The 111,740-nt window shown below is 52.5% G+C and overlaps 2 protein-coding genes, 2 long non-coding RNA genes and 4 other non-coding genes across 13 annotated transcripts; 6 read left to right on the top strand and 2 right to left on the bottom strand.

Moving 5' to 3' along the window:
* The first annotated feature begins 28,300 nt into the window (after positions 1-28,300).
* Rpl3 (ribosomal protein L3) lies at positions 28,301-34,569 on the top strand. The gene is made up of 10 exons (XM_020173985.2): positions 28,301-28,372; positions 29,331-29,523; positions 30,017-30,185; positions 30,772-30,907; positions 32,081-32,267; positions 32,687-32,847; positions 33,406-33,507; positions 33,854-33,949; positions 34,226-34,345; positions 34,469-34,569. The coding sequence occupies exons 1-10, from the start codon at positions 28,370-28,372 to the stop codon at positions 34,511-34,513; spliced, it is 1,212 nt and encodes a 403-aa protein (XP_020029574.1). The 5' UTR covers positions 28,301-28,369; the 3' UTR covers positions 34,514-34,569.
* LOC141410570 (small nucleolar RNA SNORD43) lies at positions 28,797-28,859 on the top strand. Its single transcript, XR_012435416.1, has one exon. It is a non-coding gene; the product is annotated as a small nucleolar RNA SNORD43 (small nucleolar RNA).
* LOC141410660 (small nucleolar RNA U82P) lies at positions 30,717-30,771 on the top strand. Its single transcript, XR_012435485.1, has one exon. It is a non-coding gene; the product is annotated as a small nucleolar RNA U82P (small nucleolar RNA).
* Positions 32,312-32,403, top strand: LOC141410657 (small nucleolar RNA U83B). Its single transcript, XR_012435482.1, has one exon. It is a non-coding gene; the product is annotated as a small nucleolar RNA U83B (small nucleolar RNA).
* LOC141410656 (small nucleolar RNA U83B) lies at positions 33,662-33,753 on the top strand. The gene has a single exon (XR_012435481.1). It is a non-coding gene; the product is annotated as a small nucleolar RNA U83B (small nucleolar RNA).
* Positions 34,570-42,625: 8,056 nt separating the features above from the next.
* LOC141425582 (uncharacterized) lies at positions 42,626-50,063 on the bottom strand. Of its 2 annotated transcripts, none has more exons than XR_012450560.1 (3): positions 49,987-50,063; positions 44,687-44,858; positions 42,626-42,820 (listed from the first exon to the last, which is right to left on the bottom strand). It is a non-coding gene; the product is annotated as an uncharacterized lncRNA (long non-coding RNA). The 2 variants fall into 2 exon arrangements; XR_012450559.1 differs by lacking the exon at positions 49,987-50,063 and adding an exon at positions 45,430-45,539.
* A 9,279-nt stretch (positions 50,064-59,342) lies between these two features.
* Positions 59,343-86,651, bottom strand: LOC141425848 (uncharacterized). Its single transcript, XR_012451007.1, has 4 exons — positions 86,554-86,651; positions 65,714-65,964; positions 61,723-61,857; positions 59,343-61,598 (listed from the first exon to the last, which is right to left on the bottom strand). It is a non-coding gene; the product is annotated as an uncharacterized lncRNA (long non-coding RNA).
* On the top strand, positions 84,410-106,725 carry Pdgfb (platelet derived growth factor subunit B). Of its 5 annotated transcripts, none has more exons than XM_074084516.1 (7): positions 84,410-85,067; positions 92,360-92,456; positions 94,606-94,686; positions 95,504-95,709; positions 96,955-97,102; positions 100,302-100,452; positions 106,504-106,725. In XM_074084516.1, exons 1-6 carry the CDS (start codon positions 85,005-85,007, stop codon positions 100,427-100,429), a joined length of 723 nt encoding a protein of 240 aa, XP_073940617.1. In that variant the 5' UTR covers positions 84,410-85,004; the 3' UTR covers positions 100,430-100,452; positions 106,504-106,725. The 5 variants fall into 5 exon arrangements, with proteins under 5 accessions (XP_073940617.1, XP_073940616.1, XP_020029553.1 ...); XM_074084515.1 differs by lacking the exon at positions 106,504-106,725 and adding an exon at positions 100,855-102,508; XM_020173964.2 differs by lacking the exon at positions 106,504-106,725 and adding an exon at positions 100,756-102,505.
* Positions 106,726-111,740: the final 5,015 nt, after the last annotated feature.

Raw genomic sequence — 111,740 nt, 5'->3', positions numbered from 1 at the left:
ACCCAGGACGCATGTCTGTGCTGGGAAGGTGGCCTGAGGGCTTACTTTGTGTCTTCTGGTGGTGTGCCCCTTGCTGTGTAAATCTCCTTTCTCTGCTCTTCACCTACTCAGGCTCTGATCTGCTGGGGGTGAGTGAGTGAATCTGACACAGGAATCCCTGGGGTCCCTGAGGTTACACCTCTGCTGACCTGCAGTTGTCCTGGCCTCTCTGTGCCTCTCCTCACCTTCACTCCTTCCTGGAGCAGTTCGCACAAGGATATCTGTGAGGACATCTGCTCTGTGCAGAGGAAATGTGTGGTGGGCCCCTGGGGACCTCTTAGGAACACTATGTAGGCAAATGTCCATCTCAGACTCAATTTATTGAGTGCTTACTCTCGTCCAGGCCCTGTATTAAAGGCTGGTTACATCATTCCTGCATTTTAACCCAGCAAATTTATGAAGTAGCTACAATGATTTTTGTAAAACTTCTAGAAGAAAACAAGAGAAAATCTGTTACTTACATTTTTATTTCTTTTTTCTTTCTTTTGTTCTTTTTTCTTTCTTTTGTTTTTTTTTTCAGTGGCACTGGGGTAGAACTCAGGGCCTCACACTTGCCAGGCAGGTGCTTTATCACTTGAGTCGTGCCACCAGCCCTTTTTTGTGACAGGTGTTTTCAAGATTACTATCTCCTGAACTACTTAACCAAGCTATTTGGCCAGGCTGGCTTTGAACACGAGTCTCCTCTCTGCCTCCTGAGTAGCTAGGATTACAGGTGCTACTGGATTACAAGTGCTACAGGATTACTGGTGCCCAGCTAGGAAAGAATTCTTACATACAACTTTTTTTCTGCATGGCACTAGGGCTTGAATTCAGGGCCTGGTACTTGCTAGGCAGGCACTCTACCACTTGAGCCACTCCACCAGCCCAAGAATTCTTAATTATATCAGGAGCACCATCCATTAAAGGAATTATCGATACATTGATCTTTATCAAAATTCAGAACTTTAGTTCTTTGAATCAGGCATAGTGGTACACCTCTGTAATCCCAGCACTCAGAAGGCTAAGGCAGGAAGATCGTTGAGTTACAGGCCAGCATGGCTACATAGTTGATACCCTATTTAAAAAAAACAAATTCTACTCTTTTAAAGACGCTATTAAAAGAACCACAGTTTTAGAGAAAAGATTTGCAAAACATATATCTGATAAAGGATTTGCGTCTCAAATATACAAAGAACTGTCAAAGTCAGCTGGCAGAGCGGCTAAAGCCCTAAGAGCACCTGCCTAGCAAGTGTGAGGCTCTGAGTTCAAAGCCAAGTACCATCCCCCCTGCCAAAAAAAAAGAACTGTCAAAATCAGGTGCCAATGCCACACACCTGTTATCTTAGTTACTTGGGAGGCTGAGATCAGGAGGACTGTGGTTCAAGGCCAACCCGAGCAAACAGTCCTTGAGACCTCCATCTCCAAAATAACCAGAGCAAAATGAACTGGAGGTGTGGCTCAAATGGTAGGGCACCTGCTCTATAAGCACAAAGCCCCGAGTTCAAACCTCAGTGCCACCAAAAAAAAAAAAAAAAGCCAAAAATCTATCAAACCTCAATAAGAAAACAAAATGGGTTGAGGATTTAGTTCAGTGGTACAGCATTTGCCTGGTATGTGGGAGGTGCTGGGTTCAACCACCAGTGCTGCAAAAAAAGAAGAGAAAAAAGGAACATGCTTTTTAAAAAATGGGCCAAAGACGAACAGAAACACGTCACCAAAGATGATATAAATAGCAACTAAACATGAAAAGCTGCCAGGATCGTTAGCCACTAGGAAGATGCAAATGAAAAGCAGACTAAGTACGACCAAGCATCTCTTAAGATGGCTAAAAAAAGTTGAAATCGACAACACCAGGTGCTAACAAGATACAGAGTAACTGGAACTTCTCATTGCTGGCAAAAATCCAAGATGGGCTAGCAACTTAGGAAAAACTGTTCAGCAGATTTTTATAACCTAAATATACATATACCATCTGACCTCAAGTTCCTACTCCTCGCTATACCCTAGAGAAAAGTTACGTTCACACAAAAACCCCCACAGAAATATTTATAGCAGTTTTATTGGTTATAGCTGAACCCTGGAAACAACCCCAGTGTCTGTCTTCTGGAGAGCTAGCTATCAACAAACTGTGGCACCGTCAGGGGGTGCTACTCAGGAGCAGCAGGCAGAAAAGGCAGCGGGCACCTCACACACCCCACAGCAGGAATGAACGCCAAATGCACAGGGGGACAGCCTACACTCAGCAGGATTCCCTTTCATTATTTGTTTATTATTATTATTATTATTATTATTAGCAACAGGATTTCACTGTGTAGCCCAGGCCAGCCTCAAACTCCTGGGCTCAAGCAATCCTTCTGCTTCAACCTCCCAGGTGTACCTCCACACCCACCTTCCCTTTAGGTGACATTCTTTTTTTTTTTATGGAATTACTGGGTTTGAACTCAGGGCCTCACACTAGCTATGCAGGTGCTCTACCCCTTGAGCCATTCCACCAGCCTTTAGGTGACATTCTTGTGAAGACAGAACGATGAGGACAGAAAAAAAATCAATGGGTGCCAGGAGCTAGGGATGCGTGGTTCAAATCCCAGTGCCACAAAATAAATAAATAAATAAGTAAATAAATAAATAAATAAAACATTTGTTTAAATGTGCAGGATTTTCATTAAAAGAGGTAATTTTTACTGTGTGTAAATCATACTTAATGTTTTTTAAAAATGGAGAAAAATGTGCGAGTGTGAAGGGCTGCAGATCACAGTAATACCATTCATTTATTATTCAATAAATATTTATTTGGTGCCCTCTCTTAGGCTTTGGGGCGAGTCACAGTGACACAAAGAATTTAAACTAGACTTAACATTGAAGCCTAAGATCTGATCATACTAATTAGTTTATTCTCAGTAAGGGTGGCATTTAGGATCCTGAGCTTCAGGATCAAATATTTGAAGGGGGGAGTGAATGTAAGTCCTGACACCCCACCTCACACACTCACTGTGTGACCTTGAGCAAATGGCCTCACCTCTCTGAGGCCATTTGTTCTTTGTCTGAACAATGGAAATAAGCATAGCACCTACCTCTGAATATTATCATCAGGATTCAATGAGAGAACACACAAGGCATTTTCTTTTTCTTTTTTTGGTGGGACTGGGGTTTGAACTCAGGGCTTGCACACTTGCAAGGCAGGTGGTCTCCTACTCGAGCCATTTCACTAGTCCATTTTGTTCTGGTTATTTTGAAGATGGGGCCTTGCAAACTATGTGCAGGGCTAGCCTCAAACTGTGTTCCTCCCAATCTCAGTCTCCCAAGTAGCTAGGGTTATTACAAGCACGAGCCACAGCACCTAGCTAAGGCATTTTCTTAGAAACACAAAGCTGCTGCAGTAGAGGTGGGTTACCTCTACTGTATAGCTGTCATTGCAAGATGTAGGAACATTCTCTGTACAGCCTGTATTTATGTCTTCCGTGTACGTGAGGAGGCCAAACGAGGAAGTCAGGCTGGACTTTGCAGGTCAGGCTTTCGCAAACCCAGGGCTGCCTGGATCAAGTCACTTCTGCCCTGGAGTTTGCTCTCAGCACCCAGGGTAAGTCCTTGGTCCTTGCTTGCTCTCTCCTGCCCCCTGTAGGCCATTCTGGCGCCAACAGGGTTAGCTCTGTTTTCTGTGCAGTGTGGGAGTTGAAATTTCCTGGGCAGAGGGGAGACCTGTTCACTGGGTCTCAGTGGATGAACTACGGCATAATTACAGTCTTGAAAATGCATATTAGGGCTGGGTGCTGATGGCTTACGCCTGCAATCCTACCTACTCAGGAGGCAGACATCAGGGGGATGGTTCAAATCCAGCCTGGTCAAATAGAGACCCTATCTTGAAAAAAAAAAAGTCACAAAAAAGTGGCTGAAGGTATAGGCCCTGAGTTCAAGCCCCAGTCAGTATTACAAAAAAAAAAAAAAGAGACAGAAAATGTGTCTTAGGGACCTTTCTGGATTGCTGTTTGGCAATGTGTTTCAATTGACTTAAGAAAAATTCTTGAGACCAGGGACCTCTGAAGTAAAAGGGCAGTTAAGGATGCCAGCTAGTGGCTGGCAGATTAGCTCAAGCAGCAAGAGCACCTTCCTAGTAAGTGTGAAACCTTGAGTTCAAACCCCAGTGCCACCAAACAAAAACAAAAACAAACAAAACAAAACAAAAAACCTAGGGGGTCAAGGATGGCAGCTAGAAAAGGACCAGGTCCTGGAACAAGTTCATGCAAGGATAGTAAGTGCGGAGAAAATGTCCCCCGTACCTACAACTATTTTTCATCATGAAGATTTGGAAAAAGAAAGCAGAAGTCGTTCATCTTGAACCTACATGGGCTTTGACAGGAGGGGAAGGATATGGGGAATGGCTTTGGGATGGGAGGCCAGTCGAGGCAGAGAGGTACGTGATGTCCTGGACTGCTTGAGGCTGGATGTGGTGCATCTCGGGGGTAACATGTATTCACGTGCAACAGTCTATGGTGTGTGGTTAACTGACCTCCCATCCCTCCCGCCTCCATCCTCTGGCCCTTATCATAGAATTTAGAACATCTTAGGACTGAGGGTGTAACTCAGGGGTAAAGCATGTGCCTAGCATGCTTAAGGCCTGGGTTCAATCCCCAGCACCCCCACCTGCCCGCATTAGAACATCTCAGAATTGTTCTCTTATCAGACCCAGCAAAGTCCATGTTTTTCTCAAAGAAGGAATGAAGGAACACTGGTGAAGTTAGCTCCAAGCCATAATGGGCCAACTCACTGAAGACCCCTGGGATCAAACAGTGACAGTACACGGGCTTTGCCCTGAAGGATCCAATAGTACAGGGGAAAAAGATAGCAATAAATATGGCCACCAATTCTTGAAACTCTCCTGAAGAGAGGGCAGGTCTGTGTCTCCTCCCCTGGAACAGGAGCAGACTTGTGATTCGTTGATCAGTAGAAGGCTAGGAAATCTCAGCTTTCACTTTCCATCTCTTGGAACACTAGCAGGCCTGAGCTGTCCAGAAAGGAGTCTTAGGACCATGGAGGTCTCGTATAACACTCCTGCCTAGAGTTCCTGGGGAGGATTGAGAGTACAGCAAGTGACAGAACACTTGCCTAGCATGCACGAGGCCCTGGGTTCAATCCCTAGTACTGCGAACAAAATGAAACAAAAGTCCCTGGGGAGCCCAGCTTTCCAACTGTGCCACCACTGTCTTGAACCCTCCAGACTAACCAGTATGACCAGCTGCATACTGCCAAACGAACTCAGATGATGCTTCTGGGAAAACATCAGTCCTGGCTGAGGCCTGCCCGACTGCCTGAAGCCAGAGGTCATGACACGTAATGGCAGCTGTTTGCAGCCACTTAGTGCTGGAGTCATTTGTTATGCAGTAAAACATAACAACCATAATAACAAGTCAACAGAAACCTCTATACCATACCAGACCAATGGTAGAGAAAACCTAAGAAGAGAAAGCAAAGCAGACTGAGCCAGGCTCAGAAAGAAACAACTCTATGGGGTAGAAACCAGGGAACTGGCTGGAGCCAAGGGCACCAGTGCTCAGGTGCAAACAGCCCAAGTTTGGCTTTTGCAGGGTAATAGAGACTTTTATGCTCCACAAGAGGAACCTGGGCCAGGTGCATTGGCTCTGCCTGTACTCAGGAGGCTAAGATTGATTGGGAGAACCTGCTGTCTTGGGCCTCATCTAGGACACAGCTGGACTGGGGGTAGGTCCCTGAAGCTATTCAGGCTGCCCTCCTGCTGACTCAGAGCCCAAACTCACTCTCTTTTTGCCTTATCTGGAAAATTCCAAACTGAAATTTTAGTTTCAACTGGTGTTGAGTTGGTGGGTACCCTCAGGCAATAGGAAGATACAAATCTCTCTGGGTATGTGCTCTCAAGCCAAACCTTAGAGAATTCCTGCAGACAACATTTCAACAGATAATTCAAAATCAAAAATCACAGAACATTGGACTGGAGGTGTAGCTCGGTGGTGGAGTGCTTGCCTAGCATTCATTAGGCCCTGGGTTTGATCCCCAGCACTGCAAAAAACAACGTAGTAGTAGGTTTTGGATGGTTGGATTAGAAAAATGATTCATCTAGAATCCTAAAGGGCAGATAAGTGGAGGTCACCTTAGACCATCCATTAAACAGATTCTAATCCACCCTTCCTATTTCAGAAGGGACTCAAGCTGAGAGATGGGAAGGGACCTGGTTCAGGGATCCCCATGAGAGCGCTCCAATGACCCGGAAGTGGCACACACTTCCTTGGATTCCAAGCTTCAGTGATTTGCTCTGACTCTAACTGAGTGGAGACTGGCCCCGGCCCATCAGTGTCCCTGGAATCTTTAGGCCAGCCTGTGTTTCTTCTGCCCCCAGCCTCTGACTCAGCAGGTGCTGGGAAGGTATCTCTATTTTTGAAAAGGCTCAGATGATTCTCTTGTTTCGTATTTTTTCCCAGAGGTTCACGTGTATTTTTAATTTTGAAAATTGCACAAGTAGTTAACAATGACTTTGCTTTCATTGTGAAGAGCATGGCAGGGAATGCTGCCTTCACACCAACCCCAGGCCCACTGTGCTCCTTAAAGCTGTGCACAGGGTGACGAGTGCCCTTTCTGCCCATGGGGTTACTTACTATGTGACAAGGACATTGTGAGGTAATAAGATATATGACACACATGTATATGTCTTCGTCTGTTTCCTTGCACACAACTTCTAAAACTCTTGTAATAAATGAAGATAAGTCTTTTTGTATGCTAATGTCTCTATCAGAACCACAAGCTTGCACAGAGTGAGCCAACCTTACACAAAAAGTACTTCTACAAAGACTACCAGGGAACTCTGGTCAACCTCAGAAAAACAGCACCTTTGTTATTAATCGTTGTGGCCACAGATTATCATTTCAAAATATCTTGTGTAGTTTTCCTATTTTTGCCTTTAAAAACTCCCCCTTGTGCCAGGTCTGGTGGTATGGTACAGGTCTGTAATCCCAGCACTGTGCAGTGGGGAAGCAGAGGCAGGAGGATTGCAAGGTCGAGGCCATTCTGGACTACACAGAAAGACCCTGGGTCAAAAAAAAACAATAACAAACGAAGCTGGGCACCAGTGGCTCATGCCTGTAATCCCAGCTTCTCAGGAGGCAGAGATCAGGAGGATCATGGTTGGAAGCCAGCCTGGGCAAATAGCTCAAGAGACTCTACCTCAGAAATACGTCACAAAAAAGGGCTGGAAGAGTGGCTGAAGGTGAAGGCCCGGAGTCCAAGCCCCAGTACAGCAAAAATAAATAAATACAAGTTACAAAGTAAACAACTGGAAAGGATATAGATAGGTAATAAATGTATTTTTTTGAAAAGTTAAAGGAAAAATAAATGTTTTTGGATAAGAAAGGATTTTGTAAAAAAGGGTTTATCCTAAAGATTGTTTCAAATAGGAGGGATAAAAACAAACCATCAAAGGGTTTAGTATGTTGTATGAAGGTCTGAATAAGTTTGAAAAGTGTATAATAAAAGCTTCGGTGTGTGGTAAAGTTAAAGTTGAATATAATTTAAGGGTTGCCTGAAAGATTTTTAGGGTCATATCAAACTAAAATCAAATCCTCTATGTCTATGAAATAACAAAGTTGTCTTAATATTGTTCTGCTCTGAGTAACATCTACAAAAAACCGTTACAGAGAAAGATTTTATCAAAGAAATTATTTGTTTTCTGCTGATCTTGTCAAGCTTTAAGTACTACTAAATCAGAGTTCATTTACATATTTGCTTATGTGTCTTAAATGACCACCTTGTAACAGTGTTATGTTATACTTTATCTAAATATGCTACAAACATTTAAAAGTTTAGAAGTGTCAACTTATATAAAATAATGAGCTAAAGCTCTCTTTTATCCAAGAGGGTTACATTTAAATCCTGACAGTCCCTGCCTCCCACAGGTCACCTACCTAGGTGTGGCCTTAAAGGGACAGACTCACTCCCTGAGTCATAAATGCATCAACCCAATCTTCCATTTCCCAACCCCCATACCATAAGACAGCTTACAGCTTGCCTGGCAGTTATAGGATTTTGCAGGATTTAGATCCCTAGGTATGTAGTCCCTGAACAGACACCTTTTTATGCTCCTCCTAATATTCCTATTTGGGTCTTAGATAATGTATGGCCACCCATTTCTCTCTCTGTAGTTGGAGGACTCTTGAAATTGTCTAGGGAACAACATTTCACAGTGGTTCTCCTGGCCAATGCCCATCCTGATGCCTGTGTTCTTGCTCTCTTATTCTTAATCTTCCTCCCTTGTATCATACTGCATGTCTGCTCTTGCTAATCAGAAATTTAACCAGTTGTACCTCCAGGGACACCAACCTCTCAAACGCGAGGATAGTTGGCTGACACCCACCATGCGGAGGCGGAGGATTGGCTCGAGACTCTTTATGACCTGTGACTGCAAGGGACCTTCATCAACTTCAGGGAAGAGGAAATCTTCATTTTCGGAGCCTGGGTGTACGCCATCATGAGGGTCACCACCCCAACACTGTTTGCCAACTGACCCTCCCTTCCCCTACACCACCCCTTGCCAGCTCGAAGAAGCCAGAGCGAACACAACGCCCCCCTTCCTTAACAAACAAAAAAGGGAGGAATGTTGGCAATAATGGCACTGATGGGTTTCGGTTCTTACTGCACCCTTAAGCTTCCGTTTCCCAGGGTCACGGTCCTGCCTCAAGTCTAGCTTGAATCCTCCTTCTGCCCCAACCTCCAATCAGCATGAACCATAAGATCCTAACCAATCAGATCATGCTGAGTCTCACTGAGGGGTAGTTAAGCCTCTCTCTCCCTCTCTCCCCCTCCCCATCCCCCTCCCTCCCCCCCTCCCACCCAGCAATAAAGACTCTCTTGGCCAGATCACTCCTCTCTACGTGGTCACTTTTGGGGCCTATATTTCCTTACATAAATAAAATAACAAATGAGCAAAACAAACTAATAAAAACTTCCCTTCGCCTCAGTCTCTCTGCTTTAGTTTTCACAATGAAATCAAGGTTTGGGAGTATTAGTGGTCAGGTCAGAGGGTTAGGCCCTCCCTTCTTCCCACAACTCCATTGGCCATAACTCAGTCACATGGCCACACCTAGCTGCAATGCAGGCTGGGAAATGGAGTCTTCAGAATGTTTCTTATTAATTTGTAATTCCTTTTAGTCTTCCTGTATTGCCTTTGAGCAAATAAGTCTTCCCAGGCATGGCCGTATTCTTATTCTGGGTTCACCAAATCCAGCCTGTTGCTAATTTTTTGTACATCCTGTAAGCTAAGAATGTCTTTTGTATTTTAAATATACTTAAGGGGGGGAACCCCAAGAGAATAACACTTTATAACACGTTAAAAAAAAAAAGAGAGAGAAAGATGTAATTTTAATTTCATTGTCCATAATAGAGGACACAGCATGCTCATTCATTTGCATGTTGTCCCACCACAAGGGCACGGTTTGAGTAGTTGACAGACTGTGCTGATGAAACAGACAGCAGGAAGCCACCTCTTCCTGGGCCACTGGGACAGAAGTTGAGCATTGTTAAGATACTGTAACTGAGAAGCCATTGTAAATACCCTTTTTGAAAGCTATTTTCCCTTGTTCTGTGATAAGAACTGCCTCTTCTGCAGCCTAAGCCACAGCTGGTTTCACTCTTTGCAAAACAAAGCCCACTGTTCCTTATCTCCCACCCCCTTGCTTTGCCCACCCCTAGACCTTGCTCCTGCAGCTGGTCTCATCCCTTGCAGATCAAAGCCCACTGTCCCTTATCTCCTGCCACCTTTCTTTGTCCATCCCTTGCCCTTGCTTTCTCTCAAATGCTACTTAAGGCCAGACCAGCCGAGAGAAGCTGCTGTGCCTTTTTCTCTCGGCCAGCCAGCCTGCTTAGTAAACTTTGGACATGAGCTAACCCTCGTGAGCCTCCTTTGTGTGTGGTGTGCGGCGTTTTCCTAACATTTGATGCGTTGGCCAGGATCAGGTGAGCTTCCAGCATCGACCTTGCTCTCCCAGTCAGTAAATTCAGGCCCTCGTAGGTGGGAGCTGCCTTCCTTAAGCCTGGATAAACTTACTGGGATCTGAGCTGCTTTACCAGGACCCCTGACCCCAGACTAGTGCTGCCATCGCCACTCTCACTCACAGGGAACCTCCTGAAGGCCAGTGCACTTCCTGTAACTCGCCCACTACCGCCTGATTTACTCCGTCCTCCCTTGGTGAGTTCCCTCGGGTTGTGGGTTGTGGCTCTCTATCTCTCAGTTGGGAAAATCCTAGTACTAGGTCCCGACACACTTAGCTCAGGAGCCAGGTTCCTGAGGCGTGGGCGATCCTCTTGGTGAAGATGTTCCCTTGAGGTCCCTCCACTTCTCTGTTTCGTCCAGGAAAGGAATATCTTGGGGATGCTGCCATATTCTTCCTTGGACAGGGTCTCATCATGGGGACTGGACCTTCCAAAATTCCCTCAGACACTCCTCTGGGCTGTCTATTGGCCAACCTCAAGCCTCTATGGCTCTCGCCTGATCTAAAGGCAAAAAAATTAATTTTTCTTTCCAATCAGGCTTGGCCACAATACCAATTGGACAATGACTCTAAATGGCCACTAGATGGCACACTCGACCCTAACATTCTCAGGGATCTCTAACTTCTGTAAATGCACTGGAAAGTGGAAGGAGATCCCCTATGTCCAGGCCTTCTCTTATCTCTGCTCTAAGCCTTCTCTCTGCATCTCTTGCTCCCCTGCCCAGGTCCTTCTGGCTACAAAAACCCTAACTACCCTCCCTGACTCTGATGCCTTCCCTTCTTTTGATCCTGCTAATGAGCCTCCACCTTATCAGACAGGAGCCTCCATTGTTCAGCAGCTGGTCCCCAGTGCTTCTCCCACCCCTCCTTCTGCCTCTCCTCCTGCCGCTCCTTTCACTGCTTCCCCCACCTCTCCTTCCACCCCTTCCTCCACTCCTCCTTCCGTTCCCCCTTCCACTTGCCCTCCCACCAATCTGAAACCACAGGATCCCCTGAGTCCCCCCCACACCCGCTCTCACAGCCCCCCCAGCCAGCCAGTTTTCCCCTACCCTCTCCAGGAGGTGGCCAGTGTGGAGTGTATCGTGCAAGTTCCTTCACCACTAACCCTGACTCTTATATTAAAGAATTTCAATATTTAGCTCAATCCTATAGCCTCACCTGGCATGACATTTATACCATCCTCTCCTCAACCCTCCTCCCGGAGGAGAGACGAAGGGTCTGGGACATGGCTAAGACACATGCAGATGAGATTCACCACACCACCCCTGCCCACCCTGTGGGAATGCTGGCAGTTCCAGAGGCAAAATCCCACTGGGTCTATCAAACTAATGACCTAACTTCCAGGGACCAGATGGTCACCTCCCTAGGTGGTAGGGTTAAAGAGGGCTGCCCAAAAGGTTGTTAATTTTGATAAACTCAGAGAAGTTCAACAAGAGGAAAAAGAAAATCTAGCCAGTTTCTTGTCCCAACTTACAGAGGCGCTACGACGCCACACAAAAGTTGACCCTGAAACTAAGGACGGGACAATTATCCTTATGACCCACTTTATCTTCCAGTCAGCCCAGATATAAGAAAGAAACTTAAAAGGCTGGAAAATGAACCTCAGACTCCACAGGCTGAAATTCTAAATGTGGCTTTTAAGGTTTATAATTACCGTGAGGAACAGCAACGGGCTGATAAGGAGAGGAGAGAGAAGACCAAATTCCAGATGTTGGCCCAAGCTCTCCAGCAACCCCCCCCCCCCCCGCTACTCACAAGGCCAGGGAAAATCCCAAACACCTCAAGGCCCATGTTTTCCGTGTGGCCTTGAGGGACACTGGGCCCAGGCCTGTCCTAAGATACACTGCCCACCAGGACCATGTCCTATGTGCAAACAGGAGGGCCACTGGGTGAAGGACTGCCCCTCTACCTCTCAAGGCAGGGGGGTCCAGACCCCCTCAACATTCCTCCTCCCTAACTGATTTTCTAGGACTGACAACTGTGGCAGAAGACTGACAGAGCCCTTCTCCTCTCTCTCTCTCTTTCTCTCTTTATTAAACAAAAAATGGGGAATGATAAGAACTGCCTCTTCTGCAGCCTGAGCCGCAGTTTGGACATGAGATACCTCGTGAGCCTCCTTTGTGTGCGTTGTGTGGCATTTTCCTAACATTCTGCTTTTTTTTTCAGTACTGGGATTTGAATTTAGGGCCTACACCTTGAGCCACTCTACCAGCCCTTTTTTGTGAAGGGTTTTTCAAGATAAGGTCTCTTGAACTATTTGCCTGGGCTGGCTTGAACCTCAATCATCCTGATCTCTGTCTCTTGAGCAGCTAGGATTACAAGTGTAAGCCACCAGCGCTTTTTTTTTTTTGGTGGCACTGGGGCTTGAGATCAGGGCCTCACACTTGCTAGAGAGGTGTTCTGTGCTCTACCACTTAAAGCCACTCCACCAGCCCTACTTTTTTCCCCTTTAAATCTGCTGAGATGTTGGGGCCTGGGGAGACTTAACTCCCTAATTGACAGCTCTTAGACCCTTCTTTGGACTGGTTGTCTTGAGCAAAGGAGTGCTAACCAGACAGCTGGACTGTCCTCATGCCAGCACCCAAAACAGGACTCCAGCTCCAAAAGGCACTGCCCCAGCAAGAAGCTTGTACCAAACCTTGGCTGAACAGAAAATCAACTGCCACAAATGCTACTTCCACCCAGGCCAGAAGGAAACACTGAGGTCCAACAGAAGACCTATGATTGGTGCACATACAATCCTTCATTTGCATAATGGACTATACTATGGTGCAAACATGAGGGGACTGTTGTGATTGGTGCAGACACCCCTGTACCCTCCCCTCTCAGGCTATATAAGCAGACTGTTGGGTTTATCTTGTGTGCAGTTGGGAGACATCGTTTTTTTGCTACCTGCATGGTCTTAGAATATCAGATCCCAATAGACTTTCTCTGGAGTGGTCTTTCCCACCTTTGCTGAGCTGGTAATAAAAAGAAGAGAAGCAGCAATGATTGCAAAGAAGTTGCCCTGGCATCAGGACAGCAGTAAGGACATAGGCTGGGCAAGGCTGACCAGATTGTCAGGGGCAAGCAATGGCCAGGAACAAAGAAAGTAAAACTGACCAGGGGTTGGTGGGGACCAGCTGGTGGAGAGACCTGCAGGAGCTGTAACACTTAGGGCTCTGAACCTCGTGCCACTGTCTTAGCTGTCAAAGGCCCAGGGCTGACTGCTGCTCAATGTCATCCACTCATCCACTCCACTGCCTCTACCAGCAAAGGCCCAGAATCCACCATTTCTGTCTGGCTAGAGCAGAAGGCCCCCAGCCAGCTGATTTGAAACACTGAGAGGAAAAGCTTTTTTTCTACCAGTCTAGGTGCAGTGTTTGGAGGTGTGTGAATTTAACTGACAAGAGACAGACTGTGCAATGCCAGAGCACAGTTTCTAGCTGGTGGACTGGCTCAAGTGGTAGAGCATCTGCCTAGCAAATGTGAGGCCCTGAGTTCAAACTCCAGTACCACCAAAAACAACAACAACAACAACAAAAAAAAAACAAAACAAAAAAAACCAAAACAGAGCACAGTTTCTAAGGACTTCATGAGGTCTTCATTGGAAGAACAAAGGAAGGAGAAGACAGTTTCGCATAAAGCTTTTCTTGAGAAACTCCCCATTTAGGTAAAAAAGGCTAACTGCAGACTGGGGATGTAGCTCAGTGGTAGAGAGTGCTTGCCTAGCATGGGCAAGGCCCTGGGTTCGCAAAGAAACACACACACACACACACACACACACACACAGTTTGGTCTTTTTTTTCTGGCTGTCAAATATCTCAAACAGGATTTATGGCGGCAGCGTTTTTCAGGAGGTCCTGTTTAAATCAATTGAGAAGCTTAGATAATTTTTTTTTCCTGTGGCGCTCGTCATTGCAATGCATTTAGCATAAAACAATCCTTGCCAGTAAAGTGCATTTTGAATCCCCGCCATTAGCGCTTAGGCCTTTTGCAGAAAGCAGAAAGCATTTGTCGCCCCCTGGCTTAGAGCCTGGCCTTTGCCAGGCTGCATGGGCCTGACTAGGCTCTCACTACCGTCTGTGGCTGGGTTTAGCTGTCTGAGAGGCTGAACACAGGACCTGCTTGTAGAGTTGTGCAGTTGAACAGGTCAACAGAAAGCACATGGAAGAGTGTCTGTCACCAAGTGCTAATTTTAACATAACCAAATAATTTACCTCTTATGATTTCTGCTTCAGAGGCCTTATTTAAGAAGTTTTTCAGCACCCATTGGTCACAAAAATTTTTCTCCCATACTACTTCTTTTTCATCTTCTCTTTTTTAGTGCTGTGGATGGAACCCAGGGTATCACACAGGTTAGGCAAGTGCTCTACCGCTGAACTGCATCCCAGCTCCCCATACAATGTCTTTGGTGGCAATGGGGTTTGAACTCCGGGCTTTGCGCTTACTAGGCAGGCTTTCTACCATTTGAACAAGCTCTTTTTACTCTGTTTATTTTTGAGATAGGGTCTCGCTTTTTGCCCAGGCTGGGATGACAGACATGCCTCACCATGCCCAGTTATTGATTGAAATGAGGTCTTGCAAACTTTGGGGGTTTTTTTGTTTTGTTTTGTTTTTTTGTTTTTTTGCCCAGGCTGTCTTCAAACTTGATCCTCCCAATCTCAGCCTTCCAAGTAGCTTGAGCCTTTAGTCATGGTGCCTAGCTTCATACTTCTGTCTTTTTTTTTTTTTTGGTGGTGGTGGTACTGGGGTTTTTTCTATCATCTCGATAGTGTTACATTTCTTTCTTTTTTTTTAAATTTTTTTTTTTATGTATTACATTTCTTTTATCTACCTATACTCTACTTTGTATGTAGTGCATGAAGAAGTGAAGTTGGGTTTCTTCTCCACATGAAGTGAGTTGGTTCTCCCATACCACACGTATCACTCCTTCAACCACCTTTGTCCTCTCATGGCCAGCATGAGCAGGTCCCTTGACCTGACTGGGAGCAACTGGGGATTGAGAAAAAAAGACACAAAGATGGACATAGAGAAAGCTGGGTTCGAATGGGTCTGGCACTCCTGATGAGAGATGCCGGTGACCCCCTCCACCTGCAAGTGCATTTATTTATACAGCATGCATGGGAAACCGGGGAGAAGGGCAGATCAGTTCTCATGGGTCCAGTTGTGTAGGTGGCAGGAACTGGGCAGCTGTGGTACGTTGTTATTTACTGCAGACTATCCTGACTTTGTCAGCATGTCCTGTTTTCCCTGCAAGGCAGCCTTGCTGAAACTAGCCTCCCCTTGGCTGGGTCTGTGCCTATCAGCCAAGGGGCCCTTGGCAGGGCCGTGCTCATGTCAAGGTCTAGTTCCTCTTCGTCAGTCTCCTCTCTTGCAAGGCAGACTTGCTGAACCTTGCTCACCTCCTTTGTGCCGGGGCCTTGCCTTCTCAGCACAAAGGTCTTTGACACAGCCTTGCTCATGTCAAAGTTTCTTCTCGGTATATTTAGTTACTGGTCTCCCACATCTCCCTTTTTATTTCTTAAATGTTCTCAGTGCAGACTGGTGTTTAGTTCAGAGAGCTGTTTCTCGATTGCTCGGCGTCTGACTGAAAAGGTACAAGAGCAGATTAGTAGTAAAACTCCTATTCCTATGAGGTACCAGAAGGAATGCTTAAGGATGAGGAATGGATTAAAACCTTGCAGCTCATCTAATATAGTTTTTGCCATGTCGGCAGGAGAAATGACCTGGTCACATGCTCTCTGCTTTGCCAATATGTGTTTTCTGAGGTGTTGCAAATTTAAGGTATCGTTGCTGTTTTCCCAGGCTCCATTCCGTGAGCTTTGATGCTCTGCCAAGGATACTCCAACTCATTGTACACAGCAGCAGTGATACAGATATGCTGGAAGCCTGCATGACATAGGAGGTCCTGTCTGAATTTTATAGTTTGTAGCTCATCCCCCCATAGCGAGGACAGCCACCACCAGGGTGTCTAGCGGACATCAATTTTTTCATCTATAGACACTTGTTGTTGAAGGGCGTAGGTGACGTTCTGGGTGAGTGTGTTAACATAGTGGGTATTGTATTGCTCAGTGGCATTGAAGCCCCAAAATTCCAATTTTTTATCTACATAATGGGTGCCATTCCACAAAAGAGCGCTCCTCCAGGTGGGCGCTGTAGGAAGGCACCATTGTAGTGAGCCTAAGGACAAGGGCACCGAAGCGGATCGCCCTGTGAAATTAAATGGACTGAAGGCGGGAGTCATGTGCCCATTAGAGTGGCCTCCCACCAACTCTGAATCATTGGTGTAAACTAGTCCATTTGGTCCTTTCCATGTTGCTGCTTGAAGCAGCGGTGGGTGAGGTAGAAAGGACCAGTGTTGTCGGGTTTGGGTCACTGAGCCACCTACCTGTAGGGTGACAATTGCCAACATGGCCAAAAAAAAGGCCATGGGACTGCCTGTCAGCCCTGCACCTCTGATATGTCACCTGCCATCCTTGTCAGGCACTTGATTTGTCCCCAAAAGTGTGGACCTGCTCTCTGTGCTGCTCAAGACAAACAGTTCCTGGTCCTCCCCTGGGGTGGCATTGGCATCACTGGCCTCCATTTCAGGAGAAGCTCCTTCTTCCTCCTTTCCTCTGGGGGCTCGAATTGTCGCCATCTGTTCTGTCTTGTTCTCCTCGTCAGCAGCAGTTCTTCATTTGCGGAGTGAGTGGTTCCATAGGCTTCACGAAGCAAGACGGCACCCACACTGGCTGACCAGCACCTTGGGGGAAAGCACAAACTGCCCTCAGCCCCACATTAGCACTGGCCTGGGGCCTGCCATGTGCCCCGTAATACATCTTTCCAAAGAACCTGAGGCAAGGTCGCCTTGCTGGACTCAGTCCAGTGTTCTTCTGCTAGGGTTATTCCCTGATTTGTACAATTTTAAAAATTCAGCGTGTAAAGAGCTTTATTTAGCATGGTGGCAGGAGGGAGAGCATCTCCCCCTTTTCGTTTTTCTAATTGTAATTTTAAGGTGAGATGGGCTCATTCTACAATGGCTTGTCCCTGCGGATTACATGGAATGCCAGTAAAATGGAGCATCTGATATGACTGGCAAAATGCATGAAAAGCAGCCGATATGTACCCGGGCCCATTGTCTGCTTTGATCTGGTGAAGTTTAACCACAATAGTAAAAGTAGTCAGGCAGTGGGCTATGACATGTTTGGTGGCTTCACCACTGTTGGCAGAGGCATAAAAGAAACCAGAATAGGTGTCAGTGGTGACGTGTACAAAGCGAAGGCACCCAAAGAGTGGTATGAGTTAGATCCACGCGCCAGACACTCCTTGGCTGGAAGCCACGGGGTTGACGCCCTCTAGTGGAAGGGGGAGGTATTGCTCACAGCTTTGGCAGGTTTTAACAATTTGTGGGGCCTGTTCTCTGGGAAGGTGGAACCGTTTGCGAAGGGCATTTGAGTTTTGATGACAGGGTGCCTGACTCTGAACAACCTGTGTGACAGCAGAACCAGAAGCACAGGGGTTAACATGTCCTGTAAGGCGAGAGGGAGAAGCCAATGCGTCTGCATTTTGGTTGCCCTCAGCAAGAGGACCCGGAAGACCGGAGTGGGAGGGCAAGTGTCCCAAAAGTAGAGATGGTGGCCAGCTTGTAAGATAGACCGCAACTGGCAAAACAGATGAGATAGTTCCCCATTATCGTTATGGCCGATATAGGCAGTTTCAATGGCACGCAGTAATCCTGCGACACAGGCACTGCCTGTATAAACATTAATGGCCTCAGTGGACAAATCACGGCAGGCCACGATGACAGCCTGCAGTTCAGCGCACTGAGCAGTGAAAAAAGACGTTTGCTGAACCTTAAGACCCTTTGCAGAAGAATAAGCTGCCATCCCTGTCCTGATGCATCTGTGAACAGAGTAAGGGCTTCAGGGTTAGGGTTTTCCATAGCCAACGTGGAAACACGAAGGAAGGGGTTGATGCAAAATGCAGAAGCTTGGAAGTGGGAAGTGTTCATTTAACTGTCCAGGGAAATTAGCCTATGTGTTCTGCCACGTTTTTGAAAACTGCCAAAGCTAATTTTGTTGTTCCTTAGAAAATGGCGGGGGAAGGGGGCAAGGGAGGGGGCGGGGGAAGGGGGGAGAAATGACCCAAACATTGTATGTATATATGAATAAAAGAAGAAAAAAAGAAAAAAGAAAATGGGATTGTAATAGAGCCTGTTCTTGTCCCACAAACTGTACACACCGCAAACGTCCCTCCCCAATTATCCTGGCCACCAAATCAGAATAGGGAGTAATCACTCTTGATGGGGAGTGCCCAAGATGCATCTATTCTATTATTTCCTGTTGTTGCCAAAGGGTCCCAGTAGGGACACCAGGAGAGGACAATACTAACAGTTGTAACAGTTGGTGTGAGTCCTATTGGTTTAGTTGTGCTTGTTGAATAGCCTTCTCCACCCTTTGTAGGATCTGTTGTCCCTCCAGGGTTAATTGTCTGGGAGAGCTGTCGCCTTTAAGTATGTTAATAAGAGGAGAAAGTTCTGTGGTGGTTAATTTGAGAGCAGGACATAGTCAATTAATGTCTCCCAAGTGCTTTTGAAAATCACTTAAGATCTTAAAAGCATCTTTATGAATTTCCATCCTTTGAGGGTGGACAGTGTGCCCTTCTATGAGGTGGCCAAAGTAAGAAAATGGAAACTGTCATTGTACCTTTTCCGAGGCAACAACTAGCCCCCAGGCAGGTGGAGTGTGTAACAATTTAGCCAATATCACATGTAAAATTGTTTCATTTTGGTGACTAATTAGCATATCATCCATATAATGAAAGATATAAGCTTTTGGAAATTTCTCTCGGAGGGGTTTGAGGGCCGCAGCAACAAATTCTTGGTACATAGTGGGACTTGGCTATACCTTGTGGCAAAACTTTTTCATGGTATCTTTATATGGGGCCTAGTGATTTATAGTGGGTAAAGAAAAGGCTAATTTATCCCTATCTTTTGGATGGAGTGGGATAGTAAAAAAGCGTCTTTGAGGTCTATAATATAGGAATAATTTTGTAAGGGAATGGGCTGTAGGAGACAGAAGCCCTGGCTGGAGGGCGTCCATGGACTGCATCACTTTGTTAGGTGCTTTGAGGTCTTGTAATAAATGCCATTTAGCAGACTTCTTTTTAATAACAAATATGGGGGTGTTTCAAGGGCTCTGAGTGACCTCCATATGTCCCATTTGTAACTATTCCTCAACCAATGTTTGAGCTGTAGCCAATTTTTCCCGTTAGGGCCACTGGTCTACCCAGACAGGCTCTTTGGTCAGCCATGTAATCCAAGTGGCTGTCCTTGTTGGGGGGGATTGTTGTTGTCTGATCAGGGCCTGAAATCAACCTGAAAAGGTTGATTAGGGGAGCAGCCTAATGCGATGCGCCCAAAGTGTCTGTCACTATCTATAGGGTATAACCTTTCCTGCTGGGTTTTTCCCAGTATCCTTCAGGGATCAAAGCCCTGCTGGATCATCATGTGGAGACCACACTGTTGGGACAACATTCTTGTAGGGTGCAGCCCTCAACATCAGTCTGGGAATGACACCCATTTGCCCAGTGTCTCCCTCTATGGCACCGCAGGCAAACTCCAGGGGGCCAGGCCCCCCCAAGCTGGAAAAGGATGCCACCATTCCAGTCCTAATGGAGGGGAGTCTTTTTCCTTGCTACATTTTTTGGCAAAATGGCCCAGCTACCCGCAGGTAAACCAGGCACCATTGCCCCCTTTTTTGGAGGGATGGATAACCTCTTTTAGGGCAGCAGCGAGAGCTGCCTCCTGAATAGGATGAACCCCTGTATCAGAACAAGTCCTGATCATTTCTTGGTTGTAAACCTTTCTTCTACGGGGGCATAAAGCCTCCCTACAATATTTATTTGCATTTTTAAAGGCCAATTGTCGGACAAGCATGGTTCCGGCTTTATGGTCTACCACTGTTCTCCCCACGGCCTGTGTAGGGTGAGCAACAAAATCCTGGAATGGCTCATCAGGCCCTTGAAGGATTTTAGTAATTTCTTGAGACTTATCTCCCCTAGCAGGCAACTCCCTCCAGGTGTGAGTGGCTGCAATTGTCATCTGCTGATCAGCCTGAGCAGGGAACTGGAGCTGATTAAGCACCCCTTCAGATGGGCCCTTACTGAGTGACGTATTCAAGGTTACTGGAACCCCACAAACAGCATTATGAGTCGCCTATTCCTACATAACTCTGTGTAGCCAGTTTTCCACAGTGAACATTCCCCTGGGCTGGACAAGCCTTGGCAATCCCCATCCAGTCCTCAGGTGGCAGGGCTGAGTCCCCCATGGCACTCTGTGACAATTGAGCAGCAAAAGGGGCAGTAGGACCATACACAGTGCATGCCTGTGTGAATTCTTTTAAGCTCTTGAATGAGATTTGTTCATGAACTCTGATAAATGCTGAGGATTATTGGGATCAGGTTTCTCAAGCACTGGATAGACATGGAAGCCTGGCATACCTTCCCTATGCATTTGTGCTTGTAATTAGGCCTTTTGTAAGGGACTGCCATGGCTCTCAGGTCTCGGGGGCCATGGACAGTCCCCCAAATGAAGGGTCTCTTTTAGTTGATGAGCCATGGCATCTTCATATTCTTCTCCCTCAGAACTGGGGTCAGAGCTTGTGTCTGAATCCTCAGTCTTATGCTTATGGTATTTAAAAGGCAGGCTCTGTGTCTCCTTGGGGTGGAGCAGTCAGACAGGTAATAGAGTCCACCCCACTTACTAGAATCTGCTATCCCCCTGAAGGGGCCTCATGTACCCTGGAAAAACTCCCTGCACCTCCAGGCTCCGACACAGATGAGGGAAATTTTAATTTATGTGTGGGAGTTGGATCTAAGCAGACTCCAATCTGGCTCCACAAACCTAAAGTAAAAATTGGCATGCTGTCTTGCCCTTCAGCCATGTACGGCCTTGGAGTCTTTCTCCCACCTTTTGCCAAGTATCAAGATTTACAGTGCCCTCCTCTGGAAACCAAGGACATGTGTCCTGGACATAATCTAAAAATTGTATAAGCTGAAGTGACCTAACTTTGCTTCCTCTAGTTTTAAGCATTGCTTTTAGCATTTGTACATAGAGCTCTCTTTCCTCTGAGCCATTTTGTCCTACTGTTTTATACATGACTATATCTTTTCTGCTCTCCCCCTTACCTTAATTTACCATGCGTACCACTCAGAGAGTGTCCCCTTGTCTGAGCTGTGAGTTTCCCCGTAGTCAGGTCCCTGTTCAGACACACCTCTCACAGCCAGCTTGAGTAGGTCCCTTGACCTGACTGGGAGCAACTGGGGATTGAGAAAAAAGACACAAAGATGGACATAGAGAAAGCTGGGTTCGGATGGATCTGGCACTCCTGATGAGAGATGCTGGCGACCTGCCTGCCTGCATGCATGGGAAAGCGGGGAGAAGGGCAGATCAGTTCTCATGGGTCCAGTTGTGTAGGCGACAGGAACAGCGCAGCTGTGGTACGTTGTTATTTACTGCAGACTATACTGACTTTGTCAGCATGTCCTGTTTTCCCTGTAAGGCAGCCTTGCTGAACCTTGCCTCCCCTTCACTGGGTCTGTGCCTATCAACCAAGGGGCCCTTGGCAGAGCCGTGCTCATGTCAAAGTTTTTTCTCAGTCTATTTAGTTACTGATCTCCCACATTGTTCCTTAGCCTGTGACTCTCCAGTCACAGGTCAGATCCCTGTGTGCACAGAAATCTGCTTCTGTGCTCTCTTTTCACGGCCTTTGTTCTACTTGTCTTTGTGCATCTGCCCCATTCCATGTTGTCCTTATCACTCAGGCTAGAATGGAAGCTGCCAGAGGGTAGAAAATATTCGTTAGTGTTTCCCAAATGTCTAGGTCTTGGCATACAACAACAGGTGGGCAATAAATAGAAAGTGAATGGTGCCCTGGTGTGATGGCACATGCCTTTGATCCCAGGCTACATAGGTAGGGGGACTGTGGGCTGGACCAGGCAAAATCACAAGACCCAATCCAAAAAATAACTAGAGTAGAAAGGAATCAGCGGAAGCCAAGACTCAGATGGGTGTTCCGTCTTCTGGTCAAACTAGCAAAATGGGCTGGGGGCACAGACACTGGTGTTTGGGGGAGGGCAAAAGGGGCAGTTCTGATTCTTCAGGGCCAGGGCACAAAACTGCACCATTGGCTATCACAGGGGGAAGTGTAAGAGGGGCTTAATAGCTGCCTTTGCTGAGGAGCACTGACTCCTTAACTTGGGCCCAGGAATTAGCTGCAGGCAGGAAGCAGGTGATTGCAACACCTCTTTTCCATAGAAATGGTGGACTGTGGGGAAAATGTAAACGGGACTACAAAGGGAAAGACATTTGGTTGTAGCCAGGCTGTACGCTAGCTAGTTTACTCCGGTTGTTAATTAAATTCTCATTTGCAGTGGCAGAGTGGCTTAAGTGCTAGAGCACCTGCCTACCAAGCACGAGGCCCTGAGCAAAAACCCCCGTATCACCACCATCAAAAAGAAAAAAAGAAAAATCCTGACACCTTTTCCTTCTTTGTCTACCTGCTACAGTCCAAGGTTAACTCCCTTTATTCCTTAACCAACTCAAACAGTCTTCTACCTCTTGTCTCTCTCTCTGACCACAGAGAAGTAAACCTGTTGGCCAAGACATACAGCTCTGGAAAATGTGGCATCAGACACCTGGAGAACCAAGCTAGGGTAACAGGCGTGAGTCTTTTACATCCTGTGAGAGACTCATGCATTTTGCTAGGGTAATTAAAGAACAAAGTGTATTCTGCCGGGCACTGGTGACTCACCCTTGTAACCCTGGCTATTCAGGATACAGAGCTCAGAGGGATTGCAGTTCGAAGCCAGTCCTGGGCAAATAGTTCTTGAGATCATATCTTGAAAAAACCCAATACAAATAAGGGGCTGGTGGAGTGACCCAAGGTGTAGGCCCTGAGTTCAAGCCGGGAAAAAAAAAAAAAAAAGAGTATTCTACAATTTACAAGTGGCATATTTGTATATATCCCCTGCTTAGAGTTCTTTTATCTGTAATTACAGAAAAGAAAACTGAGGCTGAGAAGGGTAACAGAAGCTCCTTGTTATGATTTGAATGTGAAATGTGTACCACAGGGTCCTTGTTAAAGGCTTAGTCCCCAGCTGGTAGAGCTGTTTTGGGAGGTTCTGGAAGCTTTTAAAGGAGTGGGTCACTGGGGGCTATAACTCCTTGTGGTAAAGATTCAGCCTCACCTCAGGCCCTGAGGGAGGAGAGAAGGCCTTGGCTGGTCAGAGACAAGTCACCTCAGGGTCTTGGCAGAGTGGGGCTATCAGTGTTCTCTCTTGCCGGTTTAGGGTTCTTGGGAGGACCAGGAGTGGGTGGGTGAGTGGGGATCCACCCAAGGTGGTGGACACTTTGCAGTGTCACAGAAGTGCTGGGACAGAGGGACCAGGCTTTGCCCTCCTGACCCACAGGCCACACTGCCAGCTCAAAAGACAGTGCCTGAGGGTGTCAGCGCTCTGCCCTTGGCAAGCTGCACAGAGGGTCCTGGGAACCCTGCCTGAGGACTCTCCTTTTGGTTCCAAACCTGGACTTGACCTTCCTTCTTATTTTTCTATTGCTGTCTTGTGGGCTGCCCCCTCTGTTGCTTACAAGGACTCCAGGAGTCCAGTTCTCAGGGTGGGATGGGAGCTACAGGCTGTACTGACAGGCAGAAGAGTAGGTGGGACATTGTGGGGGAGGGCTGAAGTGAAGCCTCAGCATCGTCTGTCTCTCCCTCCCCATCAACCCCTTCTGCTGGCACCCGCAGCCCCAGCTCACCACCATCCCAGGTGGAATTGAAACCAGTGTTTTGGACCCAAGGCCCAAACTCCTGAGATTCCATATGCCAGGTCCGGCCACCTTCCCCTAAATGCCAAATAAAGTGGCATGGTGAAGACAGAGAAAGGTTTATTACACGGCTCAGGACATGCTGTGGCAGGAGGCAGAGTAAGCACTTAGTCCATCTTCAGCCATCTTCGGGGTGCAGACATGAGCTGTAGGTTTAAGTAGACAAAAGAACTGGGGGCAGGGGACACACTTATGCTTAAAGTTAAACAGTTGTGTTCTGGTTGACCATTATCTCTGTCCAAGGGTTCCCAGAGGGTTCCAGGGTAGATGTTATCGCTGTCATCACTTAAGGGGAGCAATCTGGTTCCCATGAGATGATTACTCCACTCAAGGTGTAGCCTCATCATTATAGGTAATTGTCCTCATTTGGAGGGATGGTCTGTCCTGCAAGTCTCTACTGTTCCTTATGGAAAGTTTCAGTCCCTTGTCATAAAGATGTTATCAGTTCTGTCCTTATTGGAATCCAAAGTGATTGCAAGCCAGGCGCCAGTGGCTCACGCCTGTAATCCCAGCTACTCAGGAGGCAGAGATCAGGAGGATCACAGTTTGAAGCCAGCCAAGGCAAATAGTTCCTGAGACCCTATCTTGAAAAAACTCATCACAAAAAAGGGCTGGTGAAGTGGCTCAAAAAAAAAAGCAAGAGGATGGAAGTAGGGAACGAGCAGTGTCACTGGGGGAGGGGTAGAAACGGCTGTTGCAGTCATGGACTCTTGCTTTCATCATTCAGACTTCAGAAATGAGCTGCTCCCACTCGCCTCCCTGTCTGCCCAGGGACGGGGTGCAGTGAGAGTCTGCAGGTATGTGAGAAGGGTGGGACGCCCCTCCCTGCAGGTGTCCCCCCTGGCGCCAGTGTGCAGAGCTGCCTGTGGAAGGGAACCTGTTCATGTACGTGTGTATATTTGAGGGCACGGGTGCATGCTTGGTGTGTATTTGTACGTGTCTGTACTCATGTGTCCTGTGACAGGCAGTCTCTCAGGCACTTGAATCATGCCTCCTTGCCCCTGCCCCTGGCACCCTTGGCTGCTTCAGGAAAGCCCCCTCCCTAGGCTGACAGGGTCCTGTCCCATTTCACCAGTTCAGGGGCAAAAGGACACAGGGAGAAGCACAGACCTGCAGGCCAGCCCAACTTCCCTGTCAGACCAGCGGGAGGGCACATTCATGGCAAGGCAAGTGGTCCTGGCCATCAGTGGAGGGGACATTTGTGAGGGGCAGGACCTGGGGGAGGGGTTGTACAGTTTCACGTTACCACAGCATACACTGGGAATTTGGGGGACAAGGAGCCCAGGACCACTCCCCAGTATGAAGGGAAACCAAACTGAATGTGAACTTGGGCACCCTGGCCCAGAAACCGCTGGCCCCTTGACTTCTAGACCCAAGGAGGCTTGAGCCAGGCATCCAGCTGGCCTCATCCACCCAGGATTTTATCTGTCCTAGGGAAGGGTGTGATGGAGCTTCTTCCTGCTTCAGCCTCCTGAGGGCTATAACTACAGATGTATACCACTACACCTGGCCAACTTTGGGTTTTTTTTAAAAAAATTAAATCAGCTGGGTGTGGGTGGCTCATGCCTGTAATCAGCTACTCAGGAGGCAGAGATCAGGAGGATCACAGTTCGAAGCTAGCCATCGCAAATAGTTCAAGAGACCCTATCTTGAAAAAAATCTTTCACAAAAAAAAAAAAAAAAAAAAGGGCTGGTGGAGTGGCTCAAGCTGTAGGCCCTGAGTTCAAACTCCAGTACTGCAAAAAAAAAAAAGAAATCAACAGTCATTGATCATGTAACCCAGCCCACTTGCTTTGGCCTGTGAACAGCTCACAGATGGACTCATTGCCATGAGGTCTTCGTTTTTCACCAAGTGTCCAAGGCCCTGTGTGTGTTCCAAGCAGCATCAGCTGCCTCATACCCTGGTTCCTTTAGGAGGCCCCCTGTTCCCCATCCCAGGAGAAATGCCTTCAAGCCTTATATTTCAGGCACAATGGATCCTTTTGGCCATTGACTTGTTTTATCATGTAGAAGCTGTGGCTGTGTCACTAACCACATTCATCTTTTTTGTTTGGCTACACAGAGGCTCAGAACCAAATGGGAGGGCTCCACCCCTCTGAAACAAAGATCTATAATGTGCAGGCTGTATGCAATTCCACCTCTGGCTTCATCTCACTTCCCTTCCCTACTTCCTTAGTGTCGTCTTGATGCCTTGCACACATCTTGGTATGTAGCCTTAGACCTTCTTCTTGGAAGGACGAAGGATACAGTTAACCCCACGAATGGTAAATTAAACTATTCCCTGGAAAAGCACTGCCATCCACCCAACATCCCAAATGGATATCCTCCCTACCAGCCTCACTGCTTCCTCTCCTCACCCCTCCTCCACTCTGGCACACCCTACCCATCCTATAGTTCCTCAGTGGCCCTCTCTTTCTTTCTTCTTCTTCTTCTTTTTTTTTTTTTGGCAGTATGTGTTTGAACTCAGGGCCTCAAGCTTGAGTAGCTCCATCAATCCCTGAGTGGCCCTTTCTTTTGCATATTCACATCAGTGCCCCTTTCAGGTTCCCACTCTTGTGGCTCACATAGAGTATCAGAAAATGGCCCCCAGCCCCACACACAGCTTCCTTTCAGCACTTTTTCCCTGTCCAGCTGGTCCTTGTTCCTTTAAAATACACAGGTGTCCAAAAGCCCTCAGAGCCTTCCACTGCCCTGGGATGGTTTTCACCCCTTGGGGTGGGGATGTGGCTCAGTGGTACAGCACTTGCTTCTCACATGCTCAAGGTCCTGTGTTCGATCTCCAGTATTCCAAGAAAACAAACAAAAAGAAGTTTCAACCCCTTAAGTCTCCAATCTTGCATCAGAGCTCTACCCATCTTTCCAGACTGGCCTCTGATTCCTTTCTCTCTGGCTGCACCAAATCACAGCTACCCTTTGGCAAACCATTGTCTTCAAGCCTACCTTTCACACTTGACAAATAAGCATCCCTTAAGGTTCAGTTTCATTGACCTTGTTTCAGGGGAAATCCTCAGTTCTTTTTGCACAGGCTCCTATTTCATAGCTATGTGGTTGGCAGGCTCTTCCAGGGTAGGGGATTCAGCCTCACTTCCACATCACAGAGCCCTGGACACAGCTAAACAGAACAGACTCAGTACATGTTTGTTGAATGAATGAATACCTCATTTGATAGATGGGGAAACAGAGGCCAATGGCAATAGCCCAGTGAGCTATTGCACAACTGGCAAGACAGTGCAAGTCTATAGATATCCTCTTCTCTCTTGACTAGCAAGGGCTTTTTTTTGTGGGGGGGGGAGACTGGGTTTTTAACTCAGGGCTTCACAAAGCTGGTGCTCTACTGTTTGAGCCTCACCTCCAGTCCATTTTGCTCTGGTTATTTTGAATATGGAGGTCTTGAGAACGGTTTCTCTAGGCTGGCCTCAAACTATGAGCTCAGCCTCTCAAGTAGCTGGGATTATAGGCTTGGGCCACAGGTGCCCTGCTGGGAAGGGAATTCTTTTGAGGGGAAGAATTCTGCAGGATCTGAAGTGGCGTTTTTTTTTTTTTTAACCTTCATCACAATTTAATTAATTAATTAATTAGTGGTCTGGGGATGGAACCCAGGACTTTGTGCCTGCTAGGTAAGTGTTATACCAAAGCTACATCCCTAGCCCCTTCATCATGATTTTAAATAGTCAATTTGGTCTGTATGGCTATTTTGGTTTGGTTCTGTCAAAAGTCAAAATTACAATAAATTTAGTTAATTCACTTTATTAACAATTCATGACGCAGAAAGTCCTCAGAACCCGACTAGGTTCAAAGCACTCTGCACCTGCAACATGGCCAGCTATAGTCACATAGCCCGGGAACTCGTGATCTTCCTGCCCCCACCCCAACCTACCGAGCGCTGGGATTACAGCGGTGCCCACCAGGCCCATTTTGAAACCAAGAGGTATTAGACGCAAGTTGGCGTCGTGGCAAAAACACTGGTTGTCAGCAAACTAGGGTTTCAGTCTTTTTAATCTAGAGCTCACCAGAGCGGTGCAACTAATTCCACCTCACTGAGCCTGCTTTTTCAACGCTGCTAAAGAACAGCGCTAACTTGTGTGGGGCTGAAATGGGCTATCATATGCGAATGAGCTTTGGAAATGGAGCTACTGCAATCCACGTGAAAAGAAGCAAATACAACCATTTTCTCCATCTTCATCAAACGTGGCTACTGACGAAACGCCGTAGACTTGCTGCACTCTAACCTCTCAGCCAGCGTACGACACCTTTTCCTTAAAATTGAACCCAAGCGCTCGCCGTATGCCAATTCTGCTCTCCGAAGCGGACACCCACCTCCGATCACACGCCAGGCGCGGGAAAGCGTGCGCGAGAACGGCGCCTGTACGTGCCCTCTGACCCCCCCACGTCCGCCGCGGGCGCGCGCTCGCACGCCGGAAGGGGCGGAGCCAGACGGAGCTTTATATATTGTGCACCGCGGCGCATCCGACCTCTACCGGCGGGATCAGACAGCGCGATGGTATGTTTCATTATGGCGGGTCGCCTTCTCCCTGTAGCTGACGTGGATGAATCCGCGGGGCATCGTTGCCATCGTAGCCTGGCTGGCGCCGGGAGCGTGCTCCAGGAGCACGGGGGATTCAGCTAGGGCCTCAGCCGGGCTCATTTTCTGGGACTTTGCGGATCTTGTGGAGTAGGGAACGAGGAGGGCCGGCCTGGTCCTGCGGGGTTGCCGGGGAAGCGTTGGGGCGAGTGCAGGCCTGGATGCGGTTATTTTTGGGTCTCGACCTCACCAGTTTTGACATTAGTGGGGGTTTGGTTCATGAGCAGTTGGGGGCGTTAGGTATTGCATTTACTATGCGGGTGGGAGACTTCGGACGAGGTTATGTAGGCCCCATTTTGAAGTGTCTTGGTGCAATGTATAAGGCCTCTGGATCTTCAGAAACCACATATGATGAACTTATTGACGGGCGGACAGACACTCTGTGCTGATTGTCATGTTCTGATTGGCTCTGAATTCTAGTGGCCGATGTGCACCAGGCTGGCCCCTGTCCCGGGGGCGGGGGGATCTGTAGCACCATTATCGGTAGCCGTGTGTCCTGTAGTGGTGCTGACTCACCCAGGAAGTAATTTTTTGTCTTGGCTGGACTGGGGTTTGAACTCAGGCCGTCATGCTTGCAAAGCAGGCACTCCACCGCTTCAGCCCTGTCTCCAGTCCTATAAAGTAATTTTCAGTGGTTGTACTTGTCTTTGTTTAGTGTGAAGGGAAAAGTACGACGGCTAATTTGGTTGCTGGAGTTACAATCTCACTGAAAATTCTTTCTAATGTGGGCGATTGTAAAATGAGTGAACTTAACAGTCTTAACATGGGCGTCCTGAGCGGATGGCTAGCATTCAGCATTGCTGAGAACACTTAGGACAAGTGAGAAGTGAGAGCTACTTCTCAGTGTGGGTGCTAACGTTGTCCATTTTCTTCCCAGTCTCACAGGAAGTTCTCTGCTCCCAGACATGGGTCCTTGGGGTTCTTGCCTCGGAAGCGCAGCAGCAGGCATCGGGGGAAGGTGAAGAGCTTCCCCAAGGATGACCCTTCCAAGCCTGTCCATCTCACAGCCTTTCTGGGCTACAAGGCTGGCATGACTCATATCGTGCGGGAAGTGGATAGGCCAGGATCCAGTACGTACCCATTGTGCTGCCCAAGTTGGGGGTGGGAATTGCTGAGGCTGGTGTGGAAACATTTTGTGGGATCATGTAGTAGATCACATAGTGGTCATCTCAGTAACTGCACTGGTTATTGGTGTGGGGTAAGTATTTTAAGTTAAACGTTCACACAAGCGAGGGACAAAGTATGCATTAAGTAAGCACTGTTCTAGGCCGGGCACCAGTGGCTCATGCTTGTAATCCTAGCTACTTAGGAGGCAGAAAAAACCCATCACAAAAAAGGGCTGGTGGAGTGGCTCAAGGTGTAGACTCTGAGTTCAATTCCCAGTACTGAAAAAAAAAAAAGGTTGTGGGAGTGTATACTACTGCCATGGGTCTTGCTTCTCCCAACTCCTTGTCTTCTGATGCAGGTCGTTCTCCTGACCTAAATGGGCAGGTGTCAGTTTCTGACAATACAGCCCCTTGCAGGGATTGTCAGACTACTTCAGTCTGCTTGCTTGCTTTGTAGAGGTGAACAAGAAAGAAGTTGTGGAGGCTGTGACCATCGTGGAGACACCACCCATGGTGGTTGTAGGCATTGTGGGATATGTGGAAACTCCTCGAGGCCTCCGGACCTTCAAGACCATCTTTGCTGAGCACATCAGTGACGAGTGCAAAAGGCGCTTCTATAAGAACTGGTAAGTGTTGCCAGTAGGTTGTGCTAGAGAGCAGGGAACACCACCCTGGGCAGGGCATCAGTCTGGTGGGGGAAGAGCTACTCATACGTTTAGTTGCTTCTTGCAACCCGAAGCCCCTGGTTTCTAAGCTGGGAGCTGACAACTTCATTCTGTTTAGCCTAATGGGAGACGGTGGCCTGAGGACATAGCATTCCTTTGAATCCAGTCTGAAAACTAGTAGAGGCAGCAGGCTTACTCCCCTAGTAATGGTTCTAAGGTCTCTGTCCCAGGCTAGAATTACCAGTTTCTTTTGCTGGAAGTTGTTAGCTCTGCCCCCCTAAGATAGAGAAAGCTTTCTGGCATCCTGGAGCAAGGATGCTTGTGTTTTGAATGTTTGTGACTTACATTAACCTTGTGGACCTCTGCTCAGCTCCGCTCGGCTCTGCCCGATGAGCTCCAACCAGGCTCCGCTTGCCGGTGGAAAAGGCTCCTTAGAAGCCGGCAATGAGCCCCATCCCCACATGGTGCCAGTGCCTTCCGCTCACCCCTTGGAGGGTGATGAAGGCCTGCACCTGGCCCCTCTCCCAACTCTGCTCTGCTCCTGAAGGCACAAATCTAAGAAGAAGGCCTTCACCAAATACTGCAAGAAATGGCAGGATGACATGGGCAAGAAGCAACTGGAGAAGGACTTCAGCAGCATGAAGAAGTACTGCCAGGTTATCCGCATTATTGCCCACACCCAGGTGAGCAGCCCTGTGTGCCAGTTGGAGGCAATCTACTTGATCACTTAACTTTTCCCAGGGTTGGGGATGGAGCCCAAGAAAGGTGTCACCAGAGCAGTTGTTTTTCTGGCTCATGTCAGCTCAGAGCAATTTTGTGCCAAACCCCAGGGATCTTTGAAGATTAAGACTTCTGGTTTCTTAAACTTTCTTTGTAAAGAGATGTGCCAGCTACCAGGTGGTTGAAGTTTCTTCTGGGCCTGGGGTCATACTAAGGACATTGTACCCTCATGAGGCCTCTCTACAGGCTCACTTGCCAGTAGAGGGCACTGTGTCTTCACTTTCTGTTACTGAGGGACCCCATGCATAAATGTTGCAAAGTGCTTTTAGCTGAAAGTGGTCAGTGTTTGAAAGCTGGCTTGTTGCTGTCATCCAAGTTTGGGTTTTTTTGTTTGTTTGTTTGTTTTGCTTGAACAGAGGCAGTATGGGGGTTGCTAGGTTGCACTTTGCTACTTGAGCCATCCTTTTGGCTTGGTTAGAATGGGCATTTTCTACCACTTGAGCCATGACCCTATTCCCCCCTTTTGCCATACTATGGTTTGCACTTGGGGCTTTGTGCTTATAAGGCACTCTACTGCTTGCTACTCCTCCAGCTCCCCAGCCTTATTGTGTATGTGTGTGGTACTGTGTTTGAACTCAGGGACTGTACCTCAAGTCATTCCACAAGCCCTTTTTTGTGATGGGTTCTTTTTGGAGATAGGGTTTCAGGAGCTATTTTCCCAGGGTGACTTTGAACTGTGATCCTCCTGATCTCTGCTTTCTGAGTAGCTAGGATTACAAGTGTGAGCCACCTGCACCTGACTCCTCTTTCTCATTCTTAATAAAGTGCTTTCTTTTGACTGTGTTGTCAGCCTAGAAGTGGGCTTGTTTGTAGTTTCAGTACCCTGAAGGAACTGGCCAAAAGTAACCTGGTGTAAAGGAATGTGGGGCCCTGTTAGCTCATCCTTAGAGCAATTCAGGTACTGCAGTTCAAAAGAGAATGGTTCCCTTTGGCAGAAATGAGGGCCCTTCACTTTTTGTGAAGATTAAGTTCAGTTAGTTGTTGTGTCCTTGATGTCAGATTCCATCGCATGGCCCCAGTTCCTCCAGAGAGGAGGAGCCTTGGAGGCCAAGCTAAGCAGCAAATGTTACTTCTAGATGCGCTTGCTTCCTCTCCGTCAGAAGAAGGCCCACCTCATGGAGATTCAGGTGAATGGGGGCACTGTGGCCGAGAAGCTGGACTGGGCCCGTGAGAGGCTAGAACAGCAAGTCCCTGTGAATCAGGTGTTTGGGCAGGATGAGATGATCGATGTCATTGGAGTAACCAAGGGCAAAGGCTACAAAGGTGAGCAGTGGCTTGTTACAGGGAGTGGGCAGGTCTCGGGGCCAGCTGTTCTGTGATGAATGTGGAATGTGCGCTGGGCACAGCGCCTGAGTGAGACTGCAGAACCATTCCCTGTTGCCTTCCTTCTGAGAACAGCCCTGTTAGCTTGACTGGAGCTCTAGGGAGCACATGACATCACTGTGTACACCTGAACCTTAACTGTACACCAGTGCAAAAAGGGCAATCAGGAGCTGGGGTTTATTTAGACAGGACTTGATAGAACATGTAATGAGAATGTGGGGCTGCTTTTGTCCCATTGACCCTGCTACTGGCTCTGATCACAAGTGGCACAGTTAACAACAGTTGAGCATTGCCAGCAAGAAAGGGCTAGGGGGTGAGTGCCAGGCCCCTGATGGTTAATAACTACGTGTCTTCTCCAGGGGTTACCAGTCGCTGGCACACCAAGAAGCTGCCCCGCAAGACCCACCGAGGGTTACGCAAGGTCGCCTGCATTGGAGCCTGGCACCCTGCCCGTGTGGCTTTCTCTGTGGCCAGGGCAGGGCAGAAAGGATACCATCACCGCACTGAGATCAACAAGAAGGTAAGGCCCTGAGGGTGGAGCTGCAGTTCATGGGTGGGGGGCAGTGGGCAGTAAGGTGTCCTCAGATAGTTCTGGTGAGGCTGACCCCTTGATGCGACTGGGGATGGGTGTGTGTTTTTAGTGGTAATGGGGTTTAAACCAGGGCTTAGTGCTTAACTAGGCTGGCGCTCTGACATTTGAGCCCTGCTTGCAGCCCTGATTAAATAGCTGTGCTTCAGCCATACTGACCTTTAAGGAGAAGGATTTTTATGGCTGGTGGATTGGGCCCAGTACCTCCTGCTTATAAAGGCCAGCATTGACCTGTCCATTTTATAGTAGTGTTACTGGGTCAAACTCAAGATGCTGACAAATTGGGTCTTACCCTCACCCCTTGTTGAGTCTGGGGAGATCCCCGTTACGAAGACTTTCAGCAATTTGCCAGAGTCTTTCCAGGCCAGCTGCTGAATGTGGGGTCAGTTGTCCCTAGTGTTGTTGCCTTGACACTGCCTCCACCTGACTAATCCTGGCTCAAGCCTGCCAGCATTCCTGGGTGTTGATTCTCGTGTGCTTGATGTTCAGATCTACAAGATTGGTCAAGGCTACCTCATCAAGGACGGCAAGCTAATCAAGAACAATGCCTCTACTGACTACGACCTGTCCGACAAGAGCATCAACCCCCTGGTGAGTGCTGGGGCCAGCCCCTGGGCCTGCAGACACTTCTGTCCAGGCTTCTGTGGGCTGTGGGACGAGCTGATTTCCTGTGCAGCACCCAGCCGTGTCTTGTAAATAGCACTTTAGTCCGCTGGGGATGTGAATGAAGTGGGGCCTTAGACCAGCTGTTCTGTGATGAATGTGGAATGTGCGCTGGGCACAGCGCCCGAGTGAGACTGCGGAACCATTCCCTGTTGCCTTCCTTCTGAGAACAGTCCTGGTATGACTGGGTGGCTGGGGGTAGCCAGAACTTGAAGGGACAACTGCCTCCCATGTGTGATGTGAGTTGACTGGTGAGCTTGTATTTCTCCCCCAGGGTGGCTTTGTCCATTATGGTGAAGTGACCAATGACTTTGTCATGCTGAAAGGCTGTGTGGTGGGAACCAAGAAGCGTGTGCTCACCCTCCGCAAGGTAAGACCAGAGTCCAAGTCTCTTGTGGCTAGGAGGCCACCCTTCCTGTGTATGGGGGACCACAGGGTTGAGCCTGGTGGGAGAAGTCCCTAAAATGTCCTGGTGTGGCTGTTGGCCTCATTGTGCATCCTATCCTGATGGGGCAGGTTCAGGTCTTGTGCTTTGTTGGGAGCAGGACCTTTGCTCCAGGAGCTGGCCTGTGACTGAGAGTTTAGATATGCCAAGGAAGGTTGGCTACTGTTGCTCACAATTTACTGGTTGCACCTCTTTGTCCAGTCCTTGCTGGTACAGACCAAACGGCGGGCTCTGGAGAAGATTGACCTTAAGTTCATTGACACCACCTCTAAGTTTGGCCATGGCCGCTTCCAGACTATGGAGGAGAAGAAAGCATTCATGGTGAGCACCTCTGTTTGCCACCCTCATTTGGGCTGTGGGTCTTCCATAATTGCCTTGGCTAGAATGTGGGTCTTCAGACTGCCCCCTCCCTTCATCCTATTTACCTACTTTGTCTCTCCACAGGGCCCACTTAAGAAAGACAGGATTGCCAAGGAAGAAGGTGCTTAATGTTACAAGCACCCTGTGCAGCTGGTGGTGTGTTAATAAAAAATTTTTTCCAGTGACATGGGCCTGATTTTTCCTCTAGGCCTGGGAGACATCCTATTTGGGCCTGGGGCTGCCCCTGAAATGTGGACAGCCATCTGGGAAGAGGTCTGTGTGTCAGGATGGTGAGGCAGCTGGGTCTACCCTATGGAAGGCTTGTTGTTGGCACAGCCTGGGGGACAGGGCTGTGGCAGCAGGAGGGGGACTTGATGTTCCTGGTACTGTTGGTGGTTGTGGCAGACCCTGGCCAGGCCTGTTGAGTGCACAGAAGATAATTGAGCTTAATCCACCCAGTGTGCCTTCCAGTCAGGGCTTGCCAAAGGCCTTTTATGTTTTGCATCAGAGTGTCTTGGCACTGGGAGAGGGAGGGATGGCAGGCAGAAGTCCTTAGACAGCATCTGGAATTACAGGAGAACCTGGTGTCATCTGTTTACCTAGTTCTTTACACAGGTAGGTGAGCATGCAGACCTCAATTGATTAAGGCCTTCTGCTTCCCTTTTTTTTTTTTGCCCAATCTGGGGATTGAACCCATTTCTGAGTCCTACCTCAGTTCTGCCTCTACCCTGTACCAACATACCATGCTCCTTTTGCAGTTAGCACACCTTACTCCATACTTTGGTTCCAAATGGGGTTGCAGCTGGGGGCAGAGAGCCCACCTGCATATGTGTATCTGTAGTATTACAAAGATGGCCTTTGGGATGTAACTCCAGCCACCTGGTAGTATAAGCATGATGTCCCAGAAGTGACTTGAAATGGCAGGGAAAGCTGGTTGGTGCTGCTGGTAGATGTCACTGGGCAGCTCCATGGTTAGTTGGTCCCTGACTGGGTGGGAAAGCCATACCTACACATGGGCTCATTTGCATCCTGGTTGGTGCAGATCAGGTATGTGCCACAAGGGGGCAGAAGTAAGGAGTCCAGAAGTCAAGTTCTCTGCTGAGGGTCTAGTGTTTCACCAGAGTAGGATATTAGACTTGGTTTCTGCTGCTGGGAGCCTCTTGGTCTCAGCTGGGCAGGAATCCACTTCAACCCCCTTCCTGTCTTGTCTACTCTCAGCTTTAGTTTGTGGGCCACCCTTTCACCTTTAACCTGGTCCAGACAGCCACTTCCCACTCAACCCTCATAGGACAGGCTTTGCTGGCCTGAGGCCAATTTTGCCCTGCCCTGCCCTGTTGAGTCTGGGGTTAGTCTGAGTGACTAGGATGTAGGGTCCAGAGAACTGGTCCATGGACCCAGGACACATCCAGTACCACCCACCCAAAATTTATAATATACAGTTCCTCGCAGATCAATCTGCTCCAAGAGCCCTTACCTTAGATAATCCCTACACCTCACTTCCCATCTGCACAGCTTTCCCTGGAAAGCAAGTCCTTGCCCAGGATGGACACCACCCTGTGATGAGTGCTGCCTCAGTGGGAATCAGGCTGCATGTACCAGCAGGTGTGTGGAGGGGTATTCTACGCATCAGCTGTCATAATTGCTGGACAAGCAACTGTACGTGGCAGTGCCCGTTCTATGGCTTTTGAAGTAACTGCTGTGAAGAAATAAGGCCGTTGGGTACCAAATGAGGCCTCTGGGACCTGAAGGCATAAAGGATGCAGCCTGTGAAGCTATAGGAAGAACCACCCTCCCTGCTGCTGCCACCACCAGATGGAAAATAGGTAGGAAAGCCCTGGGGCAGAATGGAGGCTCTGGAGGAGCTCCATGAAGGAATCTATGTCTGCCTACTTAACTCAGGATCCCCTACCTCCGCAGCATGGAGCCTGACATGTTCTGTGGTTGGACTCTATACATATGCCTGGGGTGTCCCAGGGCACCTCTGGGGTCCCCTGCATTTTTGTGGGGTGGCTGGGTCATTGTCATGCCTTTCCCACTTTGTCTAGACATGTCCCTGAGGGTACATCCCCTGTTCCTATGCTGGGCATTTCCTGTCACGCTTTCTTCTCCAAGCCACCCCCACATCCCCCCACCCCGCCAAGCGGGTCTCGTGGAATCCTGTGGTGGCAGAACAAGGAGTCTCATTCTAATCCTGAGAAAAGAAAAAATACCTGCTGGAAATTTCAGAGCAAGTGGGAACAGGGAAGCAGTGGTGGGGCTGCCCTCACCTTAAAAAGGCAGCACAGAGCCATGTCTAATCTGAACTCAAACCAGTGGGGCTGGCCCAGGGTGTGAGGGTGGCCAGCTAGCTACCACCTGGTGGGCTCACTCCAGAATGGCAGTCTTCCTTCTGGGGGGGCTGCTCGAACCTCTCCTCCCTCCCCAGCACTGCTGACACCTCACCTTTCCATGCAGCTAGTTGTCTGAAGCTCCGTGGTCCCTTGCCCTGCCCTGCCCTGCTCTCCATGCGATGCCCCTTGACCAGCCTGGCATGCAAGGCCTGCAGTCTCTCCAGCATCAGAGCCCCTTCCTGGTCCAGTCTTCTAGCCAGCCCCCAGGAGCCCCAGTAGCTTCCCTTCACTTTCAGGAGCAGGTCCAGGAGCCCACCTCAAAGGGAGGCAGGAAAGCAGTGTCCATAGGTAGAGGAGGAGGAGGAAGAGAGCACCCAGAACCTTCCACTGACCTCACCTGCTTACTGCAGGTGCTAAGATATGCACATCTTTGGGGGCACTGGGGTTTGAACTCAGGGCCTCACACTTGCTAGGCAGGTGCTCAACCACTTAAGCCACGCCTCCGACTTATTTTTATTTATTTATTTGCAGTTTTAGGGTTTGAACTCAGAGCCTATGCCTTGAGCCACTTCTCCAGCCCTTTTTGTTGATGGGTGTTTTCGAGATAGAGTCTTGAGAACTATTTGCCTAGGCTGGCTTTGAACTGTGATCCTCCTAATTTCTGCCTCCTGAGTAGCTAGGATTACAGGCATGAGCCACCAGTGCCCGGCAAGGTTGTGCACATCTTATCCCTGTCAGATCTGAGTACATCACTCCCGGGATCTTCAGGGTGACCCAATGTTGCAGATACAAAACTGAGGCTGAGAGGGAACAAATAAGTTGCCCCAGGGTGCCCAGTGTCTAACTGGTAAGCACTGACATCCTTCAGCCTGACCCCATCCTGGGAGGGGACTACAGAGTGAATTTTGGGTCAAGGGAAGAGTAGAATGCTTATTTGTTGAGCACTACAGCTTGCTGGGTCTTGTGCTAGACTTAGAATTGCCTTATTTAGTCCTGACAACCACTGTTACCATTTCACAGATGGGGAAAATGAGGCCCTGAAAGATTCAGAGGCTTCCAAGGCCATGCACCTTAGACAGTGAATGATCCTCACAGTCATGAAGGAAACTGAGGCAGAGAGAGGCTAAGTAACATCCCCTCAGGTCAGACTCGGAGGAGGGGAGGCTGGCAAACGAAGGCCCTGGAGCCACTTGCCCAGTTTGCCCTCTGAGAGGAATGGAGGGACAGAGGGATGTGGCTCCCAGCAGCCACTGGGTCCCCTTTTCTTCATGGGTAGGAGTGGCCAGGGTGTTTCACCTGAGGTCACCGGCTGACAGCTGAGGGGAGGAGTCAGGTAGACAGCTGCCAGCACCCCCCCTCAGCCCTGAGACTACAGTGGCCTCCCGGTCACAAGCTTCATGTGACTGATGAAAAGCAGCCCCTCCCTGCCCCCCAGCCCTCTCCCCACACCAGCCCCACTTACCCAGGCAGAGGAAAAGGCTAAGGGACAGCACTAAAGATAGCCACTGGCCCACTTCCCCATACCCACAGCCTCCACCTCAGGCCTTTGCCTAGTGTCTGCTACCCCACCAGCCCTCAGCCTGGTTACCCAGCCTGGGGCAGAGCACAGGGCCCCAGGCGAAGGTCACAGTGATGGCTTCTGTCACAGGAGGAGGAGGGTTATTATCCCCGCCACTTCACAGATGGGGCCAAAAACAAAGACCAGCAGCTTCCATGAGTACAGCAGCCCAGGTGCACCCCATGCCCCTGGTGCACCTTGGGTTTGACATAGTACACCATTTCCCATCACGGCCTGTGTGACGGCACTGCCAAGACCTCTTAAGACGCTGTGCAGTCACCGTTTATCTTGGAAGCCATTGCCACCTTGCTGGGTGTTTACACCAGTGAAGTTGTTAAATGTTAAATGCCACCAGCACACCATTGGCTCTTGAGCTGTGTGCTGGGGACTCTCAGTGGCCCGCCCCAACTGGAAGTGGCACAGCAGTTGGGTTGGTGTTAATCACTAGAGGTCAGTGTCCTGGGGTACAGAGCGGGGCTGGAGGGTAGTCTGAGGCTTTGGGGAGGGGACACAACCCCCAACATGTCCCTCTAAGCACTTTGTGTACATACTTAACCAGGGCAGGTCCTTCCCATGCAAAGGCTTTCCATGGCTGTGCATTGCACAGCCATTCGTTCACGTGTCAACAGCCTTTATTTTACTCTCAGCCATGCAAGGTTCCTTACAAACCCTGATCTACCTCTGCGCCCCCTCTGGACCACGAGAGTCACCCTGCCCAGGCTGTGCTGTCAGGCCTCTGGCTGTGCCTCAGTGTCCCTAGGGCAGTCCTGGTGTGGGGAGTGGGGAACAGCCTGCTGGGTCTGGATTCCTGCTCTGTTTCTGAGGATTAATTAATTAATTAATTAAAGTTTTCTTTTTTCGATGTTGGGATCAAGAGCCATAGCAAGGATTGAATGAGATATAGTTTGAGTGCCCTCCTCTGAAATGCTTGGGACCAGAAGTGTTGCAGATTTCAGAGGTTTTCAGGTTTTGGCATAGACTTTACCAGATGAGCATCTCAAATCCAAAAATGTGAGATTTGAGGCCAGTCCAGGCAAAAAGTTTTCGAGCCCCCATCTCAACCAACAGGCCGGGCATGGTGGTTTACGCCTGTCAGTCTAGTCCTTGGGAGGCATAGGTGGAGGGTCATGGTCTAGGCTGGCTCTGCACAAGACCTTGAGACCCTATCTGAAAAATGACTAGCGAAGAGAAGGGCTGGGTCAGAGCTCAAGTGGTAGAGCACCTGTCCAGCAAGTGCAAGGCCCTGCGTGCAGCCGCAGTACAGCCAAAAAAAATTCCAGATTTGGTACTCTTAGATTAGGGGGCCTACCTGCAGTGTGTCTGACGTGCTCAGCCCAAGGTCTGGCAGGGAGTCCTTGAGCAGCGCTGGTCTGGACAGCCTGGGGGTGTGCATCGTCTCACTTCCAGTTCCCAGCGCTGGAATGAGGGCTCAGAGAGGGACGCTGACTTGCCCGGGGGCACACAGCTGCCAACGACTTCACTTGGCCTTGTACCCAAAGCCTTGAGTTTCTTTACGAGGCCAGAGTACCACTCGGCAGTCTGAGGGCCGGCCCAGTCCACAGCTCTGCCTTTGTGGCTCTCCGAGTTGGAAACTAAAATTAGATTGAGCCACTGGAGATAAACCAGTAGCTTTTGCATAAAATCCAGATTTCCGCCTCCCCAGGGAGGTGGGGTGATCTGGCTACAGCAGCCTGGACCCAAAGACACTGCTGCCCCTGCCTCTTCGCCTCACCCATCTGCCTCCTGCCCATGGCTGGGCAGTCTCAGGGTGGCCGCAGTGGCACTGAGACAGATGATTGCTTGAGCCCAAGAGTTTAAGACCAGCCTGGGCAGCAGAGGAGACCCCATCTCCAAGGGGTGGGGTGGGAAGGGCTGTCCACACAGTTCAGGGCACTTGCCTAGCATGCATGAGGCCCTGAATTTGATCCCCAGCACCACAAAAACAAAACTAAAAAGCCTGAAGCAATGAATCCAGTGACTGCACAGTGCAATGACTATGGTTAGCTCCCCCGAGAACCCAGTGTGACCTTGGAGAGGTTTGCCTAGGCCTCAGTTCCCCCACCTGCCCCCACAGTGTTTAGGGAAAGACTGGGCAGATGGTACCTGGACCCTGTCGGCTCTGAGACTCGGCTTGTAGCCACACAGACTGAAGAAGCTGACAGACACCCAAGGGCTGCAGCACTCTGGGAGGGCTTCCTGACGAGGGGGGACTACACTGGGCTGCGAAAGCTATGCTGTGCCCTCCCCAAGGGCACACCTGAGTGGGAGCCATGGGAATGTCACAAGCTGCAAAACTGTGTTTGTTGGTGAGACACAACAGGAAGCAAGCTGGGGATGGTTGTAGGAGGCCACCCCAAGACCCTCCATCGCACCCCACCGCAGGACTCTTCTCCACCCTGGAGGGGTGGGTGGGGATGGGGAGGCCCACCTCCGGGCTCCCCGGCACTACATCTGGCTCTTGTTTGGCACAAGACATTTTCTCCTCATTTCTGGGGAGGCAGAGTCCAACAGTCCGCCCGTTCCTCAGAGGAGACTGGGCCGGGCTCCATGCTCCCCGAGGAGGGGAAGGAAGGGATGCAGACACCATACCTCAGTGTCCCTCAAAGTGCTCTCCCTCTCTCCCGCACTGGGAGCCACCTTGCCCTGCTGGCCTTGGTTCCAATGTCCTTCCTCCCGAAAGCCTCCCCAGTGCCCCACTGCTCCAGGATCCCTGACTTTGGCCTTTGCCCTCTGGGCCCCCTCACGCACTGACTGTCCCCACATTGTCACTCTTGCCATTGTCTTCCTGTTCTCATGCCCCTGCAGACATCACAGCACTGAGAACATCTTGTGTAAGAAGTGCATGTTGAGAGACCAATTGACTGTGGACGTGAACACACCAGCTGAAGGACAATGGAGGAGACTAGCCCAAGGTAACCCAGGTGCCAGGGCAGCAGGTAGAGGCGGAATGGCAGCATTCCTCCCTTTCTTGCCTCCCTTCCATTCTGAACCCCACATCTGTTCTCCGCTCAAACCCCCCAGAGCAATCCTGATAAACCCCAAGTCAAATTGCGACCCTCTACTGCCCCAAGCCACTCACAGCTCCCACCGAACACAAAGCAAGAGCCCAAGCCACCACAGTGGTCCTGGCCACCTCCCTGATCTCACCTTCCTTGTCCCTGCCCACCCCAGCCCCCCTCAGTTCCTATAACAGGGCAGACTGACTCTGCTCCAGGGCTTTTGCACTGACTCCCCTTTTCCTGGCCTGCTGGTCCCCTAGAAATTTGCGGATATGCCACATCCTCCATTGCAGCCTGCCCCACCTCTCCTCTTTCCAATTCACCAGCACCTGCCTGCTGGGCAGGGCCCTTTGTTTTGGTCATTGTTCTCCAGGCTTCCAGAGAAGTGGGGGTGGGAGGGGATGTGGTCTGGAGCGCGTGAGAGAGGGGTGAGAGAGGGAGAGCTCCAAGTTCCTCAAAGTAAATTTAGGAAAAGCTGAAGTGAAAACGGCTTGGGCAGCTGAGTGCTGCCTGTGGCTGGTCGGGGGGCCAGGGGATGCGTCTGTGTCTCTGTGACAGAGTGGGTGTCGGGGGGAGAGAAATGGGGGGGTGGCTTCTGGAACAAGGGACCTCTCAGGGGCTGTAGTAGGTGTTTCTGGCCCAGTCCCTCCAGTCCCCTGATGTCCTGAGACTCCGCCGAGCTGTGGGGCTACTCTGTCCCTCTTCTCTCTGGACGTGGGAACTAAAGGGCCCGCTTGTGGGCTCTGGAACTGTACTTTCAGAGTTCCAATCCCAGCTCTGCCGCTTAAACCCCACTGTGCCTCAGTCTCACAGTCTGAGAAATGAGGTTGAGACCAGAACCCTGTCCCTATTGTTGTTGCCCAGGGAGGATGAACGTTCACTATCATGCATGAGTCTGAGACCCCCAGGCAGGACCCAGTGCCCTCAGGGGGACAGAATTGCCCAGCTGTGCAGTCAGGGCTGGGTGGAGAGCCCCAGGCTCCAGAGAGGCCCCACTGGCAGGGGCTCCCAAGAAGGTCCGGCTGAGGGCTCCCGGGTGAGGAAGAACTGGCTGGTGAGGAGGGAGGCAGGAAGGACCACAGGGACAGGGCAGAAAGGACAAAGCCTGCAGGAGGGAGAAATGGCGAGGCCTGGGCCTGGTGGACAAAGGCATGACCCCGAGGGGCAGCCACAGAGCCCAGCTCACTTGGGCGCCAGGCTGCTGAGACTTTGTCTTGGGCAGTGGGAGCCATGGAAGTATTTGAGCAGAGGCTCTAGAGGGCTCAACTCATGGCTTTTGATTCCAGACGGACAGGGAGACACTGTCACAGCACAAGTGGAGATGAGACACTGTTACATTCAGAAACAAGGCCAGAGCATTCTTTATCACAAGGCGACGGGTTGGGTGTGCCAGGAAGCCTTCCTGAAGGAGGGGGCCTGGAAGTGGGTCGTAGTGGAGGCAGTAAGAGTGGTAGTATGCTAGGCACAATGGCACATATCTATAATCCCAGCTTTTGGGAGGCAGAGGCAAAAGAATGGAGAGTTCAAGTCAAGGACAGCTTGGGCGACCCTGTGTCAAAAAAAAAAAAAAAGTAGTGTGCTGAGTGACTTTGGGCAAACCACTGCCCTCTTTGGTCTCAGGTCCCTTCCAGGGCCTGACCCAGCCCCTCCCCATGCCTCCCTCAGTTCTGACATTGTGCGGTCACAGATGGGGATGACTGGAATTTGCCCAAGACCCCGCCTGCCTCGGTTTCCCCCCTGTACAGGACCTGGGGTGAGACAGGCAGGATAATGGTTGATTGTCAAAACCCTTGCAGCCTCAGGCGCCACATGCCAGGGATTGTTTTCCATTCCTGGGAGGGCGGGCCCTTCCTGCCAGGAGAAAATTCCAAGCTCCGCAGCCAGCAGCCAGTCGGGGAGAGATTCTGCCACCCCCGGTGACCACACGCCCAAACCCTCGCGTTGGCTTCGTTCTTTCTCTCCTGCGTCTCTCTTGGCCAAGGTGAAGGGAGCCCCAGGGCCTCCACACCCTCAGGTTTGCTCACAAGCACCCCCTCTCTTGTCCTCCTCCTCACGTCTGTTAGCGCAGTGAGAAGGACATGGGGCTCCTCTCCTCTCCCTGTGTAGCCCAGGTTGGCTTTGAACTCTTGATCCTTCTGCTTCCACCCCCTCCCCAAGAGCTAGGATTACAGGCAGACACCACTAGGCCTGACTAGAATGTTCTGGTTCTAAGAGCCCCTCCCTCTAAAACTCCCCCATGCCCAGGTTTCTGCATCCCTGAGATTATTTCAATTGAAGAGTTCTTGGGACTGGAATGGAGCTTCCCGATGGTCCTAGAATGTTCTAGTGCAAAGGCACCATGGCTCTGGAAGCCTGATCCCAGCTGTCTGTAGGTCTGATGCCACTCTGCAGTTGGCAATGACACGGTCCTGGGCCAGAGGTGCTGGGGAAGGGGTGGTGGCAGTGACAGTGGTGGTGGTGGCAGGCCAGGTGTGCCAGTGTGGGTGTTGGCGGCAGCTCTGGTGCTGACAGCTGGGCAGGGAGTTTTGCCTGAGTCTGTCACACCTGGCTGTGATCCAGGACAGGGATGAGGAAGGAGGGACCCCAGAGACCAGCCTCTCAGCTTGGCCACCTCCTTCCCTCCCCTGGGCACACAATGAGTGTGCTGCACCCACTTGGGGACCCACTGAACAACAGGGTCAGGATTCCCCATCCTACTGAGAGCACTCAGGGCTCTTCCAGTGGGTGTCACACTGGCCAACCTCAGACATCCTCCTCTTCCCTGAGGTTTAGTCTCTGGTCACCAAACTTCCCCTACCCCCTCCTTGACCCTATAGTGCCTTTGGCACTGGAGGCCTCAGTCTTTCCTTCTGGACCCTGGAGGCCATTCACTCTTGACCGCTCTCCACTCTGCTGCCCATTCTGCACCTTGCTTGTCCCCTAGGCTCCCCTGTGCCCTCCTGGCTCCTGCAAAGAGGGGCTCCCACCCTCCTGGCCCCACTTGGCGGGCTCCCAGCAGGCCGTGGGAGCTGGAATTCGGAGCAGCCCCTGGCGTGTACACGCCACATCCCTCCTGCCTGCCAGGGCACCTCCTCTGACTTGGGCCAGGAATTCCTCCCGCTTGCTCCCCATAAGCCCCAGGGGAAGGGCAAGGCAGAGCCTGGAAGTGGGGACAGAGAAAGGGGAGGGGAGGAATCCATGGCTTGGGGCACCTGGCAGTTGAGTTGTGGCTGGGGTGACCTGTCCCCTATCTCTTCCTTTCTAGGCCCTCATTCAGCTCTTCTTGTGCATGGGTGACCACAGTTTTAAAGCATCTCTGTGTCCTTCTGGGGACTCATTTACCAATTCCACAAAATTACCATGTGTGGGGATACAGCTGTGGAAGGACAGAGAGAAACCCATCTGCACCGGGTCACACTCCAGTGTGGGGACCTACCTGGTCCAGAAGGGTTGAGGAGAGCTTCATGGGCACACACACACTCCAGTGGTGACAGGGCCGAGGGAAGGCCTGCCTCAGCAGCAAGATGGGCTCACATCTTTTGGTGTTCACACACACACCTTCATCCATGTGGGAGGATGAACGATGGGAGTCAGGGAGAAGGAAGAGGCTGAAACGAGACCGGAGGACACGAAGATCAGCCAGGAGACCCTGAAACTGGGTGATGGGGGAGCATCAGCACCTTTCATTTCTTATGTTTATTTATTTATTTTTTGGCCATACTGGGGTTTGAACTCAGGGCCTTGTGCTTGCTAGACAGTTGCTCTACCACTTGAGCCACTCCACCAGCCCTGTCTTGTATAGAGACAGGGCTGACATAGAGTCTGGAGAACTATTTGCCTGGCCTGGCTGATCCACCTGGGCTGGCTGATCCTCCTGATCTCTGCCTCTTGAGTAACTGGGATTACAGGTGTGAGCTACCAGCACCTGGTCTCATTACTTATGTTTAGAGGGGTGTTTCTGGCTGCTGCGTGGAGGATGGGCTATGGAGAGATGGGGAGAGGGGTGCCAGGTCCAGGTGAAAAAGGAAGCAGGCTGGGCCCAGGGAGCAGCTTCTGGAAGGGTTGGGGGTGAGCAGCCTTGTTGCATGGGTTGGATGTGCTGGTTAACATTCAGCCATGGATGGGAAGCAGGATGGAGCTTTTCGCATTTACCAATTTCTCTGGGCAAAACTTACTCACTCTGGTCAGCGTCACCAGAGCGAAGGCTGGAGCTGGGGAGACGGCAGAGCGCTTCGTCGCCCGGCATCGCTGGTCCCCAGGGGCGGGCGCCAGCAACTGCCAGAGCACAGGAAATAGTGACATGCAGTAAAATAATTACAGGTGATGAGGAATGAGGATTTATGTAAGTGTGAGTTCAAATACTTCAATGCCTGATGACTAAAATTCCTGAAAATTCAGTAGTGCTGAAGGAGCTCAGGCTGCGGGAGGAGCAAGTTGGGAGGACCCCAAAGGTGCTCCCCGCCCCCCACCAGGCTGATTCCAGCGGGATGAGGGGAAGAGTGGCCCTTGGCCCTGGACAGGCAGGATGTATCCGGGACCTTGCTCAGAGGTCAGAGCTCTGTGCAGGGACCAGGGGTTGCCTCTATGTCACCTCAGGACAGTTGCTGTCCTCTCTGGACCTGTCTAAAATGAGTGATGATCTCTTTCCAAAGCCCTGGGGCCTTTGACCACTGGTGGGGTTGGCCCGGGGACTGGTGATGTATTTCTATCTCTATTTTTTTCCTAGTGATTTCTAGACACCCACCTGGCCCTGCCTGGGCTTGCCCAGTCCTCCAGCTGTGCTGCCCTGGAGCAGTCTGGTTTGCTAATGATGTCACTGCTGGCGAAATGGTGACTTCAGGTTGGGGGGTTGCCTTGCCCAGGCTCCTCTGACCCAGTGCCAGGTTTGCTTCTTCCTGGCAGCCTCCCTGGGTTTCTCTCCTCTCCAAATGCCTCCCCGATCACCCAGACCCTTATTGCACGTTGGATTGGGACTGGGGTGAGAGCCGAGCCTCTCCAAGCTAACTGGAGCATCTGCAGGACAGGGGCAGGGGTCTCCAGGGCAGAGCCCTACCTAGCTGTGTGATCGTGAGCAAGTCACTCTCCTTTTCTGGATCTTCTACTGAAAAATGGGTTCATTTCTGAACTGGGACCCTTGGGCTCCTCATGACTGGAGAGGAGGCAGGAGGCCTGGCCCGGAGCAGGTAGCCCTGAACTGATGACTGTAAGAAAGGAGTCTATCAGCAATATGGGCAATTTGAACGTTACTCTACTCTACTCTCACTGCTTTAAACATCATCCACGAACTGATGGTGCCTGACTGTCGCCTCCAGTCAGTCCTGGGCTCAGCTGCAACCTCCAGAGGTCCAAAACAGGATTCTGGCACCACCCTCCACCTGGATGCTTAAGGTTCAAACCCACAGGTCTCCCTGCTACACACAGCGGCAACACCACTGAACTTCGTAAGTGCAGAACCAGTGCTTTCAGAGTATGCCACTGGTCCCATTTATATCTACCTGGTTAGGAACAGGTGGGGCTTCTGGTGAGAGAGCGATGGAGTGGATGCCCCTGGGGGCAGAGGTTGGTAAACTGACCAAAGCAAGATTGGGGGCCACTTCTAGGGGTCAGAAGTGTTCTGTCTTCATCATGGAGCTAGTTTTATGGAGTATAATATTAAAAAAGAAAAAGCCTAATGGTTGGTCTTTTTTTTTTTTTTGGTAATACTGGGGTTTGAACTCAGGGCCTACACCTTGAGCCACTCCACCAGCCCTTTTTTGTGATAGATTTTTTTGAGATAGTGTCTCGTGAACTATTTGCCTGGGGCTGACTTCAAACCGCAATCCTCCTGATCTCTGCCTCCTAAGTAGCTAGGATTACAGGTGTGAACCACTGGTGTCTGGCCTAATGTTCGGTCTTGATTCTTCTCTTCCCTCACCTACTTCAATACAGCAAAAGAGATAAAAGTCCCAGCTCTTATCTTTCCATTCTACCTGGGCCGGGGGGGGGGGGTGGGCAGATATGAAACAGAAAAAGCAAATGAAAGCATCACAGATGAGACATTGATCAGGGTGGAGGACCAGGGTGCATGTGAGGGGCACTGGGTGCTGGGGGGTCCTAGGGAGATGCTGAGTGCTGCAGGGTGCTGGATGCTGGGGGAGGCACTGGGCTGCTGTTTGCCAGGGTGGTCATGTCTGCGCAGCGTCCCAGAGCCCAAGGCTTTTCTAGGGAAGGGTGCTGAGGAGAGAACAGCAGTGAGAGGATTCTTGGGAGCGAAGTAAGGTCTTGAGGTGTGCTCAGGAGCTGTGGAAACCAGGGGAGGGGTTGGGAAGGCAAGGACAGAATGCCTGCTTGTTTTTTTAACCTGTGGGGCACTCCTGATCCCCTTGACTCCACTGCCTGCTCTTCTCCTTGCTGGTGCCTGGGCTCTGCCTGCCTCTGCAGCCAGTGATGTGGATGAACAAGGCGCCTGCCCACCTGCTTGGTGCAGGCTCACTTTGCACCCACTTTCTCCTCTGGCTGCTCTCCGAGCTCCCCACCCCTGTGCTGAGCTGTTCCCTGCAGGAGGTGGAAAGAGTGTGGGCCGGGGATTCACGCAGCTGACCCGGCCAGATCTCATCTCAGATGCTTCCTCGCTGGGTGGCCTTGGCAAGCTGCTCCTGTCCTTGAGTCAGCTTCCTGGTCTGGAAAATGGGGGCATGCACATGCTGGCTGGACTACAGGCGGCAAGTGAGCAGGGTGGTAAAGACCAGCCCGGGGCCTGGTCCACTGGAGTTGGGGTGCCCAGCAGCCCACTGGGTGTAGGACTGGGGGAGGTACACTTGGGGTAGAGTAATTAATGGTGTGGTGTTTGTGTGCGCGGGGGTGTCCCTGCAATCTGGGTTTGGACTATGTGACCTGGGAAGTCACTTTCCTTCTCTGCTTCTTGCTTGGTTTCCAGATAAATGGCATGACTGCCCTTTGGATCTGGGGACCAGGAGAGGGGCGCATGGGCTTGCGGGGCCCTACCTGGGGAGAGGAGGGTGTGGAGGCTGGAGGCAGGCGGCAGCTCCAAGTGTCTGGTGCAGACAATGGGCACTGTGTACGGGGTACAGGGTGGGGCAGTATGAGGGGGGCAGAGTGGCACCCCGGCAGGAATGTGCCCGGCCTGTCTGGGAATGTGAGCACATTGCTGCTGGTGGCCCGCTGCCCTGTGCTGGGCTTCCCCGCAGGCAGCCCTCACAGCTGGGACTCTGGTTCAGGGTCACCCCCCCAGAACAGCAGATAGAGCAGCAAGCCCAGGAGAGGCTGGTCAGGTCTTCCTGGTTCCCCAAACCCCAAGCCTGAGCAGTGTCTCCAGGCCTTGGAAAAATGGGGAGATGAAGAATACCAGCTTCCCTGTGCCTCTGACTTGCAGGGGAACCTCAGGCCAGCCCCTACCTGTCTTTGGGCCTCAGTTTCCCCATCTCTGGTTACTTTGTGGGGCTTTCGTTGGGCAAAACCATCTCTTGCAGTCCAATCACCTCCTTGTTCTACCTCCTTCTCTTCCTGTCACGGGTATGGCTGCTCCCAGGTCCTATTCCTCCCTCCTCCTGCCAGGCCAGTGCCCTGTGCCAGCGCCTGGCCTGGTCTCCTCTCCTCTCTGTGGGAAGAGGCTGGGTGGCCAGGGGCCTGCTTACCCAAGGCTATATTTCTGGGCCAGAGGGTTCAGCCAAAGTCTGGAAGCCTCTGGGTCAGTCTCCACCCTGCAGCCAGGGAGCAGACAACTGCCCTTCCTGGGGACTCCCCAAGCCGGTGAGTCCATGGGCTGAGAGGCTCATGAGCTCCTGAGGTGGCCCGGTTACTATGACTTCATGGGTCTTTCCCACACCTGAGTCATCCCAGCTCACAGACTGACCCTGTGGATACCTTGGAGGAAGGGGAGGTGGCCAGCTCAGCTGACAAGCTGAGCAGTACTGGGCTCTGCTGCTATGCTTGCGTGAGGGGGTGGGAAAGAGGGGAAGGAGGCAGGTGTGGCCCCAGCTGGTGGTGTTGCCTCAGGCTGCTGTGTGATGAAAACAATTCCTGCCCTCTCTGAGCCTCAGGGACCACATCACTGCTTGGAGTGTCTTCTGTATTTCCCCCATCCACACACGCTCCAGCTCAGACCTGTGGCTGTGACTGCACCAGAGGAAAGTCTGTTTTCTCTCTGTTCCGCCCCTTGCACAGGTGTGAATCAGCCCAGGTGAGGAAACTGACTCACCTTCCCCACCTGGCCCTGGAGAAAGGGCTCCTCTCTCTTCCCTGGAGGTTGGAACTGACCTTGAACTGTTAGTCTCAAAAGAGAGTGGCTGAGGGTGTGACTTGAGTACTAGGGTGACTGCCTAGCAAGCGCAAGACTCTGAGTTCAGACCCCAGTACCTCCAAAAATAAAAAAAAAAGGTTGCTTGCTTAGCTGAGGGGGAGCGACACAGAATACAGGGACTTAGAGGTCAGGTCTCTAGGAGGATGGCACTAAGCGCCAGGCTAACGACACCTGCCCAGCAGATAACATTACTTTGGATCCTCAAAGCTGACAGCGTCCTCATTTTGCAGATGGGAAACTGAGGTTCAGAGAAGAGAGAAGGAATTCACTGAGAGTCACGTGCCCAAGGGGAGCAAGGTCTGGTCCTTGGGAGGGACTTTCTTGTCCCATGTCATACCTCCCAGCCCCCCACTGTGAGTCTAGCCCCTGTCCTTCCAGGCAGAAGAGGTAGGAGAGGTGGAGGAGACAAAGACAGCCCCTCCCACCCCCCCACTTACACCACAGAGTGCAGGGGTGACCAGGGAAGGGGTGCACTCCTCCTCGTGTCTCGTTATGGGTTAAACCTTTCCTTCCTGGTTATGCCTTTGTTAATCTTCAAACATCACGGTGATTAATTAATTACCCAGGACCCACGGGGGCTCGCTTGAGTGCACCTGGTGTCTGTGGCCAGGGCACCCTCTCCCCAGTATACCAGCCCCCATGTTCCCAAGGTGAGTGGGAGATATCCAGACATGGTCCACCCACCAGCCTCACAGACACAGGCAGGACCATCATGGTTGCTATTTTGCAAACCTTGCTCTGTCCTGGGCCCTGGGACATAGCACAGCTGGCAGCAGACAGGACAAAGGGCAGGCAGGGGCCAGCAGAGGACAGAAGACGGAACCTGAGAGGCTGGGCAGAGGAGAGGGCTGCTGGGATTTTCTTGCTTCAGCTCCAGGAGACTGGACCTTGCAGGGTGCATAGACACTGCTGTGTCCATGTGTCCCCAGAACCCAGCATGGCCCTGGCATAGAGGGAAGGTGAGCCCAGCAGGCTTCTTCTGACTGGACGATGGACAGCCCAGTATGGCTCTGACTACTCTGCTCCTTTGCCATCCTGAGCCTCAGTTTTGCTCATGTGCAAGCAGGGCCGAAACTCCTGTCCTGCTTTCTTTATAGGGTCTCTTGTGGACATGTGGGGGCCGTGGCTGGCAGGGGTGGAGGAGACCTGGGGAGAGGGTTGCTGCTGAGGAATGGAAGGACAGGGCACACAGCTCCTAATGCAGGAGGTGACATTTCTGTCAGCCTCAGTTTCCCTACTGGGACCCTCACGGACCCTGGAATGGATGAATGGGTCACTGGTGCGTGGCAGAGCTGCTAATTTACTGCTTCCTCCCCCCCCCCAACCTCCCACCCCACTTTCTCCTTTCTAAGTAGCTAGGATTACAGGCATGAGCCACCAGTGCAGGGCTGGGAGCTTTTTCTTTTCTTTTTTTTTGAGACAGGGTCTTGCTATGCAGCTCAAGCTGGCCTTGAACTTTCGACTCTCCTGCCTCAGCCTCCTGAGGGTACATAGTGAGCATCTTCACACTGTCTCTTTTGAACATGCCTGATGGGTTCTGAATGCTAGAAGCTTCCTTAGAAGGAAAATCGCTGGGTCGAAAGGATAAGCTTGTGTGTAATTTAATGACTGTCAATTTGAGGTAAGATGTATTAGAAATGTTACATCTTAACGAGAGGATCATGGGAAAGGCTTTTGGAGCCAATAGTGTTGGGTCCCTCCAACATTAGAACCATGAAATTTTAGGGCATAGGAATGGGGGCCTTGGAAAGTCATTTATGTTGGAGTTCCACTCAGGGCCCAGGACTGACAACTTCCAAACACTGCCGAGTTTTTTTCCTGGGAGGTGGGCAAGGAGAAAGTGGAGGAGATGGGCCAGGAGCTGAAGCATGGGGCTCCAGCAGGGTCCTCAGGGAGTCCCCTCCCCAGACTGGGCACCCTTTCCTTCTGCCTCACTGGGGTGCCAGGCCAGTGGGGCCTCTGTGGCCACACACAATGGCCTCTCTGTGCTTGACACAAAAGAAAATGAATGGAAAGGGCAGTGGTGGGGGTGGAGGAAACGGTGCCGCCTGCGCCAGGCCTGAGTGCTGGTGTGCCTGGCGCTCAGGGTCTGGGCTAGACATCAGCTGCCTGGCTCGGAGCTATGCCCTCACTGGCAGTTTAGAACACATCTCCCCCGTTATTTGTCACTCCTTTTTGAGAGATGGAGGTCTGTGTGCCCTTGCCTGGAATCTGGGCTCTGCAGATAATCAATATGGCGGCAGTGATGCTAGGTGTCTGGACCCAGGTGGTAAGAAATGCAATTTCCACTGTCTGCCCTAGGGAAGCTCCTGCTTGGAGCTCAGCCACCATGCTGTAAGAAGCACCACAGCCACAGGACAGGACCTTATGGAGGGCAGCAGAGCCCTCTCAGCTAGCTGCCTGCAGAGCTAATGGGGTATTCAGCCCCTGTCCAGCCGCCCCGGCCCATGTTACCCAGAGCAGAGACATACCTTCCCTGCTGAGCCCCGCTCAACTTGCAGATTTGTGAGTGAAACAAAGGATTGCTCTGTTTTAAGCCTAAAATTTGGAAATCATTTGCTCCACAGCAACAGGTAAGTGCAACACTGTCATGACCATGTATGTCCCCACTGGCTCCTGAAGAGTGGTTGGGGACATGGGCTCTGGAGCAGACTCACCAGCATGGACCTCAGTTTCTTTTCCTTCCTTTCTTTCTTCATTCCTTCTTTTCTCCCTCCCTCCCTCCCTCCTTCCTTCCTTCCTTCTTCCTTCCTTCCCTCTCTTTCTTTCTTTCCCTTAAAGAAAGCATTTTATTTTCCATTTAAACAACTTGGTCACAGGACATTATTTTACACAAATGGCAAATAATTTGTAAAATCTCCATTTAAAAGGCCTCGTGTGGCACCTGCACACCCATGTTTACTGTGGCACTATTCACAATAGCCAAGTTATGGAAACAGCCAAGATGCCCCACTACTGACGAATGGATTAAGAAAATGTGGTATTTATACACAATGGAATTTTATGCAGCCATGAAGAAGAACGAAATGTTATCATTCGCTGGTAAATGGATGGAATTGGAGAACATCATTCTGAGCGAGGTTAGCCTGGCCCAAAAGACCAAAAATTGTATGTTCTCCCTCATATGTGGACATTAGATCAAGGGCAAACACAACAAGGGGACTGGACTTTGAGCATATGATAAAAGCGAGAGCACACAAGGAAGATATGAGGATAGGTAAGTCACCTAGAAAATTAGCTAGCATTTGTTGTCCTCAACGTAGAGAAACTAAAGCAGATACCTTAAAAGCAACTGAGGCCAATAGGAGAAGGGGACCAGGAACTAGAGAAAAGGTTAGATCAAAAAGAATTAACCTAGAAGGTAACATACATGCACAGGAAATTAATGTGAGTCAACTCCCTGTATAGCTATCCTTATGTCAACTAGCAAAACCCTTGTTCCTTCCTATTATGGCTTATACTCTCTCTTCAACAAAATTAGAGATAAGGGCAAAATAGTTTCTGCCAGGCATCGAGGGGGTGGGGAGGAGAGGGAGGGGGCGGAGTGGGGGGGTAAGGAAGGGGGTGGGGGCAGGGGGGAGAAATGACCCAAGCATTGTATGCACATATGAATAATAAAAAAATAAAAATTAAAAAAAAAAATTGCAGGGCTCACACCTGTAATCCTAACTACAGGTTGAGATCAGAAGGATCATGGTTCAAGACCAGTCTTGGCAAATAGTTCTTGAGACCCCCCAATCTCCAAAATAACCAGAGGCAAAATGGACTGGAGGTGTGACTGAAGTGAGAGAACACCTGCTTTGCAAGTGTGAAGCTCTGAGTTCAGACCCCAGTCCCACCAGAAAGAAAAAGGCCTTGTATCTGAGTGTGAGAGGATGCAAGAATGAAAAGCACACAACATTTAGCCTCCAGCCTCCAGCGTAGCTTCAGAAATCACCTTTAATGCTGTAGGGCCAGTTATGTCAAATGTTAGATTTAGTATTAAATAAATTATTCTGGGTTTCCTTTAATCTAACATCAGACCCAGAAATGTAATTAAAGGGAAAGGTCCTGAACTCAAGCCACCAGGGTCATGCACGAGTCGAGCTTGCATGCTCTGTAATGTGGCGTCTTGTCAGCAGCACCACCTGAGTTTAATCAATAATTAGATTTTAGTTAATAATTCGAGTCCGTGATTAGAATAGATATGCCCTGGTTTTAAAGCTTTGCCTTTTAAATATGAATTGCTGAAGGTAAAAAATGCCATCGGGAAGACTAGTGTCCTAACAAGTCACGAGCCTAACTTGGGGACAGCCATGGTCTCTGTGAAGTGGGTGTCCTTTAGCCATTCCGCTGTCGGCCTGCTGCCAATACCGCAGCTAAATGCTTCATCTCTGCATCTCCAGGTGGCGGTGGCAGCAGTCCTCGCCTCCTGGGGAGATTGAGCGGAGACCAGACAAGGCACAAAGACGTGGTGGTCGCCATGACAGTTTAGCATTATTGTTATTTCCATAAACAGTGGAAAACTCCTCATTCCAGATCTTGCTGGATGTGGTGGCTCACACCTGCAATCCCAGCTACCTGGGAGGCTGAGATCGGGATGATTGTGGTTTGAAGCCAGCCAGGGCAAACAGCTAATGAGAACTCATCTCAACTAACAGCTGGTAGACCTGGTGTGCACCTGTCATTCCAGCTACGTGGGAAGTGTAAATAGGATTGCAGTTCTAGCCCGGCCAAGGCATAATTGCAAGGCCCTATTAAAAAAAAAAAAACTAAAAATGATGCATGGTTCAAATGGTAGAGCACCTGTTTAGCAAGCACAAGGCTCCGAGTTCAAATTCCAGTACTACCAAAAAGAAAAAAAAAATACGCAAATGCAAAACAGGCAGATCTTCACTGCCCATTCCTTTGTGGACCTCCTCCTCCCCCTCTCCCTCCTTTTCCTCCCCTCCCCCCTCACAGTCCTCTTCCAGGAAGCACTCCCTGCCCACCCCAGGATGGCCACCACCTGGTCTGTGTTACCCTCTGCAGCAAGGGTCCCTCTCTGTGGTCATTACCTATTATAGCCATCAGACTGCCTTCCTCGAGGGCATCATAGAATGGCCAGCAATGGGTGGAAGTGTCAACCCGGCACAGGGTGTATGGACCCGTGGGTGGGTGCCCTGGAGCGTCTTACATAACTGAGTGACTGTTGGCTGGCCCGTGTGCTCCTGAGTGTGCAGGCCTGTGTGTGTGTGTGAGCGTGCCTGTTCAAGGTGTGTGCACATGCATAGGCACGTGATTATCCATTGCAGTGTCTGCGGAACCTGCCCTAGGTGTGGAGCACATGCCTGTGTACACTCCACTGTGCGACCTCACGTTCACGTGTGAGCATTCTGGGCATGGGTGTGTCCCCATGGTGTGCCCAGAGAAAGTAGAGTGCAGCAGCTGTGACATCCATGTCCCACTATTTGTCATTTGGGATCTAAAAATAGCCTGTGCCCAGCCCTGTCCCAGCGGGCAGGGGTCCGGCGGGCAAACCCCATGGGGCACCTTGGCCAGGCTGTTATCCTCATCCCTTCTTGGGCCACCGCCCAGCCTGCCCTTCCCTGCCTTGGACTGCCATGAGCTCATTCAGGCCTGGCCCAACCAGGGCAGCAGGAGGGGGAGGGGCCCTGCCCAAGGCCAGGCTCTGGACACCAGCAAGGCCTGATAAGGTCACGCAGGGAGTGGGGCCGCCCCCTCCCTCCGGCCAGGCCAGCCGGGCGGACATGAGTCAGCACAGGGGGCATCAGGCAGCCGAGGGCTGACCATGAGCTGGCGACAGGGAAACCTGGGGGTGGACTCTTCCTGGGCAGGCCAGTGACAGGTGGGAGGAATCACCTGCCAGGTCAGCCAAGTCCTGACCTCATCTCTACCTTGGGGAAGCCCATCTCCACTTCTGCCCAGAAAACCCCTCTCTGAGGCTCCCATCGAGCTTCCTGCTTGGTCTGGTCATACCCTCGGCCCTGGGAAGACGACTGCCCACAGAGCAGAGGGGCTTCTTGGCTGGGCTGCATGTCCCAGGCCTTCCTCAAGTCCCTTCCCCAGGAAGTCCTCCCTGGCCAGGTGGAGCAGGCCTTCTTCTGGGCACCTAGCTCCTCTCAGAGCCCTTCACAGTGCATGATCAAGGCCTGTTCCCATGTGTCCAGATCCGAACTTCCTAAGGGCCCGGAAGTCCTTCCCGGCTCTGCTTACATGGTTTCCTTCACAATGTCCCTGTCACAGCCCAGGAGGTAACATTGTCCTTTTCAGGGAGGAAGCCAAGGCCTGGCAGGGACTGGCTGGAAGCCCTCAGCTAAGAAGCTACAACTTAGTGCGCACTGCTGTGCCCACCACGGCCACTCAGCTCAGCTGTGTGGTCACCTAGGTTAAGACTCTTGAACTGGTGCAGGTGCAGCTTGGGCTGGGCCCTCCCTGGAGCTCAGCTCCACAGGACCCACCTGCAGGACTGGAGCAAGTCAAGAGCTGAGCCCCAAGGCTGGTCTTGCTCTGTGTCCTCAGTGCTGAGGGCCCAGGGCTCTGCTGAGGCTCTGCTGAGGCCAGGAGAGGCCTGGCTGTGCACAGGGAGACCCTGTGTGAGAGAGGCACAGAGAGGGAGTGTGACGGGCCCAAGGTCACACAGTGAGGAATGGCCTAGGCGAGTCTTGAGAAATCTTCCCTCATGTATGAAGGAGGATCCTGAATCCTCGTGGCACTGTGTAATAGTGAAAGAGGAAAAGTGGTCCTGGACGCCTGCCAGTCTTCTACCCAGAGGGATGAGACGAGGGCACTCCATCTGCACAGACTCGGTGGGGACCCCAGGCCAGCAAAGAAACCCCTTTTTTTTTTATGGCTTTGAACTCAGGGCCTCAGGCTTGCTAGGCAGGCACTCTACCATTTGAGTCACTTGGTCAGCTCTTTTTGGTGTTAAGTATTTTTGAGATAGGAGCTCAAGAACTAATTGCCCGGGGGTAGCTTTGTGCTGCCATCCTCCTGATCCGAGGATGTAATTGCTAGTATTGAAGACGTGAGCCACAGGTGGCCCAGACAGAAGAAATATTCTTGAAGGGGCCACAGGCTATCACTTTTGTAATGACTGATCACGAACTCAGTGACTTAAAACAACGGATCCCGTTCTGAAGGTCAGAAGTCTGAAATGGGTCATACGGGCAGTGAGTACCAGGCGCTTTGGGGCTGTTTCCTTCCAGCAGCCCTCTGCATTCCTTGGTGTGTAGCCCCCTCCTCCTCTTCAGAGCTGGCAGCATGGCTTCTTCAAATCTCTCTGACTCTGATGCTTGCTCTCCTGTTCCCCTCTTCCACATCTGGGGGCCCTGGTGATCACATGGTACCCACCCAAATGGCCCAGGATTGTCTCCTGATTTTCAAATTCAAGGTGCTGAGAATACAGTGGGGATACAGCAGGCATCATCCATGCCTCCTCCACACATATAGCTGTGACACATGTGCAGAGGGGCACCTGCTGGGGAGAAAGATCAAGCGTGTGGGGGGGAGGGGGTGGGGGGGAGTGACGATGGCGATGGACAGATGACAGAGCAATGGGGCCAGGGTTTCCTCTTCACGGCTTGGCTCCTTTGCCATGGAAGTGAATTTGTATGTTTCTTCTGTAATCCACGCAGGTCTGGGAGATTCTGAATCACAGTACAGTTGCTCTTCCTGTCTCTCTGCAGTGTGACTTTGGGGGAATGGCCTAATTTTTCTGGGCTCTTCATCAGAGACGTCAATAGAGTGCAGATCCCTTCCTGGCCATGGCCATGTGTGGCTCAAGGGGACACCATGAATTCCCAAGAAGGATGGATTGGGGGATTCCAAGCTACAGGCTCTGTTGGGGACTACTGCAGCCTCCAGCTGGGCAGGAGGCTCCATGGTGGAAATGCTGGAAATGCTGGAACCCAGATGGTCTTCGGGCCTGGGATGGAGCCATCCCCAGAAGGAACCCAGCTGCTCCAAGTGGACAACTGAGGTGTGCAGGGGCCACAACCGCCTGGTGGCTCAGGGAGAGAATGAACTGGGGCCCAGGACCCGGCCCCGCCCTCTAGCCAGCATTTATCACTTCTTGTGTGTGACTGAGTTTCTTCATGCCTAAAATGGGTATTGCAACTGCCTTGCCTCGCAGAGTTGTGGGGAGGGGCTGCCCACAGTGGGCCTCTTGGGATGGGGTCCCTTCCAACATCTCTAGTTCCTAGCAAGTCGGCTCCAAGACCCCAGGGATGCCTACAAATCCCCCTCACATCTCAGTCTCAGGGGGACAATTACAACAAATAAAACAATGATTTATTTGCTGAAGCATTAATCAGTTTACCAGGTCCAATAACTGAAATACATCAAAGGGTACGCTGGGCAAAGCTCCCCTCCCAGCTCAGCATTTCTGGAGGGTTCTTCCTGAGATGGCTACTCAGATGCCCGCCAAGATGCTCTGACATTCCTTCCTCTGCCTGAGACACACAGCCGCCCTGGTAAACGGCCCAGCGCAGCCTTGCACCTTGGACAATGGACGGATCAGCACATAAAGAGCTTCCTGGTTCCCTTCCGTGGCCTGAGGATGGATGCTCTGTTGTTATTCAGCCAGATTGTGGGCGGAAGGGTTTTGTTTTATTTTTTTAAACAAGGGAATGGTTTCATGGAGGCATTCTTCTTTGAGCCTGGAATCAGGAAGCCTGAGTTTAAGTCTGGGCTCTGCTGCTCACCCTCCCAGGAACCTTCCGTGTGTCTCTCTTTCTCCTCTGGCCTCACTTTTCCCGCCTGAAGGAGATGATATTGACAACTGTACCCTGTTTGTGGAGATGTTTTGCTCACAAAACCTTTCCTAGATCTGGAGATTTCACATGAAAGAAGCCAGATTTCTGGCTTCTCTTGAAAAATCAGTTGGCTTGAGCCGAGGAGCAGCTGCCCACTTTGGATGGGACCAGGGTCTATTTGGCCTCAGGCCCCACCACTCCCTATTGCTTCCCATTTACCTTCCCATCTGAACTTGCAGGCCTTCTACCCAGGAGGCTCTGTGATGGGTTAGAGTTCTGCAAGCACAATGGCTTTGTGATTCCCCTATCCCCTGTGCCCAGAGCAAGCCCAGCTCCACCCTGTTGCCGGATACTTGGAGGGTCAGAGGCCAGAACCGTGGATAATCCAGGCCTGCAGACCCAGTCCCTGGGCAGGAGGCTCCAGGGTGTCTCCCCCACCAAGGGAAGTGGAAGTGATGGCACCAGATCTGGGAAGGACTCTGGGCTCCCAGCCAGGCGGCTGCATCCCGGGAAGCAGTGGCTGAGACTTCTTCCCTAGGCTGGAGCCGGAAGCCAGCCAGGAGCACCTGGAGTTCCCATCTCCTGGTCCCCAGGATGTAGATTCCTGTGCCCCACCCCCACGCCTTCCTCTTCCCCACATACATTTGGCGGTCACATCCTGCCTTGGAGGGGTGGACCAGGCCAGAAGGAGAGACAGGGACGTGGGTGGAGACCCTGGGGACCTTGGGACATCCTCTCCAGGGAGGTTGAACTCTCTTCTTTGCCCCAGGGTGTCTTGGAACACAGTCTGAAAACCACGGATGGAGCCCAATTGATGGATGGGAAGGCAGAGGCCTGGAGTGGGGTGGGAGGAGGGTCAGCTCCCAGTGCCCCGCTGTCTAGAAGAGCAGGGTCGTGTTGGGGCTCCCTCACTACCTGTTGGACAACCCCTCCTCTTCCCCAAGTCTCACGTTCCCTCATCTGCCATATGCCCACCTTACAGAGCTGGTGAAAGGAGTACCAAAAAATGACCATGCAGATACCGAGTGAGCACAGTGCCTTCTGTCCTGAGCTCTGGCACGCGCTGGGCAGCCCGTGCTTTATCGACAGACAATTTCCATATCGTAACTTCCATATCGTAAAACTCACCCATTTAAAGTACACGACTCCATGGTTTTTATTGTATTTACAGAGTTGTACGATCACCCCCGCAATCCATCATCTCCCAAGGAAACACCATACCTGTCAGCAGTCACGCGCCATGCACCCTCCCTCAGGCCCTTGGAAGCACTCATCTATGCTCTGCCTCTAGGATTTGCTGCGGTGAACATTTCATATGACTGGAGTCACGACTGGGGCCTTTTGTGATGAATTTCCTGTCAGTGAGCACAGTGTTGTAGTGGCTATTGGTACTTCATTCTTTTTTATGACCGAGTAATATTCCGTTGCATGGATTTGACCCATGTGTCTGCTCAGTTGATTTGGGTCATGTTTCTGGGAGCAATTGTGTATACTTTTTCGTGGCAATGTTTCCGTTTCCCTCTTTTATTTATCAAAGGGGGGAAGTCTGGATGAGGTGACAACTCAGTGTTTAACATTTTGTTTTGTTGGCTTTGTTTTGAGATGGGGTCTGGCTAGGTTGCCCCTGGTGATCCTGAACTCCTGGGCTCAAGAGATTCTCATGCCTCAGACTCCCAAATAACTGGGAATACAGGTGGGCCCCTCACCTGGCTATAATGAGCAATTTAAAAAATGCTATTTTTGGAAGAAAAAAAGATTATGCTATTTTTGTCTTAAGATGAACACAGGGAGAGCATCGATGTGACTGCAACACCCACCTGTTCAAATAACCTTTTGAGAAGCAGCCAAACGGTCTTGCAAAGTGGCCAAGTCGTTTTAGATCACCAGCAGCACATAAAGTCCCCAGTTTCTCTGAAGCTGCACCAGCACTTGCTGCTGTCATTTGCCCAGGCTGGCCTCAAACTCTCCATCCACCTGCCTCAGCCTCCCTAGTGCGGGGATTACAGGGGTTCACCAGCATGCCTGGCTTATTACTGACTTTTACTTGTAGCGAGCTCAGTAGATTGTGGTAGTGTGTCTCACTGTGTATTTTTCATATGTTCTTTCATTTACTGCTGCCCCTTGTCAGCAAAATTACATTTGTCCCAATGCATGGGTTTTATCAACTGCTTAATTTTATTATTTATTTATTTATTTATTTATTTATTTATTCATATGTGCTCAACTGCTTAATTTTAAATGGCCTGGTTCCACCCTTCATAGAAACGACCTAGTTGATATTAATCACTGGTTACTTAAATGTCAGAAACAGGCTACAGAACCGGCTGTGGGCTTGAAATGTAGAAGTATCAGTCATCAGGTTAAGTCCTCTCATTTAATCACTGAGACAAAAATGATGTGTGTTAGGACCGTGGAAGTTCAAGTGTGACACCCAGAGGTAGCTGTCACCATGGTTTTACGTGCTTCTCCCCAACACCAATCACACTGGGTGCCTTTTCATGTGCTCGGTGGCCAATCACACATCCTTTCTGGGGAAAAATCAATTTTCATTTAACCCCCACAACCACAGGCTCGGAGTCGCTATGGAGGATGGTGGAGACACAGCCATGAGCTCTGGGCTGGCTGCTACGTTGTGCCTCAGTGGCAGCAAGTTGTAGGGCTGAGGCGTCTGAGGAGCCCCAGCATGGCAGGATAGAAGAACTGATGTTCCCGGCACCTACCGGCCTGTTCTTCTTGTGGTGTTGTTTATTTTTGTAGTGGTACTGACTGGGATTTGAACTCAGGGCCTCACACTTGCTAGGCAGGTGCTCTACCACTTGAGTCACTCTGTCAGCTCTTTTTTTTGTGTGTGTTGGGTATTTTTGAGCTAGGGTCTTGATTTTTGCCCGGGCTGGCCTCAAATCATGGTACTTCTGATCTCTGCCTCCTGAGTTGCTAGGATTACAGGCATGAGCCACCGGCTTCAGAGGCCTGTTCTCGTCTGCTGGTGTCACTCTGAGCCTTGGTTTCCCCATCTAACGATGCCTTCATTCTGCTGTGAGAGTCAGATTTGGTGCTATAAGTGGATGTGCTGAAGGAAGAATGGGGGTCTGTGGAGGGCCTGGGGTCACTGGCTGTGCACTCACTGGCCTTCCAGGGCTGGCTGGGGGCCAGGCTGCTCTCTTGGGCAGCAGACACTGCGAGGCTCTGTGCTTGTAGAGAGCAGAGAGCAGGAGCAGGAGCGGCACTGGCCTGAGGGGAGCAGCACTTTGGTCTCTGGGTGATAGGCGCCTCCTCACTGTCCCCCTGCAGCCCTGGCCACCTGTGGCGTCCACCTGGGGGATGGGGGAGGAAGCTAGGTTGAGCCCCTGCCCTGGGGAGACACTGGGAAGACTCATTCACTCATTCGGTCACTCACACATTCATCCCTTGTGCCTCAGCCCTGGGTGCTGAACGAACCTTCCAGATCTCAGGCTCTCCCGGTGGAAGCATTGCCCATAGGGTGGTCACTTCTCAAAGACCTGCTGAAGGGGAGGACTGCCTCAGCTGGGTACATGTCAGACACACCAGCTCCTGCCTTCACGGCGCTGTCGTCTGAGCAGGAGAGACAGAAAGAGGAAGGAGAACAACTACTGAGGTGACTTCTCCCAGCCCAGTGTATGCCAGGACCAGGTGACATCCTATGCCCCTTAGACAGATAAATTCAACTAGCCCGTGAGGTGACACTTATGGCAGAACCGTTTTCTCCTCTCACTGTCCCTCTGTCTCAGTCTCTCTCTCTCTTGCAGTTCTGGGGATGAACCCAGGCCTCATGTATGCTACATATACATAGCCACACTCCCAGCCCATTATCTCTTTTCAATAGATGGAGAAACTGAGGCCCAGAGAGGAGCAGGGACAGAGTCAAGGTGTCATGGAGAGTCAGTTGCAGAACTAAAGACAGAAACCTGGTGTCCTGCTCCCACCTCTGGGTTCCTCCCAGTTCTTTGAGGCCACTTTCTTTCTGTTCCCCAACCTACCTTCTAGAATTTAGACCTGGTGCTCTCTGCCTGACCCCCCTTCCAAGTCCAGTCCTCCCAGTATCTGACCCATCTTTGAGGATAGAGGTCTGTTGTGCTGAAGAACTTGTAGCAGGAAGGGGAATCTGTTTAGTCCTCACGCTGTATCAAAATGCTGTGTTACTTCTTCTAGTCCTTAACTTCTCTGGTTTTTCAGCTTCTTCATTGTTAGCAAGAGGGCCGGACAGGGCACTTTGGAAGGAGGATCATGGGAGACTGGGGGCAGGTCAGTGGCCTTGCTGCTTGCAGGGCTTCAGCTACTGACCCTCCTGGGTTATCTCTGATAAACGGACTCACAGCTGAGCCTGTGTCTTAGGGAGAGCTGCCCTGGGTAGATGAAGGCAGGGCGCCATGCTTGGAGAAGGGGCAGCTGCAGCCTGGAGGACATTTTCTAAGGGACACTGGAGAGTTACCCCCTCCCTACCAGCTCCTGAGGGGCTTATCACCTGCTGTCTAGGCCACTCTTCCGAGTGTCTCCTCAGGTTTCAGCCTGGAGTCTGCGGCAGCGGTAGTGGGATCGTGGGAGACCTGGGGGCAGATGGGTGGCCCCTCCTGGGTTATCTTTGCTCAGGACAGCCAGGAAAGTGAGAAGTCGTTATCTCCCTGACTTCCCTCCGGAGATAAGGCGCCTTACAGCTCTCCTGTTCCGGGGGGCACCACCTGCAGCCCCGAGGTGCCCTCCCCCGTTAAGGCCATGGGTGTGGGCAAAAAGTGGGGCTGAGGATCGTGTATAGGGCATTGAGCCGGGCTGGGAGGGGTTTCAGGCCCTCACTGGCTCACCATCTACTCAGGAGCATCTACTCTGCCACAGCACAGCAGAAGAGATGTCAAAACTGTCACACCAAGCTGGGCGCTGTGGCTCACGCCTGTAATCCTAACTACTCAAGAGGCAGAGATCAGGAGGATTGCGGTTCAAGCCAGCCTTGGCAAGTAGTTCTTGAGACCCTACCTGGAAAAAACCCATCATGGACTGGCGGTGTGGCTCAAACAGTAGAGTGCGGCTTTGCAAGTGTGAAGCCCTGAGTTCAAATCCTGTCCTACCAAAACAAATTCATCAAGAAAAAAACCCACCACAAAAGGGGCTGGTGGAGTGGTTCAAGGTGAAGGCCCTCAGTTCAAACCCTGGTACTGGAAAAACAACAAGAAAACCTGCCATACCAGTGTGCCTGAGCACTGACCAAACGGGACAGGGGACCCAGGCCAGGCCAGGCAGGGTCCACTATTGCTGGCTCACAAGGAGGTCTGGGGGTGCTGGGGAGGGAGTAGAGAGGAGCTGGGAGGCATTTGGAGCTTGAATTAAGGAGGGGATGGGGGGGTTGCTTTGCTTGACATTAGCGATCTACAGAGGCCTCCCATGGCGCCTGGCCTGTGGTGTCACAGCAAGAGGCCTAGGGTGGAGACACCACACACAAAGGTGCCCCCATGAGGCACCGGAAGTCTGTCGCTTTCTCAGGGCTGTAAGACAGGTCTGAGAGTGGAGGAAGCGAGGCCACACATGTGCAAACTACAGGGAGCCTGACAGCATGACATGACGGCATAGCTGCAACTGGACAATTTTCCCAAAAGCAGCTGCTTTGTGGGCTCAGGTTAGACTAGGTGCTAATGGCTGTCATCATCAGAACTCATGTTCTAGGCACAAAGCTGTGAAGGGGACAAAAGGCCCTGCATTTAAGGAGCTCAAGTCGAGTGGGACACAGGTGACCACCGGTATGAGGTGAAAGTTGCGGCTGACTTAATAACAGCGCCTGGGATCGTGTCCTGATCCTGGAAACAGTGAGCATGTCATTGCATGTGTGGAGACCGTCTTGGATGATCTGGCAGGGCCGGATGTCATCACAGGGTCTTCTTAAGGGGGAAGAAAACTGAAATGTACACTTAGAAATGCTTCAAATTGGCTGGGCACCGGTGGCTCATGCCTGGAATCCTAGCTACTCAGGAAGCAGAGAGCAGGAGGATCAAGGTTTCAAAGCCAACCTGGGCAAATTGTTCTCGAGACCGTATCTCGAAAAAAATCCATCACAAAAAAGGTTGGTGGAGTGACTCAAGTGGTAAGAGTGTGAGGGCCTGAGTTCGAATCCCAGTGCTGTCAAAAAAGAAGAAAAGAAATGCTTCAAATGACACGATTAAAAAAATATTGTCATAAACTCAAACCCATTGAACTGTCTACTTCAAATGGGGGGGTTGTATGGTATGTGAATTATATGTTAATAGGTGTTTTTAAAAACCCAAATGGAGGGAGAGTCTACAAAATACCCATCCAGCAATCCTTGGAAAGAGATCAGGAGCAACAAGGAAAGACTGAGAAACCTCCCACATGGAGGGGGCTGAGGAGACTCAGTGACTGAACACCACGTGGTCCCCGAACGGGAAAAGTTAGTGACATCAGAATCCCCCCTGTGGGTCACAGGATCCTGTTGTGTTAAGTGCACCTTGGTTATTGAAGATGTTACAATCAGGGGAAGCTGGTTGAAGGCCTATAGGAAACTTCTGAGCTATCCTTACCACTCTTCCGTAAATCCAAACATTTCAAGATGGAAAATTAAGTAAAATGGAAGAAGGAAAGGGTGTCAAAGCCAGAGAGGAGAAGTGATGACAGAGGAGAGGTCAGGCAAGAGAGCTGAAGTCACTGAGTTTCTGACTTTGAAGATGGAGGAGGGGGTCACCTGCCAAGGGATCCAGGCAGCTTCTAGAAGCTGGAGAGGTAAAGGGACAGACCCTGCCCTGGAGCCTGCAGAAGGGACATAGCCCTGTCAACACCCAGACTTTCAGAACTGTAGGTGCCCGTTGTCTGTTACTGTAACAGATGACTAGAGACTGCATAATTTATGAAGAAGAGCAGTTTGTTTGGCTCACAGTTGTGGAGGCTGGGAGGTCAAGTGCAAGGTGCCAATATCTGCTCAGCCTTTGTGCTTCCAGAGAGGTGGGAAGGTGGAAGGACAAGCAGGTGTAGTGGAAGAGAACTTGTTCTCAAAGTACCTAATCCAGGTCTGCAAGAACAGAGCCCATTCTGGTGAGAATTAACCCAGTCCCGTGAGAAACGCATCAATCCCTCTTCATGACCTAATTACCTCTGAGCACCGTGCAGCCAGACGGCGGAAGGGTCTGGGCGAGTGTGCCGCGCTGGGCCCCGGTCCCTCGGGGAATTGGCCCAGTATGGCCAGATCTGCAGTGATCAGTGGAAGCCAGAACCAGGCTTTGGTGAAATTCCCCAAGTGTTAAGGGAAGGCCAGCTGTTAGAAAGCAGTTTGGGGCAAGGAAAGCAGGACTCTGCCTTCCGGAGCTGCCAGATGTCACCTTCAGGCCTGCCCACCTCGGGAAGCATGCAAATGTGATTGCATACAAATGAGCATCCAATTTGCATATACCAAATACCAAGATGGGTGTGAACGTACCTGCCTTCCTTCCTGTTTGCCCCCTCCCTTCAAGCCTCGTGGTGGCAGCTCCTGGGGGACAGGTTCTGTTCAGGTCCCTGCAGGATCTCAGGTCCTAGACCTGCGCCTGATCCGTGGAATCCAGTGAATGATGAATGAACCAGGGAGCGAATGAGCGACAAGGGAGCGTGATGACGCACTGCAGAGAAAGGAGCGCGGGCATTGCTGATTGGCTGAGCGGTGGTGGGCGTTCCCGTCGTCCTTGTGCTCACCTGTAGAAGAGGCGTGGCGCAAGTTGGGAGTGGGGCTGGGGAGGGGTGGAAGCGGGACAGTTTTGGGCCGAGGGTATCAGGGTGCACATGACTGGCTGACCCAGCAATTCCATTCCAGGCCAAGGAACTACTCTTAAATATGGAAACCAGAAAGTTTGCTGTACAAAGATACCAACCAAAATCTGTTTATCACTTTGTAAACTGGAATAACTGGCATGTCTCTGATTGCAATCAGAGAATGTAATCTATGGAACTTCCACTTGGCAAAATATTAGTTAGTCAATAAAAATGAGGTTGAGAAAAAGGGGAAAAAAAAAAAAAAAGAGGCTACAGAGAATAAAATAACCAGAAAACTGCCGGGGATATAATAATGGCGGGTCAAAAAAGCAGGATATTACCTTTTTTTAAAATTCTTTTAATATACAGTATGATGTCAGTTATGTTTTAAAAAAAAGTTCTCAAACAAAAAAACTATGGAAGGAAATACATCAAGCCTTAACAATGATTGTCTCTGGGTGGTGGGGCTGTGGGTGGTGATCTCTCTTCCTTATTTTGACTTTTCTGCATTTTTCAGATTTTCCTAAGTAAGAATGTATTGTCCCTTTTATAGTAAAGACATTAAATTTTTTTTTAAAATAGACTTTTGGAGGCAGGCACGGGTGGCTCACGCCTGTAATCCTAGCTACTCAGAAGCCAGAGATCAGGAGGATCATGGTTCAAAGCCAGTGCTGGGCAAATAGTTTGCAAGACCCTATCTTGAAAAAACCCTTTACCAAAAAAAGGACTGGTGGAGTGGTTCAAGGGCAGGCCCTGCGTTCAAACCCCAGTACTGCCAAAAAAACCAAAACCAAAACCAAAAAAACACCTTTTGGGAGAGGGGTCAGTGCTAAGATTTCTGAAGGGAACTAGCCCGGTGTGGGGTAGGGGGTGGAGAGGGAGGCTCTGGACCTGCAGGTGGTGGCCTAGTGTCAGAACCAAGGCTGCCCATATGATCCTGGGAAAATCCTCTGGGCCTCAGTGACATGCACTGTCAAGTGGGGCCAATCACCTGTGTGGCAGAGCTATGACAAGACCAGAGTGAGAACCAGGTTTAAAATGGTGGTGTTTTAGCTGAGTGTGGTGACTTAACACCTGTAATCCCAGCTACTCGGGACGTGGAGACTGAGCAAAAGTGGGACAACCTATCTGAAAAACACACTAAAAGCAAAGGGACTGGAGGCATGGCTCAAGTAGTAGAGCATCTGCCTACCAAGGGCGAGGCTGAGTTTGAACCTCTGGTACTTGGAAACAAACAAACAAAAAAAGGTGTGGTTGTTTATTATCAGTTCCTGAGAAGATCACTTCTGTTTTCAGACACTCTGGAGGATGTGAGCATCTCACCAGGGAGTCCCCGGGAGTGTTTTTGGCCCCGGAAGTACAGATGTTCCTGACTCATTTTGCAAAGTAGAACTGGGTGATTTCCGGAAACACGTTATAGCGCAGTGGAAGGCGCTTGTTCAGGAATCAGCGTCCAGGGTTCTGGGGCGGGCTCTTCCCCATTGCTGTGTGATCTTGGGCAAGTCACTTAACCTCCCTGGGCCTCAGTGTCCCAGACTCTGCACACAGAGATCACTGATACCCCTAAACACCGGTAAACACTCTCTGCTTATGCAAGGCCATTTCCCAGGCCCTGAGGGCAGGGGCCCAGGAGTTTGAGAGGCAGCACCTTTCTACTGGGGTTCCTGAAACCTGGCGTGCCTGCCTGGCCTGTGGCAGTATTTCCAGCCATGGCTTCCCATGGAGTGTGTGTGAGCCTTTCCAAGGCTTTCTAGAAGCTCAGTCTATCATGATGGGTGGCCCCCAGTTCCCCTCAGGCCCCAGTATCCCAATCATTGGAGGGTCCAGTGGTAGGGGAGGAAGGAGGCCACCTGTGCACTGCAGTGGATAACAGGCACACTGTGCCCTGAACACACACTCCCACCAGGGCTGGCCAGTTACTGTAGCAGGGCCTGGTTTCTTGTCCGCCGCCCCCCATCCTGGATGCCAAGGGAACCTCAGAAACTCAGTCCTGGGCTCTCCTAGCCTTCTGCTCTGACACATGTACTACATGCACACACACATGTCTCATTCCTGTAGACACAGATTAGGGACTGAATCCCTAACTAAGACTCACGTGCGTCCAGTGCTTGCCATGGGCCGGGCTTTCTTTAGAACCATCTCTCTGAATATTGTGAAGGAGTCTGTGAGACAGGTGTGGTGCTTTTCAGCACCAACAGATAGGGAAACAGAGGCTCAGAGAAGAAACACACCTACAGTCAGTCACACGGTTAGAAAGGGCCAGGGCCAGGATTTGAGCCGAGGCTGCCTGGCTTAAGTCTACCTTTGTGACTTATGCTTTGAGAATGGTAGCAGCTGCTTCTTTGGGAAATGAGGAGCTCAGCATATCTCCGTGATTTCCTAAGGTCCCAGCTGATTAGCCTGGGACTCAGACCCACTTAGTTTCTGCTCATAGCCCAGAGACAACCAGGAGGAGGTGACGGCTGAGATTTGGTCAGATGGAGACGGGCAGGAAGGGCGTTCCAGGCAAGGGCATGTCTGATGCACGGGGAAGTCCAGTTTTGGGAGGCTGGGAAAAGGGAAGGAGATGAGGAGGTTGTGAGAGTCTGAGGCTGCGGGGGTTTTTAGTGCATATCGGAGAGCAGCAGCTGCTGGGCCCTCTAGGGTCTCTGGAAAATGAGGCCACCCTGCTCCAAGGGAGTGAGAGGAGGGGACGCAGTCTAGGAAAGGATGTGGTCATTTGCTTCCTGGGTCAGAATGGGAAGGGGAAGTGGGGGCTGGGAGCCAGGGCTGGTGGGGCTGAGGTCACAAGGCAGGAGGGCGTGGCAGAGCAGCACCCCAGCTAGTCCCTCAGAGGTGGGAAGGGGAGAGAGAGAAGCTGACCAGCATTTGGTTCCTCTGACATCACCTCCTACCACTCACCTTCTCACTCACCCTCAGCCCCATCTTGTTGCTGTTTTTCCAATGACTGAACTTCTTCTCACCACAGGGCCTTTGTACCTGCTGCTCCTTCTGCCTGAAATTGCTCTTGTAACCAACCTCCTCCTCCAATGTCACCTCTGCCGAGTCTGCTGATCCCTCTAAACTGCACTGTCCCTCCCCACTATCGCTCTCTCCCGCACCACTTCATTGCTCACTGCTGCTCTGTGGCTGCCAGCCAGTGTGCTGCCTGTTCGCTCACAGGTTCGTTATCTATTCCCCTCTTGGAACCTGAGAGCCCTGGGGATGGGGCTTGGTCCATCTTGTTCCCTGCTGAATCCCAGCATGGAGCCTGGCACACCAGTGGGCAGAGCATTGAGCATACTCGCTGTGTGCCAGGCTCTAGCCTAGGGGCAGTAACTCAATATCAAAACACCCTATGGGCAGGGGATTGATGGCCTGAACATTCGTTGACCTCCAGATCTTCTTAAAGGAAAACAGACATGACCATGAACTTGAGCCAGGCAAGGGCACGGCTGGACAGTGAAGAGCACTGGGGCTGAGGAGTCACGAGCAGCAGGGCTGGGGGTTATTTCCATGTTCCATGTGAGAAACAGAGGTACAGCCAAGTAAGCAGACTGCCCCTGGGCTTGCAAGTGGCAGCCCTAGGATTTGAACCTGAGAGGTCTGGGTTCAGACTCCAGAAGATTTGGATGCTATGAAGCTTTTCCTCCATGGGCATTTGTTGGAAAGCCTCTGTTCAGTGGTCTGCTGCCTTCTGGCCTCTATGTCTACATCTGAAGAATGGACATACATTAAATGAGTAGGAGAGAAACCTATGTTTTAAATTTGTTAAGTTTTAATTGACACCTAGTAATTGTACATATTTAAGGCACACAGTGTAAACCAATAACATCTTGGCAATGAGCACATCCATCACCTCACACGTGGAACATTTCTTTGTGCTAGGAACATTTAAGATCCTCTCTACCGAGATGACAGGGTGGCTGCAGTGGTAGAGTGTCTCCCTGGAAGGGTGAGGCCCTGAGTTTGAACCCTGGGCCTCAGTAACTAGCAGGCACTCCACCACTTGAGCCACTCCATCAGCCACTAGTAGTTAGTTTGAAATAAACCGTAGGGACTGGGAATGTGGCTCAGTGGTACAGTGCTTGCCTAGCGTGCACGAGGCCCTGGGTTCCATCCTTCGCACTGAAAAAAAAAAAGAGCATTTTACCCTGCTGTGCTATAGAGCGTTAGGAATCATTTTTCCAATCCATCTGCACCATTATACCTGTTACCCAACCTCCATCTCCCTCCCCAGGCTCCGACTGGCACCCTTCCACTGTCCAAGTCTGAGGTCAACTTCTTCAACTTCCCCATGGAAGTGGGGACATGTGGTTTTGTCTTTCTGTGCTGGCTTAGCATATTTCATGTAACTTGATGTCTTCTAAGCTCATTCATGTCACCGCAAATGACTGAATTTCCTTTTTTACTGAATAGTGTTCCAAGGTGTCTTTATGCCACATTTTCTTCATCCATTCATCAGGTGAGGGTCACTGTGTGACCGGTGCTACAGTGAATCTGGGAGCACAGGCGTCTCTTTCCTTCTTTGGGGACACACCCAGCATTGGAACCACTGGTTCACGTGGCAATCTTTTTCTAGTTTTTTGAGGAACCTCAGCACTGTTTCCATGATGATGGTGCCGGGTCACATTCCCACTCACTGAGCAGGCTTCCCCTTTGTCCGCATCCTCACCCATCATTGTTGATAATCACTATTCTAACTGTGGTGACATGACTCCTCATTGTGGTTGTCATTTGCATTTCCCTGGGGACTTGTGTTCTTGGGCATTTTTTCATACCCTTGGTCATTTTTACTTTGGAGACATGTCTCTTCAGATCCTTGGCCCCACTTTTTTTTTTTTTTTTGAGACAGGTCTCCCTATCTAGCCCAGGCTGGCCTCAAACTTGCAACTGTTCTACCTCCAACTCCCGGGTGCTGGGATTGTAGGCACACACCACCACACCTGGCTTGGTCAAATTTTTAATTGGACTTTATGCTGAGAGCAACCTGTGTTAAAAAGCTGATGCCCTCTCTCTCATCCTCTCATCCTGTCACCATTAGGGAGTTCAGTCAGGTGGGGAGGTTCTAGAGTCATTTGTTCATCCGTTCACAGCTGTGTGAAGTGCTGGGCTCTGTTTTGGGCACTGAGGATCAAACAGTAAAAACAGAGCACAGAGACAGGGAGGATCACAATTTGAGGCCATCTTGGACAAAAAATTAGTGCGATCCCATCTCAACCAACAAGTCGGGTCTGATGGCGAGTGCCTACGGTCCCAGCAATATGGGAGACCATAGGTAGGAGGATTATGCTCTAAGCCCAGCCCTGGCAAAAAGCGAGTTCCTATCTAAAAAAAAGAGCTAACACAAAAGAGACTGGGGGCGTGGCTGAAGTGGTAGAATGCCTGCCTAGCAAGTGTGAGGCCCTGAGTTCAAACCCTACCACAAAAAAATGAGACAAAATTTATTACCCTCACTAGGATTTGGGCCACTGGAGAAAACAGAGGGGAAAGAGGAGCAGTGGTGTGTAGGGGTGGGGCAACACTCGGGCAGGAATGGCATGAACAGTGGCTTCAGGGAGGGGGAGCCTGGTACATTTGGGGAAATAGTGAAGAAGCAGATGGGCCCGAGTGGAGTGAGTAAGGGGGTGTGGGGGAAACTGAGGTCAGAGGGGTCGTAGGGCAGGTTGCTCAGGGCCTGTGGGTCGCCATGAGGCTTGGGTGTGCTGGGAGCCTCTGGAGGGCTTTGGTTGGGGTCTCTGCCCTTTAGGCCCCCTCTTGCTGCTGTGTGGAGCAGGGCAAGGTCAAGGGCAGAAACAGGAGGCTGATGCAGCCACCAGGCAGATGACCGGGGCCTGGATTCCGTGGTGGGGGGAGAAGTGAGAAGCCATTGGCTCGTGGCTCCCAGATGTTTGCAGCCTCCATCCAACAGGAGTTTTGGTGGGTCGTGACCAATTAGCTGCTCCTGCCTAACGAGTCAGTCCAAATTTAGTAGCTTAGGACAACAGGAATCTTCTTGTTGTCTCTCACAGCTTCTGAAGGTCAGGAATTCAGGAATGGCTTAGCTTGGGGTCTGTCATGCAGCTGCCATTAGTGGCTAGAGCTGGACTGAGGTGGGGGCAGGGTTCTCTGCATGGCAGATGAGGGGCCAAGAGACAGCCAAGCAAGAAAACAATTCCACGAAGTGTCACAGGCACATCCTTCACAGTGAGGTGAAGGATGCTAGGGGAAGTGAAAACAGGAGAGGAAGCCAAAGAACAAGCCCAGGTCCCTGTCCTCTGTGACCTCTCTCTACTCCCCTGCTCTCAGAAGTCTTCCTTTCAGGCTGGCTCCTCCAGTGGCCCATGGTGGGGCCAGGCTTGGGAGAGGGGGGCCCCTAGTGACCTGGACCTCCTGTTCTAGCAGGAGATGCCAGCGAAGAGACCCTGGGCTCTGCTACAGCAGCAGGGATGGGGACCAGCTGTCTCAGGTCCTGTGCACATCCTCTAGGTACTCACACACAGTCAGTGGCACACACCTGCCCCAGGCCTGGCCGCACCTCCTCATCTGGACACGGTGCACACAGGAGAACATCTGAACTCAGGCTGTGTACAAATCTCCAAATTTGGTGCACCTTCTCTTCTGCGCACATCTGAGGGTGTTTGGGCACACTTTCCAGAGCTAGCGCTTATGAGTATTTACTCTTTTTTTTTCTTTTTCTTTTCTGAGTATTTACTCTTTACATGTTTTATCTCAACTTCTCCGGGAGATCTGAGGCACGAGCTGTCATCAGCCCATTTTGCAGATAAGAAAATAGAGGTGCAAAGGGGGCAATGACCTTGCCCAAGGTCTAAGACTAATGGTGTCAGAGCCAGGAAGAGATGCCAGGCTGTCTGGCTCTGGGGTGTTACCACTAGGTGTCAAGGACCCCCATTTCCAATGTCTCCTGCCTATTCAGAAGTCTGGTGCCCCCCCTTGTCTGCTCTGTGGGGAGTGTGGCTTCAGTCAGGGCTCTCTTGGAGTCACCCTCTTCCTGATACCCAGACCTGGCAGTTCTCTGCAGTCAGTTTTGAGGAGCAGTGGAGCATCGTGGGTGCTGGGCAGGCAGGGTGGGAGCTTCCCTGGGAGGCAGATGCCCATTCTGGTCCTAGGGAAGCATGAAGGGTGGAAGGGGAGCTCAGAGGGGCCCGTTGACTAGGGTCCCAGCAGCCACTCTTGCACACAGCAGGTATGTCTCCTCGATGCCAGTCTGATGGGGGAGCCTGCCTCAGCTGGTGTGCAGGGCCACTGAGGATTCTAGAATCTAGACCCCTGAGGGCAAGAAGCGCTGATGGAGCAGGGGATCCTAAGCAGCCACCGTGCCTCTCCTGGAGGTGGGGCTTTGTGCCCTCTGCATCTGTTTGGGGCTGGTCTGGGAAGTGTGGCTCTCCTCCCCTTTTGTCCTCTGCAGAGACTGTGACTGGCTGGCCATTGTTTGAAGGTTTAAAAATAAAGGCTTCTTGGCTTGGGCCCTGCTGGGGACCAGAGGGGACAATGCTGCTCAGGCCTGAAGGGCATCTGCCTGGAGGAAGAGACCTCACCCAGCTTTGCCTGCAGCGTGACTGGGAGTGCGGGGGAAGGGGGGAGGTGACCCCAGAGAATCATCAGCCTCCTAGCATCTCCTGCCAAGAGAGACAGTGTCAGGGTGGGTGCGCCTCTTCTCACTCCAGCTGCTCTGGCTGCTCCCCTCCCCCCACCCCGCACACACCAGAAGCTCCTAGCACCAATGGTGGGACATGGGCTCCCTCTTTCACCCATCAGCTAATCAACCAACAATACTAGCTATGTTCCCCAATCCCTGGTGGGGCAAGCACTGTTGTTACCATTAGCCAAAGGAGGAAACCAAGGTTCAGAGAGGTTTAGGAACTTGCCCAAGCAGCACAGCCAGTTCAGGAACCAAGGTTCACACTGAGGTATGTCAGGCTTGAGTCTGGATCCTGGCTGAGTGGACCACTGCTCCTTGCCACTCTACCTTTCTAGGCTTCCACTGGAGGCTCTCCCTCTAGCCAGCAGAGAGAAGAAAGTCTCTGTGTCCCTTAAGTGGCTGGGGAAAGGGGACAAGGAACAGGATGGTGGGGAGGAGATAGGGAGTGCTGGGGTGGGCCAGGGCCAGGGCTGGGGTCTGCATTACCTGACTCCATGTGTATATTGATGGCAGGGATAGGTGAGGCAACTGCAGTCTAGATGGGATTCGTACCCAGGCAGCCCCTGTCCAAAGCTTTTTCTCTACATGCTAGTTAATGGGAGTCTCCAACATAGAGTGCTGTCCCCATCCCTTCCTTCAACAGGGTTCAAGTGTGAACCCAGAGGCACTGAGGGGAGAAGGGTGCATTGTTGCTGGGACCTCCCCACTCCCGGATGGTGAATAGAGAGGGCGCACGGCTGGTCTGGGAAGTCCAGGCAGCTCCCATAGGGGACTTCCCCACCTGAGATGCAGCTGGCAGGGCTCTACCCTTCCTGCCATGTGCATGGCTGCCAGCTCTCCATTCCAGACAAGATTTGGTGATCCCCCGTCCACCCCCGAGGCCTCTGCCGAGCCTGGGACAGTGGTGCTGGCATCAGAAAGCGACATTCCAGAACCCCCCAGATCCCTGTCAACCCTGGATTCCTGGCAGCCCAGGAGGGCAGGGGCTTCGGAAGATGTTCAGGGTGGGAGTGTGGAGAGGAGGAGGCTGCTGGTGAAGATGGTGGGAGGGACAGGGCAGGAGACAGGGCAGAGGACTTGGGCATCTAATGTGGGGCAACATCACCCCCACCCCAGTGGAAGCCTGGATGAGGGGGGGCAGTGCAGCCTGCAGATTGAGGGTGGGGCTGAGCCAAGGCAGGTAGCCCATACCTCTTACCACCTACAAGCAAAGGTACGCCAGGGAGAGAGCTCTGAGTCACTGTGTGACCTTGGGTAAGACACATGTTGTCTTTGAGTCTCAGTGAGTCAGGAAAGGGCTGACACAGGTAACTTTTTTTTTTTTGACAGGGTCTCACTATGTAGTTAGGCTGACCTGGAACTTGCGATCCTCCTGCCTCAGTCTGAGTGTTGGGATTATAGTGTGCACCACTATGCCCAGGTTTGAAGCAGGTAATTTGAAGGTGCCTCCTAGCAAATAGTTTAGGACACTCAGTTCTTAGTAGTCCAAGTTGTCAGGACTTTAGCGTTGGCCACAGCAGCCCCCACACATCCTTTCTTTCGGTGCTGTCACCCTGGGAGTGGTGCTGCCCCTCACACTTGCCATGCTGCCGGCTACTTCTGGTTCCTCTTGACCCAGAGCTTGTCTCTTGTCCCTTCCCTCCAGCCACACTGGCCTCTTGGCTGTGCTCAACCAGACATATCCTCTGTTCCCTCCCTCTGCACCCCTGCTGGGGCTCTGTACTTGCCCCACTCTGGGCTACAGGACTCAGCCCCACCCAGGTCTTCATGCTTTCCGGTCATCCAAGCCTCAGCTCAAATGTCCCCCCTCATGGAGGCCTGCTCTGACCCCTCTCTTAAGCCAAGGCCTCCAGCCACCCCAGTATTTGTCACAATGGCATTTCAGATTTGTGTCCTTCAAGCCACTTTCTCATCACTGCAATTGTCTTGCTCCTTTCTTGTTCACTGCTGATCACCCTTGCCCTTCCCGATGGAAGGCCCTTGTCCTTCCCAGGAGTGCAGGGATGTGTCTGGTTCATTACTTTTCTTTCTAGTGCTGGACTTTCTAGTGCTTTCCCACCCGAGGTCACTTGGTAACTTAGCTTGGGCCAGTGTAGCTTTCACAGGGCAGCAGCAGGAGGGGCACAGGGCAGGGTAGGGTGGAGCAGAAGGGAAGAGTCCCCCAGGAGCAGGGGAGCAGCCCCAGACCTGAAAAGCCCCTGGGTCTGGCTGCTGGGGCACAAGGTTCCAGGGTGACCTCATCGCCTTGAAAAGAGGGCTGCAGGGGCAGGAAGTGGAGGACGCATCAGATGGACTAAATTTAGAGTGTTTGATTCAGCCCAGGCGGGACAGTATTCCTGGAGTCCCCATTGTTTGTGAGGGGCCAGAGGGCAGGCTGCCCGTTCAATGGTTGGGCCTGAGCCATGCCACGCTGTCTGGGTACATGGGACTGGGGGCTAGAGTGAGAAGCAGGGGCGGGGGCTGTCCCTGATGGAGAAGCTGGGCCAAGGTCAGGGCAGAGCCAGGGGGTGGGTATGAGCTCCAGGTCACTGCCTTTCTGATTAAGGCCAAAGGTGGGAAGGAGATGCCCCACAGATGAGGACAGGGGCTCTGCTGGGCCTGTGTGACCTCTCGCAGCTGAGATAGCCATGACTCTCCACTCTACTCTGCCACTGTCCAGGTGGGAGGCCTGAGGCTCAGACCCAGGGACTGAGCTGTCAAAGGCCACAAGGACAGTGGTGCCAGCTGTGCCCCCAGCCTGACACCCTCCCACCAGGACAGGTGCTGTGGGCTCTTCCCCCGACATGGCCCTGCTGCCTCCACTAGGCCCAATAGCCGCAGGTAGCCAGAAGAGGCCTGGCCTGTGCAGGCTTCAGAACCCATCACCATGGCAACCTGGGATCCAGGCCTGTGGAGATGAGCTGAAGGCTTGGTGAGCAGGCTGGGGCCGGGGCTGGCTTCTGACCCTGGCCTGCCAGAGTCGGTGCCTGGGCCCACAGCCCACTGAGCTGCCTGGGCTAATCACAGCACTCAGCCAAAGGCTCCAGTGAGTGTCCTGTTTCTGTGCCCATGCCACAGTCAGGCAGCCAAGGGAGGGTGGTGAGGGGATTGTCCTTGGTTCAGGCGTCCCCCAGGAGGGTGAAGGCTCAGTAGGCCAAGTGTCTGCTCCTATTCAAGCTCCCTACTCCCATCCGACCAGCCCCACTGAGGCCCAGGGAACCCCTTGGAAATAGGGGAGGCAACCAGAAGTTCCTATGGACTTATTCTGTCACCCGATGTGTGACAGGCACAGGGAGAGGCCCCAGGGATGCTCAGAGCTTGGTCCCCCCCCTACACACACACTTATGTTCCAGATGAGTGAACAGAGGATCTGAGCTAGGAAGAGGCCTGTCTGAGATCACACATGGCTGTCAGCCTGGGCCTTGGCCAGTGTGGGTCCCTCAGTGCTGCATCTTCCAGGGCCGCGCCCGAGGCTGCGCACTGCTCTCTTGATTTCACATCATGACTCATGTTAATCTCGTTCTCAGGGCTGAGTAGCCACCTGAGTTATTTATACCCTGGCTTAGCAAGCTTCCTTCTCCCCTCCCCGAACTCGGCCAGAGGATAGGGTGGGGGTGGGGAGGAACCTGGGAGGGGGGATGCCGGCTGGAAGAAGGCAGCTGAGCACCCCCACATCCCCTCCCCTGGGATGCCACCCCCATAAAGCACCCAAAAATAACTGTGACTGTCCCAGAATAACAGGATGGGCCCCGATCTATGGCATTGATACATAGGTTGATGGTTTGGGGAGGGGGAATTCCTTTTCCCAGCGAGTCACCCGTCTGGAAAAATAAAGAAGGAAAAAGCTGAAAATTTTTCCTTCCATCAAAACAGGAAGGAGCTGGGAGGTGGAGGGATGGGGGGAGGGTGGAGGCAGAGATGTATCCTCCACCGGTGGTGGTCTTTGGGCCTGAGGCTGGTGCTTGGGTGTCTCCTGGGTGGGCCATCACTGGCTGCCAGGGGGGTTTGTTCTTTCTGTCCAGGTCTGCACACATTGGTGTGCACTGGTGTACACACAGATGCCCATGGGCAGACAGACCCATGTTCTCCCCCCCACCCCCACACAGGCCAGGTCCCACTCACAACACATCACTCAGGCTTCACCCTCCCTGCTCACCCCACCAGATGCACAGGAAGATAACTGCCTTGCCTTGCCTGAGTGGAGGGCTCTACCTTGCTGACTTCTCCCCTCCCCTGAGAACTGTCTTGGGAGTCCTGGGACTTAGTTCAAGTCTGGCTTCATCTAAACAGCAGTGATCCTAGGCAGGTCACTTGTCCCCTTGTCTGTAGCAGGGGTACAGCCGGTCATTGCCATGCTGAGGCCCTGGTGGGGACCATGAATGCGGCTTGGCAGGGAGGGAATTTTAACCCCAGCTCCTCAAGCACCTCCATTCGCTCGCTAAATTAACCCCCGTCACTGGACGTGATAAGTTTCCAGAACCAGACTCTCCCCGGTCACAAGGCCAGGACACAGCGGAGCACTGTCATATCCAAGGAAGGATGAAGGAGGTCCAGGAGAGCCCCCTAGCAGGGATAGAGGAAAGGAGAGAAGGGGTCCCTCCTGGGACCATCAATGATGCAGAGATGTGCAATGGGGCTGGGGTGCCTGTGTCTGAGGAGCACCAGTTCCAACTGTTGAAGTCACTGCTAACACCATCCGTCCTCTGCTTGCTTATAGACCACGGCCCGAGGGTTGCTACAGTCCTCTCTGGCTGTCTGTCTCTCTGGCTGTCTGTCTTCCCGCCTGCCTGCCTTGGCCTATAACCAGCCCCCTCCCATGGGCAAGCCTGCAAGGGGTGAACTCGGACAATGCAATGCCCCATTGTGAGGAACCCCCGGGCATCCTGCCTGCTTGTACATACTCCCTGAGGTCACACTGTGCCTGGACCTCCATCCTACGTGTGGACACTGAGGACTTGGGCTTTGTTCTTTCAAGCCCAGGACTTGGTTCTCGTCTGTAAAATGGGGATAATCAGCCTCCCCTAGGTCGCTGGGTGGTTGAGAAGGGGCTGATGTATGAATGTGAACCATATAAAACCACCATGTTTGACTTTTTAAAAAAATTTATTTTTCAGTTCACAGCAAAAGTGAGAGGAAGGCACAATGATTGCCCATAAAAGTCTGCAGGTGGGGCCCAGGTGGACTGGCAATTGTGTGTCTTCCTCTCTTGCCTGCCCGGCAGGTGCAGTGAAGGTGGGGCAGGCAGAGGCAGTGATGCTGGAGCCAGGCAGCCTGGGTTCAAACCCCAGCTCTGCCTTCATCATCCCTGACCTTGGCAAAGCTTCTGGAGGCTTCCGTTGCCTTACCACTACTCTTGCAGACATGTCCTGTGGTTTAAAAGGAGTTACTGCACCAAGCTGCCTGCCACCCAGAGTGCCACGGAGCATTTGTGCTTATGAATATTGATGACAAATTTGTGACTGTTATACCATGGCTGGCTTCCCATTCTTGTGACAGGCTCACCACGTTCCTTGCAGTTACAAATGGTTCCCTCTGGCAAGCTGGTGCCCCCATCAAGAGGGGTTGCCTGCTACCTGTCCAGCCCTCCCTCTTCCTGCCTCCATCCCTTCCAGAATCTCCTCAGAACAGGGCAGAAACGACACATTTGGAAATGGCTGGCTCACCCAAATCCACTACAGGGCTTCCCGCGGGGGAGGAGGGGACCGTGCCCTGGGTGATAGGTGGGTCTTGGGGGCCCGCTGGGCCTCCCCCATCCAGCTCATGTGTCTTGTGTGCATGTTGAGCATGCAACCATCCAGGCCATGCAGACAGGCTCCAAGTCTTGCGGCTTTGTGGTCTTGGGTCAAAGGTTGACCCTGCCACTTTCTTGCTGGGTGACACTGGACAAGCTAGCAAGTGTCTCTAAGCCTGAGTCTCCTCTCTGCTGTGAGCTGGACCAGAATACCAGCCCCCAGAGGGGGTGAGGGGTGGACTGGGGTGTGGGGCTCCCTTTCACTGCTGGTGAAGGGTAGTGACTATCCTGGCTCCGTCACAGACTGTCGGTGCAGGTGGAAAACGAGGCCCTGCAGGAGAGGCTGCTGTGGTCACTGGACGGCAGAGGTCCTGCAGGCGTCTCCTGGCTGGCCTAGGCCTGGGTCTGTCGGGCCACCCTCCACCTCAGCAAGCATGTACGTGGGGGTGCTGTGAGGACAGCACCAGACCCTGGAGGCAGGCAGGGGTCACCTCCCAGCCACGTGGCCCGGCTCCCCCCCCCCCCCAAGAGGGCTTTGCTCCAACTTCAGCAGCTTCCAAGGCAGGTAGACCTGAGCTGCCCGTCCAAACATCCTCTTCCTTGTCTGGAGCCTGGAGGAGCTAAAAATGCTTGGGCTCAGCCCAGGAAAACAAACACCATGCTTCCCTTGCCTGTGCACAGACAGGCCCAAGGCTGCAGGGTGAGCGCCTCCGGGCAGCCTAGGCCAGGGTCTGTCTGTCTGTCTTCCTGGGGTCTCTCTGCCACTCACCACAGGGACCAGAGCCTCCCCAAGGTAGAGAAGACCAACAGAAGGGGTGAGACTCTTCGTGAGGACAAGTCCCCGGGGTGACGGCCTGTGGCCCTTTCAGCCTTGGGCTCTTCTCCTAGCACAGGCTCCAGAGTTGGGAGGCAGGTGTGTAATGACTGCACCTGCAGCTTGGAGTAATGACTGTCTTGATGTCTGACATTTGACAGTGCCCACTCCATGCTTTCAACACTCCGTGCTCATTCATTTAACCCAGTGAGGTGCATATACGCCCCATCTAAAACAATTTTTTTTTGCTAGTACTGGGGTTTGAACTCAGAGTCTCATGCTTGTGGCTCACATGAGCCACTCTGCCAGACCCCCCAAAAAGCTACTGCTACCCCATTCATTGTAAGTACTTGATACAATTCTTTTTTTCCAGTACTGGACTTTGAACTCTGGGTTTTATACTGTTACCTGTATTTTATAGGTGAGCAAACTGAGGCTCAGAGAAGTTAAGTAATTTGCCCAAGGTCATACAGCTAGTGAGTGGTAGAGTGGAACTTGGAACCCACTGGAAGCCTGGTCTTTCTTATTTATTTATTATTTTTTGAGACAGGGTCTCACTATATAGCCTAGGCTGGCCTTGAACTGATTTTCCTGCCTTAGCATCCCTAGTGTACCACCCGCCTGTCTGGGAGCCTGGTCTCTTGTCCTCTCTGAGCCTCTTTCCTCATCTGTAAAATGGGTGCACAAAGGCAATCAATCACTCCCTCCATGAGTATCTGAGGAGAAGCAGGGCAAAGAGTTGAGGTGCTTATACACATCACCCCAGGCCTTGAACATGGGGAGGGGTTTTGGTTGCTGATGGGGGCCATAAGGATTGGGATTAAAAAAAAAAAAAAAGAGTGGGGGTAGAGCATGGGCTCCATTACATAACTCAGGACTGGAGTGCGTGGTCTGGGACTGTCCACGAAGCCCCACTTCCACCTCCATCATGCCGGACACAGAAGATAGGCCAGGTCTTCCTTGTGGGGCTGGGAGGGCATAGCCCTCAGGTCCCTATGCTTCTGGTTTAGTCTCACGATACACACCTGTCCCACCCTCCCACCTTTTAGGAAGGGTCTGCTATCCCCACACCAACTGGCCAGGATTCATAGGAAAGTATAGGCAAGATGTTAACCCATTAATCATTCCTTCAATACACATTTATGGAGCAACTACTTGATTTGCAGGGAGCAGAGGCCTTTGCTCATTCTGAACCCCAGCAAGTTCTAGAGGACAAATGGGCAATGACAAGACAATACCTTAGGGCACATGCTGGGGGAATCCAGGACAAGCACCCAGCCTGGTGGGCTTCCTGGAGGAGGTGCTGGCTGACTGAGCCTGGTGAGAAAAGGAGGAGATGTGCTTACAGAGCGGCTCACCTACAAGGAGGGCTCAGGAGGGGCTCTCCAGGCAAGGCATTCAGGCTTAGATACATGCTGCCGCTGCTGGTCCCTGTCCTGCCACTTATAACCCTGTCCGACGTCTGGTTTGTAACGATTTGTGACTCTCTCACCCAAAGCCTGGGAGATCCCCCAGCACCAGGACCAGGCTCCTTCCTCACTCTATTCCTCCGTGCTTTACTCGGGGTCTGTACACAGCAGTGCTCTGAGCTGCTCTGAGCAGCCCTCCCCTGCCCCTCACTTCCTTCGAGAAGCCGGGCGCTGGCTTCTGCAGAGCTTGGTGTAGAAGGTGGGGCTCCTGTGAGGCAGCACCTTTCAGGTGGCAAAGCACCACCACACGTGTTAACGCATTTGATGCTCACGGAGCTGCGTGTAAAAAGTGTCCTTGTCATCGCCATCATCACCTGCCAGGAGATAGCACAGGAGAATGGTTTAAGCATTTGGGTCTGCAGCTACTTCAGGTTCAAGGCGTGGCACTGGCTGTGTGACCTTGAACAAGTTGCTCAGTCTCTCTGTGCTTTGCTTGTAAGGTGGGACTGACATATCTCACAGTAGCACTGAGAGTTACATGTAAAACAAGAATACTCCCCACCATGGGATCAGCTCAATGGTGGTAGCATTGTCGTAAGTAAGAACATGGGTCAAGGTCAAGATCACCCAGCTGTCTGGTGGAGAAGGGTTTTTAAATCTCTAAGTCTTTAGACATCAAATTTAGGGTGCTGGAATTATCTCCCTACCCCCATCGTGCTTGCCACCTAATTTATCTGTTTATGCATCTGTTTATCCTTCTGGGCAATAGTTCCTTTTTTTTGGAGGGGGAGGGTGGCACTGGGACTTGAATTCAGGGCCTCACCCTTGACAGGCAGGCACTCTTACCACTTGAGCCAGTCTGCCAGTCCTCTGTCTGTCCTTCTGGATAAGTGTCTTCCCCATGGCAGGGACCTGTACTAGCGTGGAATTTTTCATCTGAGCTGTACTCTATGAGGTGGGAAAGTATTCTTTTACAACTGTATTGTGGTATAATAAACATACGTCACCTTTGATGAATGTACCCACCCACTCCCGAACCCCTCACCACAATCAGACACACTTCTTCAGCCAATTTCCCCCGCATTTCTGAAAGCCCTCACCTCCTCCAATCATAAACGTGTCTCTGATTTACAGAAGAAGAAATCGAGAGGTTAATCTTCCCAGAGACATCCCTGGTTCCAGGATTTGAACCAAGTCTGCCTGTCCCCAGGCTGCCTCCCAGCCATACTGCTAGGTGGTAATCTGAGAGTGGGTGCCTGGCACTGTTTATAAGAGGCCCACCTGGGACTATGGATGTGGTTCAGTGATAGAGCGCTTGCCTGGCATGCATGAAGTCCTGGGTTCCATCCCCAGAACTGCAAATAAACAAACAGTCCCACCTGGGAAGATCTCCCTGGGCTGGCTTCACCCTGTCCAGGTCTTAGAAGAGGCAGCAGTCCATCTCTCAGTGTGCACACACATAAGGAACAGGCTGACAGGCCACAGGGATGTGTTTGGGTTCCAAGGGCATGTGACAGGGAGTGTAAGCGATGAGACAAAGGTGCCCCAAAGCCAGGAGGCAATGTAGTGAGCCCACTGCTCCCATGGTGGGTGCTGGGCCTGGCATATGTGCGTGTGACTATGTCACTGTGACAGTGTGACTGCTGAAGGCAGGGACACTGCAGCTCCCTGAGCTGGGGGTGGAAGGTGTTAACTGTGAGAATGCCAGGGTGGGTGAGAATGCCTGGGGGCTGAGGGAGGTAGTAAACACCAGGGTGATAGCAGGATCTCGGTGGCAGCCTGGCAAGGATACTGCAGGCTTGTGGGGGTTTGTGTGACTTTGCAGTTCAACAAATTCAGATTCAGCCGAAGCTGGCAGTGTCTGCTGTGTGCCAGGCAACCAGCTAGGAGGAGGAGACAACCCAGCTTGTGGCTGAATGGGCTGGCTGTGGGTTTGGAGCATTCACCTTGGGGCTGGCTGGGTGCTTTTTCATCTTTCTGACATTTAATTACTTGGAGGCTGAATGAGAGCACAGAAGGGAAGTGACTTGCCCAAGGTGACCCAACTACTCAGGGCCAGAGCAGGGGCTGAATGGAAGGTGTCAGACTGCAGCGCCTGAGTCCTGCGCTGCCATGCCTGCACCAGGATGCACATGTCTGGTCCTGAAGGGGGGCTCTTCTGCCCTGGCAATATCCCCCTACCCACTGGGCTCTTAAAACTGTCTGCAGTCACTGCGCTGAGGGGTGGGGCAGTGAACGGCCTCTAGTTTTTCTTTCCCCAGTGCCAGATTCACTGACAGAGGGACTACCCAGGCTCTCTGAGACCCCAAAGCGCCCCGCCCTCGCCCGGGCCCTCCCCCGACTCCTGCCCCCCCTCCCAGTTGACTCTGGGCCAGAAGAGGAATGGCTGTCTCCACCCACCTCTCGGCACTCTCCCTTCTCCTTTATAAAGGCCGGAACAGCTGAAAGGGTGGCAACTTCTGCAGCCGGGAGCGGCCCGCCTGCCACCCCCGCTGCCTCCCTGAGGGTTCCCCTCCGGCCGCCAGCGCCCATCTTTCATTCCCGATAGACATATATTTTGCGCACACACACATACACACACGCGCAAAAAAAGGAAAAAAAAAAAAAGCCCACCCTCCAGCCTCGTTGCAAAGAGAAAGCCGGAGCAGCCGCAGCACGCAACCCGCTGAGGACGCCCAGAGCGCCTAGCCGCGGGCAGACCGACTGACCGACTCGCGCCGCGTCCACCTGTCGGCCCGGCCCGGCCGGGCGCGCAGCGGGCACGCCGCGCGCGCGGAGCAGCCGTGCCCGCCGCCCGGGCCCCGCGCCAGGGCGCACACGCTCCCGCCCCCCCACCCGGCCCAGGCGGGAGTTTGCACCTCTCCCTGCCCGGGTGCTCGGGCCGCCGTTGCAAAGCCAACTTTGGAAAAAGTTTTTGGGGCAAGACTTGGGCTTTGAGGTGTCCAGCCCTACGCTTTCTGATCTGGGGGGGCTTTCCAGAAAATGTTGCAAAAAAGCTAAGCCAGCGGGCAGAGGAAAACGCCTTTAGCCGGCGAGTGAAGACGAACCATCGACTGCCGTGCTCCTTTTCCTCTCGGAGGTTGGAGTCCCCTGCGCGCCCCCACACGGTTAGACGCCTCGGCTGGTTCGCGACGCAGCCCCCCAGCCGTGGATGCTCGCGCGGGCTCGGGATCCGCCCAGGTAGCGGCCTCGGACCCTGGTCCCGTGCCCAGGTCCTCCCCAGCCCCCCAGCGACGGAGCTGGGGCCGGGGGCGGCGGCGCCCGGGGGCCATGCGGGTGAGCCGCGGAGGCGACTGCAGCGGCCTGAGCGCCTGATCACCGCGGACCAGAGCCGAGCCCACCCTCCTCCCCAGCCCCCCACCCTGGCCGCGGGGGCGGCGCGCTCGGTCTACGCGTCTGGGGCCCCGCGGGGCCGGGCCCGGAGTCGGCATGAATCGCTGCTGGGCGCTCTTCCTGTCTCTCTGCTGCTACCTGCGTCTGGTCAGCGCCGAGGTGAGTTGCGACGGCGGCTGGGGCTGGTTCCCTCATTCGCTGCCCCCACCCCCACGCCTGGCCGCCCCTCTTCTAGCTGCAGTGAACTTTGTACCCCTGAAGCTCGTGAGCCTGGTGCCGGGCGCTGGGTGACCCCAAGGGCTTGGAGACGAGATCCGGAGGTGCTAGACTCTAAGGGGTGGTTTTCTTTCCAATGGGCGAAGCTAGATACTAGATCCCAGAGGAGCTTGGGAGGGTGCGTGTGGCCCTGCCACCTCCCTTAGGAACCTGAGAATGAGCCTCTTCCCGGTGGGGAGAGGGGTTGGGGTGGTGCCCAGGATACAGAAGGCAGCGCGTCCAAATCCCATGTCGGCTTCAGCCTGGCTTTGATTCTATCCAGGACCCAGCCTGCCCCGGAGGTGGGAGCTCGCGCACCTGTGACATCCTTGCCGACCTCTTGCAGGGGTTCGGGTTCCACCCTGGCTTTTGCTGTGGGTTGGGGTAGGCACCTCGGGCCGCGCAGGGCATGCCCGGCACAGGACACAGATCAGGAGCTGCTTGTGTCTTCGCGGGAAGGATTGGGGAGCAGGGAGACAGGCAGATAGACACGGATAGGTTTCGGGCACTCGGGTTAGGGGGAGTTCTGGGGGTTCTGAAGGAATCCAGCCCCCTGGGCGGTGTGTTTCTGAGGCCCGCCATACCTGCGCCCGCGCCCTGCGAGAGGAAGCACCTCTCTCCCCCGCATGTAGGGTGCGGGGCACGCCGCCTGCAGAAGCCTAGGCAAGCGAGGTGGGGTAAGGGAAACGTCTGCGGGAGCGATCAGGTCTGATCGGTGTCCCCACCCCTCCCAGCCTCACGTAGCAGTGAGTTGGCAAGTCTATCCGGAACCCAGGTGGGAAAGGGGGCGGGGCGGGGCGGGAGGAGGCGCGAGGGGGAGGAGAGGGCAGCCGGGAGCGCAGCGTGCCTAGGTCCCATCCCGCCTCCGCGGGGCAGCCGCCCCGAACCTGCACCTAGCCGGCTCCAGGGAGGGCCCGGCCCTTCGCCTCCAGCCAGGCTCAGGAGGGAGGCGGCGGCGAAGGGGTTAAGGCAGAGGGCTAGAGGCCGTGGCCGGGCCTTGGGCAGTCGCCAGCGCAGGTTGTTTTGACCACGGAGGAGCCGTCTCCGTCTCCTTTTGTTCTCAGGGCTCCTCGAGGGCCGCCGGCCGCCCGCCCTGGGGCCCCGCCCTTCCGCGGCCGCCCCCTACGGCCTGCACCCGGGAGGGAGGATGCGGGGCTCGGCCTGGACGCCTGCAGGTCCCACACGACGTCCCCTCCCTGCCTCTCCCGCAGCCCCCCGGGCCGCGGCCAGCTGTTGGGGAGGGGGGCACCGGCCGGCCCCAGCTGCCGCCTCGCCTCGCCTCGCTGCGGGACCTGAGGGCTGGCCCGTTGCCAAGGCGTCCTGGGAACGGCGGCGCCCCGCGGCTGCTCTCCGCAGCCCACCCCGCCCGGCCCCGGACTCGCTCACTCACCCCACGCATGCACACTCCTGGCCGGAGGCGATGCTGCGCTCCGGCGGGCGGGCGCGCAGAGCGACGGGCACGCACTACCGCGGCCAGGTCGCGCGCCCGCCGCCGCCACGCCCGTGCACACGCAGGACACACGCGCGCACACAAACGCACGCATGGCCCCTGTACACGCGGCCTGAGTACACGTGCGCGCACACCCACGCACGCACACAGGCACGCACAGTCCCTGTACACAGCTCCAGGTGCTCACCCCCGCGCAACAGGTGGGCCCACAGTGGGCCTTGGCACCTCTCCGCCTCTGCAGCGACCCTGTTTCCTTCCTGGGGGCCTAGGAGGGAGGAGCAGCCTCCTATCAGGCCATCACGTCCCGCCTCCACAGCATCCTTTTTTTTTTTTTTTTTGGCCTGCTCGGAGCAGCTTGGTGCCCCTCAACTCTTAACCCTCTGTGATTGCTTTTTTTCAACCATACGGCAAAAATGGCCTTGAGGTGACTGAAGGATTCAGAGATGAGCCCTCATTTGAACCTCTAAGCAGGAGGGATCCTGTGGATCCCAGCGTGCTCTGGGGAGGCTGCGTAACAGTGGGACATGGTTCCCAGACCTCCCTTATCATTCCCAGCTTCCTCCAGCACCTCTGCGTTTTCTCCAACCCCATGAGTGTGTGCATTTGGGGCGGAGGCTAGGGCTCACTTCTGTCACAGCATCCTCCAACACCACTGCAGTCACCCACCATTGGTGCTTTGCAGTTTATGAAGCGCTTTCCTGATAAGCCTGGAAAGCATCTGAGTCCCTGAGGGAGAGGCCTGCATGGGAATCCCACCTGTCCACATGGGGACCAGTGCAGCTCCTAATTGCCAGTACAGGGAGCCTCAGGGAGGGCTTGCTGCTGGAGGTTGCCCTGGAGCTGGCTGCATCCCCTGGCATGCTTGAGAAGGAGGGTGAGAGTACAGACACAGGGCTGGAGAACGGTCTGCGACAGGCCAGTGAGGTCCCACCTGCATCAGCAGCTGAGCTGGCTTCCCAGAAGGTGACTCCCCTGTCACGTGATGTCTTGCCTCAACACCCTTTTGCTGGGAAGGAGTGGAGGGCTCCACAGCATCCAACCACCCAGCTACCCCCTAGTTTGCTAATGGCCACAGCGGGTGGGTCAAGGTCAAACAGAATTTGGAGGCTCTGGTGCAAGAGCCTGCAAGGAGGGTGTGGGTGGTAAAAAGAGAAGGAAATTAATTTTAGGTGTTCACCTGGGACTTATAAGTCCTAAGTTTTCCCTTCCCCCTTCCAGGTGCCCCTCTAGGACAATTGTTCTTCTCATTGTCTGGGTTGTTTAGTTGTTTATTATCTGCTTTCCCAGTGGAGTGCAAACTCCAGTTCGTCTTGGTCACTGCTGTGCTAGCAGGGTGCCTGAAGCTGGGTGACAGTCAGTAAATAAGTGTTGGGGTGGGGGTCCCAGGCCAGCAGTGAAGCACCATCACTGAACCCTTGTCCCCAAGGGCAGTCCTGCATGGCACACTGCCCTCCCACCATCAGTCTTTCAAGACCCCCCTCCCCAAGGTGAGAGGCTAGCATGTGTTTCTCTTCCCTACTCTGGGACTTGGATTGTCAGGATTGGAGAGGACAGAGAGGGAGACACAGAAAGAAAACCAGGCTGCATAGGTTCTGTGCCTCCATAGCTGGGTCTCAAACAGCAGAGCAGTTTGAATGAGCTGTGTTCTCGGAGCTCCGGTGGAGCTGGGATGAGGCAGTGCCTGTGATGGGCCACCAGGCTGCACATGGCTGGTCCAGGCCTCTTTCTTCCCAACAAAAGGCTGGGAAGCAGGTGGGCTGGAGATGGGGGGAGCTGAGCAGGAGGGAGGGTCCCAGGAGCCGTGAGGAAAGGAACTGCTGAGTGGGAGAAGCTGTTAGAAATGGCTTCTGTGGTCTGCTTGGAGAGGGCTTCTTCAAAGGGCTTGGCCTTGGCAGCCAATCTAAATAAGGCGTAAGTCACAGGCAGGCAGGCAGGCCCAGGGAGGCCTTGCCAGCCTCTGCCTCTGCCAGCCGCAGACAATGCCTCTGGGTGCTGGGCTGAGAGCCGTCTCCCTCCACACAGTGGCAGCAGGCTGGGGAGTGTGTGTCTGTGTGTGTGCTGGGGCCCAGGTGGAGGGTGGGGTTTAAGCCCCTTTGATCTGCCAGCCTGGTTGGGAGCAGGTAACTCACCTGGACTCACACTTGCTCGTGCCCTTCCTACCTCCTGCAGCTGGCATGGGGGCGGGGTGGGGAGGAGGCTGCTTGCCTTGGCGCCCAGGACTGGCTTTGCCCCAATTGTTTCCTCGCCACGCCCTCACCCTATCAGGAGCCCCAGGCTTGAGATCTGGGGGCAACTCCTTCAGGATGCCAGGTCTCCTTTCCTGTTTATGGGGGTCAGGATGGAGTGGCCCCTGGTGTCCCCCAGTGCCTGTGGCCAGGAAACCCAGGCTCTGGGCAGCTCACCCTCCCTCACCCAGAGGGGCCTCTGACAGTGAACAGGTGCTTTGCAAGTCTCCCCCAAGGCATTGCATCCTGGAGCTGACCACAGGCGAACTGTCCCCACCCCTGGTCCTGGAAGGGACCTGCCAGCCCCCGCAATACCAGGTGGTGTCAGTGTGGGGCTAGGTGCTATTTCCTGTAGCCTAGCCCGGGGGATAAGGCAAAGTCACACACTCTTCTGTGGGTAGGCAGCAGTCCGCCCACCCACTGTCAGCCTTGAAAATATTCCGTGCTGTTGGCCCCGGGCACACGTGCCACTTGCTGCTGCCCTCACAGGAGCCATGTTGAAAGAATTAATGATGATGACAGTGACAACTCATTAAGTACCCATTATTTGCTGGCTGCTCTGCTGTGTGCATTGTGCCTCGCAGTAACCCGGACCAAGGTATTATTAGCGCTGTTTAAATGATAAAGAAACCAAGATTTTGAATGGTGGAAAGAATTACTACAAGGACCTGGGTGCCCTGACATGGGAGGCCCTTGCTCTCTGCTACAGCATTTCTTAGCCTCTGCCCTGCTGAGATTTGGGGGCAGCGATGCTGTACTGTGCAGGGCTGTCCTGCACACTGTCAGGTGCCAGGAGCCTTTCTTTAGTTGGAACAACCAAAAATGTCTTCAGATAGTGGGGGGGTCCCATCACTGTGGTTGAGATCCAATGCTATAAGACATGCCACAGGGGTAAAGAGCCAACTGGCCCCTGGTAAAGAGGGCCAGTTGTGTCAGAACAGAGGAGAGGCACACAAGACGCTCCATGGTGGCCAGAAGTGAGTGGGCCCTCTGCAGCCTGGGAAGGACGCAACTCTGCTACTTACTTGTGGCTGTTTAATTTCTACAAGCCTCAGTTTTCCCATCTGGAAGATGGAGATAGCAGGACTGTAGTTTGTATAGCATTCTGCTTGGTCAGCGTCCGGATCTAGTCAGCAGCTGGTACATGTTAGCCAGGACATTGTAAAATTGGGGTGGGAGACTCAGATCTGAGAGGACCCCCAGGAGAAAGGTAGAGTCCTGCATGCATTTTAACCAGTACTTTTGATCATCTGATGTGTGCTTCTCCCCTTACCTCCCCGAAGTCTCTATCTTGAATTCTTCCCCACTCAATTTGAGAAGGGCTGAGTTTTTACCTTTGCATCTTGGGTCTGGGTCCGGGTTGTCCACTCTACCTGTTTAGGGATTGGCTTGCTCTGTCACACTGACAGCTGCAGTCAGTTCTCCAGGGCAAGGAGACCTTGGCACAAGCAGTAAATGCCTTTGGCCTCAGGCCCCTCCCTTGGAGGGTTAATTGAGTCAGCAAGCCACAAACACTTCTTGTTCCTCTCTGTGAATGGGGGGGGCTTGGTAGGCACCCCAGCTTTGGCTTTCCTCTGCAACTTCTGCCAGCCCCATGCAGAATTAGAATTGAATCGAATCTTTTTTCAGCCCCCTTGATTCACAGATGAGAGCCAGGACCAAAGAAGGGCAGTGATCAACCTGAGGTCACACAGTGCCTGGTAGCAGTTTGCGGCATGGACTCCAGTTCTCTGCACTACCAGTGCTGAGTATGACAGCACTCAGGGACAGTGGCCTCCCCTGGCCCTTGCTTCAGACTAGCCACTAGCCTTGTGTCCTGTGGGTTGGGGACTTTGTCAACATGTGGAGAGCACATGGTCTCTCTCTTGGGACTAGAGGAGTGAACTGGCCTGGAGGTATGAGGAGGTGGGGGGGAAGAAAGTGAGGTGTAGCTGGGCTGACGCCACTCCTCCATCTTGCACATCTTTACCCAGCTGTGCAGCTAGGACACTGAAGCAAAGACCTCAGTTCTCAGCCGCATCACCCATCCTCTCTTCCCTGGAATCTGCAGACAGCCTGACTGGCCCTGGGCGGGGTAATGAGACATATGAGGGGACAAAGATGCTAGGGCAGTCATACCACACCCACCGTGGCTCTTCTAGTTCCCAGGTTGACATAGGGATTCGTAGCTGCACCCTTGGAGGGGGTGTTTCTGGATGCTATGACAAGTGTTGAGGATCCCGAAGCCTGCCTTCCTTTTTTTTGGGCTGGTTTGGTTATGTTGCCCAGGCTGGCCTGGAACTCGTGGGCTCAAGCAATCCTCCTGCCTCAGCCTCTTGAGTAGCTGGAACAACACACCTGGCTTCTGACCAGTGTTAAGGAAACATGGCTTTTTGGGCTGTGATGCCCTGCCCTGTGTGCCTCAATCAGAACTCTGGTCCTGGAGGATTCAGGGAACCATGTAGGTCAGGACTTCCTCCCTTCTCAATGCAGAGGAACTGAGGCACAGAGTGGCTTACCCCAAAGATAGCCTGCTGATACCCTCTTAGGGCTTCCTCCAAGCCATGTGGTCCCGTGTGCATGTTCCTGCACATGTGTGTGCATCTTACACATTTCTTTGCCTCTCAGTGGCTGGTGGATCAGCTGGACTTCTCAGCTCTGTCCTCCCCTCTTTTGGGACTGTTGGCATCTGGCCCTCGGGGTTCCCAGGACCAAGGGGGATGTGGCAGTGACCTTCCTATCAGGCCGCTCTCGTGTTATTGAGGGCCTTGCGGTTTCCCTGGAGGAAGCCCAGCTCCAAGTGAGGCCTGTTAAAGTGCTTATTAAGTTTCAAGTGTGTTTGGTGACAGGCCAGAGGGGCTCTAAAAATAGGGTTTGGTTGGGCAGAAGGCTTGGGTAAGCGTTCAGGTTTACCAGCTGCATGTGAGGGTTCCCTTCTCTCCTCTTTCGTGCGTGGCTAAATCAGTACCATGGGAACACATCACATGACCTCCCAAGACCACACCGCTCTGTGAGCATTTGTTAAGCACCCCTTGTACCCAGGAGACTGGGGTACAGTCACTGCCGGTACAGTTTGAGTGAAGCTTCTTAGGGTAATAGGCTGTAGGATCCTGGATAAAGGATGCTTCCTGTCTGAGCCTCTGTTTTCTTATCTGTAAAATGGCAATTATTAGGTCGACTGTGAGAAATGCTGCCTGTCCTTGCTGCCAGGTGTGGAGGAAGAAGCAGAGGGAAATCAGATTGTTGGAACCTTCCCAGAACCTGTAGTCCAATGGGGGAGGCAGATGGAGACAAGCAAGTCCACCTGGAAGCAATCTGGGTTCTGGGAGCTGAGCTGGTTTTGCTGCTCCCCTCCTTCCCCACCGGCTTATGCTTCTGGTGTTTATGAACCTGGATCCTGCCTGTCTCGGCCTAACTGCATTTGTAGGTGACACAGGGGCTCTATAGGAACTTTCCACAGGAGAAAGTATGCTGTTGGGGTAGGGGCCACAGCTGGGGAGCCCCCTCTGCCAGCCACCTCATCTCCTGGTGTCTGCCTGCAGGGGGACCCCATTCCTGAGGAACTCTATGAGATGCTGAGTGAACACTCCATCCGCTCCTTCGATGACCTCCAGCGCCTGCTGCACGGAGACTCCGTAGGTAAATCGGATTCAGAACTCTGGCCTCTGTGGGTCCTCAAGGAATCCTGGAGGGTCAGGGCAGTGGCACCGCTCCTCTTTGACATCAGAGAACTCAGGGCCTATGAGCATCCCAGGGAGGGCCTGGCCACACCCACCAGGGCAGGGTGGAGTGGGCAGACGGGTTAGTACCTGGGACATGGGTGTGGCGGGAGAAGCACCAGCGTGTGGCTCTGGCTGGGTGCAATTGGGTGGGGTGCCTGCAGCAGGGCGGGCAGGGAGAAGGTGCCCAGGGCCTGTGCTGAGTATCTATCCAGGTGTGCACCCAGCCGGAGAGGGTGGTGACAGAGGAGCCATCTCCCTGCCCCTCTGGCCCAGGGCCCAGTCTACAAGGTCTCCCAGGGACACCTGACCGGGACCAGCTGGCAGCCCTGCCTGTGCCCAAGAGCGCGCTCATCGAGTGGGCACGTGCTTGGTGGCACACACGTGGCGGGGCCGGCCGGCTGGACTGGAAAAGTATTTATGAACGCTGTCTTCAGAGCAAATTCCATTCTATTCTAACCTCTGGCCTGGTCCCTGGAGCCCTGGTCAGCACCCCCCCTGCACCCCCGGGTCCCCTTCCCTCTGGGGTTCTGTCTCTTTGTCACTTTGTAATCCTTGCCCAGACGCTATCTACGGGGGAACAGCATTTCCTGCCTTTGTTTCTTCTCCCTGTTGGGCCCCTGGCTCTTTCTCAAAAGCATTCCCGGGCCCTTTCAATCCTGCCTGGACTGGAGGGCGGTGAGGTAGGCAGGAGGGGGCCCCAGCTGGGCCCACCTATTGTTCACCAGGGCCCCCACCCCATGTCTCCCACAACCCCCACCCTGTGCCCGACTGGCCAGCCCTGGCCACACAATGGGGCAACCAAATTTAGCCTCTCTGCTGTTTCTTTCCAAGGCCCTCCGCCCGTCCCCTCGGACAGCCTCTCCGCACCCCTGGTGGGGGTCGGAATCTTGGTCAAGAGCAGGCCTGTTTTGAGGCAAACATGTGGCTATTTTTTCCTGATCCGACTTAACCTTTCCACAAAGCACATCTTTCCCCATCTCCTCCCCACCAGAGACATTCCAGAGATGGCAGGGAGAAAGGAAGGGAGTGAGAGGGACAGACAGACACACTGACGTGGGAGCTGTCGGGCTGGACGGAAGTGGACCAGTCCCAGGCTACCCTCAGGACGGTCTTCTCCAAACAGGATCCCCTTGGATCCTGGACAAGGGGCGACAGCCAGTGGGAGCCTTTGTCTTTGACATGGCCAGTGGGCTGGGAAGACTGTGAGCCATGAGGTGGTGTGGGGGGAGGGGCAAGGGGTTGTCCCCAGCACCCTTTACTCATTTGCTGCTCCTCTTCAACTTTCAAGTTTGAGCTCAAAGCCTGCTCCCCACCCTTAGTTCCCAGTAGTCAGCTCAGGGTTACCATCTGTGGAGGGGACCAATGTCTCCAAAGAGTGCTGAAGGTATGGAGGGGAGGGGGACCCAACCTAGAGAAGGGAACTGTGGTTAGTGACCAGAAGCAAAAGCTTAGAGAAGCGGGGAGAGAAGGAGAGAGAAGGATGGGAACCAGGGAGCCACTAAGACTTAGCATGGCTAAGTGCAGCCCCCACCCACAGCTGGCCCCTCCCACCCCTCTTCTCTGCCTTGGGCTCCCATCCCATCCCTCTTCATCCTTTCCAGCCCAGCAGGGCCATTGTCCAGGCTCCAGAGGGGCTATGTTCAGGGCCTGCTGGGCCCCCCGGGGATTCTGGGAATTTCTCCATTCAGCACTTCCTATGGGAACTGGTGGCCAGAGCTCTGGGTCCCTGCTCCACCCTTCTGGAGGCCTAGAAGGGTTCACTTACAGTAGCAAAAGGGAAGGGTTATTTTTAACTCCATTGATATGAGTTTTAGCCAAAAATGTGGCTAAACATCCCAGAATGGGGCTGGAGCCCCTGAAAATGCAGCCAGGTTCCACTCTTCAGCTGTATGCCCCCTGGACCCCCATGATCAGAGCCAGGACCCTCCAGTTTGCAGAAGGCTGAAGGGCGACTGTTCTGGGTCAGCAGGGTGTGGGGGGAATCCTTCTGCCCACGTGGTGGGATCCTATCCCGTGGACAGTGGCTGGCCCTGGTCAGCAGGGTCTGACTGTGCTTTCTCCTACAGATGAAGATGTACCCATGAACATGACCCGGCTGCACTCTGGAGACGAGCCTGAAAGTTCATCTCGTGGAAGGAGGAGCCTGGGTAAGACCGGGGGTCCCAGTTGCAGCCCTTCAAAGTGTGGGAGCCAGGGAAGGAGAACTGGGGCGTGCAGCCAGCCCAAGGGCTTGGGATTCACCCCTTGGAGTTGAGTCATCTCACCCCCCCCCCACTTTGTGTTTTCTATATATAGTGCTTTTACACTCAGTTGTTCCTTACTTAACTCTATAGTACATATGATTAATGCCATTTCACAGAACTGGAAAGGAGGCGCCAGTGAGGGTAGACAAGTCCTCAAAGCAGGTCCTGAGTTCAGCCCCTCTATCTGGGAAATTTGGTGTTGATTTAGCTCTCTGAGATTCAGCACTGACTGGGCACCTTCTGCAGGAGGGGCTCCACTCACCTTCCTCCTTAGAACACAGGAAGCATGGTTGTTATTACATTTCACAGATGGGGACACTGAGGCTTTTAGGGGCAGTTACAGGATAATAAATGACAAAGTGTGAAGGGGGCTATAGATCTTATTGTTACTGTTTTCATTTCATCTTATTGATTGATTGATTGGCAGTACTGAGGTTTGAACTCAGAGCCCCACGCTTGCTAGACAAGCGCTCTACCCACTTGAGCCACTCTGCCAGCCCTTGTCCCTGTTTTCAGCTGGGGAAACTGAGGCTTAGAGCAGCCCAGCCACCTGACCAAGTCCCATGCGTGGTAACAGCCAGGTCTTGAACTCTCCACAGGGTTGGAGGAGATGGGAATGGTGGCGTGTCCGAGGAAGGGCGGTGCGGGGGCAACAAGGGCGCCCAGCAGGTGCGGCTCAGGACAGCCCCGCGCCTGCCGTGGCATCCCCTCCCCTCCCCAGGTTCTCTGACGGCCGCTGAGCCAGCCATGATCGCCGAGTGCAAGACGCGCACCGAGGTGTTCGAGATCTCCCGGCGCCTCATCGACCGCACCAACGCCAACTTCCTGGTGTGGCCGCCGTGCGTGGAGGTGCAGCGCTGCTCCGGCTGCTGCAACAACCGCAACGTGCAGTGCCGCCCCACGCAGGTGCAGCTGCGACCAGTGCAGGTGCGCAGGCCCCGCCCCCGGCCCCGCCCACAGGGGCGGGTTCGCGAGGCCATCGCTGGCAGAGGGCCTCTCGTGGGGGACTGGACCAGCGGACTGAGCCCGACCATGAGGCCTCTGAGGTGGCCCAGGACACGGTCACCGAGAACCCCAGGCAGAGCCGGGGCAGGGCTGGGTGTACAACGAAGATTAAGTGACAGGTCATGTCTCCCTCTTTACGGGGACAAAATCCCTTGAAGAGATATGTCTTCAAACATTGGATTACTTAGAATGTTCTGGGCGACTGCTTGGGTTCCCCTATTAATCCTCCCTCCCCCTCCCCTGTTATTCAGGAGCCCCTGCACTTTGACACCTGCTCATGTCCCTTTGGCAAGCTGTGTCTTTAGCAAGGAGGGCAGAGGACCCTTCAGGTGACAGACACTACAAGAGTCAGGGCACTGCCCTGGCAAGTGGTTCAGTGCCTCTTTTCCTGAGGAGTGGCACACAGGTGCTTGTCTGGGTCCCTAGGAGACTGTAGAGCAGAGGCTGTTCTGGGAGTTTCCTCCTTGGGCAGGGCAGGGCAGGACAGGACAGAGGAGCATTTAGCTGTCTTCTGATTCAGGTGGACAGTGGATAGGTTTCTACACCTGGGGCCATCTTCCCCCCAACACTGTTCAGGATGGCTGTGCATACAAGCTAGCTACTTCGCTATGCTCCCTGCCCGGGCCCTCAGCCAGTGGCGGTGCCACACCCCTGCCCATCTTCCGTCCCTGGCCAGGCACCATGCCCAAGATTACGAATGTCACTCTCCACCCACTGCCCGCTGTCATGGTATCTCATGTCCCCAATGCTTCCACCTCTGTGGATGACCCCTGACAGCTGACCCCCACTTCCCACCTCCCCCACTTCCTTCCAGATAGCCATCTCCCCCTCTGCCGCAGCCCTGGCCTTGGCTGGTGCTGCTGGCATGAGGACACTGCAGGCCCCACACTCAACCCAGAAATGCCTTTCTCTCTCTCTCTGGGGGCCTCCAGGGCTTGACAAAGCAGGAGGCCAGGTTGGCCAGGTCGGCCAGGTCGAAGGTCTTGTTTTGATGGAAAAACTCTGAGAGGGGCCGAGGGCAGGGCCCTGCAGTTGTACAGAGCAAAGCGTCTGCTGCCCTGCAGACTGCTGGTGGGGCTTTGGGCCCGGGATGGGGGAGGGGCAGACAGTGTGTCCCCTGGGCTTTCAAGGCCTTTATAAAAGGGTTCTGGTGGTTCTGCCTTCCAGGTGAGGAAGATTGAGATCGTGCGGAAGAAGCCAACCTTTAAGAAGGCCACAGTGACCCTGGAGGACCACCTGGCATGCAAGTGTGAGACAGTGGTACCTGCCCGGCCTGTGACCCGCAGCCCTGGCAGTGGGTCCCAAGAACAGCGAGGTAACCCCTCTTTCCCCGAGCAGCTGGGAGTGGGTCTTATAAATGGATCCAGGCACACCCCAGATTGAATTCACCTGAGACTTTCCATCTCACTAGGATGAAAAGTTTCTATATGAAGTGTAGCCCCTGACTGGCCCTCTGGCTTTGCCAGCAGTGTCTGCCTCAGGGCCCTTGCCCGTGCTAGTATCTATCTGAACTGCAGTTCACCCAGCCCTTCTGGAGCCTACCCCTTCTCTTAATTTGTCTTAGCCCAGAAGCCACCTCCTAGAGGTCCACTCTGGCCCCCTGGCCAGAGCAGCCTCATTTGCAGCCTGGCCACCACAGCCCCTGCTTTGCTGAATGAGCGCATGAAAATGTGGGAGGGCCAGAAAAGGCTCCATGCACATTGTCTTCAGATATTTGAAGCCTGCTCTGGGGATGAGGAATCTGATTTCTGGGAACAGTGCAGAAAGCCACTGCAGAGATTTTAGAGAAAAGCTGGTAATTAGTCCGGGGTTGGTGATGGGATCAGCTGCTTTGGAAAGCAGTGAGCCACTGTCACTGGAGGTACACAAGGAGGGGGCTGGGCACCCATGCCGCCAGGGCCCATCAGATAGATAAGTGGAATGGAGTTCTGTTCTTGCCCTTGAAGTAGTGAGACTTGAGTTGAAAGCGATCCAGGGAATGGTTTGGTCCACCTGCTTCTCCCCCATTTTACAGCGGAAGTAGATGAGGCCCAGAGATGCTGAGGTCTTGCCCTCCATCACACAGCCTATCCCAAGCAAGAGTGTGGCTGGAATCCAGGCGTCCTATGGTTCCATTCTTGGCTGTTCCTTTACCCTGACAGCTCTGCCTGACTCTCACCTGGCTTATTATATACACACATTTCAAGGAGTTTTAACTTTTAGCACTGAAATGTTCCAAAGAAATGACCTTGCTGATCAGTCCTTCAGTATAGCAAGGGTTTTGATTGTCAGTGACTTTGTTTTGTTAGGGACTGGGAGATCCTCTCATCCTCCCTTCCTAGTAACCAGTCTTGTAGGCAGGGCCACTTCTTGGCTTCTCTGTCCTGTCCTCAGAGCTGAGCCTCATCACTGGAGCCCCAGAAAGGCCCATCACTGACAGCTTCAACCTGACATGTTGTCAATTATTTATAGAAGCAACATGGAGAGTGCTGTAGTAAGGAGAATTTGTTCCACTCCATGTCTGGAATGGGGGGTATTTGATGTACTTGTTTCATGTGATTTTTTCACACTGGTTTCTTGGGAGGTGAATTAAACCAATAGTATGGGACTGGAGGCATGGCCAAAGAGGTAGAGTGTTTGCCTAGTAAATGCCAGGCTCTGGGTTCAATCCCCAGTACTGCAAAAAAAAAAAAAAAAAAAGAGAAAAAAAATTCTTTATTAGCTGGTGTAGTAGCACACACTTGTAATCCCAGTTACTCAGGAGGCAGGGGCAGGGGGATCTGAATTCAAGGCCAGCTCAAGCCCAGTTATCAAGACACTGTCTGGAAGACAAAATAAAAACCAAAGGACTGAGGTGTGGCTCAAGTGGAAGAGTGCCTGCCTCGCAATCCGGAGGGCCTGAGTTCAAACCCGCACTGAAAGCAAACAAACCAACAATCCAGCAACGATAGCATGTAGAGAACAAAGAGTCTCCCCACTATAGGTTCCACATTTCAGCCCAGTCTGCAGTCACCTCTGGCAGCTGCCTTGGCTGGAACCAGGCTTGGAAGTGTGGCCTGTCTGCTGTGCTGGTCAGCATCAGACCTGGGCTCAGACCTCTGATCTGTCACTCATGGGCTGTGTGATGACCTTGAGTTTGTGTGGGCTTTGCTCAGTGTCGTGTCCTGCAGATGGCCTGGGCTTACAGGCAGAAACTCCCCTGTGCTCTTCAGTGGCTGTCCTGGGTGTTGTGCCCCAAGAGAGTGTAAGGCCACCCAGGTCCCTGAAATGCAGGAAAATGTTGTGCTTGCCAAGATGGGGGCTGTGTGTGTGACAGGTGGTCAGGTGTCAGCCCCTAGGGCCCCAAGGCTGGAAAGGCTGAAGAGGTCCCTGGGAAGCGGCCAGTCCTGCACTTGGCAGACCTGGCTTCACTGCCAGGGTTGCCTGCAAGGGAGAGATGCTGAGAGCCAGCCTGGAATGGGGCTCCTGTCGTTTCCACTGAGTGCTGGAAATGTAGACTATTGATAGAAGCAGATCCTGCCTCAGTTTCCCCATCTGCACAGTGTGGAAAACACCACCTACTGTGGAGGGCATGTGCACAGTGGTGCTTACCAAGGGCTCTGGCTATGTCCATGTCAACCCTGGGGGCCATGCTGCTGTCTTCTCTTTCAATGGCGTGGGCATGAGGCGCAGAGCACTTAAGTGGCTTGCCGCCTTACACCGCCAGTTTTAAACCCAGGCTGAACTGTGCTTCACACCACAGGCGGGTGACAGGCCCGTTAACCCAGAGGCCCAGCTCCGTGAGGGAGAGTGGTTCTGACCCAAGGCCTGGTGGCCCCTCATCACGTGACTGGAGGGGTCAGAGGTTGGGGGAGGAAGCCTCCGTAGGAGGCTAAGCCAGGGAAATAAGAAAGGAGGGATCATAGCGGCTGTCAGCTCTGAGCTCATTGGCTGAGAACTGCAGCCCTTTTGCCTGCAGGGGCTAGGCTGTATGGGGACTGGGCTCTGTTGGGTGGTGTTCTGGTTCTGGCTGGAGTTTGCAATCCAATGAGTCAACTGGGGCAACTAGGCCTCTGTCCCTGTCCCTGTAGTCCAGGATAACCAGTCCCCACCTGGCCTCTCCAGCAGGGCAGGTAGACTTCTCACATGGAGGTTCAGAGCACCCAAGGGCAAAGATGACTGCCGGTCTTCTGACGACATGTGCCTAGGGTGGGCACGGTTGCTATTTCTGCCTCCTTCTGTTGGCAATGACAAGGAGGTCACATTAACCCATCCCCTCTGGGTCAGGCACTGTGCAGAGTTTTGCCTGTATTCTGCCATTTCTCCCCCTCCCCCAGTCTTTTGAGGAGGGCCGCCTATTGCCCCATTTCACAGATGGAGAAGCTGAGGCACAGAGAGGTTCAGTAGCTGTCCCCAGGGCACACGCAGGGTGAAGAGTGGAGTTGGGATTCCCTCTCCCCAGCCAGAGGAGCAGGGGCAGCCCACAGTGGGCCTGGGTGGAGTGGGCTGGATCCCTTAGCTGTCTACGTGCTGACTGGCTTTTTCTTCTTCTCAAGCAGCCAGGACACCCCAAACTCGGGTGGCCATTAGGACGGTGCGAGTCCGCCGGCCCCCCAAAGGGAAGCACCGGAAGTTCAAGCACACCCATGACAAGACGGCACTTACGGAGGCTCTGGGGGCTTAGGCATCGGCAGAGAGTGTGGGCAGGTGAGGACCCAGCAGGGAAACTGAGGCCTGAACCTATGCTTCCTTCCCTGCGACTTGGCTGTGGGTGGGGTCAGGGAGGGGCATTTGCTGTGTTCTCCCAGTTACACCCCGGGTTCTTCCCCACGGAGGGCTCTCGAGCCCCTCCCCAGCTGTCCTAAGGGAGGGAGGGCTAAATTTCCAGCTTTCTGGCCCCCGGGGCCCTGCTGGAAATCAGGTGGAGACCCCATCCTCCTCCCGCATGGGATGTATGAGTGAGTGAGCCCCTCGGCTGCCCCTGACCCCGTCCCTCTGCTTGGCCTACAGGGTTATTTAATATGGTATTTGCTGTATTGCCCCCATGGGGTTGGAGTGATAACATTGTCCCCTCATCCGTCTGTCTCGATGCCTGATTCGGACGGCCAGTGGTGCTTGCCCCACCCCCACATGTCCGGCCACCCCCCGCCTGCGGCTTCCCCGTGGCCTCGGGGCCTGCCCAGCAGCTGCAGAAGGAATCGAAGGACCGAACACACCGCTTCTTCCTTCCTTGGCCACAGGAATCTGGGACAAGAGTATAAGAAACTGACGTGGACAGGGTCCCCTGACGCCAGGCCCAGCCACACCCAGCGCTGTGCACATTTCTCTGAGGACCTCGGCACAGCCTGCCTGGTGCCTGGACCCCTGGCCAATCCGAGGGGACAGCTTCAGGCAGGCTGGGTACCTTTGCTTGTACCCCTGTGGCTGAGACCATGTGGGGAGCACAGACTGGAGAACCCAGGCCCTCCACCTGTTCCCATCACCTCTGCTCACAGTGGCTTCCTTCCATCTTACATGTATGAAATCTTCAAAGACGTGGACTCCTCACTGTCTGCCGGGTTAGAGGTGCAGTTTGCTCTAATTGGCAACCTGGGTATCCCCAGCCTCATCTCACCTCCTCAGCCCATTCACTTCCTCCTGTTTTCTTCCATTTCTCTACCTCTACCCTGAGTCTTCCCCTTGTTCTGGCCCTGCAGTCTGTTCCACCATGGGGTTCTTGGACCCCTGATGGAGGCCCCAAATGACTCCAGTCACTCTTTCTTAGGGGTAGACTTGTCCACCATATTTCATCCCAGCCAAGACTGCCACGTAAGGTTGTGCAGGGTGTGCACTGCACAAGAGCACTGCATACAGGGAGCGTTGCTCTTACCCTAGATAGAACTGATTTGTCTATTTATTATGACCATTTCTGGCAGATGTAGGTCGTGTCTGAGGAAAGGATTTTTGTCCTATTGCACACAAAGCTGTGTGTGGACTGGCGGTGCCTGACCCAGCCTGTGGCGTGGAGTGGTCAGACGGGAGCCGGTGGTGGTGGTGTAGGGGAGGAGGTAACACTGTTGCTCATCGCCTCCACCTCCTGGTCCTCAGCTCCAGCTGTCCCCTTGCTGGCAGGTGTGAGAAGCCAGGAGAAGGCCTCTAAGGGGAGGAGGGCAGCCCTCCCGCCCTCCCCCCCCACCCCCTGTGTGCACAACTCCCCTCTCAGATCCTTTTGAGTTCCACCTGGTGGCTCCTCCAGGAAGCCAGCTGGGAGTGGGGGAGAGAAGGGAGAAGACGGGTGGGGGAGGGGCTGGGTCTGAGCTCACTGCCCCCCCCCACCTCTGCTGCACTTTCCCTGTGTTCCTGCCACATCTGCTTCCTTCAGTTTGTAAAGTCGGTGATTATATTTTTGGGGGCTTTCCTTTTATTTTTTAAATGTAAAATTTATTTATATTCCGTATTTAAAGTTGTAAAAAAAAAAAATAGCCACAAAACAAAGCCAAACGAATGTGCTGGAGGTCTGTCTGTTGGCATTGCCTGGGATGATTAACCTTTCTGCGTTGGCTGTGCGTTCCTCTCACTTGGGAGGCCCAGGCGCAATCGCACATCCTTGTGCTCATGTGCAAGGGAGGTTGTGTAGAGATGGGGGGAAGAACTGAGCTTGGCCCCACAGCCACTGCTAACATGGGGCCCAGATCTGTGTCTGTCCCTGGTGGGGACAAGGAATGGGTTTCAGCAGCCCAAGAGTTTCCAAGAGGGAAATGGACCCTTGACGTTGTAGGTGGGATGCCTGTGGGGAAGAGGCACTCGGTGTGGGGAGGTTGGAGGGGGGCCTGGAGATGCTGTGGGATCCAGAAGGGAACAGGGCTGAAAGCTGGGCAGGGCATGGCCTTGGATCTGGGCAAAACTTCATCTGAAATAAGTGAAGATGGCAAAGAGCCAGGTGCCGGTGACTCACGCCTGTAATCCTGGCTACTTGGGAAGCTGAGTTTAGGAAGATCATGGTTCAAGGCCAACCAGGGCAAATAGTTTACGAGACCTCCATTTCCAAAAATAATCCAAAGCAAAATGAACTAGAGGTGTGGCTCAAGCAATAGAGTGCCTGCTTTGCAAATGTGAAGCCCTGAGTTCAAACTCTAGTGTCACCAAAAAAAAAAAAAAAAAAAAGGAAAAGAAGGGACGTATGACCTCCAAGGTCCAGCCCTGGATCTGTGCTTCATCTTTTTAATTTAATTTTGTTTTGCTTGGTGCTGGGGACGGACCCCAGGGCCTCACTGCCTTGGGCACTTGCTGTACCGTTGAGCTCCACCCCAGCCTCACTGTGGTTTCTATCCAGGGAGACTTGGTACCAGCCCATAAAAGATGCTGAATGAGTTCTGGGTCCCACCTGCAATGTAGACAGGAGCTGGCAGGGTGCCCAGAAGGTGGGAACTCTGACTCATCATGGGGAAGATCCAAACCTAAAGCCATTTTTACCCTGAAGGAGTGGGCTCTCCCTGGACATGGGTAGGGGCTGGGGGACACCCTGGTTGAGGTTAGACTGAGAACCTGTGGGCGCTGTGATTGGCTGAGACACTCGCTCCTCATTCACTCATGCCTTGGGCTCTGCCACGTGCCTGTCACCGTGGGCCTGCCAAAGACATCCGGGTGAAGACCATCCTGGATTCCCAGTCAGCACCAAGCAATGGCAGCCACCCTGGCTGTGGGTGTGGCAGACCACAGAGATGTACCTGGGAACTCCTGTCCTGCTTGCTGGGCCTGGTCTGCAGGATCATCCCTCTCCACTCCCCCCACACACACCGGCCCTCAGTGGGTTCTCAGGAGCCAAAGAAGGTGTGGGCTGGGAGGAGGAGACAGCTCCTGCAGCAGATGGGGTTGGAGGGCCACAGCAGGGCCTAGCACATGTGGCATCTTGGCAGCTTCCAGCAGCTGGGCTGTCCCATGATTGGGGCAGGAACTTTGCAGCAGGGCTGCCTGTGTCTGTCCCCTTGTCCACTTGCGATCCCACACTGCCAAAATGGCCCAGTCTGTGGGTCTTCAGGATCCTAGTGGGCATCTGTGGGTCTCAGAATCACCAGGCTAAAAATGGCACCTTCCAGACCCCCCGCCTGAAGAAGGCGGTTCCCTTCTTCCTATCTTCTCCCCTCAACCCTAGGGAAATGCCATGTGGACTTACTTTGTTCAGTACTCAGTTCCATACTCAGAACCTACAGGGTGCCTGGTACATAGCAGGAACTCAATAAGGTCTGTGGAGTGAGTGAGCATCACAATGTGGTATGGGAGGAATCGAGCGTGTCTGTCCCAAGTCACAGCTTTCCTGGCTGATCTCCACACAGTGTTATGTGGCTGGCAAATGGTAGCCTCTGAGGGTGTCACAACTACAGATGAGAGATTTCAGTTTCTCTGCTGGCTTCATGCTTAGTTCAGTGTCTTCTTCGATTGGAAGATCCTTGGAGGTCGGGATCATGTTGAATCTACCTTCTAAGTTTATCTAGCCATGATGTTTTTCCAAGTATATACTTCTCCATCCATTCAAGGATCCATCTAAGCTTCCATCTATCCATCCAAGCATCCATCCATCCATCCATTCATCTACCCATACACCCATCCACCCATCCTCTCATCCACCCACCCATCTACTCACCTATGCATCCAGCCACCTACCTAGCCACCCATCCATCCTTCCATTCATCCACCCATCTATCCATCCACCCAGTCACCCTTCCATCTATCCATTCTTCTACCCATCCACTCATCCACCCACCCATCTACTCACCTATGCATCCATTCATCCACCCACCCATTATCTGTCATCTATTTACAACCTATTCATCTGCCATCTATCTACCCATCCATCCATCCATCATCCATCATCCATCCATCATCCATCCATCCATCCATCCATCCATCATCCATCCATCCATCCATCCATCATCCATCCATCCATCCACCTCTATCTACCCCTCTTCTCACTTATGCATCTATCCATATGTGCAGCCACCTACACATCTAATCTTCCATCCATCCCTCCCTCCCTCTATCCACTGATCCACCTGTCCCCCTTCTTCCTCTGTTGTTCATCACCACATCCTAGGCTCTACACATGCCACCTCATTTTATGAACCTCGATGCCATAATGGAGAGGACATGGGTTTAGTGACAGAACACCAAGTCCCAATCCAGCCTTGCTCCCAACCTCTGAGCAGCCTTGCAGAGGTATGGTGCAGGTTAGAGACATGGGGCCAAGAGCTTTTTGAGGTGCACACTTGGTCAGTGGTAAGGTCATGGTTTTCCCCTCTCGGCAGTCAGCAGATGGCTGGTCACAGTGCAGTGGAACGAAGATGGAAACCCTGATGAGCCCTCACTTCCAGAGGGGTCTGCACCTGTACTCTGCTGTCCTAGTGCTCTGCTCAGTGGACCTGGCACTCTCTCAGACACATGCTACGGTCCTATGGCAGATGAAGAAAGGAGGTCCCAGTGGGTTCCAACCCTTGTCCCCCATTTCCAGTGTGTTTGTTCTCCTGCAAATACAGGAGACTCCCAGAGGGAGCCCCAGATGTACCCTGCAGCCTTCCTCGCAGGTTGCTCTAGGAACTGACTACGAACTGACTCACGTGGATCTATGGGAGACCACATTGCTCTGTCCAGGGTGGGGGGGTCCCAGTGAGACCTATGTTATCCAAGCCCAGGCCTTTCTGGAGCACACGCCGTTGATCCTCATGGGCTGCTGGACACCTTCTGATCCATTAGCCCATCCAGCCTGCCTGTCAGACTACTGGGACAGCCAACTGGGCTCATGCCTAACGACAGGTACCCACTAGTCACTGAGCCTCTGCTGTCCAAGGTCTTGGTTTCTACTGCAGGAACTGCGAGCTGGGCCACAGGCAGGGCTCCTGAGCTGAGCACAGAGCATTTTCAAGGCTGCTTGCCTCTCAACCAGGTGGCTGGCACAGTTGTGCTGAAGGGACATCTTTTTGGCCCTCACAGGAGGCCTGGTTCAGGATGGTGGGTCATCCATGATGAGTCTGTCTGTCCTTCCCTCTTGGGTATTTCTGTCACCTCTTCTGTCAGGGTGGGCCAAGGTCTTAGCTCATTACCAGGGAGCCGGTGGGGAACAGGCAGAGCCACCACAGCAGCTGAGACCGTCACCTCGAATCCAGAGCTTCTGGCTGGTATGGCACATTTGTAAGTTCAGCCCAGTCCAAAATCATGTCCTTGTCCTGTGGCAGCCTCGCAACCCACTCACTCATGGCCTCCAGGTTGGTTTTTATTTTTGTTTTGTCTTTTGAGACTGGGTCTTGCTGTGTAACCCAGGATGGCTGGGATCAAGATCCTCCCTCCTACCTCCACTTCCCGAGTACTGGGATTACAGACATGTACCACCATGCCCAGTCTTCCTCCAGATTTCTAACGATACGAAATAGCAAGGTTCTGCACAGATTTTATTTGGGACAGATACTCAATACTGCCCTCAGGATGGGCAGGACACTGAGGGGTGGTAGGTGTGTGAGGACCCCAGATCATGGCAGACCCTGCCTCAGCAGACAAGAATGGCTGCTCAGCTAGCAACAAGGAGGCTCTGTGAGGATCTGGGGTTCAGAGTATCCAGAATCATCCAGAAGCTTTGTGGTAATGATGTAATTCTCCGTTCTGCAGGGTCAGGTTTGATTTTCAGTTTTGGCTCTCAGCCTTGTGGCTACAGCAATCTGGTGACATTCTCAGCACAGCTATAGATGTCCTTAGGTTTTGGTTTTGATTTTCTGTTTTGTTTTGTGTTTGCAGTGCTGGGAATGGAACCCAGAGCCTCACACTTGCTGGGCAAGTGCTCTGCCACCAGCTGCAGCCCAAGTGCCATTTTTGCTGTGGGTCTGAGCCAAGGATTTAGGAGTTTTGGGTTCTGTTTGATCTTCCCTCTGCCCAGCCAGGTCAGAGCTCTGCCACAGTGGAATTCCTCCCTTCTTTCCTTCTTTCTAAGGACCAAAATTGCTGTCTTAGAGCTCTGCCTTCAAAGGGCTATTTGGTCCAAAGGCCTTTAGCTCTGTCCCTTACTCTGCAGATTCTCACTGACTTTGCAGTCCCCATGGCCAGTGGCAGCTTCTCTGGGTTTCCCCCGAGAGCTACTGCCTACACCAAGCCTGGCACCAATTTCTATATAAGGCAACATTCTCAGTTGCAGGCCACAGAAGCCAGCACTGGGTAGCTTGAGAAAGAAAGGGATGTTCAGAGAATGGCTATTCAAAGAATGTCGGTGACTCATGAATGGCAAGCTGGCTGGAGACCTGCATTTGTGGTTTGAGAACAGTGTTGATAGTGTCAAAGGAGGCCTGGGAGGTCAGCCCTGTGAACACCTGCTAGAGGCTGCAGCCCTGGGACCTGTGCCTTCCACACCCAGCCCCCAGCATCCAGCACTACGCCATGCTTCTTTGCAGCCCTGGTTTTGCTTTCCGTCCTGAACTGGTGCATCTGATCAGCAAGCTTCCCCACATCGGCCACATGGGAGTCTGGGAAAATAGGGAGCGGGAGTTTTAGCTTCCAGCTGGGAGGTGGCACTCAGAGAGCAGGTGTCAAAATGATGAAACAGAAGTGGAATGCCTACTTTATCCCATGCACACGTGCTTGCTCTCTCCCACATCAGAGCAGCACAAGGCTGCTGTCCAAGTACATCCTCTGCGGCTGGACCACCAGATTTTGGCACTGTGGAGAGCACACTGTGGGCATGCAGTACCTGTTGGTGGATCACGGGATGATCTGTCCTGTGAGACCAGGCCAAGGATGAGGCAAGAAGCACTTGATTTGGGCACCAAAACACAGATGCAGGTAATTCATAGTTCATATAGTATTTTAAGAAATCAAAATTAATGCAAAAAAGCTAGGTGTGGTGGTGCACTCCTCTCAGAGCAGGGAGGTGGAGGCAAGAGGTTCATGAATTTGAGGCCAGCCTGGACTACACAACAAGACCTTGCCTCAAAAAAAAAATTAATGCAAACAAATCCACGACGAACCAAATATCACCAGCCACCTGCCTGCCACCTGCCCCATCCTCTGTGTTCAAGCTGCACCTTTCCCTCCATACCTGCTGTGGGGTGCCTGTCCTTGCACCAGCAACCCACCAACCACCTTCAAGGTCAACTTCAAGTTCACTGGAAGGATGTAAAATAATGGTACAGCCACTGTGAAAAACAACATGGCAGACCCTCAAAAAATTAAACAGAATTATGACTTTGATTCAAGAGCCTCACTTCTGGGTACACACCCAAGAGAATTGAATACAGGGTCTCAAAGACAGATTTGCACACGTCCATGTTCATGACAGCATCATTCACAAAAGTGCAAAAGTGGAAGCAATGCAAGCATCCCTTAGTGAATGTGGATAACTCCAACGTGGTGCAGCTATACGACAGAATACTACACAGCCTGTAAAAGGAGGCGATTCTGCCATGCCACACGCAATGAACCTTGAGGATGTGAGACTAAGTGAATGAGCGGTACAGAAGGGCAAAATGCTGAGTGACTCCTCTTCCATGAGGCCCTGAGAGCATGTGAGTATTCATGGAGGTGGGCTGTGGACTGCTGGCTGCCAGGACTGGGGGAGGGGAGCATGGGCAGTTAATGGTTAATGGGCTCAAAAGTTTCAGTTTTACAACATGAAAAAAAGATCCAGCTGGGCACCAGTGACTTACACTTGCAGTCCTAGCTACTCAGGAGACAGAGATCAGGAGGATCGCAGATCAAAACCGGCCTGGGGAAATAGCTTGCAAAACACTACCTGAGAAATACCCAGCACAAAATGGGGCTATTGAAGTGACTCAAGTGGTAGAGTGCCTGCCTCACAAGCATGAGGTCCTGAGTTCAAACTCCAGTACTGCCAAAACAAACAAACAAAAGAAAAGAATTCCAGAGATGAACGGTAGTGCCAGTTCACAACATGAATGTACCACTTAAAAATAGTAAATTCTGTTGTGTTTTATTTGACCATAATAAAAAAAGAGTGACGGAAGAAAAGAAAGACTGTCCCCAGGGTGCTCCTGGCTAGCAGTCTGCTTTTCCTCTTGTGAATCCATTAAAATATTCTACCCTCCTAGTCTACTGGGAGGGACAGCAAGAAGCTGCCTCAGAGCTGCAGTCCCAGCCCCAAGGGTGGGTGGGCCTCCATGCTCCCTGTTTATGGGGAAGGAGATTTGATTTAAGGGGAGGGGGTTGGGCTGTTTAAAGACTCAGGCTCTGGAGCCAATCTGTTTCTGCTTTTACATATTTATTTATTATTTGGTTTTAGGAGGCAGGGTCTCGCTACACAGCCCATGCTGGCTATGAACTCTTCATCCTCCTGCCTCCACCTCCTGAGTGCTGGGATTATAGGCCTGCGCTGCCAGACCTGGCTTCTGTTTCGGTTCTTCCTTAAGCATGTTGTGCTGTGGGTGAGATTTGCCAGTAATTGATTCAGCACAAAAACATTTTGTTGTGCTCCTACTATGTGACAAGCCCCTCGATGCATGCTGGGGACACAGCTGCACCTGTGACCAAGTGTGCATGTGTGTGTGTGTGTGTGGGGAGCTGGCAAAGGAAGTACATGGGAGAACTGCACACAGCACCCAGTAGGAGCAAAGGCTCTACTGTGTGCCACGCAGCAGACATCAGACCTTCGCCTCAGAAGTTCAGCCTATAGGGCACCGCCGAGTATGTGCCTGCACTGCTTCTCTGTGGGTTTGTGCCATGTGACAGGTGTGTGCACAGCTGCCTGGGGGCATGGCGGGAGCCTTTGCACCTCTGAGTGTGTGTGTGTGTGTGTGTGTGTGTGTGTGTGTGTGTGTGTAAGGAGACTGGGCTGGGAGAGCCTTGAGTCAGACCTTCCTGGTGGCTATGAGGTGGCAGCAGCTGAGGTCTGTCCCCCCCATGCCTCTCTGTCTCTGGGTGGGGGTAGGGCTGAGCCCCAGGCTGTGTGGGAAGAAGGTCCTGGCCCAGCTGGAGCCTTCTGCATCTCTGGGTGATTGACAGCAGGAGGGAGGGAGCCGGCTGCCTTCCCATGACCGATGCAAGGTTTGCTAATCAAGGCAGGCTGTCTCCCATACCCAGCCTCCCCCAGTTCTGCTCCATGGCCACCTGCTGAAGCCTGGGAACCTTCCAGACCCAGGGCTGACTCCATGCCCCAACTCTGCCTCCCAGGAGTCTAGGGTTCAGGTCCCACCCACCTGCCCCTCCTCACTATGGTAGGAGAGGAGAGTGGGGCCCATAGGGAGGGGTTTGGAGTGGGGAGCAGGGACACTGGGTGGCTTTCCCTGTAGCAGGATCTGGGACAAAAATGGGGAATGCCCATCTTTCCAAGGTCTCCCCACCAGCCAATCTGGCCAACGACAGCCTCAGGACCCCCTCTTTGAGTCATGGTATACTAAAGCCCCAGAGTAGTCAGCAAGGGAAGGAAATTACCAAATGGGGAAATTGAGGCAGGGGTGGGCTGCTGATTCACTAGGATCTCTCAGGTGAGGACATGGCTGTCCTGCCCCCAGTGGTCAGGACCAGGCCCCAAGTTCTCCCAGGTCACCTTCCACCCTCCCCTGGTCTGTCACTCAGTGGGGTTAAGATCCTGGGTGTGATAAGTGGATGCAGACAAAGTAACCATGGATACCAATGTGATGTTACAAGCTGTGGTCTCTCCTAGGCCTTCTAGAAGCCATCTCCCAACCCTCATCTCTCCCTGGGTTTCAAGTCCTGCCCTGCCACCCGCCAGGCCTGTCTCCCTGTTGTATGTGAAGAACCGAGTGAGGGCTGGCCTATGGGACTTTACACCTGGATTTGGGGTGGGGTTGGGATCAGGCAGTTGTTGGAGATCGTTCATGGAGTCTGAATGGCTCCCTGGCCCATAATAATTCACTGGGAATTATTCACTGGGAAGCTATAGGTGGTGAGCGGTGGGTGTCCTGAAGTGTGGCGGCCTGTGGCTGTGTTTGTGGAGGCTATCACCTTCCCTTGCTATGGCCTAGTAGCTTTCTATTCTAAGTGGGGCCTGAACCAGGCTGTCTCCAATCCTAACCTTGCTTGCCCCTTAGCCCCAGCTGTGCTCAAAGTCACTTTCTTAGGTTTGGCTTTGAAACATGTGTCCCCTTCCTCATCTTTGTCACCCTTAAAGATCAGGGGTGGAGGGAGTGAGTCACAGAGTGAGTCACGGGAGGGCACACAGAGCGTGAGGTGTGCACCTGGCCAGTGTGCATGTGTGTGCACGCCCTTGGGCAAGTGTGCACTGGTGCACATGTGCATGCAGACATGTTTGCGTGTGTGCATACACGTATGTGTGAGTGTGTATGTGCTGGCAGAGGCAGAGCTAGGGGCAGGAAGAGGACATACGTTGACCTTCTCACTTGTAAGGCAGATGAGCTTCTGGAAGCTGAACCCCCACTGAAGGGCCAGGACAGGACACTCTCCTTGAGCAGGTGCTCGAGGTCTGTGTCCCAGGGTTTTTTTTTTTAGCAGGATCCATTTCCCTGGGAATCTAGGGGCTTCTTGGTTGCCTTGGGAGTGGTGAGTTCATCCCCATAGGTGACCCAGACATGAATGCTGCTAGAACTCACTTAACCAACATCCCACCAACTGGTTAATTGGTTGCATGAACGAATGTGGCTGGGCTGGTAAGGGGACCCCAAGGCTCGATGCTATATGACCTGCTTCTCAAATATCCAGGTGCAAAGCCATCACTGAAGAAAGCAAACCACAGGGGCCTGAGAGCTGCTTTCTAGTAAGCTACCAGGTGGGGCCTACTGGGGTTCTGTAAGATAGAAAGCCCAGGTCAGCTCAGTGATCTTCAGCTTGAGTCTTCTGGGCAGCCCTAGACCCCAGCTGCAGGAGGGGTGGCCCAGCCCGGTGTGGTGCTCTGGCCAGAGATGCCAGAGAAAGCCAGCTTGTTCTATGGCTGTACCCTGGCACAGTCAATGACTTGGAAACACTGTGTCTGCCACTTGTTTCCTGCAAACCTACTGTGTGCACCTGAGGAATGGAGGTGGAGGCTCAGACCTTGTCTTTAGGAAGCTGAA

The sequence above is a fragment of the Castor canadensis genome, chromosome 8 (assembly GCF_047511655.1).
Source record: "Castor canadensis chromosome 8, mCasCan1.hap1v2, whole genome shotgun sequence".
NCBI classification, from domain to species: Eukaryota; Metazoa; Chordata; class Mammalia; order Rodentia; family Castoridae; genus Castor; species Castor canadensis.
Note: the sequence above shows the minus strand (reverse complement) of the source record. Positions and strands in the feature narration are given on the sequence as shown.

Bases quoted from the DNA above. Each gene is read 5' to 3' on its own strand.
- Rpl3 (XM_020173985.2), top strand. The intron at 29,524-30,016 runs GTACGTACCCAT...CTTGCTTTGTAG, and splicing joins AGTGGATAGGCCAGGATCCA to AGGTGAACAAGAAAGAAGTT. The intron at 32,268-32,686 runs GTGAGCAGTGGC...TGTCTTCTCCAG, and splicing joins CAAGGGCAAAGGCTACAAAG to GGGTTACCAGTCGCTGGCAC.
- Pdgfb (XM_074084516.1), top strand. From the start codon at position 85,005: ATGAATCGCTGCTGGGCGCTCTTCCTGTCTCTCTGCTGCTACCTGCGT. The intron at 85,068-92,359 runs GTGAGTTGCGAC...GTCTGCCTGCAG, and splicing joins TGCGTCTGGTCAGCGCCGAG to GGGGACCCCATTCCTGAGGA. The intron at 97,103-100,301 runs GTAACCCCTCTT...CTTCTTCTCAAG, and splicing joins TGGGTCCCAAGAACAGCGAG to CAGCCAGGACACCCCAAACT.